Source organism: Conger conger, chromosome 8 (assembly GCF_963514075.1).
Source record: "Conger conger chromosome 8, fConCon1.1, whole genome shotgun sequence".
Taxonomy (NCBI): Eukaryota; Metazoa; Chordata; class Actinopteri; order Anguilliformes; family Congridae; genus Conger; species Conger conger.
Genome location: NC_083767.1, coordinates 17,431,052 through 17,575,230, shown reverse-complemented (window position 1 = coordinate 17,575,230; position 144,179 = coordinate 17,431,052). Strand labels below are relative to the sequence as shown.

The following is a 144,179-nucleotide window of genomic DNA, read 5'->3' as shown; positions in this document are numbered from 1 at the left end:
AGTATCAGTTCTGTCTCCAGCAACTTTGAATTCCATAATTCCTCATAAAAACGTATTATTAGGGAAATCCTTCCTTTTTGACAATTTAATAGTGCAAACTAATCATCTATGTGACATCAGCCATTCATCTCCGAATATGGAGACAAAGACAGCATCTCTTTTCAGGCCCGCCCGGACCCTGTTCTATTTTAAGAGCGAGACCATGATACAATAAATGCATTGTGGTCCTCTAACAGCTATGTTTATGATACCATACCAGAATATGAAGTTGATCTTCTGGCGGATTAGGATATGAGGTAACTAATACAAATAACAAAATGAACCGTTTGCTCTTCCATTTTAAGCAGTGGGGGAAGATCAACGAAAAAAGGCAAAAGTATTTTTTAAATTAATTTACTCTCGTGCACACAGGCTTACACCCCTTTCTCTAAATATGATGTGAATTCCTTTCATAATCAATTCTGCGGTTATTTGAGGCAATTTTCTGAAACATTTCTAGGGGGGAAAATAAGCAGAAATATGAATCCTCTGAGGCCTCACCTTGCACAGTGCCTCAATAAAAAGAGGCATTTGCGTCGCCCAATGCATGTATAATTTTTAATATATATGCAATAAATGTTCAATTTGTTACTTTGAATGACAGAAAATAATATCGGCAAATCTTAATACCATCCATTACTTTGAAGTGATAAGCGCGCTTGATCGTTTAGCAGTTGATTAATTCATTTTGTGATTGTGTTTGATAAAGCAATAACGATGGTTATGATCTTGACATTAACTCTTAGGGGGGCAATCAGACAAATCCCCATTTGAAAGCAAGATGATGAAGTTGTTTAAATCGTATTAATTATTAATTGAATGTAATTTATTCTAGCTTTGCCACATAATTCAATACACCGCGTTGTCTAGTGGCTAGAGGTGTGTATTTGCCTATCAATGAAATATAATTTCTACAATAATCGTTTAAAATAATGTAGCTACTTTAGCGAATATAATGGATTAATAGTGCCCAGAAAATCGTTTTGAAAACTGGACTTTCCACATTTTACACATCAGATAGGCTTGATGATGATGATGATGATTGTTATTATTAGGCTATTAGTATTTGTAGAAGAAGACATGAGACAGTTTTGACGAATTCAAATGGAAGCACATCCGGATTTGGTCAAACTGCATGATAAAGCTCTATCCAATAGTTCCTCAGTGAACTCATAATTCAGAACACGATTTGAAAAATTATAGCTCCAAAAAACACCCAAATCCAGCTATTAAGGTACACATAAAAACACAACGATGTGACTATTTTCCCTTCCGTCAAGGAACAGCTAGGCTATGTGTAATTACTTTCATTTTAAACATAGGCTACATGTTGCAGGCACCACAATAATAACAAAGCGTTAAAAACAAAAAATGAGCTATGATTATATCTGACACTGAAATGTAGAGCATTACATTTTAGTGTCAGATATAGCTAATCATAGCCTATGTGACTAAATAATGTTTTGTATAATTATTTCCTGCAACAGGAAAGAAAATAGAAAGAAAGATTAAAGAGCATGCAATAGCTCCACTTAGTCACGAAATGATGGCAGTTTTTTTTAACGGTATCAAGGTAATCTCGTTATTACCGTGTCCCCTTTTCCCTTTTAGCTGTCTTTTTTATATAAACGCTTGTCTCGATTTCAGTTGTTCCATCTCATTCCCCACCCTATTTGTTTTAGTTCTTTATATTCCGATTCAACTGGGGGAAGAATAAGGCCTTCTTAACCGGTTACAACCGTATTTCAATTGACGCAGCCTTTGATTCTCCTCTTTGACTTGACTTGTCAATCCTGTCCTTTGTTTCGTTTCACATTTCCATGAATTCTTCGGAAAACGTTTGTTCTTCGCTAAAGGACCAGTTTCAAATGGAACAAGAGAAACATGGAAAGTATAGAGTCAAATCGAGTGTTTGTTTCGGCTTAGCCGTTCTTGTTTCTGATTATTATTAATCGGAAACAAGAAATAATAAGATATGTTAAGGCATAAGGTATTTTTGTCCCCACAGAGTTCTCCAAAGATAATATACTGCAGAACACCTTTACAAATAAACGCACAACCGAACAAGTGAAACAACAAACATGTTATATTCTTCTTCTTTTTAAACGATTGGAAATCCAGATGTTACGCACGTTTCGTCTACATAATTCAGTAAAAAATAATATAATAATAATAATAGTAATAATAACAATTATAATAATTATAATAATTATAATAATTAGAAGAAGAAGAAGAAGAAGAAGAAGAAGAAGAAGAGTATAATAAGAAGACTGAAGAAGAAGATGATGATGATGATGATGATGATGATGATGAGGAGGAGGAGGAGGAGGAGGCGGGAGGAGGAGAAGGTGGTGGTCGTGGCAGAGGAAGAAAAGGAGAACGATGATGATAAAGTCAGTCCGGTCTTAGGTGAATAATGGTTAATGTTTTTAAAAATATAAATCGAGAAGCAAACAGAAGAAGCATACTGTTCTACTGTCTCTGTTGTCATTTCCTTCGACACCTGTTTATTTACGAAACTTCATGGAATCGAAGGCTAATAAATTCATATATATAATTCACATATTCCCGAAATGCAATCCTGCTAGCAGCGGTTCGGAGCTACTCAGTCTGCCAACATCACCTTAGCAATAGCTTTAGCTATTTCATCAGAAAAAATACGAGATGCAGAAAAGATTCACAAGAATTTTAGGATAAAGAGAATGCTCTCTAGAAGAGCGCGTATCTACAATAGCCTAGGCTACAGCACAGTCAAGGAACAAGCAAGCCATGAAAACGAGGGCAGCGCATACTTACAGCGAAGACGAATTACATTTATATCCGTTTGGTAGCGTATAACAGAGTTTGTTTGGCTGTTTGTGATAGAGATTCGCTAATGCATGTGGAAACTTTGTGTCCGTCTGCACCGTTTTATACACGGGGAGCCGTCAGTAATAGGATTATTAAACAAAAACCGTCTCGGGCGCTGGTGTTAACTTTAAAAAAATACTTAATTGGGTTTTGCAACGAAATAATTAGATTTGCTTACACTGCATACATTTTCAGATGATGCTGAAACAACTTCAAGTAACAGCATTACACGAACCGCCGTCATCATCAAACAGAAATATTTTTGCATTTAAGGTTTGGCATATTGTTTTAAAATACGTAGTGATCTAATATGATGGGCTGGATAAACTAATTACCTTCTACCGCTGCCTTCCTCGATTAATGGAACGACAACGCATACTGCGCCCCCTGGCGACAAACCTGTCATCACAACCTTTCCATAACCAAAGTAGTCCCTGTTCACTGTACCTTTTTATCGACATGCAAAACGTGAGTTAACCACATGGGATTAAAATAATATAGTCAAGTAGTATATGCCCAAGAGTAGCATAGTTGTTCGTGTTATGGGGCACAAACAGGTAGCCTAACACAAGATTGTGTAGTCATGCCAGCATATTTTGATTGAATAAAGGTATAATCAATTCATTCTCTTCAGTCTGAGCCAATTGTAGGCTAGTGAGTTTCTTATATCCCTAATAAGAATGGATCTGATTTTGGATAAAGTTATTAAATTAAAGTATTTAACAACAGCATCATATGAAGAACAGACGATTCTTATGCATGATCTCACTAATGTGAAATGTGCACACCTGTCCGTACATCATTTGTTTATTGGCTTTGCTTAGTGGCTCATTTGATCCATCCAATACATGGGTTTATATGCTGGAAAGGATTTGATGTACCCTGCAAGATAAGTAAGTAAAGCGTAATGTCGTAATTTTTTCACAGTTTTGGCATATAGAAGTTGTCACATAACAACTTGTGTTAATAAGGCACCAGTAAATAAAATTGTACCGCTAACATGCTTTCAAAACTAATGAAAAATATATTTTTAAATGTACTATAAAGAGCAGTAAATAGTTGAAAAGTCAATCTAATCAAAATTTGGTGTGATCACACATAGTATTTAATAGGCTACTTCAATCATCTTAGGTACACTGTCCTGAAGTTTTATAAGAAAATGATGTTGATGTTAGAGACCTTGCCACAATTCTTCAGCAGATTTGGGTTGCCTCGCTTGCTTATGGCTTGTTTTTTTTTTCTAGTTTTTTATTTATTTATTTATTTTTATCTGAAAAGCAGTCCATTACTTAATATGTTACTTTATTTAACATTTCTCTGCAAATTAAATGTTTTGGGAAAATGAATCTTTGGAAACATCAAATTAGCTATTTTATACTCACACTAATGCAGAAAATGAAAATAAATATCCAAATATATAATATATATCTACGGTGCCAAAGATTAAGCATATTGCTGATCAGTCTTCTTCTTCTTCTTCTTCTTCTTCTTTGGAGAGAGTTCAATTGTTTGTCCAAAATTGAATCAATTAAAAAAAACATGTCATGCAGCACATTAAAGATTAATTATTTTTGTTTGTTGATCTGACAAAAAGTCTGAGAATGAATATGAAAAATGAAAAACGCCACTACACTGTTTTTGGTATGGATTACACATTACAGTAAAATATGCAGAGGATAAGAGTAAAAATCTGTACAAATGTTTTCACCCTATGTCACGGATTGTTCTCGATTTAAGGTATATTATAAATCTCACTGAGTTTTCCCATTTGGACCAGCAGTTCCCGAGATATGGGCATTCGAAATCTGGCCTCTTGGGGGTGGTCTGAATCTACAAAAAGCCAGACAATGACCTAAAGAGTCAATTCCAATACATTACATTACATTACATTATTGGCATTTGGCAGACGCTCTTATCCAGAGCGACGTACAGTTGATTAGACTAAGCAGGAGACAATCCTCCCCTGGAGCAATGCAGGGTTAAGGGCCTTGCTCAAGGGCCCAACGGCTGTGCAGATCTTATCGTGGCTACACCGGGATTAGAACCACTGACCTTGTGTGTCCCAATCATTTACCTTAACCACTACGCTACAGGCCGCCCCTGAGGTGTAGAATCCAATGGCCATCTTGCCTTAAATGTAAAATCAAAGGAAACACATGGATTATCCTTTTACATTTTTCCAGAGGATCAATTTCTAGGTCAAAGTTCACAATGTGAGCGAGGTCTGTCCAACTTTGCATTTCTAGTGCAAAGTATCATTCAAAAAGCTTGTTGTGGTCCATGTCATTTTTGTATAGCATCTGAATAGCATTTGATATGTTTTCCCAATAGATTATTGATGAGGCATTTTATGAACTATAACCAAAACTGCAATTCAATCTATCAAGTGCCTTTGAGCTTATCACTAGAAGCATCATGTGAGGGAGGGAATTATTGACCAAAATAATTGTGGGGCAGGTTGAGAAAGCCAGTGAAATAATTTTTACCAAGACAGCAGCTCTATTCCTTGCTATAACTGTTATGGGATCTAAAGAGCATACTATGCTGGATTTCTTGCTCCTGTGTGTGTATACAATAAACATCTACGCCCCATTCTTAACCCCGCCTCACCATTGCAGACGACCATGTGCCATGATAGCAATGAGCTAAGAAACCGTGGAATAATATAGTAGCCAGCTATATGATTTTCAGATACAACACAGAAATAAAAAAGGTCCAGCAAGATATTGGGCAAAAGTGAACACATACACACGTTGCCAGTGTATCATGTTTGTTTTATAATATTTTCAAGGTGAAAATCCTGTGTCTGTGTTCCTGCACAATATGCCATTAAGTGACTTCAAAGAGTCGTCCTTGGTTTATCGTCTCTGAAAGATTATGGCTGTGTTCTAAGCCGCATAATAGCATACTACTCGTACTAAATTTCATTGTGATTTTAGCATACTAAGTATGCGCTTTCAGACGCAGTCTGTCTCCTGCAGCAGTGTCCCAGTACTGAGGAATTATCTTTGTTTGGTTCAGAGCAAAGCCCGTCCTCTGCTGGCCGCCCAACACCACTTCACGTATAGCAACCAGTTTTTTCATAAGCCCACACCTGCTTTGCGGTACACCCACCCCCCACCCCCATCTCTTCAGAGGCAATTAGCTGCACCCTTTGAGCAGTGTGTGGTGCTATGTCTACTATTGTGACTATTTGTAAAAAATAATTAAAAATCGGACCATTCCAAAGAACAGAGATGTGTTTTTCTCATCTGTTGTGAATGTCAACATAATTTGTCTTTGTATGCAGCAATCGCTGTGGCTATTGGACGAAACATTAGTTCGCTTGAATGGAAAATAGCATCTCAAACCTCTCAATGCCCTTCGCTGAATGGCTGGGGTCATTGTGAAGAAGAATTTATTCCAGTAATCATACGGAAGTAGAAGTAACAGCGGAGGGGGAAGGAAATACTACAGGACAAACGAAACCTCGCGATAAAAGTGATAGTCGTGCTACTGCTGTAATCGTGGAGGTAACTAGTTAGCAAGCAAGCTAGCCAGTTATACTTTGTATGTGAATGTGTCAGCTTGCCCACAATAGCAAGTTCGCTTAATACACACCTTAGCGAATTTAAACAACACCGCGTCTACACGATATCGTAGCAGGTGAGTTTACAACGGTTTCGTTACTTTTCGCGTGTATTTATAAGTCAGTTGGAATCGCCATCCATAGAAATGGGAATGAATAACGTTAGCATTACTTAGCGATCGAATTCTGGAACATTCTCGATCATTCAATAGCGAGCTATGGTCTGTGATTTCACAGATTTTCACATTTAGCTAGCCTAGGCTATTATTGTTTATTCAGTATTTTACGGATGCTATGCATTATCTGGTTATACATTCGTTTGATGGTGTGCTTCTGAAATGACAGTAGCATTGCTTGCTACGTGTCGTAGCCTGCTAGTTTACCAGCTAAGAATCGAATGTCACGCGGCCACCGTCGTGGTAAGAATATGCTTGGCATTAGCTAGCTAGCTTACCCATAATTATTATCAACACAATTAACATTCAAACACGTATCTATGTGCTGACATTGGGAACATTGGGAAAAAAGTTACCAGCAAAATCGTCTGAAAGTGCTTGCCTCTGAACATCGGCTTGGGTGCGTTACCTTTGACTTGTACGTTAGGCTAACTGTTAGTTAGCTAGCTATGTCTTTTAAATGTCTGACCTCATTGATTCATTCAGGCAATCAAACTTGCATTTACAATTTGGTAGTGTTAGCCAAAATTGTGTTACTGACGATGAATAACTTTCTTGGAGGAGGTTTTTGCTGTCTTGCCACAGCTAAATTTTCAGGCAGCATACCCAGGGACCTTAGCTATAAAACAACGTTGGGTCGTTAATCAATTGAATCTATATTTCCCTGATAGATGAGTTGTCTAGGTAACACACTATGACATATTACCATACATGATTTATGCAAATTGTCAACTAACGTAAAGTTATTGGTTCCTTAAACTAACGTTAAGTTAGTTGTTATCTGACTGTTAGCCAGGGCCGAGGTTCGCTAGCTTGCCAGTTGCGCTACTTTCTTTTTAATGTGCCGACGTCTTCTGGTCGTTTCTAGGATAGACATAGCTATTTTTACAGGCGTGATGTAGTTAACTATTAATGTTACTACGTGAAAATACTAAAGGCAATATGTGCTTTCAAATTTCATCATGCAGTCTCATGCATTTGAGACCCAAATCCCTTGTGTTGCTCTATAGTCACCTGATGCCCCCTGATTCTGGGCTTTGTTAGCCAAACGCAGTCGCTATGATTATATTTGAGCTAAATCCGATCGATACATTTCACGATGAGAGTTGTGAATGGATGCATCTGGGTTTAAGGGTGCTGTCATTGGTTCTGTTTTAGCATATCACCTACCTGGCCAAAAATGTGTGTGCATCCCATTACTAATCAGCCTCTTGTCCATGCTACTTTGCATGGTTTGTGTTGAGCTGACCTGGCTAAACCTGTGTGTGTATTCCAGAATAGAACCCCCAAGGTAAAGCAGACTTGGAGAGATGGCAGACACCGAGACCAGTGAGACCAACAGTCCCCCTCCTCAGGCCAGACAAGGGCCGGTGGTGAGTATCATTGTTTGTTCAAAGAAACTCCCTCATTTACACATGTACCTTACCCCCCCAATGATTGACTCTGGTCTCAAGCTCCCTGGGCTAACAGGTTTGGGGCAGTGTGCGGTCTCAGGATGCACACAATGCAGCTATGCCTGTTATATCTGTGAAGAATAGTACACAGACCACTGACGTCAACATCAGATTAAACTGACATCTGTAGGCATCAACATTAGACTGCAGAGTTTACACCACAGCGGATACTCTTCTCTCTTTGAATTTTGAATTGGTCACCCCAATTGGTCTCCTTATAAGTCACACCGTTAGCAATGTTCATCTGCCGTTTTACTGATTTCAGTAAGCAAAATTCAGCAAAATGGTTAAGGGTCTCATGCGATACAATTTGTTTGTGCCACAGCAATTCATGTTGAGCAACAAAGTGGAAACTGCAATGTGGCTGTCTCGCCTCTTCACGGTCTACTGCTCTGTGCTGTTCATTCTGCCTCTCCTCGGGTAAGTGCAGTATCAGCTCATCATTGCACTACCTTCCATTTTAAACCTTTCTGAACATGCTTTCAGTTAAGTCCTTACATTTTCCCCTTCCTTTACTTCAACAATTTATTTACAGTATAAATCACTTACCGGGGTATTACAGCCCTAGACACCATTTGTGCTCAGAACATATTCTGAGGGCAGCGTTAGATGTGTGGTTCTATCAGGCACTCAGTCTAGAAAGCAAGGTGGTGGGATCATTTGCTGTAGGGAGTGGGAGCCTGGCCTCCCATTAACACCTGTATTATCTTTGATCAACTGACTATTTTCCCCTTGTGTTAAACAAGAAATCACTAAAATTAATGGTATTGAACAAATGGGGGAAAAAGAGGAATTAAGATTTGCCTTTCCCCAAAACCCCCTGGACACATGAAAATATGATGTTATGCGTTTTATGTTTTTTTTGTTTTTAAATCAAAGTGAGTGAAACAATGAGAAAGTGAAAGTAATTGGTAAACCTCTAACCCAGGTCTTCTGCATGAGAGACTATCACACTAACCACCACACTAAACCTACTGGATGGCACAGCTGCCATTTCGGCAGACAAGGCTGTTGTCCAGGCATGTTAAATACTGACTCCACCTCCACCTTTTTGTTTGATTGGATGCCTGATAGAACCAGTCACATCTAATGCTGCCCTCAGAACGCATTGGAAACTCCTGACTATATGCGCAGTTTGCTGTCCTAATGAAAACAAATTCAAAGGATATTCAAACAGATCCACTGCTAATATTCCTGTACCTCTCCATCCATTGGCTGCATTGTTTTGCTAGTTCTAACCTATAAGGTGAAAAAAATGGATGCTGGCAGGCAGAATTTTGCAGGTGAAGTATTAGTTTAGTAAATCACTAGCAGGAATAATCACAATCCTTCATTGTCTGCTCGGTCACATGACTGCCAAGCAAGGCATGTGTAAAGAAAACATTGTATAGCGCAACCATTATACAATCAGTCAATCAGACAAATGTATTGGTTTTGACGAATTATTTTGCAGGAAGATTTGTTATGTGAAATAGCGGCAGTTTTGATGTCATGCAGTACAGATGCAGACATCTGCAGAGCACAACAGGATGTTTCCTGCTGGACTGTTGGATCTGTGCCAGTTCAGAAGCATTTTTTCCCCCAAAGGCTCATGTTTATTTTTTTGTGGGAATGTTTCACAGGCTTGCCGGATTGTAACGGGAAAATAAACACTAGCCGTGTTGGCTCTTAAAATTCTTATGTTGCTACCCTTTATTGACAGCAAAGTGTACTGAACAGATTTCTTTGTTTGATAATGTCTGCAGACTTTGATTTCAGTCGGTTTCAAATGGGAGGACCTCAACAAAATGATTTAAAGTGCTCTGACCTATTGGACGGGCCTTGGGGACAGTGGGCTCATTCCAATCTCTTATTTTCCAGTTTTTTTTTTTTCTTTTAACTTTTAACTTTTAACTTTTAAGGACATTCCAGCCCATTAAGAGTTCTTTCTAGGAGCTAGAATTTAAGAATTTCCAATTTTGCCTTTGAGCAAGGAAACATGAGCGCATCCTTTTGCGGAAGTCTTTCTCGGGAAGCGTGACGTATAAACAATCGCCCTGTGGGTCCACCTCTCCCCATCTGCCATGCTTATGCCACCTTATGCCACCTAGCTGATGTTTGAAGGAGCAAGGACATTCCATTAGCCTAATTCACGTTTTCTTAATTTCTCAGTCTTCACTTTTCTAGCCTCTCCCTGTGGGAGCCAGGAAAAGAAAAAGAGAAAAATGAGCGATTGGAATGAGCCCTGTTTTTCCCTGTCTCTTCCAGTCTTCTTGAGGCTGCAAATTTCTACCAGCGTGCCCTGCTGGCCAACGCCCTGACCAGCGCCCTACGGCTGCACCAGAGGCTGCCTCATTTCCAGCTGAGCCGGGCCTTCCTGGCTCAGGCCCTGCAGGAAGACAGCTGCCACTACCTGCTCTACTCCCTCATCCTCGTCAACTCCTACCCCATCACCAGTATCCTCCACCAGCAGCCCAATCTGTTCTATTTAGATCCACAACTCTTGAGAATGTTTGCCTGATCGATTTCTAGTCTGTACATAAGATCCTGTAGAAATGTAAAATGTTATAACAAGTTGTTGCTTATAAGTCTGAAGAACAGGGACAAGCTTGTCAGGCTTGACAGTTTATTTTGCTGCCTTTCATAGCCTGTCCTTTTTATGCCAGAACAAATAGCAGTGTTTAAAGGATTTAAAGGATTACTTTCTAAGGTGATGATGATGATGATGATGATGATAATAATAATAATAATAATACATCTTTATTTACATAGCACTTATCCAAACAAAAGTTAGAGTGCTTAAGAGACTTTCAAACAAAATAGTGTTAATAAATGTAAAAAATAGGGCAAATAAGAATCTTCCCACACATAATTTAATTAACTCCAGTTATTTATTCAAGCCATTTATTCAAGCCAAGTTTTATAGCATTGCACTGTTTATAAAACATATATATTTGTGTTTCTTTTTGGCTGTACAGTAGTGTATTGGAAAATAATATTGAGTATTAAAATAACATTTGGCCAAATACATTTTATAGAATAAAACTATATTGTTACAATAACATAAAACCATACACAACTTTGCCTGGCAAACCAAACCTTTTCACAAATGCTCTTTTAGGTGCTTTAATCCATTCTGACCCAGTCTCTTTCTTAACCATGGCTTTCAGTGGGTATTTTCCCTGTGTTTTTGTTCTCCTTGCTTCATGCCACAACGTACACCAAGAGGGTCCTGGATGTAAGTCTATTCCTCTACTTTATAGCTTTAATTAATAGGTTTTATTATAGTTTTTAAATTTATTCCTCTAGCTATAGCTGCTAGTCTGCTGATTTAGGATATTATGTTTGCGGGTAGTTGACTGCAGCAGATAGGGGTTTGAAGCAGTGTATTATGTAGCTGCTGCTTGAGAACATAGATTGTTGCTGTTTATGTATTCTGCTTAAGGATTTTTGTCTTAAATGTTGGGTTTGTCTTTAAAAAAATGGTCAGATACTGTCTTTTGATGGTAATTCTCATGCTTGTTCACCACCTTTTTATGCATGATGGCAGATACAGCCTTTAGTCATTCGTTAAACCTGCTGTGTCTCGTCACTGCTTTATATTGTGTGATATGCTCTTTAGACAGTGGGTCCCAACAGCTTGGCTTTCGTGCGGAACCTTCTAGACAAGCTCACGGCCAACCAACAGAATATCCTGAAGTTCATTGCATGCAATGAGATCTTCCTTATGCCGGCAACAGTTTTCTTGCTCTTCAGGTGAGTTTGTTGACCCATCTTTCAAGGGTCAGTTAATAGTTAATTCAAGACAAATTATTGAGTGAAATGTTTTAAGCAATTGATGGAATCAATTTTCCTCCATTTTTGATGACTAATTTTCCACTTGTGGGCAGCGTTATATTTAGGGTTAGTATTATATTTTAGCATGTAAAAACAAAGCAATACTACCATTATTCATGAAACTGATTCCAGAAATTGGAGGTCATGAATCCTTTTTGAGAGGTGATTGAGAAGACGTTTCTGTAAATTTACAGAAAAATTTAGATTTTTACATGATAGATTAATTGATTCATTCATTGGATCGTAGACGGATCACTGATCATCATCATTTGAACGGGCTTTGTTTGAGTAACTGTTTTTTTGCTGTTTGAATGCTGGTGTGAGAATGGAGCTGAAGCGGTTAAAATGTAGCATGTTTGTTAGCCTCCAGGGCTAGGACTGTCCATGTCTTAGTTGAACAATATGAACCAATCACTCCAGTGCTTTTTTTGTATGGGAGTGAGAGTCCCCTGGTGACCGCGGTAACACTCCTGTCCTTCTCCTTTACAGCGGCCAAGGAAGCCTGCTGCAGCCTTTCATTTACTACAGGTTCCTCACTCTACGCTACTCCTCCCGGAGAAACCCTTACTGTCGGTAAGAGCAGCCTATTTTTGTTTGTTTTTTAGAAGCAAAGCACCTCTGGGAACTTGCATGCAACTGTCTCACACACACACATATTTAGCAGTCTGAAGATTCCCCACAAGGGGGAGCTATTGAGCTATTGGCACTCATGGTGCTTTGCATCAATGACGCTGTAGGTCAGCGGTCCTCACTCCAGGTCCTGTAGAGCTGCAGGATGTGCTGGTTTTTGTTTTCACCTTAATATCAGCAATCAATTCATACCCAGGAAACCAGTTTAGGGGATTTAACTCTGTAAAGAACTGCTTTAATTGACCAATTAGACACACCCTGCGGCTCTCCAAGACCGGGAGACCACTGCTGTATGTTTTTGCTTCTGCATAGTCACTACTGGAAGAACATGCTTCTGTACACAAGCGCAGGTCACCACGTGTAAATGTTTGGTTCGACGCCTCTCGCTTATTTTCACGCTTTCCTCCATCTCCCTGCCTCCCTCAGCACCCTGTTCACTGAGCTGCGAGTGCTCCTGGAGCACCTCATCATGAAGCCTGCCTGCCCCGCCTTCTTCAGGAGGATGTGCCTCAACAGCATCGCCTTCATCAGCCGGCTGGCCCCCACAGGGGTGTGAAACGGGCCCCGATGGGGGGGGGGGGGGGGGTTAGCGAGGGGAGGCGCTCCCGAGGGACCTGCCGAAAGGGACGCTTTTTCAGGGTTCGTCCCGAGGAGCCGGGGACCCCGCAGGCTGCCCCCCCCCTATACGCGCCAGAGAGTGAGGCTCCGAATCACAGTGCACTGAAAACACGGACCAGAATTACCCCCACCCCTCCCCTGTGCCCCCCTTTTAACAGCTGCCTCGCACCACACGTCCCACGCATATTTTACTGTACCAAGTAACGATGAGCTTTGAAAGGAACTTCAATCAAGGGGTCTTTGTGATTTCTTTCTTTTTATTTCCCCCCCACTTAATTTCTTTCCCTTTTTTTCTAAGATCATTTCTTTACTTCAAATTTTTGTCAACTTAAAAATGTCATGAAAATAATTTCCAACCGAACTTTATCATTTCTACACATTTTTCTTTTCTACTGTGTGTATTTGTGTATGCATTCCTACACACAGACACGATGTCAAAGCAGTGAGTACCACTCCCATCACAGTATATCTTTTTTATATTCAGTTCCTTTTCTTATCAAGTGTGTAAAGCATTGTATGAGAACTCTTGATTGCCTGTATCGTATAGTTATATATTTATACACATTATGCATCGTCTTAAATCAGTTCTAAAAGATTAAATATGCAGTACGTGTGAGTGCTACCCTCTGTTTTATGTATGCTGAATAAAATGTTTTAACAATTTACATTAATTTAAGTGAAAGGCAATATTTCAGTTATTTCTGCAATGTAATTTGTCAAAAAAATGACCTTAGTAAATTGCACAGCTTGGTTTTGTTCTGATATAGGTATCTAGATATCTGCAATATATATGTATACTCATACAGTGCATTACAAGGCTGGAAATGAATTAGTAATTAGGGCAGTAAATTATTTCAGGGCATGCTAGCCTTTGTCATGTTAGTAGCATTTTAAATTTATGTTGACAGCTCTGCAGGCTTAGGGTAGGAAAAATAATTATGTGAAACTTCTTTAAAATCTAATTCAAGTCTCTTGTGGAGTTTTCAATCAGAGGTCCAGGAACCACTAGGGGGACCTTGAATAACATGAAGGAGGAACAACAGTAAAAGCTGGTAATGTAAATAAAATACTCGGAATGAAACTCAATCCTATGACAATACTTATAATTGTAGAACTTGGATTGCTACAACTAAAACTTAACAGCAACAGCTGGTACAGACTGAATGTGGTGCTCTCGACTTCTCTGTGTGTGGGAGAGGGGGTCTGGGTCCAGTAAAAGGTTGAAAGTTCCTGCTGTATGTGTTTTTATTCACCGGCTAATTATTTATTTGCCGTTCTGTTGGACTACCTCTGCAGTTGTTGGCATGGCTGCATGAACTAATGTACGACTTTTTTTTGTTTGTTTATTGTTCTCTGAGTTCTTCCTTTGTGTTTTGATTAGTCCATTAAAAACATTTTATACAGAAAATAAAAGGAGCAAATAACTGAAAACAATAATTTATCATATTTATATTTGATCAGGTTCTTGGTGTGAAACTGCTTTGAAACGTTCCTATGAATGCATTGATCAACAGTCGATTCATTATTAAAGAAGTGAAGCTTGATTAAGAAGACTTGTTTGCTTCTGTGTCTGTCTCTTGTGGTTTGTTTGTTTCTGCAAAACCAAGACTGATGGTCAGCTTGTCTCCAGTTTTGTTACAGTGATGAGGGGGAAACTCCTCAACCACCAAAGTGCAGCACCCACCTGGGTGATGCACGGCAGCCATTTTGTGCCAGAACCCTCACCACACATCAGTATGTGTATCACATTTAGTAAGTAGCTTTGGGTAACAACACTTGTATATCATGTAATTGTATTTATCCTTGTGTAAGAACTGGATCCAAATATGGCCATTTACCAATTGTTATTCGGCACACTTGAATTATAGATGCACTTGAATTTTTTTTTTTTTTTTCAGCAATATAACCTGCCAGTTCAGTGTTGTTGACAGTCTTTTGATAGGAAACATTCATTTTGGCCAAATAAAGCAAAATACTGGTACAATTTCTGTTGGATTTAAATGAAATTATCAAAAATTTGGTTAATGTGAAGACTCCCCTGTAATTTGAGGGTACCCCTGACAATTTATAAATCATTGGGTGTTTGGATCTGCAACTTCATTTTGATCTATCAAATAACTGATGGACACAGTAATATTTCAGTAGTGAAATTAGGTTTATTGGATTAAAAGAAAATGTGCAATATGCATCAAAACAAAATTAGACCGGTGCATAAATTTGGGCACCCTTGTCATTTTGTTGATTTGAATACCTGTAACTACTTGACACTGATTAATTGGAACACACAATTGGTTTGATGAGCTCATTAAGCCTTGAACTTCATAGACGGGTGCATCCAATCATGAGAAAAGGTATTTAAGGTGGCCAATTGCAAGTTGTTCTTCTCTTTGACTCTCCTCTGAAGAGTGGCAACATGGGGGCCTCAAAACAACTCTCAGATGACCTGAAAACAAAGATTGTTCAGCATTATGGTTTAGGGGAAGGCTATAAAAAGCTATCTCAGAGATTTCAGCTGTCAGTTTCCACTGTGAGGAACATCGTGAGGAAATGGAAGGCCATAGGCACTGTTCTTGCTAAGGCCAGAAGTGGCAGGCCAAGAAGAATATCGGAGAGGCAAAATCGAAGGATGGTGAGAATTGTCAAATGCAACCCAAAGACCTACAGACCGGTCATCTTGCTGCAGATGGTGTCACTGTGCATCGTTCAACAATACAGCGCACTTTGCACAAGGAAAAGCTGTACGGGAGAGTGATGCGGAAGAAGCCTTTTCTGCGTACACGCCACAAACAGTCGCTTGAGGTATGCAAAAGCACATTTGGACAAGCCAGCTTCATTTTGGATTAAGGTGCTGTGGACTGATGAAACAAAGATTGAGTTATTGGATCATAACAAGGGGTGTTATGCATGGCGGCGAAAGAACACCGCATTCAAAGAAAAACACTTGCTACCCACAGTAAAATTTGGTGGAGGTTCCAGCAGGCTGTGGGACTGTGTGGCCAGTGCCAGTACTGGGAATCTTGTTAAAATTGAGTCGCATGGATTCCACTCAATATCAGCGGATTCTTGAGAATAATATTCAAGAATCTGTCACAAAGTTGAAGTTACACCAGGGCTGGATATTTCAACAAGACAACTACCCAAAACACTGCTCAAAATCTACTCCGGCATTCATGCAGAGGAACAAGTACAATGTTCTGGAATGGCCATCCCAGTCCCCAGACTTGAATATCATTGAAAATCTGTGGGATGATTTGAAGCGGGCTGTCCATCCTCGGCAACCATCACACCTAACTGACCTGGAGATGTTTTGTAAGGAGGAATGGTCCAAAATACCTCCATCCAGGATCCAGACACTCGTTAGCGGCTATAGGAAGCGTCTAGAGGTGGTTATTTTTGCAAAAGGAGGCTCTACTAAATATTGATGTGATTTTTCTGTTGGGGTGCCCAAATTTATGCACCTGTCTAATTTTGTTTTCATGCATATTGCACATTTTCTGTTAATCCAATAAACCTCATTTCACTACTGAAATATTACTGTGTCCATCAGTTATTTGATAGATCAAAATGAGGTTGCGGATCGAAACGCCCAATGATTTATAAATGGAAATAATCAGGGGTGCACAAACTTTTTCATATGACTGTTTTTGCATCCATATCAGGTAATCTGAAGGTATTACATCCCTTTTTATACATGGTCTCCCCTTGTATCTAGAGTCCCATGATATAACAACGTGTCAGTTCTGCTAGAAAAACATTGTATGGTGCCTTTTAGTAATCAATCAAACTTTCAATTCAATTAATCAAACTTCTGTAGATCAGGCAATTTTATGTATTTATTAATTTGGCTAGCTCCATTTTATGTGCTTTAACTTGGGCATTTTAGTATGAAGACAATTTATTACCAAAAGTGGATACAGGAATACAATGGTGACTACATATCTTAAATATTAAACATGAAATATTCCGAATATAACTTATTGAGAGAACAAACCGAAGTGAACAATCCCTTGGAGCAAGCCTCCAACCACGACCACAACCACTGAGCTCTTATGTTCTTATACACTCTATGGTTGACACAAGAAGCATGTAAGTGCTCAAGTACTCTCTCAACCAATGAAAACAGACTTTGTATCCATCCGTACATTCTATTATCCAATCTCCTTCCAATGCTTTGCCATGGAAACGGGGAATCATCTACTGCTGATGACTACTTAGCAACAATCCTGTGGACCATATGGCGTCTTAGTTTTCGAAACATCGTTAGATAAATTTCAAGTATCTTCGCATTTCTGTACTTGCTTGATATGTAACTTCATGTTGTCACTCGGTACATTTATTTCGTTTTATCTCTGGTAATGGCATTGCTAGCAACATAATTCCTAGCTAGCTAGTGCTAGCTAACTAGCTAGCAAACAACCAATTTTGTCAATGCTATCTAGCTAGCTAATCTCGGATATAGCTAGCTAACTGTCCACTAGCTAATGCACGCATATGGCTAGTTGACCGTACATGTTTTTCTGCATTGACTAAATTAGCTAACGTTATCTAGTTAGACAACTGATTAGCTGACATTAGCTAGCTAAATTACAGATTTCCTATCAAACGCCGAGAAACATACTGGCTGGAAGATGGAACTCAATTTGAACCGGGTTGATTATTTACAGGTAAGCATTAGTGCTTTAGCATGATGTCATTTTTAGAACATGTTACTTGGCAGTTTGCAACATATGTTTGTTATTATGTTCAAGTTGTGTTACTTAGCCAGTGAAGTGATGATAATTCATGCACTTTACGAAAATTGGATTCGTGTCACGTGCAGTGTAACAGTTAGATAGTCTATGTTAGATAACTTCAGTTTGATGAATAAATGATTTTTTTTTTATTGCCATTGTCAGGTTGGGGTGACTTCCCAGAAAACAATGAGACTCCTGCCTGCAGTTGGACGGAGAGCAACACAAAAGGTGTTCATAATAAACACTTTTTTCCCTCTTATTTACTTGTTGGTGTAATTGGTACCATGGAAATTGGTGCCCTGTAAATTCTTATTGCTGACTCCTTCCATGTTCTGTTTCAATTGTATTACATCCACGTTGATGTAATATAAATGTAAATAAATAACAGTAGTACATGTGTATAATGAAAGGGACACCATTCTGCCCTCCGCATCTAGGCTTTAAAAAAGAAAAATGAAACAATAGGCTATTCATAAACATTTCATTCTCCCGTGTTTGCATTAAATACAGTTATAATTCTTGTAGTATTCTTGGCTCTTTTAAAAGAAGAATATATGTGACCTTATTTACCCATTTTTAAGGAACATTTCATATATTTGTTTTGTTTTAGAACTAAATTGAGCATGCATGTTGTATTTGTTGTTGTGCTTGTAAAACTATAATCATGATTATTGGTAAAGATATTTGATGATACCATCTTGGGCAGGTTTTCTTAAACTTTCATTCCATACTGCATTTGCTCGATTTACCTTTTTTAGGTTGCTGTGGCTGATCAAGATGGAGTTATAACATGTTTTGGGATGAAGAAAGGAGAGGCAGTTGTAAGTACTCCATCGTATCACATGGTATTTTGGGCAAACACCAAAGCATCTGGGCTGGGGGAAACTTTTGCAACATTTTGCAGAACAACACTGAAGCTGGTGACCCATTCCAATTCATCAGCTGTAAAAACAAATAGTAACTTTCATTATTAGTAGCATTTTCCAAACATTTCCTTTTCAAATTGTTGTTCTTTTAGGGCCATGCAAGCCTCACCTTTTGGAAGTTTCTATGGCGTATAAATTACATTTTGTCAGTTGCATGCAAACAACTTCAGTACTTTTTTTTTTATTAAGCTAGCCATCCATGTCTGTGACTGGTGATGAGACTCATGTGTCTTGGGTAAATTGATCCCCCTGGTGACGCTGTCTTTGATTGGTCACCCTCCAGCCTGTCTTCAAGTCTCTGCCTGGGCAGAAGATCACCAGACTGGATCTTGGCGGGGCACTTGGGACACCCCAGGAGAAGATCTTTGTGGCAGCTGGTTCTGAAGTCCGAGGATACACCAAGAAAGGCAAACAGTTCCTGTCATTTGAAGCGAATCTAGCGGAAAGCATCAAGGCCATGTACGTGCTCTTGACTTTTGTTGAATGCCGTGCAATCATTTGTAACAGCACATAAATATTAAGTCTGACTACCCTTTTCTTCGTGAATCTTTTTTCACAGGTATGTTTCAGGGGCGGACCTCTTTGTTTGTGCCAGTTACATCTACAACCACTATTGTGACTGCAAGGACCAAGATTACTACCTCTCGGGGGACAAAATCAATGACATCGTTTGTTTGCCAGCAGAGAATGCAGGCCGTGTCGTTCCCGTCCTCGCCTGTCAGGATCGAGTTCTCAGAGTGCTGCAGGTGTGTGCTGTGTGCAGTGTGTGTGTGCTGTGTGCAGTGCAGCATGATGGGTAGGGAATCAGACTTGTAGCCCAAAGGTAGGACACTGCCATTTTACCCTAGAGCGAGGTACTTGACCTACATTGCTTCAGCATCTATCCAGCTGCATAAATGGTTTTGGGCAATTCCACGGCAACCAACTGCAGGCTATCTGAGCGGTAAAGTCCAATACTGCTATATTAGAGCCTGACATATCCTTTTATTACTTATCAGTCTCAATTATGTAGCTGTATTGCGCTTTACCACCCAAATATTCAGCAGTTGTAACGTCAGTTACCATGGAATTGCTTTTTCATGAATAAAAAACAAAAAAAACAAAAAAAATGCAAGTTATGTCAAGCGGTCAATCAGGCTTTACTCACATAGGATTAAATCAATCAGGACTTACATATTGATTTTTCAGCTATTTTATTTCAGGAATATATTTTCAATTACGTATTTTGATATTTATGTTCATATTTATGTTTTATTTGCATAGAGACCCATTTTCGTAGTTCTCATCTGATTGTAATATTCAGTAAAAGTAATTAATTTTCTGCATTTCCTTATCCTGTTCCCGATGGGATTGAGACATGGCTGATTCCTGTGAATTGTTGTCCTGTAGGGGTCTGAGCTCATGTATGAAGTTGAAGTTTCTGGACCTCCATCTGTTTTGGAGTTAAATAACAGAGATGGAGGTATACTTGAATAATCTATCTTCATATTGAGTTTCATATAAATAATAATTTCAGTAGATCTCTTGCCATCATGTTTAATATGCCGCAATTAGTGAGAAGTATACTTACAGTAATTTGCATTGTTTTATCCTTTGAATTTGTTCAATATTGGATATGCCACAGTTGGAATGAACATATACATATACATAACATATACATTGTGTAACCATTTTTCTTCTTCAGGCAGTGGAGAAGTTCTTTATGGAACAGCCGATGGGAAACTCGGGCTGGTGAAGATCACAGAATCCTCTTCAGTTCAAAAATGGGAGCTTGCTAATGAGAAGAAAAAAGGAGGTATTAGATTCTTCTGTTATTAATATTATTTCATTATTTCCGCTCCTGATGGTCATACAATTTTGTTTTCACACTCCAAATACCAAAGTTCTGTTCACAGTGAAGGTTATTAGCTACATTGAGTGCTTATACGATGATTGCACATTTTTGAGAAAGAAGACTCCCAAGAGACAACCAACAATGTCGCCTGACATGGTAATATTGAGCAATGTATCAAACCAAATTTTAAAGACGCTAATCGGATTGTATTTGTCTTTGCATCAGTAATCACATTTGAATATGCAGTGGGAATTTCGCCCACAAACGGCATATAAAGGAGAAATTTAAGAACACAAACAATCAATATTGGTACCAAAATGCCACCAGGAGGAGGTATGAAATATGTTACACTTTATAATTTAAAGAAATTATGTCATTTTCAAAAAGTATGGGTTCTTTTTCTTCTCTCATACACACAATTAAAAGAGATCTATAATTTCCGTTACTGTAGCAACATATTACCGCAGTAGTATGTATATTCAGCGCTTAATTGGTCTTAAATTGGTATTAAATGTATGACTATATAATTGGTTCATCGTAATCGGATTCAGTTCCTCCATCCAAAGGCATGTTGATGACTGTGGTCCTTGCTCACTAGGCATCCTGTGCATCGATACGTTTGACATCCTGGGCGATGGAGTGAGAGAGATCCTGGTTGGCAGGGACGACGGGACGGTGGAAGTGTATGGGCTGGACGGCTCCAACGAGCCCACCCTGCGATTCGAGCACGTGAGTTTACCAGAGAGAGGCTCTGATTCCCTCCAGCAGGCTAGCGTTGGGAAGGCTTGGCCATCCTCAGGGCTGGGGAAAGGTTTTGATAGCTTTCTGCAGAAGAACACAGAAGCTGATGTCCCAGTGTAATTTCAGTACATTAGCTGCACAGCCCCAAGCCTAAAATTATTACCTTGTGTTAAATGTAATGCTTCTGTGCCGCAGTGTTGCTTGCAGAAGCATGCGCAGGAGTCATTACCATCGATGGCAAGGACCAGACTATGGTCTCTGCTACTTAGTCCACTTAGTCTTCTGACATCACTTCACATCATGTCTGTATCATGGAGTGGAGGCTGTAGTTCAATGTAACTTTGGACTATGAGTTAAATGTGCCTGACTAGTCATTACTGTTCTAACGGTAGTGATACGAATCCTCTCTGTTTTACTGCCTTTTATAGGTGCTGTCAGAGAGTGTCACATCTATCCAGGGTGGCTGTGTTGGAAAGGAGAACTTTGATGAGGTTCTGACAGCAACTTACACAGGCAATGTGTCCCTTGCTCTTTCTCCACTTTGTCTAGATTGACTTAAGCTCAGCATGACTACTGCAGAAAAATGTGTTCAAGGGGTCAGTGGATTAAAATATGTTTGTATAACCTTCAGGCTGGGTGACGGGACTCACAAGTGAGCAGCAGCAGGAAGAGGCGGGGCCTGGAGAGGAACTGAAGATGAGTCAGGAGACTCAGAACAAAGTTGCTGCTCTCAGGTACTCTGATAGGATGTTTGAGCAAGTATAGTTTTTTAAGCTTTACTTTTAGCTTTGATTTTTATTGCTTTTCTTATTTTAAGATTCTCTATAGAATTTCTGAAGTTGTTGTGTGGTAAACCAATTTTGTACAAGGTTGCACTTTACTGTAAATCAGTATGTAAAACGGTTCAGAAGTCATCATACAAAACATTGGGACTATTCAAACAGCTTCCAGACAAGGTTCCGCCAATTTCCGGTTTAGACCATTCCCACGTACACGTACAAGTACGGATACAGATGCAAATAATGCCGTACTCGCTCACCCCTACTTCTTTAACATTGTCTGATTGTCTGACCCCAGACACCATCTTAAGGGCGTTTGTGTTTTGTGATGTTGTCTATGGTGGAACTCAAATGCGTTAGCATTATCTGATCACCGCCCTCCTCCCAATGAGCTGGAGTCTATTAGCATTGTCTGATGTATGTAATGTAATGTAATGTAATGATGGCTTGAGAGTGTGCATTGCCTGGCCTCACCCCCAGGTTGGAGCTGGAGCAACTCCAGGGGAAGGTCCTCCAGGAGAGGGAGAAGTACCAGCAGACCTCCCAGTCCAGCACAGCCCTCTCTGCAGTGCCGGTCTTCAGTGTCAACGACAAGTTGACCCTCTGCGAGGATGATGCCAGCTACAGCCTCACCCTGGAGGTGCAGACTGCTATTGACAACCTATTACTCCAGGTGAGGGTCACTGCTGATCGGCTGTCCCAAGTGAGAGAGTGTGTGGGAGGAAAACACTTATAGGAGACTAATGTTTTTGTGACATTATCTTCTCTGGTCATGAAAGCATTCATGCTCATCTTAAATCTTAAATTTATTTGGCATTGTTATTTTGAACTGAAAGTTTCGCAAAACTATTGTCCTTCTATAATATCTTATGTGATGTAGCCTGCTAGCTGAAAAGAATGAGTACTGATCTTTTTAAAAAAATTTTTTTAACTCTCCTAGAGTGATGTTCCAATCGACTTGCTGGACGTCGATAAAAATTCAGCCGTCGTGAGTTTCAGCGAATGTGATTCAGAGGTGAAATTATTTTTGGATTTAATTGTTAAATGTTCATTGAATGTATTGAATTCCCTGAGGGATGTGTACGTATGAACTATGAGGGCAAGAGATTGCAACCTTTATGACCAGGTATCAAATGCTATGCTAATGTTTTAAGTAAAAAAATGTCATAACATTACAACACCAAGAACCATGTTGCATTGATGTTTTCATTATAGCAACCCAATGGCAATTTCCTTCTGGCAACATACAGATGCCAAGCAAATACTACAAGGCTTGAGCTTAAGGTAAGGTGAATATAAATTGTACAAAATTTAAAATGTACATTAGAAATTGCAAAAAAAAATCTAATTTTGTCTACATTTATTTAGTAATCTGACAAATTTGATACTATATTAAACAAATCAGAGATGGAGAATTTCAAGAAATGTAACTTTAACTTTTGTGAGAAAGTTACTGTTTTGGTTTAATCCAGTATCCTGCAAAAGTGTTCATAATTTTCATATTTGTTCATATTTTCATTTTAAATATGAACCATTTTGGTTCTATGTTTGCTTGTATGGCTTCTGGTATCACTACTATATTTATACCAGTTTCACAACTGGAACCATTACACTCATTTATTATATTTGAGTATTTCATATTTAGAATTTATCAAGTAATTTACCACAAACCGAAATGTACCTCCAGTATTAATAATCATCAATAATTAATGACTGTCCTTTAGGTGCGATCCATAGAGGGCCAGTATGGCACTCTGCAGGCCTACATAACACCACGCCTGCAGCCCAAAACCTGCCAGGTACGGCAGTATCAAATTAAGCCTCTTTCTCTTCACCAAAGAACCCACGCCATTGACCAAGACAGGTAAGGGTCATTCATATCCACCCATGATAGTTACCAGCAATATTCTCGTATTAAATATTAAAATTACATGCAGTTACCACAGGTATAATTTCAGATTTATCATAAGAATCTGCCATATTTACACTAAAACTTCAGTGTAATATAATGGTTAGGGAACTGGATTTGTAGTTCAAAGGTCGTAGTTTATTCCGAGGTACAGCGCTAACAACAAGGTACCTCTCCTAAATTGCTTCAGCAAATTAACATGTGTTTATATCTATTGTATGTAAAAATGCAAGCTGTGTTATTCATTCTGCAAATATCTTTTAGAAAATGTATTGAAGACCTAAGCCTTTTCTTTGGCTCTCCCTTTATGGTTCTTCATTTCTTTCACAAGGAAATATTTTTTCACAAAACATTCTGAATATTTCACTTCAGACTGTTTATTAATTAGTGTAAGTGCACTTACATGGGAAATGTTTTAGAAAATACTTCCAGTTATGAAAAGGAGGTTAAAGTTCAAAAGAAGAAAACTGAGAAAAAAGGCTGTAGGGCTGTGCAGACACAACACCATCTGTAATTATTAAACTTTCAAAATGATCTGTATTTGTCTTTTGGAAATTGGGTGATGCTGACATAATTCTGTGTGTGTGGGCACGTGCACGGCCCCTGCATTATTGTTCAATGCATACATTTGAGAGTGTCATGAAATGTTTTATTGTGCAACAAATGTGGTATCATTTTCTATCTTATGCTCACTTTTGCCGCTAATCTCATTCTGTGATCTTCGGAATATCATTAGTCAATTTCAAGGAGAAAAAGTATCTGTATACACCACATAATTTGTCAATTTCCAAATATTTGTCAATTTCCGAGTATTCTGGTTTACATAGACCCCTGTTAGACTGCCATAGCATTTACTTGATATGAGAGTAGACAGTAGTGGCTGCCTAGCAGAATATTGGGGACTGACAAAATGTTAAAACCGTAATGTACAATGTGTAGTTTTATAACCACTGAGCATTACATGATGCTATTTGTACATGTGCTGACTAGTACTACAGTTTCAGGGATCTCTTTTTTGTGCATAGCTCCTTAGCAGGCTAATTCAATTATGCTGCCGTTGAGCAGGTTAAGGCCCTGAACGTGTTGCCATGGTAATAAGCCTGCCTAGATGTAAGCTTTGTTTCATGAAAGTAGAAAGTCCTGCTTATTCCGCTATGTTCACAAGTTAGCTAGCAGACACTTCAATCCTTATATCCACAGCTCTTTGACACATGCTCTTTCTGTGGGTCTCTGCTGTTCACAGGCCCATGAATGCTCTGACTCTGGTTGGCCAGTTTAGTTTGGCAGAGATCCATTCCTGGGTGGTGTTCTGTCTACCAGAGGTTCCTGAAAAAACGCCACCTGGGGAGACAGTGACTTTCTACTTTCAGAACACTTTCCTCGGCACACAGTTAGAAACCGCCTACAGGTGAGGTCACATGGGTGTCTACATCAACTGTCTTGTAAACGTATTGCTACGATGTGAGACAATGCAATTAGGCTGTCCTTACAATGACCTGCAGGCTGCCTGTTCGACATCAAGTTGTTGTGTTATTGAAAGACATGGGAGGAAACAATGTTCTGATATTTACTGTATCCAAGGTGCTCATCCTATGAGCACTGGATCAGTGGGTTATTTTGTAGTCCAAAAAACGAACAAACAAACAAACCAAGTAATCATAGCAGATAGGACTTCGTAATTCCAAGAAAAGAAAATCAGTTAAGCCTGTTTTTTTTGTTGCGTGTTATTTTTTTTTTAGTAAAGGTGAAGGTCACTTCAAATCAGACAACATCTCTACAATTTCCATTCTGAAGGATGTTCTCTCCAAAGAAGCCACCAAAAGAAAAATTAACCTCAACATTTCCTATGGTAGATTCTTCTTCTTTGTACAGAAGTACAGTAAGATCTGTAAGTATTTGGACAGTGGTCCATTTTGCTACTCTGTACTCCAGCACATTGGATTTGAAATTTTTCTACATATTTATCCTGTTCTCTGAATTGACCTTTGACCTGTATTTTGGAGTTACTGTATTCTGCCTTTGCAAGGAGTACATACTTCTCTGTTGTTTCTGAGTAGATGGGTGTATTCAAACTCTAGTGCATGAAAAAAAAAAAAAAAGCAAGCTTTCATTACATTACATTACATTACATTACATTACATTATTGGCATTTGGCAGACGCTCTTATCCAGAGCGACGTACAACAAAGTGCATACCCATAACCAGGGCTAAGTGCGCAGAAAGACCCTAGAGGGAAGTACAATTTCAATTGCTTCCCGTACAACAAAGATAAGGACCAGGGCCTATTTCTTTTTTTTTTTTAAACAACAAATGAACAAACAACAAAGCAAAAGTGACCAAACTTAACTATCCAACTTTCAGTATCTAGTCCTGATTCCAGGATTTTGATTGCCCTTTGGAGGATGTTATTGGCACTTGTCAACATTTGGACCAAAGCTGTGGCGATGAAAGTCAAGGAAGTCATTATGGCTGAGAAATTTGAGAAATGTGATGGGCCAAACAATAGGCTTACTGAAACAAACTGTTTGGAACATCATCAGTAAGTCTGTTATTTGGCCTGTACCTTTGACTATTTTTGTCTTATTTCTCAGCCTCATAATGGCTTCCTTGACTGTCATTGGCACAACTTTGGTCCTCGTGTTTTTCTTATACATGCACTAAGTTAGTGATTGAATACACCTGTCTAATCAGAAACAGCTGAGAAGCCAACTGTCCAGTCACTTTTGACCCCCTAAAATGGGGGGAATATGTATAAAAGGGGATGCAGTTGCTACACAGATCACCTGATTTGGATGTACATAGGTGGCAGTCTGCATTTTAACCTCATCATTATTTTTTTATTTCAAATACAATGTGCTGGAGTACAGAAGGACAGAAATTGTACCACTGTTCACTTGCGGACCTCACTGTATATTCCGATATACTCTATTTTAAAGGTGAGTTTGCTCACAATCTTTTTAACACGTGTCTTTCTTTCTGTAGATATCAATGAAGAGTCTGTCAGTCATACACTGAAGATGATTCATCCAAAGCTGGAGTACCAGCTGCTTCTTGCTAAAAAGGTTCAGCTGATTGATGCTTTGAAAGTGAGTAGGGCTAATCATATTTTGCTCTAGTTTCATTCTTCAGCTGTGAAAATTGTTTGTGTCACGCATTTTCTTCTCCACCCAGGAACTACAGGTTCATGAAGGGAACACAGACTTCCTGATTCCGGAGTACCGCAGTATTCTGGAAGAATCCACTCATCTTCTTGAGGAGTACAAGAAACAGCCTGCTCATTTGGAGAGGCTATACGGTATGGTGTTCTAAACTTTATATTACCTCTCTGGCTATGTACGCACACTGTCCACATTTCATTGGATTGGCAAAATGAAAAGGAAATAAAGATATTTCTTGTTTTTGTTGTGCAATAAATGTGCAAAATGTGTACACTAAAGAGCAATTATAGGAGGGAGGTCATTAGTAAAACCTTTTGTATGTGCTCTCTTGCAGGTATGATCACAGATCTCTTCATTGACAAATTCAAGTTCAAGGGACAGAATGTGAAGACCAAAGTTTCACTACTACTTGAAATTCTGGACAATTATGATCTGAATTCTTTAATGGATTTTTTCAATGAAGGGTAACATTTAATTCTTAAGCAATTGGTGGTCTTGTGATACTGATTAGTCAGTCATTCTTTTTTTTACTTGTCTGGTGTTGTAAGTGAAATATATTAAGATTATGTTTGTTGAAAGGTACAGGAATACTCAACATTTAAACAATTAAATGTACCGTATTCTTAAAAAAAAAAAAACATTCCCATGATAGAACACAGTCCACACAAATGTCTTTTAATGTCATGTACTTGGCACTGTATTGTATGAATAGATTTCCTTTTATAGCATAATGTATATTTTTTGTAGAAAGTTATGTTCATATTCAAATACTATAACGTTTCAATAAATGGAACACTTGCCTATTCTTTTTTTGCATGTCATTGGGGTTGCTTTATATTATTAAACAAAAGATTGTTCTGAATATTTTAAGGCCATGTATAATAGGTGAATTTGTGGTTTTGGGTACATGTAATTTTTTTATATTTTGATATCTATCTTCTATTTCTAAAACTTAATGAATGTTTCTGTATATTACCGTCTATGCACCTATTACACCATTAAAACAAGAAGAATAAGTCTTGAATTATGATTAGCCTAATAAACAGATGAATGCATATTACATTACATTATTGGCATTTGGCAGACACTCTTATCCAGAGCGACAAACAGTTGATTAGACTAAGCAGGAGACAATCCTCCCCTGGAGCAATGCAGGGTTAAGCCTTGCTCAAGGGCCCAACGGCTGTGCGGATCTTATTGTGGCTACACCAGGATTAGGACCACCGACCTTGCGTGTCCCAGTCATTTACCTTAACCACTACATTACAGGCCGCCCTAATGCATATTTATGGTACCCAATTTTCTTACCTTAACCACAAAATAAAGAGTCGCAATACAAAACTATATTCCATTTTGTGTATATTCAACTGGAAAATGTTATTTTGATTGGAAATGGTCTTGCTGGACATTTCATTATTCTTCCGAGCCACCCAAATATGTATACTCCCCTCTATAATTAGTTGCCTTGCCTGCAGTGCATTAATTCCTTTTGTGACTCAGGGCACATTCAGAAGACACACAAGCATTTCATTGAGCAGAATGGGAGGTGAAGCTCAGAGCATGAACCCATGATGCTCTGTGGTGTTTTGGCAATATAATTCTTCCCTGGTATTTACAGTATTCAATTAGCAATTCAGTTGCCATCCAAGGTTCATGAAAGGAGAGTCACCTTATTCTAATTATAATGTCTCCCAATAGGGGAGATTACCTTTATTAAATAACAAATCATAATCATAGTTATTACTTCCTTTTATTAGAATCTCCACCTCTGAGTCCCAGAGTAACAAGAATACTTGATTTTTCCCTTGAAGATGGCAATCTTCCAATCTTTTCAGAGGAATGGAAATCAAATTATGAATATATCACTAAAGGTGAAATTCTGAATGATATGGTCTCCAAAAGCTCCAGGAATTGATGGTTTTCCCACTGAATTGTATAAAATGTTTTAAGAAAGGATTTTCTTTTTTCCAGTGGTGTGTGCATGTCAAAACAAAGACCATACATTGTGTGATTTATAGGCCAGTTTCACTTTTGAATTTTGATTACAAAATCATTTGTAGTACTCTTCACAATGTGTGGTTCCAAGTCTTATACACCCTGATCAATCTGATTCTCTTCCAGGATTCAATTCCTCTTACAACCTACAAAGATATTTTAATATTCTGTCCTGTGTGAGTGATTCTAGCTCTTCCAATGTAGTGATCTCTCTGGATGCTGAAAGGGGTGCAATAATCTGGATGTCTCCTTATTCTAATTCTAATGTCTTCCAATAGGGGAGATTATTTTTTATTAAATAACAAATCATAATAATAGTCTCATTTCTTCCTTTTATCATAATCTGATAGAATTGACCATATCATTTATAGGTACTGGCAAAGCTTAATTTTGGATTTACCTTTATTTCCTGGATCGAGATTCTTTGCACATTTCCCTCAGCTGTGGTTAGAACAAATTAACATTTCCTCACGTACAAAACAAGTCTGCCCTTTATTTCCACCATTATTTACTTTAGCCATATGGCCCTTAGCTGCCAGGATTAGATCTCTTGATGGGATTCAAATCTTTATACAGATGACATTTTTCTTTGACCAAAGAACAGTTATTAATTGCCACTCCATGTAAAATGCTTGATTGAATGGTTGTATTGGATATGATATTTAATCAATTTACCATCAGGTGTATGCCTTCTTGTTAATGCAAGTATTGTCCTGATGAAGAGCTGAAGGTTGAAATGTTGGTGAAAATAAATATACTGCAGGCATAAGAAAATATTGATTATATGGAGCTTCGGTTTGCACATATACTCTAGTGAAACAAAGTTATTTAATGATATAGTTCCCCTAGACTGAGATTAACTACATTGAGTGAATCTGTATTGGCAATAACTGGTGCCAAAATTATCACACCTATGTATTTCAGAAAAACATTTGACTGCTCAATAAAAAACATTGAAACATGAGAGTAAGTGTATTGAAATAAAAGTATAGAGTTGTCACATATGGTTTAACATGGATTATTATATGTGTTGTTTATTGTATGCAGCCTTTTTTCTTCATATTTATTAATTTCATTCTGGAGCCCACTGTCTATAATTATTTGTTCCCCCACCGTTTTTTTGACTTCTCCATTTTCAGGTCGATATCTTTGCATGTGTGTGCGTGCGTTGTTGGGAGCTATGGACTGATGTTCTACTTTTGTTACTCGTAGTCCAGCTTCAACTCGTTTTTATTTTTTTTCTGTCTTTGGTGATTTTACACCCCTTATGTGATATTACACCCCTTATAGCGTCTTTGTATTTAATGTTTGTTTTGTCTGCCGACACGATATTTGAAAAAAGACATTTTTAAAAAAGAAAATAAAAAATCCCGCCTCAAGACCACAAAGAACAACCACAGAACAGTTGTGTAAGAACAACGCACTGCTTTCTTAACGGTTTCAGTTCCACGTTATCAATTATGGGCTAGTCGGCTGCCGTAGATTGATGACGTATGTATATAGCAACCATTGGATTGGGCAGTTTCAATAGTCGCGGGCTACTTGAACTAAACCACAATTTCGCTTTAAGATCCAGTAAACAGAAAGAAGCTAAGCAAGAAAGCGATTTTAATCTAGCGGTTAGGGATATAGGGATCAGTGCATTTTACACCATTACCGACTCGGTGAATATGGAGGGGTAAAGGCGTTGGCAACCGCCTAAGAAATATTGCTAAGGAGTTCATTTAGCTAGCTATGTGCTTTTAGATTCTTTTGCTTATTTTGCTTAGCTAGATATATAGCACGACGTGCTAACAAGCAACTGAAGCTTAGCTAGTTGGTTTTGCTTGCCTGGATGGTGCTTGTTTTAACGTTAGCTGTTTTGGTATTGTTTCCTTGTTTTAAAGATCATAACTGACGCGCGACCTGATAGTTTTATTTTAAAGCTTACTATTGCCATTCTTGATCCATCTAACGTTAGCTATTTTTGAGCGCATAATAATGGCATCGACTAATCGAGGACAAGGAGGCGCGATTGAGAATACAGGGCTAGACCACCCGAATCAAGAAAACATGCTTTCAAGATTAAGACAAATGAAAAATACCACCGAAAATCAGGAGAACGAGAATCCTAAGCAATCTAAAAGGACAGTTTTGGGAGTACTGCAGAACAACACACGAAGCAAGTCACAGTTGCAACGCGGCGCAAAACAGGTTTGATTGTTCGCTAGCTTGCTAGGTAAAGGAAACGTATTGCTGCATAAAATGGCTTGTTAACGTTAGATACGCTGATGTATTGCTTGCATTTAGATAGTTACAATGGAAACTGCATTTTAAATGTCCATAACAATTATAAATTGTCCGCCATTTTGAGCATCCGGTGACCGCCCAGACGTGCAATATCATTTTAGGTCCAGCTTTAAATCTTGCTAACGTTAGCCAATTCAAGCGCTACTCTACCAAAAAACTCACAAAGTTGGCTGTAGCTGAACAGATAACCAGTATTGAGTTAACGTTAGACTTTTTCTGGAAGCAGTATTCATCTTGTCTAATTGCGTAGCTAGTTGTATAGTAACATCACGTTCACAAAATTTAATTAGGCAAGACCTGCTAGTTAGCAAACCTAGATGGCCTGCTTTCTAACTGGAGTTAACCAACTGTAATTTTCTATTTGAATTGCACGCTTCACACCTTGATATTTTTAATCTTAGGGTGCTTCCTCTCAAGAGTCCTGCAAAAATGACGATTCTGCGAAAGGTCTGGCAGAGAGAGCGGGATGCAAACAACCTGCTTTCCAGATCCATATGGATGAACCTGATGGCGCCTGTGCAAGGAAGCCAGTTCCGAAAACCAAGTCTCCTGTGGAGAGCCCCCTTAAACTAAACCCTTCTGTTGTTCGCCTTAGACAGCCCCTTGCCACTATCGACATATCTATGGATGTAGGCTTTGGTAAGTATTTTGGTGTTTGGGATTTGGTGTTTGATATTAATACCCAACAACTGTATTTGGTTAATGTAGTTGTGCCTTATTTCCAGGTCAGAGTATTGTAGTTTGCTTTTTGATCATGACACACGAGATGACATGTAGTTCCTTTTCGTTTTTTAGATTCTCCAATGGATATGTCGGTAGTTGAGGCTGAAGAGAAACCTGCCAACACAAATGAAGTATCAGTTTATGCTGCTGAAATTCATAAGCATTTAAGGGAAATGGAGGTGAGAACCATTTTGCATGCACCCTTTTCCTTATATATAAACAAGTTAAAACTTCTTAACTGTCTACTGTGAGGTTCATTTGAAGCAAATATGGCAGTTTACACTTGTGTAACTTCCCCTCCATTCCTATCACTGTATAGTTGAAGTGCAGGCCTAAAGCTGGTTACATGAAGAAGCAGCCGGACATCACAAACAGCATGCGGGCCATTCTCGTTGACTGGCTGGTCGAGGTTGGTGAGGAGTACAAGCTCCAGAACGAGACCCTTTACCTGGCGGTCAACTATATCGACCGCTTCCTGTCCTCCATGTCAGTTCTGAGGGGCAAACTGCAGCTTGTTGGGACTGCAGCCATGCTGCTAGCTTCGTAAGTGTTGCAGCTTGACTCTGCCATACAGCTGATGTTTTGGGGTGCTTTCTAATGAATAATGTGAATAATGTAATCCTGTCCCTTGCAGGAAATTTGAAGAGATCTATGCGCCAGAGGTGGCAGAGTTTGTTTACATCACAGATGACACTTACACAAAGAAGCAGGTGTTGAGGATGGAGCACCTCGTTCTCAAAGTGCTGTCTTTTGATCTTGCTGCTCCAACCATCAATCAGTTTCTCACCCAGTACTTCCTATATCAGCCAGTTGACAACAAGGTCGAGAGCCTGTCGATGGTGAGTTCACGCTTGTCTTCACACTTCTTCATTTGGCAGGACAACTGGGTATCCTGGTTTAAAAGTCAATCTCTTCGGGGAAAGACGAGTGACTGCATGCACCGCTAGCAAAGTCATCAGTCAATCTTATATTCAATGTCCATTGTGTCATTCTTTGCAGTTTCTTGGAGAATTGAGTTTGGTTGACTCCGACCCTTTCCTGAAGTATCTTCCATCCCAGACCGCTGCGGCAGCCTTTGTGTTGGCACACTATACAATTGCAAGGGGTTCATGGGTAAGCACTCACTTTCAACACGACACGGGAATATCTTTCTTTACAAGTATTGTGAACCTTTATTGCAACCTGGTATTTTAACATTCTCAGGTTTGTGCATCGAATCGATCAAACTATTACTTAAATTTAACTGTGCTCACTCACAATGTTTGGCAGATTTCTACAGTGTTTTGGAAATGTCAATCTGGTCACGGTACATGTGTCCACTAAAATGGACTTACTCTGACTGAAGCTGTGCGGTGGTGAGCATTGCTGTATGCTTAGAGTTGCTGTAATTGATATTATCTGGGAAGATGACCAACATTTGGAGCAGATCCAAAGATCCTTTAAGCATCAACATGTTCAATTTACTGTTGAGTAGCTGTATTTAAATGTTAAAAGCATTTTAAAGCTTTGTCTTCCCCAACTGAAATGTCCAATCATGCTCTTGCTGATGCTCTTGCCAATCTGTAATATTGATTCAGGCGAGCACAGGCAAGCATGTGACGCCAGCTACTGCTTCCTGCCACAGTGCCTTTGGGAAGTTGTGCTTGCACAGACATGAGCTGGAGGAAGACCCTTCATGTGCAACCAGTGGGTGTTGCTAGTGCACAATGAAGCGCTGTCATCCAGGTGGACTGAAATTCCCATTCCCAAACAGTCCTGTGGCAATGCCAGGCTGTTTTTACTGGGAAGGTCTGGATTTGGTACCAGACTATAGGGCCCATTTGTACACGAGAGCTGCTGTATTAGGATGAGCCAACAGTGGCCTATTTGAAGTTCATTGAAGATGTCTGTTTCTTTACACATTCATTACATGTGCAGCCATTATAAATGCTTTAATATATCCATATATATAATATTATATTAAATAATGCTTTTATATTTAGGCATTCCTTCGAGTCGTCTTCCTGTACTTAACACTTGCTTCTTCCTTGAACAGTTGTAACGTGCAGTCCTACCCCTGAAAAGATGAAGGTTGGCTCCTGTGTGGGTTGAAAGGCAATCAATTAACAAAAAATAAATAAACAACAAATCATTTTATTAATTTGTGTGTTTTTGATGTTTTTGCAGTCGATTTGTCTTTGACTTGCCTGCCCAAATCCCAGGCAGGCTCCTATAATCTGTGTGCTCTGGTCCAGTTTGATTTGGTTTTACTGAGCCTGCCCTCTCCTCCTGCAGTCTCGGTCACTGATGGAGGTGACGGGATACTCTCTTGACGATCTCATGCCGTGCGTCAATGATCTACACGAAACTTACCTCAACGCTGGCCAGCATGCCCAGCAGTCCGTGCGGGAAAAGTACAAGGGCTCCAAGTAAGTGGACCTAGTGTAATCTCAATCGATCAGCTCAGGGGCAGCCGTTCTGGGTCACCCAAGCATGCTGCTAATAAATTAACCAGGAGTTAATTAGTAAATAAAACAATCAACTTGTGTGGAGCTGTAGCTGGTTAAATAAACCTGGTTTATTTAAAATGCCTTTATGCTTTAAAAAAATAAAAAATAAAGTTTGAACATTTTGTACTTTGAGCCATTTGTGCCTCAGTGAGTTATCAATTTTTGCTTGAAGGAGTTGGCAAGAATTGTAGATGGATTATAGGTACCACAGCTTGACATTACATCGGTTTAATTTGTCCTTTTGCCGATTTGCATTTGGTATATCTTATGCGTTATCATTAGGAAGAACGGCACTAAAACCCACCATCTTATTTTTCAGGTACCACGAAGTCTCCCTCATTGAGCCTCCTGGGAAACTGTTCCTGAATTGATTTTTGTAATAAAAACACAGAATGCATTTATGCAGATTTTTATATGCAGCTTTTGTCCCACACCATCAGAATTTCTATAACAGGAACCATATCCTTTTTGTCCAGGGGGCAGACAGGCAGAGGAATTGACTTTAGTGCTTTTCTTTTACTGTACATTCGTATGTGCAATCCTGTAGATTATTTTATTTTTTACTTTTTCTAATTTTTATGCTTGATTCAACCAGAAATTTGTAAACCTAGTTAATCAAGCACCTTTTTAAATTCCATGTTTGTCTGTCCCTTACTTGGGGTGCTTGAACATCTTCCTGGTGGGCGTTAACTGTGCTACTTGAAGCTGTAAAACTGGCTGTAAATTTAATCTTTTTGTAATAAAGACGCCCCAGATATACTCCTCACCCATTGCATTCCTTATTTTAGTTTGGCTCCACTACTTGGGGTAAACTCCCATGCCTTCGTACTGTGAACAATATAGATTGAGTGTTTTTCTCAGATGACGTTCTGTGGGCCATAAAACTGACGTTTCCTACTAGCATTATTTGTTTTATGCCCTTGGAGAATATGATCTTAAACCGTTTTTCCTCCGTTAACATGATCAACTTGCTTTGAACATGTCCCATCTGCAGAGGAACGGATTGCATATCCTTTTGAAATCAAATGTGACTGGTCTCTCAGAGAAAAGGCAGGCCTACTGCTTCTAGGGCTGAACGATTAATCCAGTTCACATCGAAGTCGCGATTTAAAAACGCAATTTACAAATCGCAAAGGCGGCGGTTTGTGTTATACATTGGTGTTTCGGTTTCTTCAGTGCTTGCAAAGTTGTCCATCTGCGGGAAAAATGAGGTTGGTAACCCAATAGACAGGAATGATACAAAATGGAACATGCGTATGCTGTTGCTTTACACTGGCAAATGTGTAAACTCCATGGCGTGAACCGCACATACCACATGATAACATTTAAATTACATTGCATGGTTTGCCTAAGGACACTTCTGAACGTCAGGAACTCGGTTTGACAGGCAAGGTTACGTCTCCGCAAAGGATGTCTCAAAGTGCCTCTTGAAAGTTGACTTCTAAACGTTAAATTATAATTTTTAATAGTGCTACTGAACTAAAATCATTTATATCCGTTTGTGTTGTGCGATCTTTGGCTTACGTTTAAATGTCGGCTATTCTACTGATCTTGTGTTTGTTTTGATTTTGAGTGAACTTGCATAGTAAAGTAAATTCCTTTGTTTTTGCTATACACTGAAGACGATTGAGTTTGAGGTCAAAAGATGTAATGAGATGACGGATCGGAATTTCAGCTTTTATTTCCTGGTATTTTTATCTAGATTTGTTAAACATTTGGGACATATGACCTTTCAGTCAACCCAATTTTTAGGTGAACAAAAGTACTGGAACATGACTGGTGTTTCTTGTTGCCCAGATGTGTCCGGTTTGATTGGTTAAACAATAAATCGTTCTGAATGTCTCCTCTTGGTTTTAGCCTAGGGGTTTGCCTGTGAAGACTGCTTTTGAGTTGGAAGAGATGAAACTACCTGAAGACCAGAGAGCTGTCTTTGGGAGCAAAGCAAGCCATTTTTAAGCTTAGAAAAGAAGGAAATGAGATTTTGGACTCCTGTCTTGTGTTCATCTTTTTATCGCAACTCCAAATGTATTCAGTGTGTTGCAAAGACAAGGGAATTGGCGTTGCTGTTCCAATACTATTGGTGGGGACTGCATGTTCCTCCTCAAGTAAGTAAATAAAAAAATAATGGCATAGAACAGCAGAGGTACTTGTCATTTAGTCTCACTGAGCAGCTGCCAGACAATGAAGCCAAATATGAACTTTGCCACACCCAGCTAACCTGATCCAACAGCACTGAAATAATGTGCAAAAAAATAATTATATATATAAACACTTGACAGAGACCAACTGATGTGTAGCAGCTATACTATCATTCCCCCTCTAGGAACTTGAAATTGTTCACTCTATTACCCATGGCATGGTGCTTTTCTGTCATCTTCTGTTCTTATAGTCTCAGTATTTCTGGCGAAAGTGTACTTTCATGTTTCTAAAATGTTTCCAGAGGTTTTTCAATTCAAAAGTTACTTTAATAATAAATAAAAAATCATATCAGTTCTTATAATTTCACCCTAGCATGTAGGCGATTGTTACAGCAGTTTATATGTTGACAGCATCTAATGTTGTGTTTGTTACTTTAGAATTATTTTTATGCACTGAATACAAAAGGGAAGGGACTTAAAAAAAAAAAAAAAAAAAAAAAAAAAAAAAATCAAATCGCAATATTGCTCTGAAAAGTTGCAATTAGATTATTTCCCGAAATTGTTCAGCCCTAATCAGTTATTTCTGTGGAAATATGGGTATCTGTCTTAAGTGAAGTTTGCTATCTGATGTAGCTGTCACAGTCCAGGTAGCAGGACCTCTGAAGGGAGCCTTGTGCTATTGGATTCTCCAGCTTTAATATCGTGTGCCCACATATTGTGTGAAACGTCTCAAAGGCCTGAGGGCAGGCAACACACGGACGCCAGAGAGCCTTTCTAGAGATGATATTGATTGCACACCGATGCTATTCTTGCAATTACTCTCCTGCTTTGGCTGAAAATCGTTCCCAAACTGCATTGTGTGATCTGTTCTACAACATTACTACATGGTTAATTTGCATATTATTGAATTACATCTAGAACATTATCACTTCCTTTGTCTTGTTTTGAAATATCCTTTTGCATAGAATACAAAATCCAAACAGATGTGAATTTCAGGGGCAATGCAACTAGGATTTCATCTGGAAGCAAATGACACATTTAGTCATTTAGACATTTATTCTGTATGATACATGAAAATATAATAGTAATATAATAGTTACTGTATGCATCTCCTTTTAAGAGGAGGAAAGCAGATTCCATTGTTTGTAAGTGGGGAAAGCTGTGAGCCTGAGAGCCAATGGGAGCGCAGGAGGTGTGTGCGAGTACACTGATGAATTGGGAATCTGGCTATGCATTTATCACCTCACAGCGAGCAGAGACTGCTAGCAGAAGAATTCCAGCAAGGAAGGCATGAGCTGCCTTCCTAACAATAGCATGGTGTAGCTCCCACTGTTACCTGCCAGCTGTAGGAGAGAATGAGGCTTTTTTTAGGGATTGCCCGGGTACGAGCCGGCCCCCTGCGGTTCCAGACGAGCGATTGGCTGCCACAGCTTCGGGACAGCCCCTGAGGAAGCCTCGGCTTGACCTCCTCCCCCTCGGTCTGCGGCGGGGAGCCATGGTCTCCCCGCGCAGGTTCCTGGAGACGTCCACCTCCTACCCGCTGGCCGCCGGCTGGGGCTGGAACTTGTGCATCTACCTGGGGCTCTTCACCTCCATGTTCCTGCTCCTGGTGCTGCTTCTCTGGGTGCTGATCCGCCAGCTGAGGAACTCCGTGGGGAACTCCGCCCTCCAGCCCGGCCGCTCTGTCAGGGAGCCCCTGGGACAGATCCGGGAGCATGTGCTGTGAGGTTTCCCACTGGCCACTGCACGGACTCTGGAAGTGGCTGTTTTCCCCACTGTACGGAGAACACTGGACCTGGCTGTTTTCCCCACTGTACGGAGAACACTGGACCTGGCTGTTTTCCCCACTGCACGGAGGACACTGGACCTGGATGTTTTCCCCACTGTACGGAGAACACTGGACCTGGCTGTTTTCCCCACTGCATGGAGAACACTGAACGTCACTGTTTTCCCACTGGACGGAGGACACTGGACCTGGCTGTTTTCCCCACTGTTTCCTCCTCTGGTGACCCTCTCGCTGGCTCTTCTGGTAAAGGAATAGGGGGAGAAACATATTTTTAACTGGGTCATCTGTGCCTCACAAAAGTGACTTGGTAATCTTTTTTTATTTTTATTTTTTTACTTTGAATAAATTCAGGATCCACTCATAATCAGTGAAATTATCCATGTGCTCCTTGTATTTTGATATGAAGTAGTTTATTCGGACTGGGTAGTGCTTTTATTTTGCTTTTGATAGTAATTATCATTTTACTTAAGTTTATAGTGCTAAAATATCACTGCCATGAAAATATCTTCCTGTCTATTTAAAGACCTAAAGACAAATTTCCATTTATTGTACGGTTTATTATTTAACATTATGCATTTTGTATTTGATTTCTACTTTTATATTCACATGTGTATTCTGTAACGTGAGAAGGTATTTAATCTGTGGAAGCACTTATGGTTTTCGCTGTAGAGCTTATCGAGGAACTGTCTCGGTGAAAAATCTAGTTTGAGCACCACAGTGTGCTGAGTAATTGATGGCTGAGCTACATGTCAAGGTAAAATGTGACCCTTGGGTAAAACATTGCTCTTGTGTCCCCTGTTCTGAGTATATGAGCATCATCTAGAGCAACAGAAGAAGTGTGATTTGTGCTCCAATGTTCTGGAACCTTCTATTCTAAGGAACTGATTTTCACACCTGTTGCATTTAGTTTTTCTTTGTCACATCTGTCACGTCTCAGTCCATTTGGTCTGAACCGTACGAAAAAGAAACATAATAGTAATGGCTCATTGTCATCCTTTGTGTGTATGTAAATGTAACCTTTTCCAGCTTTTGGATATGACTGGAGGGCCTAGCCCTTATTATGGTGGCATCTCTCACCCGCTGTGTAAGTGGCTCTCATGGTAATAAACTGTAGTAAGAACATTTTCCCACTAGAGGGCGAACATTTAAAAATAGTAGACAGACACTGAATGGCGCGGATTTCTTTCTTTAAAAAGAAATAAATAATGAATATATATGTTAAAAATATGACACATTTCCCATCTCAGTTTTCTTTAAATAGTGTTTTACTGCTGTCATATCAGTCCAAGCGGCACCCCGTTGATGTGGGAACGTGCTGAAAGATTATAATTGAGACTATAACGGAACTTGTTCTGCCGATTATTGGTTTACCCTTTTGCGGCCGCACAAATCTCCATGCCAGTGGGACTAAAAGCCATTTTGTGTCCTGATGTCTTTGATTAAACTGGGTCTAGTGCTGCTGCACCTGGAGGAGCTATGGGGACTCCTCAATGTCTTCTTCCAAATCTATTATCTTTTCTTCTCTCTTTCTTGGAGCATTGATCATAGCACTGTGGGTCCAGGACCTGAAGTTAATTGTCTGTGTGGTCGTTAAAGAATCCAGTTTTGTTCTCTCCCAGCCGCTGTTGCCATTAATGAATGTACTTTATCCTTCATGAATACCTCAGTATTGAGTTGTTGCAGCTGAATTGGATGATGATATACTGTATATGGAAATGTTATGTTTTATACGCAAAACATTAGAAATGATTATCACACTGCTGAAAATGTGCCTACGAACATAAATGTCAATTGATTCTCCCTGTATTAGAAAATTATGCATGAAAATAGAAAAGTCTAAAATATTTATGGACTTAAAAATATATAGATCGAAAGCTTTCATGCATATAAACAATATTTTATGAGAAATAATGACAATAAAATTACTTTTGCGTTGTATCTTTGTTGTAAAGATCTGGTTGAAGCCAAAGAATTTCATGAACCTCCTTACCATTGTAATGTGTATTCTGTCTTACATGATATAGATAGAGATGAATCAGACATAGATGCATTTACAACAAATAATTAAAACTGAAAACAACAATGTAACAATGTATGTATCAAGAAAACCAGCACAAGAAATATTAAAAAATACATATGATTCACTGAAAAGGTTTGCTGGTATTTGTGGTCTCATGCACAACCTTGTATATTGTATCCTTGAAAACAGGCATAATAGGTGGGGGAGAGGGCATATTGGTAGCCTGTATTTGTGAAATAGCCATAACCTTCCTTAATTAAGTGCAACATTACATGAAAAATTCCCTATCCCCATGGAGAGGTGCTTGAAAAAGCAATGACCCACATCTGTATTGCAGCCGATTCTATTGATCTGTTTATTCCCTCTTCCATTACAGGTATAGTCCAGCTGCTGTAATACTATATACATCAGTGGATATCCATGACAAATGTTTTTAAGGCAATAATGAAATGGGTCTTCACCTGGGCTAAACCATTGTATTTCCACCAATCAGGAGGAGAGGAGTAGCCTCCAGTGTGGAGAATTACAATATTCTTGCTATTGATTTGTTCTGGACGTTGATCATAAGAGATTAACTATTATGTGATGTGAAGTTGTGAACTTGACATGAACTCTGGGAAAACCTACATGAGCTGTAGGTTCTAATCTACACTAAATAGTACTGGCTATTTACTTTCTCCAACCGAGAGAGCAATAGTTGTGCCTGCTTAAACGGCTAAATGAGTTTCCTATTTTTGTGGTCAAGTTAAAATATGTCACTACTGAGTTTAGCAGTGGTGGACCATCGTAGGTGACAAAGCTGGGGACTAGGATGTATAGAAGAAAGGCTCATAGTGTAGTAGGGTTAGCTCGGCTTGTTCAGTGAAGTAGCAGGTTATTGCGACAACGCTCCTTGCATAACCCTAAAAAAATTAACAAAAAGCGCTGTTGCACTTGGCTAGAGGTGATTTCCTCTTTAGCTGATTGTTAAGGCGTTTGTCCAACAAATACTTGGACGAGTGAGAGGCTGGGATTCAAAACCCATCTCGGACTTTCTCAAAATTGTACCCTTTAGTATGATACTTATTTAGAATTGCTTCCATGAACATGATAAGCAAATATCCAATAACCAAGTCATATAAATGCATGCATATTCAGCACAATTTGATTGAAGGTTACATGGCAATATTGTACAGATTGAACAACACTATAAACTACATGTATACTGTAGCAAATCTTTGACTGTGCCGATGGATTCTTCTAAATGCTCTGCTCCTTGAATTGTGTTCTTGTATTTATGTTTCAGTAGGGCTTGAGGATATTCGCCATGTGAGGATGCTAAGGTCTTACGACTAAGATGTCTTTAGATGTGTTCACCTTGTTTTAGAAGTGTGTCTATTTATTTCCAGGCTAGATCAAAGTCACAAGAAGTGCTGCTGGGAGCATTTACTTCCGGGAACATGTATGCTAGTCTGCACTCTAGAATTGACAATAGAGAATGTTGGAGTAATGGGCAAAGATATTATTGCCTTTCCCAAATTAGGAGGAAATGTTCCAAGTAAAATAGGCAATAAAAATTGGCGACTTCCACTGGAAAAAAATAATTGGATATTAAGATTCTTTGGTTCTTGTTTCAATTTCTTTATTTGCTTCACACTGATAGCTTTCTACCACAATACACTATGCAATTTCTGGTACTGGCTGCCACGGATCCTTTTTTTAAAAACGCATTTGACTATTCTTCGTATCTGTTATCGGTAAACAAATGCCACAGCTGTTTAAAACAAATTACAGAACGGTAAGCCCTGAGACATGAACTAAATGAGTAATGTTATTAATTTGCACATTTCCGCATGTAAAGTATCTGAATATTTTGTCTACCCTCAGACAGACCCCTCCAGGGAAATCTACTGCACGAGCTAAGGCGACTAACTTCACTCCACTTCTGGCTTCATTATCTTACTCACTCTTCACCAGCCCCCGCAGTGCATTGGTATTACAAAGCCAAATCCATTTCCTTCTGTCGGGAGAGATGACTAAGCCATCATCATCATTAACCTCCCGCTGAGCACCATGTCAAGTGGCCTCCTTCTAAGATCTGTGTGTGAACCACCAGAATGGCATCTTTTACCACTGCCGACGCTTATCTGGTGAACGCCACGGCTCTCAAGCTATTACGCCTGCTAGAAAGGTTGATTTAGTCTTCCAGTTCTTGAAGTTATCAGCCATTACATTTCCCTTGCTTTGACAGGAGGAATTACCATATTCTTTTTACTAACCTACGCGCAACATAAAAAGTATTCTCTTACTCTTATTATCATTCATCATATTTATGTACTAGGGGCGGCACAGATTGTGCAGTGGGTAGCACTGCCACCTCACAGCAAGGAGGTCCTGGGTTTGAATCCTGGTTGGCCGGGCCCTCTCTGTGCGGAGTTTGCATGTTCTCCCCGTGTTTGTGTACGTTTCCTCCAGGTACTCCGGTTTCCTCCCACAGTCCAAAGACATGCAGGTTAGGCTGATTGGAGAGTCTAAATTGCCCATGGGTATGAGTGTGTGAGTGAATGGTGTGTGTGCCGTGCGATGGACTGGTGACCTGTCCAGGGTGTATTCCTGCCTTTCGCCCAATGTTTGCTGGGATAGGCTCCAGCGACCCTGTTCAGGATAAGAGGGTTAAGATAATGGATGGATGGATATTTACATACTCTATGGGAGATAGCTATCAGTGGCCATTTTGGCCAATGCCAACCACAGACATTTTAAAGTATTTTTCCCTGTTTTGCATAACGCTTACTTAAATTATTACACTTTCCTCCATAATATTTTCCAGTCTCACAGTGTCACTGCTCTAACCATGCAGTCAAGTGACAGGTAACTACATGGTCATATTTCAATGATTGTATGAATAACTGATGAAAGTATTCTTATTCTGTACACTGAGTCCACAAAACATTTTCAGCACTTACTCTTTCCATGACTGACTACATGAATCTAGATAAAGGTTATGGGACCCTTCTTGGAGAGGAGACCTGTTGAAGAACGATATTTAAGTAACGGTGACATGGAATGTGTATGTACACCCTTCAGAATGTGGATGGACAAGACAGAAGACTGAAGAGCCTTTTAAATTGAGTATCATAGTAGTTGCCAGGGGCACTAGTTCAAGTGGGCAGCCTGTAGCGTAGTGGTACATGACTGGGACCCGTGGTTCAATCCCCGGTGTAGCCAAGATAAGATCTGCACAGCTGCTGGACCCTTGAGCAAGGCCCTTAACCTCCACATTGCTCCAGGGGGGACTGTCTCCTTAGTCTAATCAACTAAGTCATTTTGGATAAAAGTTTCAGCCAAATAACATGTAATGTAATGTAATGAGTGTCATGAATCCACTGCTGGGATTTTTTGGTGCCCATCACCCAAAGGATCCAATGGCAGGCCATTAGGTGAAGTAGCTGTCTCCTCTCCATTCATCACTCTCATTGAAGTGGATTTATCAGGATCAGGATCATCTCCATGGTTAGCATATGCTGTGGAAAGTGGAGGCATCCATAGTGATTTGTATACTCAGTGTATATCTCTGAGAATCAATTAATGTATTTTCATATTTTTTTGTAAATCTAATAATTCGATTGGAATTAAGAATTTCTCCAATTGGCTACTCTGAGTGACACCATAGCCTGTGCTTGGGAATTTTCAGACAAAGCATCAATACCCTTTTTAGGCACTATTTTCAACAACCTTTGGTGTCATTGATTCCAACACTCCTGATCCATTATTCATATCCACTTGCAAAATGCTGGACTCATATCTGACCAACTGTACCAAACAAACAGCTCAAGTTCCCAACAAGGGAGGTCAGTCACAACAACAGCTCCTTCAGTGGTTGCTTACACATGTTAGGCCTGCCAATTCCTCTATATCCACACAATAAATAAATAAATAAACAAACACCATGTGTATATTTTTCAATTTGGTTTGAAGTATTAATCTTGGCCTTAATCACAGAAGCTGACATAATAATAATAATAATAATAATAATAATAATAATAATAGCTGCAAGCAGCAATTGATGGGGTCCAAGCAGCATAGCAGCAGTCAGCAAACACAGAGACGTTGATGGAGGAAATTATCTTGCTCAGAGGCAACTGTGGATAGTGCTACTGGATCAATGTGCAAGGTGGGACACACACACACACGAACAGTAACACCTCCCAGTTCCTGCCCCTTATCCACAGCCCACTGTGAGCTGGCCCTTTCACGTTTTATGGGCAAATGGTGAATGAGGAATTCGTTCTTTGACAACATGAACTTTGTAGAAGAAGCAGAAAATGTCTTTCCCGGCCAACAGGGTGATCACATAGGCGACTTTAGACCTGCCTTACCGGCATAATGCTCTGGTACTGTAGTACAGTAGCTACCAGTCAGTGACATAATTCTTAGGTTTCTTTCACAATACAAATGAGAAAGATCTTTCAGCTGCCAGTCAAGTTTTCTACAGGCAAAAAGAGGACGTATAAGACATACTATCAATGAAGTACACTTAAATAGGAGATAATGTTTCAGAACTCAAATCAGATAAAGATACATTTTGCATTGGCTCAAGGAAAAAAAAAAGATCAGATAGATCAATGCCACCTGCAAACCAGTGTCTATTTTCACTCTGTGCAACCATACAGAAGGAGAATTGGGTTGGGAAAGATATGTACTTCTCACTTATGGTAACTGCATCAGTAACTAAGAAAAACCTTGCCAACTTTAGCCAACTGGGTCCTGCCTTAATGAACTTTCAGTTACAGGCAGACCTGGGTCAAATACATAATGTTTTTGGATTCAAATAATTTTTTATGTGCTTGCCTGGATCTTGAGCCAACCAAGAGGACCAGAAGGCAGGGATTGCACTTCATAGGTTCCACTACACATGCTTAATAAGCAAAGAAAAGTATTTGAACACAAAACATTTATGTATTTGACACAGGTGACAAATAATAGAACTGTATGAGGCTCAAACATGGGACTGCAGTGCCCTGCCAAGAGACCCACATGGACAAATTTTACATACAGGTGTATCTGTTTATCTTTTTGTTTACAGCTCCAGAAACTCATTTTTTAAAACTCAATTTACTTAGCGGAAGGGTATCTGCATCTTTCTGACACATTAAGCAGACTACTTGTAGCTACGTGTTTGAAGAAAGATGCCTGGTGACCTTTAGTCTCTTGATTATTTTACTTGTGGAAATTGCCTGTGAATTTACAACTAAGTGCACATGGTGAACACAGTGATTTGTGTCAACATGTAAGGGGCATTCAGGATTTTGTTTTTTGAGGACATGCTGTCGAAAGGGTGAACATTATTTAAGCCTGTTCCGGCATGCTTTTGCAAATATCTTTAAATTAATCTTGTGCTCGTATTTTTGCCTCTTTGAATATAATCATGTGTCCTGAGCTAAAAGTGTTCAGTTTAGTACCTTCCTTTCCATAAGGCTTTGAATGAATAAAATATAGCAAAATTTATATAAATTCAGCGAAGCAGCTTTCTTCTTATTTGAAAGAGGTTTTCTCTAATTCAGTCATGTTAATAGATTTATCTTTGATCCCGAGTCTTTCATAGGAACTTAAAACTTAAAACTTGAATATTTTAAATGAGCAGACTAACTTCAAAATATTCTCCCCACTAACTCATAAAAATAATATCCACTGATAGTACTCACAGATTAAATAACATATGCTCATATCCAGCAATATGCACCAGAACATCTTATCAGCCCTTTAATCCAAGTATTATTGCATATATTGAATATATTAATCTGATTAAAACTTCTGCAGTGTCTGTGATATTCAGTCTTTGTGAGTGAAACGATCCTCTCCTGAGATAATAATGAATGTAATTTATCAGACGTAGGGTGTTGTTTCAGAGACAGGAATATTTGTTTTGGTAATAAGATGTAGCTCAGAGAGTATATGTGTTGCGTATTTTGTAGCTCTCGTTGGTGTCTCCTCTTCATTCTGCTTCAGTACAGGCTAGTTAATGAGGTGTCACATTACTGGGTAGCATGGTAGCATTGTAGCGGACACCATGGATTATGTTTCAGCAGTTGCAGCAGAGTCCCTGTAGGCACAGTATTAATGGGGGTGGTACATGAGGACAGCCAAACTCTCTATAGAATTTAGTCCAATTAAAGCGAGGGGTCCATGGCAGTTAACTCTGTATTGGATTCTCAGCGTTAGACGGTTAGGCCTTATCCTTTTTGTTGGTGGGATTATACATTGCTTAATTGATTTATTTTTACCAGTCTGTTGACATCTGTGGAGGTACTTTTCCTGGAGAAATTCAGCACTCCTGCATTCACTGTTTGGGGATTATGGAGGTACAGTGTGTTCTCATTCAGAATATATGACCTTTGGCTTTACATTTGAAATGTTCAGTTACATTGAAGCTAGATTTGAATGGAACGGTATATGGTTTATAGATATGACAGACTGATTATTGCACATGGCGACATTTTTTCAAACTCAGAAGCTCAATGCATATGTGATACCATTGGTCATGTTAACCAGATTGCACATGGAGTTCAGGTTATATCTTGCAGATTTTCTGTGGCAATTGAAATTGAGAGGGATGTTTCTTCAATTAAATTAGTCACAAGAAAGCAATAACATAGATATTTATTCTCAGGAGTGAATGAGGCTTTCTTTACCAAGATTTTACATCTGCATTGCCCTCAACCGTCTTTATTGTCTTGTGTTACATGTCAGTTTTATGAAAGAAATTACACTGGGGACACTGCTATAACATTTATTTCTGATTTCTTGTTTAAGTTTGTTTGTCACTAAATCTCAATTTCAACAAAATATAGTATAAAAGAAAAAGAAGTAAGAAAATTGTGACTCAAGTCTGTGGCCTGTTCAATCATCTGGAAGTCAGTGGCATCCTCTGCTTGGATGAGGTTTTGATGAGCGAGTGTAGCAAAAACTGTTAAGTGTTCTCACAGCTCAACTTCAGATATATCAAATCTGTTGGATTGGATTGGATCGATTTGCACTTTATTGTACATCGCTCCGGATAAGAGTGTCTGCTAAATGACTAATGTAATGTAAAGAATGGAAAATAAATGTGTGACATGGTATCATGTACTAACAGATATTGGAGGTACCTGCAGATGTTTTTTTATTCTTTTGCTGGTTAAAAAAAAAAATCTTTCTATCCGTCAGACTACCGGAGGCAGTGTTCGACCCTTTGTTCATTTCAATGCAAAACAGGATGCTGAGCTCCTGAACAAGGCAATGAAAGGCATCGGTGAGTGGAACTGTTCTGTCTCTATAACAAGCACTTCACACAATACTGGAACAGCCACAAACACTGGAAATATTATTATGTCCACATAATCATTTGTGTTTGGCTTTTGGATTCATTTTGGTGATCTTTTTATTTTCAAACAATGAATGGCCCCTATTGCAGCAAACATTGCATTTCTTTGAAAACTGAAAAATCTATAATTTAAGCCTAGTTTTATCTGCGTATTGGCATTTAATCACCAAATAAATAAATAAATAAATACATGTAATTACATGAACAAATCAAACATAATCCAAAAAAAACAAAAAAAAACAGCACAGGGAATGTGGGAGTCATGCTTGAATGGGTGACAAGTGAATATACAATATTTTGATATTCTCACATCCTTCTCAATTGAAATATTGATTCATATTAAATAAAATGATTTGGAGTGAAAATAGACTATCTTTGCTTCCCCAAAGGTCTACCTATACGTACACTTTAGTAGGAATTCTCAATCATCAATCATACTATATCTGATACCTTCAGAGCTGAACTCTTGGACACTGAGACTCCGTATGTCAACCAACAACTTATTGACTGTTCAGTCTGTGCATCTAATCTGCTCCTAGCATACTTTGTGCCAGTCTGTAGTAACCAAGCCTGTTCCTGGAGATCAACCATCCTGTAGGTTTTCATTTCCACCATAATTTGGCACACCAGACTTAATTAACAGCTCAACAAGATGAATGAAGGTGCTGAATGAGGTGTGCTTTGTTAGGGTTAGAGTGAAAAGAGGGAGACACTACCGGACAGGGGATATCCAGGAGCAGGTTTGGCTACCACTGCTCGATGCAGAGATCACTGTCCTGAATGTAATTAAAGTTCTTATACTGTCTACTAGAGAAGGTTTGGTGACTCCAAACTTTGGGACTCCAATCACTTATTTTATCCATCCTTGTCTCCTTGTTTCTTTGACTGACCCTGAAATCGATCAAGGTCCACCTCCTCTAAAGACATTCCAACCTGTTAAATGTTCCTTGATGGAGATAGGAGCCAGTCATAGGAGGAGATAGGATAGGAGGCTCCTGAAGGATTCTTGAGCAAGGAAATGGAAGCGCATCTTTTGCAATTATTATTTTATTTTTTTAAATGCGTGACATATGAATGATCCACCTCTCCCCATTTGCCACATCCATAACTGACGTGGTTTCAAACATTTGAAGGAGCAAGGACATTTTGTTTGCCTAATTCACATTTTCTTGATTCCCCCGTCCTCGCTTTTGAAAGGAAGTAAGGAGGTAAAGATACGCAATTGGAAAGAGGCCTATCTTAATTCCATAACATGGTGATTTAGCAAATCAACAGTGCCCCTGTTTTTTGAGCAACCAGTCAGAAATGAACAGTCATGTTTCAAAGTGACTTAATTCACTTTTAAAAGCAATTTTGCCTGTATGAAGTGAAAATATATGGCATTATCAAGAGAATTGGAACAGGAGATACCATGAGCTTGCTTCTTCCCTGAATGGAGGAGTGAGCTGAGTAGCGTGGTAGGAGTGTAAGTCCCTGACGCAGGAGAATGGTGTGATGAGAAGGTGCAGATGAGACAATGAGTTAGTTGAAGATTAAGGCAAGCGATAAATTGTTTATGAGAGAGCTGGGGGCTGTTGGGGGAGATTGACACTGCAAATAATAGGTTGGTGTGAAAGACAATATAGTCACTCCCTTGGAAGAGCTTATGGCTTTCACTGGGGATTCCAGGCAATGTAACCGCAATATGTTCTGTCTTCTTTTTGAATGACGACTTAAAGCAATTATTTTTCATCACACAGTATATGTTTAAAAAAATAGAAATATGTACTCATGATTCTACTTCATGATTCTCTGAAGAATAGTGAGTAGCTTATCTTACAATCAACATTGTATAAGCTTACACAAAGTCAATAGGCTGTATCAGGTAAGCTTCCAAAGTCAATTCTATGGTAAACCAAGTACTTTCTCTGTGTTTTATGTCTCATAGAACCACCCTAGATTAAAATAGTCTGAATAGTCTAACTTAAATGGTCGTTTGTTGACTGGAAGGAATGTTAAACTCGTGTTTTGCAGGCACTGATGAAGAGGCCATCCTTCGGCTCCTGGTGGCTCGCTGCAACTCCCAGCGGCAGGAGATAAAATCGGCCTACAAGAGCCGCTACGGAAAGGTGAGCCAAGCAGGAGACGGCCAATGAGACTGACAGGCTTCCCGGCTGCCTCTCATGCACTGGTGACAGCATGGACAGACCACAGCTATTTTTCCGGAGGCAGGGAACTTTTCTGTTAAAGGAGTACTCTGATAAAACATGAAACCATTCATTTAAGATGAAATTTTTCCCCCAGGAGGGATTCTCAATGTCAGAATTTTGATAGGACAGCTAGTGTAACCATTAATTATCTTGGTCTATAAATTGGATACAGAGAAATACAGAAGAAGCAGGTGCTCCAACTACCTTTGGCCTATTAGTGAAAGGTTGGCAGCTACACCAAGGCTGTGATTCTGAGTATTATACATATATCACCCCAATACCTTTGGTAATGGGACCGTTGGTAATTCCACTTAAGAATGTATTCCTTTCATTACAATCTTTTTTTGTTCATACTTTTTTCTACCTCTTGTTCATAACTCTAATCGGACCCAGGATACCAAAGCCATTTGACAGAACAAAGGAGATTAGCTGATCTTTAAACGCCTGAGAGCCTTCACTCAATGGTCCATGCTGGCTCTTTTCCCATCTTGATAAGATCAGCACAGGCTTCGTCTCCGTCTTTAAATAGAATTGTTGGCTGCACCCTCACTCTTTCTTGTAGGACCTGGTGAGCGAATTGCAATCGGAAATAGGAGGGAAGTTTGAAATGGTCATAGTCAGCCTGATGACTCCGCCTGTTCTCTACGATGTGACCCAACTCAAGAACGCCATCAAGGTATGGAAGGAGTTCTCCTTTGTGGACAGCTTGTGCCTCTACCCTGCTGTAAAATCCAGCTAAGCCAGCTTGACCAGCTTGAAAATGTAGCTGGTCAAGCCGGTCAAAAGCTGGTCTAGCTGAGTATGAGCTGGTCAACCAGATAGTGCTGGTAGCCTATCTGAGCTGATAGCTGGTCAAACAATAATACTTTTTTAAAAGATAGCTTGAGCTGGTCAAACAATGTCAAGCTGGGAGCTGGGCTGAACTGGTCAACTAGCTACCAACTGTTTCAAAACCTAGCTTGAGCTGTTTTCTTCAGCAGGGCAGGTTTCCCTTAATCACACCTCTGGTGTCACATTAATCGCAGTATCATTGACAGGCAACACCTGTTACATCAACAGACAGGGTAACTTCATCTGCAGGTGAAAATGAGCTGAGATGCCAAATGAATGCTTGCTTTCGTATTAGGTGACAGTCCAGTCTAGTGAAGTTGTATTAACTCAGATTTGCTTTTCCATCTGTGGGGCAAATTAGTTATGCCTATCCATCAAATAAATAATATGGTTTGCATTCAAAGTCAGTTGATTATAGTTAATAATATAGCATTGCTGTCACAGCAAATGTATGAGCCACGCTTATGTATTTTAGGCTATGGGTATAGCTCATGCGTAATGTTAAAATAGATCTGTTCCTTATTTGATCTAAAGCAGTTTAGGTGTGTTTTATGTTCACATGTATGCTTTCAGAAATGAAATGGGTTCACTTAGTTAACGTAAACTCACCGTGTTCTGAACAGAACTCAGGGAAGTGGCCGCTTCTACCGTCCGTACAATGGTAGTTTTAATTTATTGTTGTTGATGTAATTAAGTATAGCTCTTCTGCTCCTTTTTTCAAACTACAGGCTCAATATTACCTTTGCCTTTAAGTTTGCATTATCGTAAAACGTTCCAGATGGGAATTATTTTCCTTATCTTTAGGCAAGATATATTAGAAAGGCAGTCAGTTGGACTTAGAGTACAGCAATGCATGCTATTCTTCACCATTTTCACATGGTTTTATTGTGCCCCTTTTTTAGTTGCATGATTCACTATCATTTTCATGTTCGTTTTTTAAAAGCATATCACTAATCCTGTCAAGTGGTTGGCGGTCATTTTACCTGAATTACAGTTTATATTCTGATTTTGTTTTGGCAAGGGAACTCTCAACACTCACATGTCGGTTCATTGAATTTCCATTCAATACAACAGTAATGAATTAATTGCATGGCTCTGATCTCCAATACAGGGGGCAGGGACTGAAGAAAGTGTTCTCATAGAGATCCTGGCTTCTAGAACACAGGACCAGATGAAGGAAATTATCAAAGCCTACAAAAAACGTGAGTATGGCTGAAATTTGTTGGTTTGACTGTCTTAAAAATAAATAAAAATAATATTAATAAGCATTTTTTTTAATGCTTATTATTTTAAAAAATATCAAATAATTGGCTAAACTAAACTAACTAAAGCAGTTCTGGTGAACGTACGTGTACAACAATATTCATTATAATATTCATTATATTCACAATATTGTTATGTTTTGGCACCGATTCTAATTGGCATGGTTCTATGTCGAAAGCTTTCTACAAATGTTGCTCTGGAATCACCTGATCATGAATCCTGCAGCCATCACAGGAACTGTTTCTAACAGACAAGAAGGACAACAAAGTGCAATGTCTTCAATTGTCTTTAATTGTCTTCACAGCCTCTACCATTCACATCTGGCAAGAAATGTAACAAGGATAATCTATCACCTGCAGTTAATAGGATTGCTTGTCATGGACCTTCTGCAAGAAGACCATAACTGATTTGGGTCAACGGAAGGTCGCTTGTCTGAGATACACCTCGTTATTCGTCCACTGTGTTGCCTTTCAGAGTACCGTAAAAGCCTGGAGTCAGATATCAGTGGTGATACTGGAGGATACTTCAAGAGGATGCTGGTGATTCTTCTCCAGGTGACCTCCCTACCCCGAGAGTGATGGAATTTCGTAATTGCACCTCCTTGTTTTGAACTAATTCGGTCTTCTCTGGCAACTCCTCGGGTATAGGGTGTGTAACCTGATCGGACGGAGTAGCTGTTCTTGAGGCCGGTTGTGGATGTCACATGCACTCAGGAAATTACTAAAAAAAAGGTTCCTCTCAGGTGTCCCTCACATGCAGTGAAAAGGTAACATTTGTTTTCTTCTTCCCCAGGCCAATAGAGAGGAAGGAGTCGATGAAGGAAAGGTGGAGAAGGATGCTAAGGTGAGTGATATTAAAGTGATTTTGCTCATAGCAGAATACTTGTCCATTCCTCACAAATAAAATACTGTATAAAATGTATCAAATGGGCAGATAATTGATCTGTGTCTATTCTAGAGAAGTGGCCCCTGTAAACACACCTATTGCTCTGCACTAAAATCTGTTTATGTTGGAATAACATTGGAAATGGAAAAAGGAAGCTCTCCAAACTGCTCTATGTTGTCGAGCTGAATTTTAATTGGTCGGGGGCAGGACATGTACGTCACAGGGTCAAGTTAGAGGAGTCTCCAGATCACAAATGACCAATAACCCAGAGACAGGGCAGCTCTCTGAGTGGCTTTTTCTTTTTCCCATTGCACTTCCTAACCCAATCAATAGGCATTATGCTCCAGTAGTCAAATCCTATGGCTACTTTCCATTAGTTCTTCACGATTAAAGGTGTTGATGTAACCTCAGATAAAAAGATGTTAAAGGCTAATGTTTATTTAATTGAGTAGGTGATGAGAAAGGAAAAGCATTCTTTCAGCATGTCAAATTGTGCTGTGGCAAATATAAACAGCTGTTCAGCCTATGGAATGTGACTAAAATGTTCCACAAAAGATATTCAGCTTCATTCATATGTTGTGACATTATGGTTGTATGTACATACACTGGCTTCAGAACATATTCTGCACACTTTATTGTGTTGTAGATTTACCATTATTTTACATAAAATTGCCATCTTTTCCTACCAATCTACACTCAATAGTCCATTATGACAAAGTGAAAAAATGTTTTTAGACATTTTTCCATACTCATTTAGTTATTTTTCATTCAGAAAATGTGCTCAGCGCAATTAGTTCAAAATCCTTTGCAGAGAAATAAATCTCACCAGTTACAAAATTCAATATCAAGATTAAAAATTCACTTTTCATCAGTGTAAATAATGTAATAATACTGTGTGGCATAAGAAGCTATCTACTCTATTTCCACTCATACATTACAGTACAATCAGTTTGTACATAATTGTATGAATAGTAGGCATATTGTGTCAATGTGCAAAGAATATGACTCCCAGAAAGTAGTATTAGAATAACATTACCCTAGAGGAAACCGGTTTGGGAACAGCAATGGTACCTTTCTGCTGTGTGTTTAAAGTATTACAAATACTTATTTTAAATCAAAATGACTGTATGTGTTGGGAAACAAAACAATAAGTTCTGTTTGATAAAGCTTTGCTGTCAGAAAGTGGAAATTGAAAGTGTTGTGTTGCGTTTCTCCACAGGAACTCTTTGCCGCAGGAGAAGAGAAGTTTGGCACAGACGAGGAGAAATTTATCACTATCCTGGGTAACAGAAGCACAGAACACTTGAGGAAAGGTATGTTCTCATAGCATGTTATACTCACCAAGCCTCACCCTGGTCTTTATGGCTGTTATTGGTTATTGGTTCTTGTAATTAACTCACTTGAATAGTCTGCAACATATATATCAGAATGTATGGCAGAACTTTTAATGCAAATACAAATGTGAATAACCTATCCATTAAGCATTTAGGCTTTTATTTGTTGGCTGTGAGCCGAACAAATAAAATCCACACAGCATGAACAAGCACACAATTGTGGCCACAAGGGGTCACTGTTGTAATATTTTTTGTCTATGTCTAATATTTTCCCTATTACATATGCCAAATACAGCTAGTAGAGTATCTTAATACATAGTCTGCTGCAACCTAAACTACTAGTAGCAGACTTTACATTTTGGCAGGTTTACTGCCTAAATGTGTTCATTATTATTATGTAAGAATTTTGCAATGTATCATTATAAATCTTTCACAGCACATGCTAACAATGACCTGGCGAAACATTGCTATTTGAAAAGGGTCATTTATTTATTGTTATCATTGTTGTTAATCATTATTGTTCCTTGTGATATATGAAGCTCACATAAGCATACATTGACAAAATATGGAAATATTTCACTTGTGTGTGTTCACAACAGTTTTTGTCGCATACAAGAAGCTCTCTGGGTATGAAATTGAAGAGAGTATTGAAAGAGAGACTTCAGGGGGTCTGCAGGACTTGCTCCTGGCTGTAGGTGAGTACTGCAGGTGCTTGAGATGGAAATGCAAGCCCTGTTTTCATAAAAACAAAGCAAAGATACAAATAGTTTACTGCAGATTATTTAACATGTTAAATTTCTGTGTAAAAGCACCGTGTTGTCTTGATGCAAAGCTTGAATATTATGGTAATATTTGGTACAAACCTTATTCAGTTATTTATGTATCTGAATAATAATTGAGTTAATAAGTGGGAAAAGTCATTTGGGGTTTTTCATGATTAAATGATAAAATTCATATTTTTTTCATAGTGAAATGTACTAGGAGTGTGCCAGCCTATTTTGCAGAAAGCCTCTACCATACCATGAGGGTATGTTCCTTTTCAATATCACTTATTTATGATAAATAAGCATTCATATCAAGCATTGCCCTTTTCTATCACCAGTCATTTCATGATAATTATTAATCCTTTAAGAAGAGAAAATTACTATTGACCATGGATGTGCATTCTACTTAGCCAGTGGCTATAGTGTGTTTTTCATTTAGTTTATGTAATGCTATAGAATCTTTAGCATCTCTGGTCAGGCAATCAGAATATAATACAGTGTTGTGCTTTCCCCTTGTTTCATTATTTTCTTTAACTATTCAATTTAACTGCCTGGCCCAGCCCCAGGGCAAAATGCATAGTGTGTAATATTACATATTATTAATTTATTCTGCTGGATGTTTTATAAGTATTGTGTGTATGTATCTTGCTTAAGGGTCTAAAAGCAATGCAGGATTCAAACATGCATCCTTGTGTTTAGAAATTTAGTGGGTTAGTTAGAGTTGTACATTGTGCCCACTGCACAGAGAGCTGGTACTGATGACGAGACTCTGATCCAAATCATGGTGTCCCGGAGTGAAATAGACATGCTGGACATCAGAGCAGAGTTCAAACGGATGTACAAAAGCTCTCTGTACAACACGATCCAGGTGTCCCCTTACCCCTGTGTGTGTGTGTATCTGTGTGTGTGTGTTATACCATACATACCATATATCCTTACCATGAAGATTGGTAAATGTTTATTTGCAAACTACCTTCTGAGAATCTGTATTTTAGACTTATATTGAGACTTAAAATCTTATCTTAAAAAATACATTTTGGAGTAAAGAAAAGACAAAAATATTGACCAATGACATAAGACATTTTGACTAATTTCAAGATTTGCCCATTGAATACGAAGATTTCACTTGCCAAGCAAACATTAACTTAAACAAATATTTTATAGTTGAGACACCTGTAGACCTACCTGTGCTAGCTGTATCAAATTCAAAACCTTGGTGCTAGCCTATCAGTCATCTAAAAGGACAGCTCCACTATATCTTCAAAAGATCATCAGACCTTGCCTGCCAACCAACTTCCGGGCATCTGGCACCTAGCCATGACTACCTGTGCTTGCAGGTCACATCTCATGTCCGTTCTCGCCCCCTGGTGGTGGAATGAGCCAGAACAGCAGAAACCCTGCTCATCCACATTCTAACGCAGACTGCAGAATCACCTCTTCAGATTGCACCATAGCTCCCCTGACCTCCTCTAGACAACCCTACAAAAATCTAGATATTTTAATATTTTATCTTTTCTTTGAATTTACTTTGAACGACTTTTATAGTTATACCTGTGTAAAAATAGGTTTACCTGTTCAGTGGTACTTTCTTTAGTTATAATACATATTGTTTAGGGTAACATTACATTAATTGATTATTAATGAGCCTTTGTGCCATCCTGGGGATTCTGCAGTTTTGTTTTGTTACAGTGATGTTAAGTCACTGTGAATAAGAGCTAAGCATTTGTAATGTGTGTAATGTAACCTCAAGTCTAATGCTCATAATGGTCATTGTGTGGTGGATTCTGCATTTTTTCTGATATTAGGCTGGTCTTTCAGCGATGCTGACTATGGCCTACTGTTTTCTCTTCCCAGGAGGACACATCTGGTGATTACAGGAAGGCTCTCCAGTATCTCAGTGGCGGTAATGACGGCTAACGTCTCTGCCAGTGAGAGACAGAGCTCTGTCCATCTTTTAGGTCTATCATATGTTATCCAGAGTGCTTCAGTCAGAGCAATGTACTGTGCTCTGTTTTACTTATCTATGGTTTGTTTCTTGCATATTTATTATTTATTGGTTTTGCATTGTTATTTTAGCGCTAGTTTTTGAGTTATGGAAAAATATACACTCACTGAGCACTTTATTAGGTATTCATTACACTTGATTTTTTTTACTTATTTGGTCTTCTGTTGCTGTAATCTATCCACTTAGAGGTTTGACGCGTTGTGTGTTCAGAGATGCTCTTCTGCATACCACTGTTGTAAGGTGGTTATTTGCATTACTGTTTCCTTCCTCTGCGGTTTGACCAGTCTGGCCCTTCTCAAAGTGCTGCTCACTGGATGTTTTTTGTTTCGTTTTTCACACCATTCTCTGTGAAATCTAGATACTCTTATGCATGAAAATCCCAGGAGATCAGCAGTTTCTGAGATACTCAAACCACTCTGTCTGGCACCAACAATCATTCCATGGTCAACTTAGATCACATTTATTCCCCATTCTGACATTTGGTCTGAACAACAGCTGAACCTCTTGACCATGTCTGCATGCTTTCATACATGATTTGCTTTTTACACTTTTACATTAACAGGCTGGTGTACAGGTCTACCTAATAAAGTGCTCACTGTGTGTATGTCATATTTGTATCAACTCCATTGCTAATTATTCTGTTTTAGGGTTTGCACTGCAGATGCACTTTCTTGTGAATTTTAGAAAATTGTATTGCAATTCTGAAATGCTCACTATATGTAGCATTTTTCTTCAACAGACAAAGTCAGAATAATTTAACACTGAAACCTTTGTGCTGTGAAATGTAATGTAATGTGATTTAATAAAGTATTTCCTGTTAAAAAGGCTTTTTAATTTATTATGTTTTTAACAGCATAAATGCTGTTTTATTTCAATCATCAGGGTCCATAAACAGAGGTTGCACGAATAATAAAGATTTGCATCACAAATAATGATGGTTTTGTAATATAAGGTGCTGCAAATAATTAAATAATACCTGCAATAATACGTATACAGTATACAATAGTTCACAAAGGACAAAACATATTACACTTTTATGCTGCTGATTATTTGTCATACTGGAAAAAATCTATTCCTCCCCCAAAACTTCACAAAATCTGAGGTTTCAAATATAGCCACTAGATGACGCCAAAATACTGTGATAAGAAAATGGTTCCCTTTGTACTATATTACACAAAGGTTTTTGAGTGTCATTGAAGAGTCTCTGTTCCTTTATACCAACTTATAATTTATATTTCTGGTTTGGTTTTACATGGCTGGCAAATGATGTGAAGCATAACAAGCTATCAGTCAACAATTAATTTTGAAATCAACACAAGCAATCTGAGGTTTGCAATTCTCTTCTCTGACTTCAGACAGCACACAAAGATCAGTTATGAGATGCTGATGATGCCATTGGACCAAGTATCTTATCAGAGCAGCATATTAATATTTGCTCATCTATCAGAGCCTGAATTTACACCTAGATATGTTCAGAAACGGGATATTTTCAATCTGAGAGATCTTATTTTCCTTATCAATGCCAGAAAGAGAACAAAATGTTCCAAACTGATGGAAATGTGTCAGTAGAATAGGGGATGAGTTGGGATTCTTGTTGTAACAGCAGTCTCTGGTCTACTCCTGTTTCAGAAAGACAGCAATTATATAATGGGGTGCCAGATGGCTCTTTCAGATGATGAAATCCCCAAGCAATATTATCTAATCATTTCCTCTGGGTGTGCACCAAAAAGGCGTGCTTTAACAAGATTCGGATGAGAAAGTAAGTATTTCTGCTGCCACTGCCTTATACTGTTTTATGAAGAAAGTCCAGACTATTACTCATGTTACATACAGTACATGCTATTGACTGAATCTAGAGTTTATATACTCAGCGAGCTAAATGCATATAAAGCATACAGACATGGTCAAGAGGTTCAGCTGTTTTTCAGACCAAATATCAGAATGGGGAAGAAATGTGATCTAAGCAACTTTGACCATGGAATGATTGTTGATGCCAGACAGGGTGGTTTGAATATCTTAGAAACTGCTGATCTCCTGGGATTTTCACACACACCAATCTTTAGATTTCACAGAGAATGGTGTGAAAAACAGAAAACATCCAATGAGCAGCAGTTCTGCGGGCAGAAACGCCTTGTTCACGAGAGAGGTCAAGGAGAAGGGCAAGACTGGTCAAAGCTGACAAGAAGGTTACAGTAACGCAAATAACCAGACATTACAACAGTGGTATTTCTGAACCCACAATGAGTCAAATCTCTAAGTGATAGTCTACAGCAGCAGAAGACCAATAAGTAAAGAAAATAAGCCTAATAAATACCCAGTAAAGTGCTCAGTGACTGTAAATTGCTTGTGAGATCTGTTCTTTGAAAATGTAAATGCTTTGGGTAGTTCCATTAGTTACTCTCTCAGCTACTACATTTGTCCTTAGAACTGTTGAGCTGTTAGAACTGTAGAAATCATACTATTGATGTTCAGCTTTGTCCAGTTTCCATCGGGTCATTGTTGGTAATCCTGAGTGCAGAAGATTTTTCTGATGTCTCTTCTGTCCTGAGTTGTGTAATTAACTTAAGTCAAAAGGCCAGTTCTTTGGGTCATGACCCAGAGACCTACAAAATATGCAGGACAGTAGCACGGATACAGTTTAGACATGGCCAGATTAGTTCAGCCAGCTAGTCATTTAAACAGCACATAGCCTTTAGCTGATGCTATTCTGATGTTTGACAAAGTCTGACCAACTCTATGTTATTCAGGTATAATGATAACACTTCATAATCATGGAGATAGCAGCTTTCAGAATTGTGCTCAAGTTAAAATGATGGTGATTGAGATTTCCTTTTCTAATTTGAGACTGTAATCCTATCCCACCTCTGCAATGTACTCCGTCAATCCAGGAAGGGACAATGCCAAGAACATGCCTCATTTTCTTTTGCTTCTTCTGCACCTGTAAGCAATGCCTCTACAGTTACTGTACCGGTAGATTTACTTGGCAGGCTAATAACCTTGTAGTACTGTCAGCCTGACCTGGTTGACACTTTTATTACCACACACGTGCTTTAATAATCAACCAATTATCAGTTACACCTTCTGTAATGAGTACCGGGGACTCCAATTGGTGATGGAGTCACATATGGAAGGAGCATCTGGGCACCTGAGCACCTACCCCTTTTGCCCCAAGTGCCCGATGTACCCCTTTGATTTGATTTTAAAAGATTTCTTTTATCATTGCTGTCATTCATTTTCATTAATTTATCTTGGTAAAACATATTCTGTGCAATAACTGGATGTCGTATTTTTTCTTGGACTGTGTGCCCCTTTCTTACTGTGAGCAACTGCCCCTCAAAAGGTGGCCTGTTCATAATGCGTATAAAATCAGCTAAATAAATTTACATTTCATTTCACATAGAAAGTTTAGAGTTTCAATACATGGCTGTGACCAACAATGAAATATTTGTTTAGCTAGTAAATCCGCAGGAGTCATGTGCACACTTCGTGTGCCAATCTGTACCGTAAGCCTCTTTAAAAATCTCTCAGCTCAAAAACCTTTCCTCAGAAGACTATGCAGCGCAGGAAATTCCAGTGTGTATTTTTTAATTGTTGCAGATTTTATCGTACATGTCAGCCAATAGTAGGAGCCGTATTGCAGTGAGGTGAGTCAGGCCACCTCAGATGACACAGAGGTAATGCTGCCGACTCCGCCTTCAAAACAACAGTTTCCTAGGAAACCCTGCCCGGACTACAAGTGAGTGTTCTGTGTGGGAGTGTTCTCGGTGTGTGTGGTCTATGAGGGGGTGTGCACAGTGGGTGTGGTCTCATGAGTGTGGTTGATTAGGGAGTTTGTAGAGTGGGAGTGCCCTATATGAGTGTTCTGTATGAGCATGTTATGTGCGGAAATATTCTTGTGAAAAAACCTTTCAGGTGGGAGTATTCCTCGTTAAGTTAAGGTTGGACATTGGAGGTACATTTTTGTTCTTCAAGGATCACATTTCCCAAACGTACCCTGAAAATACAGTAATGTTTCCTTTAGGTACAAATGAGTATGTTTTCCAATCAAAAAAGGCAGAAAATAGTTCTATATCGCTGGCTATGGGTACAATTGTATGCACCTATAGGGTATCGCCCCAGCTACAACCTTTTTTACGTTTTAAGGCACGTTTTCTGTACCTTTATTTCTGAGTAATACAGGAGACAAACGATTTCTGTTCATTGAGCATATGCACTTGTCTTTTCAAACAAAATGTATAATATGCTCATTTAGCATACAATGTGTGTTTGTGTCAAGATTGCAGTTCTACTATCTGTTGCTCAGTGCTCTATCTGACAGGGGGCATTTCATGAACGCGGCAGGCAGCCATTTTGGCTCTCAGAGTCTAATCTGTAATGTAATATAATGCTGATGGAAAATGTGTTCAGTTACTGTTCTCATTTATATGATCAGGCATTTGATTGTAATGTAAATTGCATCTTGGCTCTGCATTTAACCTGAAATTTGACCAGATGTTTCAGTTTCCCCTGCCTATTCTGCATAACATAGAGTTGTAGCCAGTGAATTCGAATCAAAGCCTGCCTTTGACACAGGCAGACTGACAGTTCAAAAGGCCATGAGGCAACTACACTCATTCATATTCACTTCCTATGTTATTGGGATAGATTCACCATGGCAGGCTGTGCATTCTCTTGCCTGGGGAGTTCCTTTCATGTAATTCTATATGGACGTGACCGCAATATGTGTTCAACTGTTTTCTAATGTCCAAACATTTGTCATAATGCAGGAGAAGGTGCTTTATGACCCAGCTCCCCAAACTGAGGTGTTCTTGAACAAACAAAACTTCAAGAGAATGTTTTCATCTGCCACGTGAGCTACTCTTGTCCCCAGAGGCCACTTCATGAGGCACCTATTGAGAAACACAATTGTGTCTCTGGTAGTATTCTTGAAGTTCATTTTGTGGATAATGTAAACTCAATAACCCTTGGTTCCAGTGCAGACATCCTCTATGAATACACTGGCCTTCACAAGTCACCTCCAGGGTAGAGCAAATCCATCCCCCTAAGTGTCATTCCATCTCATGCTCAACGTTCACTTCATGCTGGAACACATCGTCCTCCGGCCTGAAAAGTTGTACGCTTCAGGTGAAAACTTGATACTATCAATGATTTATGATCTGATGCTTTCAACACTAATATCATTGAAAAGCCCTGGAGCATCAGAAAGAGTTGGGTTTTGTTCAAGTGAATGAATGTAATTCAATACATTATATTTTAAATAGGTTCTGGGAATGAAAAGTGTAATTGTGTTTCAATTGTGAACAATCGACTCAAAACAGCTTTGTCCTCAGATGCTTCCCCCGCTTCCTGAATTGATCTGTTCTTACCTGCTTAACTTGAAGCTACATGGTGAGTGCTAACACAAGCTTCTCTTCTTCAGAGAATAAAACATTTTGAGAGATTAATAGATCTAAGCAAGCAGCGGAACACAAAATAGACACTAAAGGAAGTGGTGGGGTGGCGGAAAAAGATATTGTTTGAAATTAAATGAAAGGCACATAAATCCCTTTCAGACAAATAATAGAAACCCAACCCTAACCTCAAGAAAACAAAGCATAAGGATACAATAGCCAACTGGTATCTTTTGCACTAATAGACAACATTTATTTTCTTTGTGAAATTTGTTCCGTATTTGTGGCAAAATAATTCATAATCTCTTGAGTAAGTGTGATGATAGGCATAATCACACGGTGTTATAGTAGAAGGATGCTTCTGTTCATTTCCTTCCAAACCAGTCATTTTTCTAATCCTTGAATTAACCAGGGGAGGACCATTGAGAATGTATTCTCTTTTGCAAGGATGCCCAGAGAGAACAGTTGCAAATTTGAATTAATTTTGAGATAAAATCTTTCCAACTGCATTGGAAGTTTCTTAATTTCTGAAGTGATAAAGACATTTCCCGCTCTCTATGTTAATAGTAAGTATACTGGATGTGGCAATTATTTAAACAGTACAGAGAAAGGACCACACAAGGACCACTCAAAGTACAGTTTATTCTGTTCCAACCACGGAATACAAGCATTATGAAGCATTCCCTCCGGGTTAAAGACACATGTTCCCTGCTGAAAGAAATGGCTCAAGCTAGGTTTTGAAACAGCTGTTAGCAGGTAATTTCAAGCTGCTCATAGCTGGATTTTACACGAGGGTACACAATTCTCAGTTACAGAGTGCTTTAGGTCTTTTTGTCCTGTGGTCCCGTTTCAACACTGCATATTTCACAACATAACATGAAGTACACTTTCCAGTAATTGCTTGCAACGTACAGTACACGGTATCCTTCAATGTTTGGTTACAAGTTTCCACAAAAACTTTTAGCCCACAAGATCTTCGGCACCCGTTTGTTCCATCCAGCATGCTGGATCACATCCTTCAGTGCTGTGGGGAATACTCATCTTCATCATCGTTTGATGTATGTTCACAAAATCTGGATAGTTCAGGAATGAGGTACATTTCTTGATATCCTCAGGATATACTTTCATGTGGAAAGATTGATGATACTGTATCGGACAAATTATTAGAGTTTTCTATCTGTAGAACTAAAATGTGATAAACCAATATTATGTAGAGTGGACACAGTGACAAGTGCTTTGAGATTGAAGAGTGTATTATGTAATACTATGTTAAGGCCGTAAACTAAGGGGCAGATTTATGAAGGCTACATGGAGTTCACAACACAAAATGTGGCCTTAGGCGAAGGCTACAGCTCATTATGCAATCAGCGAATGGGACTGCCTAGGAACCGCGCTTTACGAATGAGGCAGATCTTAAACAGCACAGTTAAAACACGTGTTACTGCACTGAAAATCTTCATTGCGTGTGCCGATATCCATCTATTGGCTGCTACGTTGAAGTGTATCCAGCACAGGGCAAAATGCGTACATATTCCAGCTGTGGCAGCTATTGTCGTTTGAATAAATGCAAAATGCGGGACATAACGTTCCAATGCGCTTGACTATTGCCAGGATAGAATGGAAACGTTGTGTGCCAGAGGTTCCATGACATATTTAACTTCTCCCAGAAGCGCAATTAATTGTATGGCTGGTTGTTTGTCACAGAAGTCTTTCCCAGTTTTGGAGGATAACCAATCAAAACAAAAACACAATCGTGTTTTTATTATTTTAGAAATGCCAGTTGAGCATGCTCTATTTCTAACAATGTCCTGATGAAGGCTATGTCCTGTTTGATGATGGAGTTGAAATAGTGTAGATTTAACGCACAAATTGACCGTCATTAAGTGCGTGAATTTTAGTAAATTCAGCGGAATACATAATCACCCACACTTATGGCTGCCCTTTATTTGCGCGATCCACCCTTAGATGCATATGCATTCAGGAGAGAAGCACACCGTGTGATGACTCATCTAGAAGACACGTATACTGAGGTTCCAGCCCCGTGCGCCAGTTTCATACATAAGACGTATGTTTCCCGGGCAGAATGCATCATATGTGAACCTGAAAATTGTACATCTGGCCCTTAATTCTCCTAAGTCCTCAAACCTTCAGCCCAGCTCATTCTCTTGCTACCTCTAAGTATGAACATAACTATGATCTTGTGGTTCATGTGAAATTATTTTAAATTTAATTCAATCAATTGGTAAAAACTTTTGAGACCTCACAAAATTTGGATCGGGATTATATATTTTTGTTTTTGGTGTAGTACTGGAAAGAGTATTGAATATATACATATATTACACATCTTTCTGAATGACTACCTTAGCTTTGCCTTAAACAGTGGATACAAGGTGTTTTGAGAGGGTGGCGGAAGTATTTGCATCGTTTCAGCAAGCCCTGACATGCAGGCGACACATGGAAGACATAGTTTATGTTTACAAAGCCAGCGGAGCAGATCCTACCAGGAGCAGGCCTGCAGGATAAATACTTCTGATCAATCAGAAGCCTTAATCATTTGTGCAGTTTACCAGTATGTGCAGGTAGAGTAAGAAACTGTGACTCACTGGATGCGTCATTCGCCTCTCAGAGGCCTGCGGGCATTTCCAGTACGGTCCCGTGTGAAATTAAAATGGCTGTGAATGCCAGGTCTCACTGATAGTGCCACCAGGGCCTTGTTACTTCCAGACCATCTCCAGCACAGGACTGTGGGTAATGATTAGGCAAGGGTACAGAAGAGATATGAACCTGGCAGCACCTTCTAATCTGTGAAGTGCTGCCTATTTCTGGCAGAAATCTCATTTTCCCATGCTCTATAACTCCCACAAACTGGGGTTCCATGCCGGTTTCAACAGATCGATCCATCTTACCCAGAATTCTGGCCCAGATGGTCTTTTTAACAACCTGCTGTTTTTTATATATTTTCTGTTAGAATTATGCAGAAATTGAATTAATAAGCACTGCTTATTAACTGATTATATACTGCATTCTCATATGCAATTCAAAGATATTTCATTTCAATACTAACTTTTCAAATAAACAGTAAATTACAATTTTTGAATGGACAAAATAAGCTCAACATTCATTTAGTGAGGAAGTATTTATTATAACCTTTGTTGCTATCAACATTGAAACTTTCTAAATTCAGTAAAAAAATATATTTAACTGCCATTAGATCAAATCAAAGTGCAATACAAGCGTGTAAAATTATTCAAAATATGCTTCTTTCAAAGAATGCTTGCATAAATTATTCTAAACAATATCGTAATGAATATGTGCTCGTGTTAGCACTCAAAGTAGTACAATAAATGTGCGCTCATATTAGCGCTCAAAGCAGCGCAAGCACTCAATCTCATTTTTGTGAATGTGGAAACAGAATAACCTTGGCAGCAATTGTAACCCTTGAGCAATTGATAGCATTTAATTCAGTTGTTAATAAAAAAATTGCGTTCAAAAAATCTCCTGATTATTAGTTAACACCCATTTTTATCTCCTGATTTAAAGTTTAAGAATTCTATTGGTTTGAGAATGATATGATCTCTGCTTTCATCCAATCATATCGCTTGGGAAAGGAATGTGTTCCACCTGGAAGCAGTGTACCTAAGAGTAAACACCTTGTCTCTGTGACAACCTGATACACCTTCACTTGGCATCAGCACTGGGACATTCCATAGACTACGTTTGAGATTAGTTTTGTAATAATAAAATGTAAGTTTATTCTCATAATTGATACTGGAGGCAATGAGAATGAGAGGCTCAAAGGAGTATCTACCTATATAAAATTTACTGTAATTACATTGCTCTTGTAGGATAGATCACAAAAAAAAAAAACTGAGAATGAAAGGAGAAAAAACTGAACTTTGGAAACTTCACTCACCATAGTAGTTTTCACCAAACATTACTGGTTTAGTCAGCAATCGCATATGGTGACCCACAGCTGACCATGCCGATTATCTGTGGATCAAATATTCATAGGTTTCTTTCTCTGGAGGTCAAAGAACCTTCCTTATTAATCAAAAGTATTAGGCTAGACATGCTACAGTGCTGTTGGCTCTATGTGATTATTTATTACAATGAAACGGTGGAGAATTATAGACTGCTTGTGAAATGCTAAAGCCTATTTGCTTAACACAGTGAGGTGTGTGGGGATCAAAATGTCAAGAGTGCTGACCTCCCTTTGCGAGCAGGGACAATACTGGCTAAAGACATGTGTTTTGGGCTCAAACATTAAAGGGATCATCTGTGGGTGGGAAAGGTCACTTTGTTATGTGGCAGTAAATCTAATAGAGGTTACACTTCTGCCTGTGGTGCAGATTGCCAATTTGCGGGAGACTTCTGTCTGCCCACATGTAGTCCACTCACGAACCCACCTACAGCCATGAACCCAGACATCTCAGTCTTCTTGGGAGTTTGTCTTCAGAGTGCCATTGCAAACAATGACGCCTGCTTTCTAAAGCATTTTGCATTATGTCCACCAAATACTACTTTGAACTGAACACAGTGAGAACGTGCTGTTTATTGTGATTTAGATTGTGCTCTGTCTTCTCTAGACATACATATGTCCGTCATTTCCCCCTCCCACTTCTGTATAGGAGGTGGGGGTTGTGGGAGTGTCATGTAGAAATGGGTATGGGTGAGTTAGATGGCCTCCCTGGTGTAAAATGCATCTACCAGCTGTTTCAAACCATTTTGAGTAGGGGCTATGTGTGCCTGTGCCTGCATGTGTGTTGGGGTGAGGTCAGTAAGGTGTAGGGGGTTGGGTGGAACTAAGGGTCATAGGTTTAACGTGCTGGGGTTTTTTGCAACAAACCTGGAATTCAACAACTGTTCACTTTTTGGGGGTTCATGCCTGGATTTCTGTCCAATTTGTTTTCAACTGTAAGACACCTTTGTGACCTTATCTCATAAAAAGAGCCATCCAAATAAAGTTTAATTGAATTGAATTGAAAACCGAGGAGACACCTGCTGAAGCAGAGGGAATGGGTTTCACCCTGTATATTTACACACTCAGTTTAATCAACAGAAATTAGATGGGGTTTAATGTTACAAACCTGGATTTCACCAAGTCTTTCGCACAATCGCAACCTCCTGACCAACCATCTATACTATCTGTAGTCCACTTTCATTGTATGAGAGAGGTGAGATTATTAACGTGTATCTGGGTTAATGCCCAGTTAATAATCCCAACGCAATGAAAAGCACACCTGTGCATATCACCTGTGCTGTAATATGCACAGAACAGATTGCAGATAGCATCACTGGTCTGTTACAGTACAGGAAATAATCTGGACTGCAGTATGGATAGTACATTTGAGTCAAATATACACAATGAATCAGAGAAACACATGGTGTGTGAGTGTGTGTATGAATGGGTGAATGAGAAGCATCAATTGTACAGCTCTTTGGATAAAGGCGCCATATAAATGCCAACCATTTACCATTTACCATTTATATCATTAACATGCATCAGCTATAATGGCATAATAGACAGCAATGACTGTTTGCTCTATGTCCTATTCACACATGCCCGTTATTCCAAATGTTTCACATTTTCAAGCATATGTCCCATTAGATTTATAGACAAGGTTTGCAGGTGGTGAAACTCAATCAGTACATGATGGTGTCCAATCAGTATATGCATGATATGAATTTGAACATTCAGTAAGCAGTGCAAGTGGGTCAGTATTACATAAGGAAAGTCAGAATACCGCATTTTAATCCTACAAACCTTTCCAGTCCAACATCTTTTGGATAGATTTGTCTGTGGCATTTTGTATGACGTACTTCAAACAGTGACAAATGCTAAAATAATGCACTGCTGGAACATCCCAAAGGTGTTCAGAAGACTAAACCACATCTGTTAACTAAAAGTATCTGTGGTTCCACACTTTTATTTGATTCTTACCTAACACATTGTGAGTTGTATTTCAATAATTTCTTGAGCAGAGAAAATCATTAAGCTCTCTCATTTGAGAAGTCCATGGGTCATGTGTCTGCTTGCCTGACACTGACAGACAGATGGACAAACAGACTCCTGGAGGAGGGTTTTGACAAATGATGAAAATGTAAGCCTGGCTAATAGAATGGTACTGGAGATTCCTTTTAGTGTGTCAGTACTGAGGACCATGATGATTATGAATAAATACTTTGTCACTTGACTTGAAAGAAATAGTCTGGAAAATAATTTACTTCAGAATATAAATATACTTGGCCAGAGCTCCCATGAAAATCAGATGGAAATCTCAATGGGTCTCACCTGATAAAATAAAAGGATAATATACTGTTAAAAACTACAAATCGGAGTCCCCTGGGGAAAGACCATTGTCATCAGCCTGCCTTGGTCTTGAGTTTGCTGCTGGGTCACCAAAACCTTTCCAGGCACTTTAGATAAGCAATAAAGTCATATGCATGAAATATTAAATTCATACCTGTACCAACATGAAAGTGAAATGAACATTGTTTGATGTCAATTTACAGGTATACATCAGTAATAAGATGCCCATAGACAAACATTTTCCATATTGATTCTGTCACAGTAGATCTTATTCACTGCTCTTTGCTTGCAAAGCATATCAATGTGTGAAAGACTTCCAAACATTCTGATCTCAACAGAATAACTGAGTATCACTGATTTTTTCATTTTAGATACTTCACACTGAAGTCTGGTTAAAGCTGACAGGTTTCGGCAAGTATCAAATATATTGTTGATTGCACAAAAACCTTCTTGGTCAGTTGAAAGCATACACCAAAACTAAAATAATATCAATAATCCCAGAAAGTGAACAATCCCTTCATGGGAGTATGAACCAGGCCATTACTTTATAAACAATGACATCCAAGATGTTCCAAAGACTGTGCAACTGTGGGTAAGGGGTCTGGAGGTTACAACTGCTTTTAAATATATAAGTGCACAGATACATGCTGTTAACCACTAAAAACCAGTGATGCTAACAGTATTATTATTTCTGAAGATCAAAATCTCATTTAATATACTCAAATAGTAGGTGATTCTGCCCCTCTATACTTCCCTGTAAGTAATCGCTGTCTGCACCTTTGACCTTTGAAATCCAGGTGTTAAACAACCGTCTCCATGCCTGTGAGACACAGTGATGGCTTGGCATGGAATGCCGCCTGTGCTAGTCAGGAAACAGATGTGAATAGATCAGTTTCCACAAGTACGGGAAATGATACTTTTCTGTTTGTTAACAATTCACTAACATTCACTACCTTATGTGCCCAAGGCTTTGTCATTGTCATTGTCCCAGCATGACAAAGATGCCAGTATACCTACGAGTTTAATTTAATTTGAGGACATTCTGCAAAAATGTCTCATTCTAAGTAATACAAATGTGGAAATAGGAAGCCCAAAATCCATATTTACAACATAAAAAAACATACCATTTAGTTGTCTATTCAGATTGGGCCATTTATGAAAAGTGAAAATATTGTAAGTACACAAACACATCTGAGCTATTACCAAAAAACAAACCTCAGCCAACCTTTGGAACCTTTCCAAATCTGAGTAAATTCTTTCCATTGACAATGGAACCTTTATCAGACATGCTGATTCACCCTTAAAAATGACCAACCCTGTTTTTTCTTCATTTCCTCTTTGCCCTCTATTCGCATTCTCAGAATTTTGACCTTTTCCAAGAACCATACACTAGATACTCAAACAGCCCTTGACAAGGGTGTGTTATGCAAGTATATGTATGAGAACGGGGAATACATTTACAACTGAAATATTTTGGAAGAAGTGATGTGGTCACACCCATCAACCCTTAGTAGGTGTAATATCTTCCAGAGGATTTACAGGTACTTACATGATGGACTGATCTAATCTCACAGATCCTCTGCGCGCAACCCAGTGAAAAGCTATGCTTTCAAATACCAGTACTGCTTTTTACAGGTTTACTAAATCCTTTGTCATGTGATGTACATTTAAACACTGCAACTGGAGCAGTGTGTATTTATGATTTCAGAGTGAGATAGAGAGAACATACTTATATGTCATGGCTCAGGCAGTAAGAGCAGTCGTCTGGCAGTCGGAGGGTTGCCGGTTCGATCCCCTGCCCGGGCTGTGTCGAAGTGTCCCTGAGCAAGACACCTAACCCCTAAATGCTCCTGACGAGCTGGTCGATGCCTTGCATGGCAGCCAATCGCCGTCGGTGTGTGAGTGTGTATGAATGGGTGAATGAGAAGCATCAATTGTACAGCGCTTTGGATAAAGGCACTATATAAATTCCAACTATTTACCATTTATACTTACACCTAAAATGTATATTTTATTCCATTAGGCACAGATTTGTAAACAAAAGCAATTATTTTGAACTCTACTCCAGAACCTTTTTTTCTCCACAAGTGGTGGAAATATACTATGAATCATCAGTGTGGTGTGGGGAAGGACCCATCATTTTGCTCCAATGCCTCAGTATGCACCTGTAATTTGATAAATATGAATATTTGTATTATTACTGTTCCCATCATTAATTTTCATTCATTTGGTAAATACATATTATGTACAATAATTATGTAGTGAAATAGTTACTCTACTGGTGTGCACATACCACTCAAAAGTCTCTACACGGCCCTGATCGAGATATCCCCTACGTCAGTAGATGAGCCACAGGCTATATCGCAATATGACGCCAATCTTAATGTTTGACATTTTACTAAATATAAAAGAACATGACAAAATAAATAAAAATATTTATTGTGTTATCACAACTTATAAATAAAGGACAGATAAAGCGACTACAAGAGTACACAGCGGAACACCTCTGCTTATACGATCGTCACACAGCGGAAGACCTCTGCTTTGCATACAGATTCATACATATCTCCTCTTTACATTTTTATATTTGTTCGGATTAAAACAAGATTGAACTCGGAAGACATTGAACATTGGCAATAACAGGAAAGCATGGATAATCGTTTGCTCAACAATCCTCACCGCCCTCAATCATTGAGAAAAGCAAATTACACACACTTGACCACGAGGTGCTGCAGTATTCTTTTGCCCGCTGCTGCTGACTCTCAGCGCACGATTTACCCGATGAGGTAGTTGAGTCCGTAGAACTTTCTGCTGGCTTTCTTGGTCTATCGTTAAGTTTGAAATGGGCGTCCTTTGGGGCACGTTTGCACATGCCAGCTTTCACAAGCGCCGCGGGGTCCTTGCACAGAACCTTCTGTTTCTTCAAAGCACGGGCAATCTGTTTCCAGTAGGTTCTGACGCCGGACGCATAGTCAGGGCAAGCTGAGGGTCTTGCTTTGTACTCACAACCGAAAGTGTCCCCTCCTTTCTTGCAGTTCACATCAAGGGTGAACGCGTCCTCGCCGGTCGCTACCCAGGTGCATTGAGTTTTGTCTCTGCTTAAAAATCTGCCCTTGAATACCCCCTTTACAGATGGGGTCTTCTGTCCTTTCTCGTGACGGTTAGCAGGCTGTTTCGGAGGCGGCTTTGGCACACCTCCTTTGTTCCCACTGCCAGTCCCTCGCTCGGCCTTCTTTCCTTTTCTACCCGAACCTTTACAGTCCGCAACAAGTACGAGCTGAGCGATGCAGGCAAGAACCAGGACAATTGCGATGTTGCTAAGGATGGTCATGTCCTCTCTATGAATCTGCAATCACCTGTGAACGATCAATAATTAAATTAAATGTCATTATTTTATTATACATATTCACAAAACATTTTCATTATTAGCAAGTTTTCGACAAACCTATATATATATATATATATATATATATATATATATATATATATATATATATATATATATATATATATATATATATATCACTTGATAATAACTTCCTAGTAGTCTATATAAACGAATAAGACACCTTTGGAGTAGGCTATTGCACAAACTTCTAGGGTCGTTGAATTTGATCTCACCTGTAAGTGAAAATGCATGTGAAACTGGAATGCTCGTGTTCCTGTACACCTGGGAAGCTCGCATGTGGAATTTATACCTAACTCTACACGCCCACCTCCCGTCCGATCGCCAGATTTTACAACACAATGCAAGTTATTTTACATTCCATAGCTCGATGTGAAGGTCGGGACGTTTGAAATGTTTTAACTGACGGGTTAATCAGCGGCAGGAATGTTAAGAGGGTGGGCGTTTTAACGCCTCTGTTAACCAGATAATGGTACGCTGTAGCCTACTAAATGTGGTTAGTCGGAAGTGCTGCATGATTTCGCGTAACACATAGGCTACTGTAGCCTACTCGGTTACGGCACCCTTCGGAGTGTCTTCATCATTCATTAAGCTACTCATTGACTGCTGTTCTAAAAGCATAACTGCTGGGATTTTATGTTCATTGCCTTCCTGATAACTTTGAACAATCTTCAGCAGGTGGACCTAGTGCTAAATATGTTGTGATTAGATCATTATACTATAATAGGCTATAGCAAATATAGGCCTACAAAATCGCAATTCTTTATTCACTTTGATCATTCTGTTTGCGACCTATGTCCGCATCGGCCAATTTGTAGACCGTGTATTTGCATATCATTGTACAGTAGCAGAAGCTGCTGAAATGCTTTTAAATTCACTTGGCCACTGCAAAAAAGCTGCGGTGTTTTTGAAACAATATCACACTCTCTCCTCGTTGACTCACTTGAGTAGTTGTAGGCTATATTGGAAAATGTAATGTTGGTGTCTAACAGAACAGCAGTTAAAATACCTTAGGACCATATATCAAACACGGTTTCTCTATCACCCTGACCGCCGTTAATTTCCTAAGAAACACCCTAAGAAAACGTTCCCCATTTTATTCGTTTTAAAAATAAATATGAACAATAGTCATGAGTGCAATATAGAATTTTTTTTTAATACAGACTACTGGCCATACATACAACTTCAGTAGCTTTATTTATTGAATTCGGTTCTCAATATTTCAAAACTACTCAGAATGCAAACAGAACCTTATAATTCACGAAGGTCACGAATCGTGAATGATTAGCCAGTGCCTTAGACATTATCACTGGGATGTCCGTGGGCCCTTTAGTCTCAGCGGTGCATTAATATGCTGAATAGTCACCATGACAGAGATGCTGTGTCAGGTCCTGAAATGAGCAGTTCATGCTTGAAACCCGACCAATTTGCCTGAATTAGTTTTGCAAATAATAGTGGGCTCAAATTGCTCCACAGCAATGTACAAGACTGACATGAAATTATAGGAAGCAATTATTGCTGCTAAAGGAGATGGAACCAGTTAATACGTTTAAGGGGGTATTGACTTTTTCACAGGGGTGATTTGGGTGTGTGAAAACTTTCTTTTCATTAAATAAACAAAATAGTAATTTTAAAAATGTGTTTTGTGTTTACCCTGGGTCCCTTTTTCTAATATAAAATTGTGTCTATAGATCTGAAACCATTCAGTGTGACAAATATACAATAAACGAGGAAATCAGCAAATACTTTTTCACTGCACTGTACAAACAAACAAACAAACAAACAAACACACACACACACACACACACACACACACACACACAGATATATTAATACACATAATATAAGTACTACTTGCATAACCATTAGTTGTTTGTTTTGGCTTGAAGAAGGTATTTCTCAGTCTGAATTGATGTTCTTTGTACTTCTGGAGAGGGTGTCCATAAAGTCGTCTTCCTTTCACTTTCACTGATATACTGCCAATTCTCTAGAAAGCAGAGTATGTGTAGGATCAGAAACACAGATTTGCAGTGTACCGGAAAAGCACATGGGAGACTGTAGGAAGAGTGGCAAAACGTGAACATGTTTAGTGACTTCATTAACAATTGTTAATGAAAGGAGGAATGTTACCCTGTCAAGGTGATCAACAGCTTCTGAAACTGCATGACAGAATCATAAATCTGTGGGCTGTTTCCATGCTATAAGTTTAATTGGAAAAGTGGTACTTTATTGGGGATTCATTGGATTTATTGGATTTTCATCAGTACATGATCAAACAGTAGCCAGTACCTGTAGCACTGTAGCTATGCTGCTGGTGCATAATGATTCACAGATGGAATAGTTAATGCAGCACTTTCCGGTTCTAAACTTGACAAGGCACAGTAAGCGACATTTGGTTTATTGTGAAGCTAGGTCAAACACAGGTTAAATTAAGATGCTTACTGTTATTGTTCTGAACCGTTGCTAAAATGAAAGGTGTGTCATGCAAATGCATTTCAAACACATTATGGAATGTGAGCACAAAGCAACAAATGTCAGACAAATCCAGGAAATGAGCCCCAAAGATTCTCAGTCGATGATGGTAACTGATCAACAAGGCTAATCTTCTGGTTTTTCCAGACATTCTGAATCCACCCTTGACAACTATTTTGGGTGTCTTTTTTCCTCATATACACTGTGAATGCTTAGAGCTGAAGCTGATGAACAGGTAACACACTGTGCCATTAAGTACTTTAAATTCTTTCAGCACAATACGAGCATTGAACGATTATACAAACATTGAAAGTTGCCAGTCAAACATGTTTGTCATTTTTAATACTGTGTCTGGTGAAATAAGTCCACCTTTCCATTCATGGAACAGCTGATTCACAACAAATATTACGTGAATTAAGTTGGAAGAAGCAGTGTTGATGTTTCATTCTGAATTATTAGTATTATTATGCCTTTTGAATTAATTACACCTCTTAACAGCACCCTAAACTATGTGGCGGTACCCAAGATTAATCTATAAATATATTACAGAGTAATTATAATGAAATGCACAGCTAGATTGCTGATTTCATATAAAACCAGTAAAAAGAGAGTATGCAAAATTAATTCTAATGTGCAAAAAGCTAATAATAAAATAGAAAAAAAATCCTAGAAATGTAATCATAAGCTTACCAGTTAAAAATGCAGCGCATGGTTGTGTTGAATCAATGCCAATGTCAGTCCATTTGGGCAAGACAGGATAGTTGCTTCCTTGGTACAACAGCGCCACCGAAAGGCCTTTGGGAACACTGCATAGCGTGTTGAATACATATAATCATAAAGCATGAACAATAGAGACATTTGATAATAGTCACCTAGATAAGGCAACCATTATCTCAATAATGAACTGTCATTCTCTCACCGAGCACTTGATTAGGTATTTATTAGACTTATTTTTTAGACTGCTACTGCTGTAGCCTATCCACTTAGAGTTATGATTTGTTGTGTGTTCAGAGATGCTCTTCTACATAGCATTGTTGTAATGTGCAGTTATTCGCGTTACTGTCACCTTCCTGTCAGCTTTTACCAGTCGGGCCATTCTCCTCAGACATCTCTTATTAACAAGGCGCTTCTGTCTGCCACCAACAATCATTCCACAGTCAAAGTCACTTAGATCACATTGTTTCCCCATTCTGATGGTTATATGAACATTAACTGAAGCTCCTGACTCATATCTACATGATTGTATGCATTGCACTGCTGCCACACAATTGACTGATTAGATAATCGCATGAATAAGTAGGTGTAATAAAGTACACATTTTCAGAATAAAATGCTCGGTGAGTGTATATTTAGGAGTATATCTGCATTCCAGGATTAAAATGGATGAAATGTTGTTTATGCCAAAAAAGCACATCAGAAAAGGTAGAGACCTCTTTTAATAGTTTAAATCAAAATGACAAAAACAAAGAAAGAAATTAATCATCCAGCCTACATTTATTACATGTACAAGTTTACATTCATCCATTGATTTTACATTTGAATCAGAATTACAATGCAACAGTGGTAGAACTCACAGTATGTCACCGTTACTCTTGGAAAAACACAAGGAAAAACATTTCACCTCACTTACTAGAATTTGTACAAGATGTGATCTAGCATGTATATACTGACACTGCTTTTCTCCTTTCGTGTATGTGTCTATTGCAAAAATCTCCCTGGCTTTAGAACTACCATAGTTCTTTTGCACTCAAAGCCAATGAGTAGACTGTCTGGCTACCAGTACAAGCCAGGTTCATTTGAAAGTAAAAGGTTACATCGTCACTATCCAGCTGTACCTCTTCCTACAGTGTGTTCACAAAGTAAGTTTACAATAGCCAGTACAGATCTGTACTTCATTGACAGGAATTACAAATCAAAATAAATTCAGAGAGGCACACGTGTCGGGATACACCATGGTAACATATAGTCTGCCGTGAAAAGGAAAGACATTTTATTGACAGCAATGTCACAAGTCCGACACAAAGACAATGTACTTGGATGTCACTTTCACCCACAAATGGATCCCTTTTCTCCTTTGAAAACCACTCTGAGCACTCAATTAGTCTGACTTTTCAAGTCTTCTTTGCAGGGAATCTATATCTGCAAAACAGAAAAAACAAATCTTCACAGTAAAATTTGTGTGGAGGATTTAAATACAGCAAGAATGGTTTGAGACCACAGATTTCACAGCATACCTACAGTATGCAGTACGTATGTATAACACTTGAATTAATGAAAATAGTTTCATTTTTCACTGGAGATATCAGAAGAAGCATTAAAACTATATGTCTAACATTTTGTTCATCTGGATTCTGGACTTTGGATATTATTCAAATCCAACAGAGGAAATTGTTTATATTAGGAAATCACAGACATACTTCTCACCTGTACTTTTAGTTTTGAAACCAGCCAAGTACATACGCGCAGATTCCTTCAAGGGACTTCCAGCAGTAGTCTTGAGCCATCTTCTTGGCGTTCGCTTTGGTGATAGGCTGTGGCGTTTTGCCTGGGGTTGTTTTAGTGGGTTTAGGAGAAACCTTCTTGACTGGAATGATTTTGCTCAGTGGCCTGCCCGGCTCTGGTTTGGCTGGCTGTGGTCTAGGCTGTGGTGGTCTAGCCAGTCTCGGGGAATCTGGCTTTGATACCTCAGGTTTCGGTGCCACTGCTCTTGGTGCTTCCGGCTTCGGTGCATCCGGTCTGGGCTGGTCGGGTCTTGGTGCGGCAGGTCTTGCTGCTTCTGGTCTTGAGGCTTCTGGTCTTGGTGCCTCAGGTCTTGGCTCCTGGGGTCTGGGTTCCTCTGGTCTGGGTTCCTCGGGCCTGGGCTCCTCCGGTCTGGGCACCTCCGGTTTGGGTGCCTCTGGCTTGGGCTGTTCTGGTCTAGCCGGCTGCCTCTCCTGCGTGGGTCTCACTGGTCTTGGGGTGAAGAGCCGGGGCCAGGAGGTCTGGAACACCATCTGAGCCTCATCGGGGGCCCTCTTGCACATCTGGGGCTTGATGACCCTGGCAGCCTGGCAAGCGTTGGGTAGCTTCCGCAGGTCCCACATGATCTGGGTGAAGTAGTGCCTGGGGTTGTTGTTGTAGGAGCGGCATACCTGGGGCTTGCCGGCGTATTCGCACCAATACGTCTTGTCCTGGTTTTTGCAGGAGACCCTGAGCTTGGTGAGGTCTCCCTGGCCAGTCACAATCATAGTGCAGGTGTCCTTGGCCTTGGTGTTGAACTGGATGGGGTCCTCCCAGATGCTCTTCTTCGGGGGCTCGCCCTGCCCCTCTGCCGTCCACAGACAGCAGGCTACGAGCAGCAGAGCGCTAGCCTGAGCCTTCATGGTGCTCGTCTTGGCAGTGGAGGAGACTCTGACTGTACAGCGCTGGCTGTGGGTCCCCCTGCTATTTATTGGCTCTCAGTACAAAGGGGGCATTCAGGTAAAGCAGTATGCCGTTTTGACTGAGGGAAGGCAGCCCCCTCTGCGACGTGATGGTAATTTATGGCTGTCTGGGGACTGTCCATGAAGCCTAGGGAACATATGTAATCAATTGGGGGAAAACGTGTGCGTACAAAGCAAACTCACATTGAAACACCCACTTTAACATGCATTATATAATCCCCTATACATGGCATGTTAGCGCCTGAGACTGTCCAAGCTTGGTATTCTGAATCATATGCACTGAAAACTGTCTTGACATTTACGATGTGCGCAGCATTAATGATGGCCATTCCAGCTGTCTCCAAAGAAATATGATATAATGGCATACCCGCCTTAAGTTGGAACACTAATTGCACGCAGAGGAAAATGTGCCCTTGATGTACTTTAAAATGAACAAGTAAATAGAAGGGATGCACACAGTTTGGGAGCCGAGCCCACCCAGGAGTTGAATGTGGCATGTGACTGTGGTGCATAATGTGGTTGAAACCAAGCAAGAAAAAAAGGACATATGTTGCCATTATATTTTTGCTGAGTATCGAGCGACTGCACATATGTAACATGGGGATTGAGCGACGCAAGACGATGCAGAAAGGACATATGAGAGAGAGGTGGGCACATACTTCTCAGGACTGTATTTACTCTGCAATCAATCCTTTGAAGGGAGAAAGGGTGCCTTGTGGCCGACGCGGGGTCTCTAATGTCAACATCCGAAGCAGGTTTGCCTCCCTGGGCGGAATCAAAGGCTATAGCCTGGTGGACCTGTGCCAAGAGAGGGGCCCGCTTCTCGTACTCGCACAAAAAGCATTTGAATAGCTTAAGAGCCGAGAGCTATAGGGCTCTAAAACATCACGCCACACAGCCCACCGAAAGTGATTCGTTAAGAGAAGTGTGATTTCTTTATACAACTAATGTATATGTACACGCTGCAGAAAATGATTCTATGGTTGATAAGGATGTGTGTTTGGAGACTGTTGGGAAAGTGTGGGCTTATACCATTTTAAAGTGTTTTGTGAGGCACAGCAGCTTTCCACATATGCAAAATGCCACCCCTATCCCAAGAAAAATAAATAGAAATATTCTTTCTCCAAACACAAATGTTTTAAACACAACATTAATAACTGACATCTTGAACAATCTTTTAATATGCCCTTGCAAATTAGATTTTTACTGTAAATAGTCTCAATGCTTGTTCACAATGAACAAATAAACAAGTGGCATGTAGATGCTAATTATTTTAAAAATGCCACTTTTGATTTGGCACTTTTGTTTATTCATCACTTTAACAAGTGCAAAACAGCTACTGTATTACACATATTGTATTACACTGCACCTGGTGTGTTGTTCAAACACATCACTCCTTTTGTTTCTCAAGATCCATTCAAGTACCTCAGAGAGATACATACACTCACTGAGCACTTTATTATTATTATTTTTATTTTATCACACCTACTTATTAATGCGATTATCTAATCAGTCAATTGTGTGGCAGCAGTGCAATGCATACAATGTAGATATGGGTCAGGAGCTTCAGTTAATGTTCATGCCAAGAAATGTGATCTAAGTGACTTTGACTGTGGAATGCTTGTTGGTGGTCGACAGGGTGGTTTGAGTATCTCAGAAACTGCTTATCTCTTGGGATTTTCACACACACTAGTCTCTAGAGTCTGCAAAGAATGGTGCAAAAAACCCCAAAAATAAATCCAGTAAGCAGCAGTTCTGCAGTCAGAGACGTCAGAGGAGAATGGCCAGACAGTAACGCAAATAACCACACATTACAACAGTAGTATGCAGAAGAGCATCTCGGAACACACCACGGATCATAACTCTAAGCGGATAGGCTACAGCAGTAGACGTCTAATAAATACTGTTCGTATATTGTTATTATATTGAGCATATGAATGCACTACACACTTGTACAAAATGTTTAATAATAAGCCTATACTGTAGGTTCAGTAACTCTATTTTACAGCCCATTAAAGACACCAGTAGCTGGGTAAATACCAGCTACTTATGTGTAATTATTAGGCAACTACCTTGATTTTAGGTTTGTACTATGAAACATCCTGTAAAACATATTTTTATAGCACTTATGTTTGTTTCATGGTAGTACTTATAGCACCTATGAAATCAAAACAGTTCTTACACAAGTGGCTGTATTTACCCAGTAATCTAAATACTAGGAAATGAATGGGCTGTAAAATAGAGGATTACCATAGGTTCCTTTACAATTTCCATTCATTTCTAGGCAGATTTCACAGAGTGGATATTTGCTCATGTGTACCAGTCATAGAAAAGTCATTTCAAACAACAAAGGTATTGATTGTAAAAAAATAAAGTTCACTGCAACATAACTCACTGAACCGAAATCTTTATTCACAGTTTGTACAGTATTTTCATATGATATATGACTGAAATTTCCAGCAGTAGCCGTAAACACACTCATGCTTTGAGCTACTTCATAACCACTTCCAAAATTACTCCCAAGCACCAGTGATGTGTGAAAATTGTAAAAGTGACAAGATAATATTCTAGTACTTAACTTCAGTACTCTGTGAAATAGTTTATGGCATATCTTACAGTTCTTAAGGTTAGCAGAAGATATCTCTACCAGAAGCAACATGAACAAAGAAATAGAAAACACAAGACACTGAAAAATAAGTGTTGAAAAAAAAAATTGTCTGCAGTTATTTGTGTGGCTTGTGTCAACCAGGTGTTAAACATAGCCCAGTTTGTCTTCCAAAGGTTTTTAAACATGATACATCTGTCCAATTAATCCTCTGATATGTTAGCCTTGCTTATAGTTTCAACTAGTTTCAAAGGTGTTTTCTCAAAAAAGACATAGTGGTGTATTATGCATTGTTATTGTGTTATTGTGAGCACCTAGTTCAATGACAAATACCTGAGATCTACAGGAAAAATATGTTTTGGTATTTAACAGCAGTTCTCTTTCTTATCTGTGACTTTGACTATAATCACACGCACGGCTCATCACCTGTTAGTATACCTCATAATTTTGAGATATCATTCAATATTATATAACTAGGAGTGCTTTATTTATGTATCTATACAATAAATCTGTGAAGTAGTAAAATTAAATCATGGAAGGATAATTCCCTGCTATTTTGTGTCAAGGAATTAAAGATATATTAGTCATGCAGCGGCAGGAAATACTCTCAGTAACCTCAAGGTGAACTCATTCAGAGCGATATACACATATTCAAAAGGCAGCAGTCAGTAAATAATTATTTATCAGCATGCTTGGTCCCCATACGGACAGTTTCCACACATTGCCACATTTTTTCCAGCATGCTCTCAAAGATTCGGTTCCTCTCATATTTTTCCATCCCGCTTCAAACACTGCCATGGAACTACTCATCTGCCTAAGCTCTTCACCACCATGGCTACATCTGCGGTGAGAAACCACCGGACACCTCACTGCCAGACCCGAAGACTGTGACAAACTATAGCAGCTCTACAGCCGCGTTCTTACCAGCAAGATATTCACACAGAAGTAAAAGAAAACGAACACACGGGACATCGTTTATAAAACAAATATCAACAAAAAATCAATATAAAACACATAGTTTTGGAACGTGTACAAAATGTACAAGTTTGTCTTTGATGTATACAATGCTTATCGGGGGAATGCAGTCACAGTTGGCTTTGGTGGCTGTGGTGAGGGGCAGGTTCAGGCTTAGATGAGCTTCAGGTTCTGCCTTGTTTGATGTCCGTGAAGGCTCTGGGGGATTTTGAGACCACTCCGTTACCCGCGCTGTTAGCGGTATGTTCTCCGGAGTGGCGCATTTGGCGGGGCATGGTAGAATTTGGGAGTGGGAGGAGACGTGGGAGAGGACATCCAGGCAAAGGTGGATCAGGCGATCGAGGAAATTTTGCCCACACCACGGGCCTTCTTCCGGTGTTAGGAATTATTTTTCTTCTTCATTTATTCCTGTGATACTGGAACTAGATTTCCTAACAGAAAAAAAAAACAATAGCATTAACCCCTTAGGGGCAGATGCGACCTGCAAGTTACATCTCCCTTAACAGACCGATGTGATGCCAGCGTTGAAATGCATTGTGGGTTTTCTACTGGGCACCTTAGTCCATAATGGGTTAATAGCCATTTTGTGCTGTTCTCTGAAAGGTAGAGGCAATTCACCTTAAAAGTGTAGTTGAACCTGAATGTTATTCGAAAAGTGTACAATTGGATAAAACAAGCATATAGTACATCAAATCAATGAAACAGGCATGGATGGATTATAAAAGCCTGCTTTTTTATAATACTTCCCAAATTTTCTGAAATAAGAATCCAAATGGGATTCATAACACAGTTCATCATTATTATTTATGCTTATGTATTGTCAGAACGTTTACTAAACAGAAACCACTGTCCCATTTAGTCAACAGCAGGTGCATTGCTCATTTATCTCCTAAAGCAGTTTAATGATATAATTTACTACCCACATTATGTGAAGCCATACCCACAAATGTATGTACATATTAATATTTTCAATTACGCCTATGTTTATGCAAATCCAAGTAGATATTATATTATGCTCATAAATTAATACAATAAACAGCTTACCAAGGGAGTCTCAGTTCCAGGTTTCAATGGCACTGCAAAAAGGGCATGGGCAAAAATTAGGTATGGATTTAAAGATATTTCATACACACTAGTCTTTTATGATATTTATCCAAATAAAGGTGACTATGATTTAAATGAATACTGAATTAGGTGTTTTACATGTATTTCATAATGAGATGAAGGTACAAAGAAGGAATCTTTGTAAAGAGGTTGAGTATGTATGAATATATGTATGAACACATTTGTACTGTACTGTATGCATGTACTATATTTGAGTAACAATCCACTGGAACAACAGGCCACATGGAAGGGAGAACACACTATACAAAGCAATGGGATGGGTAGGCAGGGGATGGCAGGGTGAATAAGGCACTAACTAGCTCTGTCTCAGGAAATAATTGTCTACCATTCAGAATTTCCCCTGCAGGTACCCAAATTCCAGATGTACCTTGTATTACATGTGTTGTCAGCAATTCTGAAACAACAATCGATACCCCACTAGTATATTATCCACTGGTACATGACACAAAATATTATGAAAAAAAACACAGGGAAGATGCACCTTAAACACTTTGTCCTCCTTAACTAGGTCTGGATTTATATAGTGATCTTCCAAATGGACATTCCCAGATGCTCCACACTACTGTGAACTGCTACTACTGTCTGTAGCAATGTCACTTTTTAATTACTACTAAATGAGACCAGGACCAATTTTATTATCTATAAAGGGTGAAAATGACTCTCTTGAAGACTGGAAGAAGCCACAGGGCAGGTAATAGACAGATATGATGGGTTTTCATGATAAAGTGATAAACCCATGGAATCCAGATCTCCCATGGTCCGATGCACCAGAGTGAGAGTGATTATGTGTGTGAGAGAGATAGAGAGAGAGAGAGAGAGAGAGAGAGAGAGAGAGAGAGAGAGAGATTCAGGAGTCATGTCCAGTCTTGAGTTGTCCACATGTACCTTGCTGGACCTGGTAAACCCCAGCACTCTCTCACCAGTCAGCGTGCCTGGGCGGAGCAGAGGCCCGTGGGAAGCGAGTCACAGTGTCATAGGAAGGGATGCTAGTGGTGCGAAAAACAAGCCCTGTCACAGTTACCCAGAATCCTCTTCACAACCCCCTCCCTCTTTTCAGTTAACAAAGGGAAAGCACAAAAGTCATTCATGCCGCACACAGAGTTCATCATTGACTGAGGCCGCCCATTTTTGCTCTGTAAGATAGCTTAGCAAGGTGTCGTAAAGATGGTATGTTATTTCGATGAAAGAGAATGAGTTCATGGAAAACAAATGCTAAATGAAAATGTTGCTTGCACATTAATATATTCATTTTCCTTTGTAATATTGCCAAGAGAGCAATATATATATAAAATATATAGAGTGATACAGTTATGAGGGCACATCGCTGAATTATAAATTCTGGCAGTCAGGCAGTTATCAAATATTATATTGCATCATACTCACATTATCCAATCCTCAACTAATCATGTGGGTGCTGCAGTACAAGTGACTACTTCCAAAATACTAATTTGTCCTCAGATTATAATAGTATATTTTTTAGATTGAGTCTATTGAGATTTTTTAAAACTACCTGACTACCTTTGTGAATGTAGGTACTTAGGCTAATGGAAAATGGAAAATTCAATTTGATCCCAAGTGAATGAAACCTTTTTAAAATATCAAATCAATACCTGTAGTGTACTTACTTATTCACCTAATTAAAACATTACTCACACAGTACAACACAAGTGAAATACTGTGCTGGCTCAAAATAATTACACATTACAGTAGGGAAAAGCATTATTATTATTCTTTCTCATGTGAGCAAAGGCAAGAATACGACAACTGCTGTGAATTATGGGTAATTTGCTCTCAGCAATGGAACTCTGTTGCATAACTGTTTCAGGAGAGTGAGTCATCTCTCTTAAGACAGCTCCCTGGAGGCCATGCAGTGCAGAGAACACGTCTAATTGTTAAAGTCGAAAACGTGAACGTCAATCCCAAGCTCACACGCAGGCATGCATGACACAGTCCGTGCAAAATGGTGCATATGAAAATGGAGAAGGTCTCTCTGGCAGCCAGAGTCGAGTGCATGTGAGGGCGGCGCAGGATTTCATAGGTTTAGACGCAAGCATTGTGCACGGAGCATGAGGGGTTAATAGCATGGCGCCACAAACAGAAAGACATGCTGAATTTGTCCGTTAATCGGCCAGGGCAGATTAACGATACTGCGCTGAACAGCATCCTGCTAACCTCTGGGGCCTCTGATTCCAGATGTGCGCCCTGGTTTTCCGCGACCGCCCACCTTGCCACACCCAGCCTCCCCCCCCCCCCCCACCACTCAGCATGCCACCTAACCAGACCTCATTATGTTCCTTAAATTACCTACTCCACTACAAGCACCCCAAGCCACCACATCCAAAAAATATGCATGCAATTAAATACTTCCGCAGGGACTTTACCTTGTCATTACAGGGTTTTGGATACCTTGTAAATGTTCATTATGATAACCATTATTACCCATTTCCATACTGTAACAGAACATTACATATGACAAAAATGTGATAAGAAATGAGTGAGTTTCATGGCGTGTGGTCAAAAAACAACAATGAGGATTGGAAAACATCTATGGGTGCAATCCAACTATTATACTGTACAAATATATGTACAAAATAGCTCAAGTACAAATATTAGCATATTATAATACAAATTAACAATACATACACATTATAAACTTTAGCTTTTTTTGATGTATAAGAGCCCTTAGGTTTTTTTTACAAGGGATAATTTTTTCAGCCCATAAGAGTTATAGCACAAGAAAAGCCAGACCCTTTACCAAAGTTGTATTACAAAGCGTACAGCCAAACCAAGCATCGAAAAAGCTTTCAACAGCATGTGCAAAATAAGCCCCTAGTTTTAGTTCATGTATGAAGCCCAGATAAAAATGCAGTTGAATTAATGAAGAGGGATTTAAGAGAAAAAGAAATGAAGAATAACTGAAGGGAAAACAAAAATCTTACGTTTTCATGGGTATTGTTTCAATGCTACGGGGACACAAAGACGCAAAGGATTAACATCGGGATTTCGTACCAAATGCACCAAAGTTTTTGCAGAGAACTGCCTGTTTTCCAACAGCGAGTTCTCTCGTCTGATCAAGACACTTTGTGACGAGGTTCTGAGGGAAGAGCGAGCCTGTCTTGGTTCTCAAAACTTAACGTTGGCTGAACAAAACAATGCGGCGATGGAGAAAACGGGGAGAAGCGATCACATTTCCCCTTTCCGGTTTTTTTTTCTTCATAAAGTGCAAAGTGCGAAACAGAGGCTGAAATGGAAGGATGGAGGGGAATGGAAACAGTAGAAATGGTTATCACAAAGTAAAATGCCATGTTCCCGAGACAGAGGAACTGCAGGGAAGAGAAGAGATACTGGTTACTACTGGTCTACAGCAAGAGAGACCTACAGAGAGGGAAAAGGGGAAAGAACGATGCAGGTAAGAGGAAAGGAAGGGAGAAGCAACTTCAGAGCGCGTCTAACTGCTGGTATTCCTTACGCCGTTTCAAAGCACGCAGTCTTTTAACGTTTTGTCAGTCTCAAAACGGGCCAACCCTGACACTTACTCATCGTAGACGTCTTCCGTGTCCATTCGGCGGTAGAATTTGGCCAACTTGACGGACAGTATTACACTCGGGATAAGAAATATGGCACAGCATCCCAGGCCGAACCAGAACGTGTTCTGAATCACACAAAGAGGGAATTATTTACTTTGGGGGGAAAAGAAAAGTGAAAGAGTCAGCTGTTATATCAATGACGCATCTGTCATTAAATGACATTTATTTAACTAGAGTTGAGAAGACTTCTTTATATTGGACACCTGCTCAGTGGACCGCTGGGGCGAATATCAACACCTACAGTAAGCGGGAGCGGGTCTCATAGTGATTAACACTGGTTTCATTCAGGGTTTCTACCACCGTCAGACATAGCAGTGAACTTTGACCTTGTGGGTCTAAATTATCTGCGAAGACTGGAACATGTTATTTCACATGGGACTCATGCCCTCTGGACCATAAATAGGCCAGTCCCTTTAATGTGAGCCTGGTTCGACAGTCTCGCAGACTTCCTGTGAAAAGTCAAGGACAATTACCTTGCTTTGTAACCTGTAGACTGAAGCAGCGGGTCATTTGTTCCAACTAATTAGCGGCGCGCCACTTCCTGCCATTTCACTGTGACAGTAACAAGGCCCCATGCAGACGGGAGATGGATGTGCCTATTTTATGTAATCCCGCATAGACTCCTGATAACTGCTCCAGCCAAGGCTAACACACTGTGCTCTGTTGATTCTCATCCCCCCCCCCCGGCGTACATCCCCCACCCTCTGGCCGACACCCCACGGCATTTTAGCTCGCGTCAGCCCTTGCTGCTCACCCCACCTCGAAAAACAGCCCCCCACTTCCTGCGCCTGAGTCCCGGGGTTCGGCCCAGAAAACAGTGAGAAACCTGTTCGGCCGAGGAGGTCGAATGTGCTGAGTACAGTCATGAACATACTGTACAAGCACATGCGAGCCCCAAAGCGCCAGTCCATACCCCACGTGCAGGATTGAAAAGACTCTTTATTTCTTACTAATGAATCCACTATGAAGCTACAGGCTACAATCTCCGCGGTGTCCAAGATGTTGCTCAGGGGCTTGCAGGTTGCCACTTCCATTTCCAGCTGCAAAGCAATCCCAGAATGCAACAAAATTAGAGCTCCATACACACACACACATGCACCATACATAGGGTCCTATAGTGTATAAGCACACACAAAATATTAGAGGCTGCTTGTAACAAGCAGATTCATTTTATTATGAGAACATGAGCAAATGTTCTCATAAAAGAAGTTCTCAAGAAAATTGGCCTCATAAACTGACACACACACACAGACACACACTCACACACACAAGCACACATGCTCACACATGCACATGCACATGCAAACACACACCAACATGCAATGAAGCTATCAGCTAATGCTTAAAAACCATTCAGTTAGTACTGAGCTCCTCAAAGTGCTTCACAAGACACAGAAGAGCAACAAAGGCAGTAAAAACAAATGATCCAAAAAAAGAGGTAAAATAAATAAAATAATGAAATGCATTATTAATATTTATGGAACTCAAGATGGCTGACGCTAAATACTCACAGAGGTCTTCACCCAGTCTGTGTATTGTTTGAAGTAGCCCACAATATTCTGCCTGTACTTATCGGTCTCCTGCAGAAGCCGAGAACACACAAGCATCAGTCGCCCTGAACTCTACAGTGAGTAGCAGTATAATAGTGAGTCAGAGTGTGATTTCAGACCAGAGACAGTGCTAAGCCTGTTACCTGTTTGACAACGTGTGAGGCGTTTTGGCCGATGAGGTTCTGGGCTGCATCAATGGCATTAAGCACATTGTTGATCGAGTTCTACACAACAGCAAAAAAGATCAAGTGTAGAAATGAATCAGGCTCAAGCAAATGTGCTAATTGTATGAACTGAACTGGTATCTAACCATAATCTCACCCTTAGAAGCAAATAAAAAAAACCCACACATGCATTTATAGTCCAACAAAAGCTGTAGTTTGGTTTATTGCATTTCTGTGTAAAGGTGTAAATTACATTTCCAGTTAACACTCTGGTCGAGGTCTAGGCCCCTTATACGACACTTCTGGACAAATGACAGATAAGGAAGCCGCGATAAAATAAAAAACACTCCTTAATTACTATCTAAACCAGGTCATAAAGTACAGTTTGATGACCATTTACTTACAGGAAGGTCAGAGACCGTCTTCTGCAGCAGCAGGGCACTCTGGTTCAAAGTACTCTTGAAAGGGAAAATAAGGTACATGAAGACGACGCAATCCAAACATACAATAAGCACGAGACAGGAAAGGTACAACACACTTTAGGGATGGAATGAGTATTCAAAACGCACTGCAGTCTGGGCCATTTTAGGTTAAAAGCAAGTTACTGCACTGAGTGTACATTTCTTATCTGGTTGATCTGAACCTGGAGTGGATCAAGCTGCTATGCGTTCTGAGTGTCTGTGTCCATCTCTGATAACTTGAGGCCCAGAGCATGTATTACATAACAAGGGCTTTTTCTGGGCCAGTTCAGGATGTTTAAATTCAAGTCACTCTCCTACATAGAATGGCACACTGATTCATTCATGGTATTGATTAGTGTTGGCCACAATCAAGTGGGAACATCCAGGACCCCAGAGACCCAATTAAATGAGACTGAACATGCTGTTCTACTGGAGCATGCCTGGTTTTCATTATGAACACAAGCGGAAATATATTCTGCTTTCTGGCATCAAAGAGCACCTATAGGACCGGTTCTCTGAAAAAAGATTTTCACCAAGAGATGAACATTTAACATGAGCAGCATATCAGAAATATAGTATAGGTATTTGTTGGTGAAAGTTGTTTGGACAACACATCCAGCAAATAGCCCTTACGAGGCATATTTTTCTTGATACAGCATGTCCAACCAAACATTCTCCCAGGGTTTTATTTCCTAATTAAGCCCAAAGGTGCCTGTTAAAGAGCCGTGAAGGAGGCTGCTGTTTTGTTTTTCATGTGACACAGTGATAATACATGCTACACTCTCCTGGAGCTCTACAGACAAGACAAACACACCACCACCACAGCAAAATGTTCCTTGTGAGATGTACGAAGACCCAAAACTTACACTTAAGATACATTTGAATTTCACAAGTACATGGACACTGGACATGCATGCTTACCCTCGCTCTAACATATTTCTTCCCAGCCATTTTAAAATGAAGGTGAGATTGTCAGGAAAGTTGAAAGAGAAAAACATAAGACAAACTTCTACTACAGAAGGTCCCAAAGACGTGGTGTCAGGCATGTTTATCCACTACAGAAACAATCAAAATTTGCAATAGAAAGGTGCTTTCATTTGATACATTCAATTACAAATATTCCACTTACCTTCAAAAATAAACAGCTCAAACTATCTACATTATACAAAGTGCCTGTTCCACTTTATAACCTTACCCATCTAAACATCAAGAAGCCTGTTTGAAAACTAGCGAAAAGCCAAGATTCAATCAATATTTTGCCTTAAAAATAAATCATTAAATAAATAAATGAAAGCAGCCATAGTCACAACCATAATTTCTGTTTTTAAATAAGCTTACAACCTGGTTAAATACAAATCATTGCTGCTGCCACAACAGAATGTGTATTAGCTCAGCTCACACAACATGTTTAGCTGTTTAGCTAACTATGGTACTCTGTGCATTGATGCAACTGATGATACGAGGTGTGAGATGGTGTGAATTGTCTCTATCAAGTAAATTAAATCAATAAAACATTTTAAAATGTTGCTGATTGCCAACTCGGCAAACCGTGTTTGTGAAGAAAGAAATGTTGACATTTAATAGTGAGTCAAAGATAACAACAAATTAAATTAAACTATTGATTCAATTCAGGCTTATTACTGAAGGCCTGAGTATCATGATGCATGAGAATGTGCCTTGGGTGAGTTTACATGCATGTCATTCCAAGATTCACCATTTCAGACATTACACAGACAGTTCTGGGGTCAAAACAGTCCCATTGGCTGGCAGGGAGTTCACAAATTCCACATTTAGAGGTTACACATGTAACCTCCGAGGTGAGACATTTATCTTGAGCTCTCAGCCCGGTCAAAGTGCTAAGCTCTGTTGATGCTCCTCCTGATCTGACTACAGACCCGTGCCAAGTGCTGTCCGATATCGATCGTGGAGAGAGGTTAATTACCATGGACTGCTCCATTGGGACCACCAGCTGGTTGTGGATCTGCCGGATACTGCTGGCGTGACCTCTCAGGGCATTCTCCAGGGCTCCCCGCTTCTGCCAGTCAACAGGACAGAGAGATAATTTCAGCCACATTACCTCCACATTGGGCAAGCCACATTACTCACACACCTTAGCTATTCTATCATCTCCTTACCGAATCACACACCTTAGCTATTCTGTCTTCTCCTTACCCAATCACACACCTTAGCTATTCTGTCTTCTCCTTACCCAATCACACACCTCAGCTATTCTATCTTCTGCTTCTCCAATCACACACCTTAGCTATTCTGTCTTCTCCTTACCCAATCACACACCTCAGCTATTCTATCTTCTGCTTCTCCAATCACACACCTTAGATATTCTGTCTTCTCCTTAGCCAATCACACACCTTAGATATTCTGTCTTCTTCTTAGCCAATCACACACCTTAGCTATTCTGTCTTCTCCTTACCCAATCACACACCTCAGCTATTCTATCTTCTGATTCTCCAATCACACACCTTAGATATTCTGTCTTCTCCTTAGCCAATCATACACCTTAGCTATTCTGTCTTCTCCTTCCCCAATCACACACCTTAGCTATTCCATTTTCCCCTTACCCAATTACACACACCTTAGTTATTCTATAGTCTCCTTACCCAATCACACACCTTAGCTACTCTGTCTTCCTCTTACCCAATCACACACACCTTAGCTATGCTAAGCCCCCTTATCTAGCCACAATCACATGACCATTTTACCCCAAATTTAACCTGTCACACAACACAGCCACTCTAACTCAAACACTGCAGCTCTGCTATTTCTTTCCTTCTTACTTTCTCTAAGTCTCTTAACAACCTAAACACACATCTAAATTTACCTCCCAATCACATGACTCAACCACTTGCCCCCCATCACATCTAAGAAGAGAGTTGCTCTGGAGTCTGAAACTAGCCTGCAGTTGGCTTGACAATCTGTGCGACTCCATTTTAAATGGTCCCAATTGTCCTCAGCACATGCTGGAGGTGCCTTGATGAGTTTCTTTCCTTGATGAATAGGGGGCTTGTTCCACCACTGTATCTAGTAGCCTGCTAGCCAAATGTTTCCAGAGACCTCATCAAACATTTGCGATAGCATAGCTTTATAGCCAGCTTCAAGATAAGAGAAGGTCTACACCATTAACACTGAAAGACAGAGGATCTCCATATTGATTTAGTTTATTTTCAGTTTAACCAAATTTAACTCACCAGTTTGTCAATCTGGGCATCTAGCTCATTGGAAAATGATAACAAGTCCACCATTGTTGCACCTTTGTTGACCTGGAGATGAGAAAAAAACTTGACACAAGCCGCGCGCAGCACAGCAATACTCACACATAGATGAATGTAGGTTTCACACACATGAACATGCTCACGCCCTACCCACCTTCAACAGAAACACAGAACTGTAGCTCATTCCATTCACATTCAATGTGCTTCAGAGGGTTAGCTAGCAACTACATGTGCAGCAATAGTGCCTGTTTTTCAGCTATAGTGAGCTGAACAACACAAAGATTCCATTCCACAGGCAATGCAATGCAGCTGCTTGCACTGTAAAGCATGACTGATCCATTACACTGAGCCGTTGTTTTGGGGCTCTCTGTCTTAATAAGTGTTGATTCTCTAGGGTCAGCACCCACAGACAGTATTGGCTATTCAAGCAACCCCTCCGTTACTTAAGTCTCAGAGTGGACCATATCGATTTTGAAATAGTCTGTGATTAAATAGGATAAGAGTGTTTGCATATACACAGCAGAGCTACAGAATTCAGGTGCTGCCTTTTCAACTGACAACAGTGCATAGGGCAGGGAAAGGGATCCATGAGCTTTAAGCACCTCTTCCAGGTAGAGGGAGTAGTTTATCTCATCGACCCCCGTGTTGCTGAACTGGATGAGGTTGTGTCTCCCCTCCGTCTCCAGTAGGACGATGTTGCTCAGGTCCACTCTGACGTCGTTGATAGTGTGCGACATGTCCTCAGTGTACTGGGAAAAAGAACAATCCAGAAGATTTTCTACAACCCCAAACCACGGGGGAATAGGATGCCATTGAACACCTACGTGCTTCTCAGGGACAATGCATGGAAACAAAGTTCAACACAAAGACTGTTCTGGAAGGCTTCCCAAGTGTAAGCTGGGCTACTGGCCACACACTACAAGCAATAAATTACATGCAGAGTAAAAATAATTTTTGAATACTAAAATAAATGGCGACTGTGCTGTATAATGATGTATATCCATGACACATAATAAGAGGATTAAAAAATTTAAAGAGCTGTTCTCAAAAGCTGTTCAATAACTGCAGGAAAAAGAACAGATAAAAACAACGTAATGCAGACAGTGGATTCCTTTTTGTGGGGCCTCAACTTAACAGGTTGCCAAGGGGGTGGCCAAAAGAAATTTGCGTGTGGCCACCTAAAATTCACAATAAGTATCTTAGCCGCCAGGGCAACCTCGCTTATCAATACAAAGTATGCGTTCTCTCAAAGTGGTCTGAAAAGGCAAGCCTTTTCTCCCCGTTGGACTGTAAGCTCAAACTTGAGTGTAAGGGGACAGTAGTGTGTTTCTTAGCTGTGTTCCCTCCGCAAACGGGAGAGCAGAACTAATCCTTCCTGTTGGCACGGCTACGCGGCTCTCCCGCCGTGAAACACAAAGGGTGTGAGAACATGGTGTGTGAGCTGGGCACCAATGGCTTCGCATGTCACCGCCTTCAAACACACAGCTAAAACATGAACTCAACTGTGAGCGGGGAAACCAGTGGGAAGCTGGAACAAATTGGGGCTAAAAAAGGTGTACGGTTTAGCAGCATCTTCACAGGCCTTTTCCATGAGGAAAGCCTATGTTACACTAATTATGGAAACAGTGCTTAGATTATTTATGCAGGCTAGACACATTCATTTATGTTTGTTTCATTCACTTTTTTGACAGCCAGCAGATCCATTGAAGCACCATTAGCTAGCTCATCTAAAATGAAAAAAGAGAGATGGCAAACCTGCTATTGTGACAAAGTATACTACAGTACAGCTGACTGTTACTTTGGGTTGTTCTTCTGTCCAATCCAACAACATATGTGTTTTTATTTGAATCTTTATAAAGGGTGATATGGCGGTATTTGGGGGTTCATAGACAAGAAAATACACTTCACATAAGTCCAAAATTGCGATTGTGTTAATCTTACACTGTTAACTTCATAGTTCACATACACTTCATAGCTTCCTAGCTAACTTTAGGTGCAATTTCATTGAATGTAGTGGTCTCAGAGTGCACCATAGAAAAAGTAAATAAAAAAAAAACTGCTGAATACTGAATTAAACATAATTTATTGAAGAGCAATGTGGTATTACACACATGCATAACATAGCTGTACAAGATTATTTGGAGTTATGGAACTTGAAGTATTCTTACTTTTAGACCCTGAACCCCCAAATGCACCAATACCAGCCATCAAAGCTGACAGGTTCTCAGAAGCATCTGGACATATGTAAACTATCCATCATTTCACACAAAACTATCTGGGCCAACTAAAAACATTCAATAACATTACAATATCAAAAAACCTTAGAAAGTGAACTATCTATTTAAAGATAAATACATGAATTAGGAAGCAAGGTTAGTGGGCTGAAGCATTTACAAGCCAAAAAAGATACGTATACGTATATTTCATGGTATAAAGTTTCCTATTAAGCCTCCCATAATCAAGGAATGTGCAGGTAGTTGTTTGTGCATGCAAATATTGAGTAAGAGGTTTAAACACGCCTGAACATGCGCATGCGAAAGGCACATGTACAGAGGGCAGTCCGTATGCGGTGAAGCAGTGAAGCATGGCTTTGAGCACAGCTGCTCATAAGCACAGCGCACACACTGCAGCGCACGGACACTCACCACGCTGGAGTTTAAGAAGGCTGTCACGTTAAAGATGTTGTCCAGACGCAGAGCCGAATAGATGCCGTTGTTTTCTTTGCAGTTTCTGCGTAAATGGGTGCGCGAAGAAGACGTATGTAAAAACGTGACAGAGAAGACGTCAGAAAACATACACCTACACGGTTTCTTGCACTTGATTTTATGTTCGGGCTCTTCTGCTGCTACCAAGTGTATACTATTCTGGAACTGAAAGATGTCAATAGTCTAACTACCCGTTCTGCAATTTCTTTAGTCAATGGACTACACTCTAAGAAAAAATGGTTCTGAAAGAGTTATTTGGGTTGATTCCATAGGGGAACCCTTTTTAGCTCTTGAATTCCCAAAACATCAGATAATTAAGTGTCAATTGATATAAAATTCATGTAAGCATGATGTTTTCCTGGCCCTATCCATGGTACCTGTATAGGTTTTCTGCAGTCAGGTCAATCTCAGGTTTGTGGTACAGGAATCCAGGAATAAAATTCTTCCAGGCAGGATTCACCAGATATGGAGTATCCACAACCTGATCAAGGAGAAAGTGCATGTCATTCAGGAGCTCTTTTCCCTCTGTTTCAGGTTATTTACATTTGCTGATGCTCTTGTCTATACACCCCTCAAGAAGGCCGTAAAGCTGAAATGGCTGTGCTTCAGTCATGAAAGGTATTTTGGGCATCTGCATTAGATATAGTAGTTTCAACCATGCAATGATACATTATCAGCATTCAGATCCAAAGCTCCTACGTTTAAATCATGCAAAATAATAGCAATCCATTGAGAAAATATCCAAGAATTCATTCGTGACTGCGATCTTCGTGGAAAAAAGAACACTCATTTTGGCTGAGTGATGCAAGGGTTTTGCATTTCAAAAGCAATCTCCTGCAGAAAAATGATTGTCACAGCCACAGGCACTACCGAGCTAGAAGCAGCAGAGGAAAACTATTAATTATGTTCGGTATGGTTGAATAATGCTGCACTTCAAACAACTGCATCTTTAAAATACCCAGAGGCATTTCTAAATGAAGGTAATTTAAGCAGCAGCCAGCCACACACAGGAAGTTTAAAGCAAAAGCTCTCCAAACTGATCTTGAAAGATTAATGCACTGGTCACTGAGAAGCATCTGGTCTTAAATACAAGGAAGAACAAGGTGGTGTTAATGTCCTGCAAGAAGGAGGCTAGCAGAGCTACGGCTAGCAAGTTGCGGAGAACTAATAAAGGAGTTGGCAGACATGAAGCTACGGGGCGGATGTTGGCAGGCAGCTGTTTATCTTGGTCATCTCATATGAGACAGTTATATAACAAAATCGTGCAACTGCCCACACAATGAAGAAAATTGCTAAATATTTGCCAAAGAAGACAATGAAGAAAATAATAAAAGCTAGTCCAAGCTAGGCGATGAGGGTATGGACTAAATGCAATAGCTGGGAACAGCAAGCAACACAAAAAAGGCAGCTAAAATGATCTTTAGATGAGGGTATGACTTTTGATATATGCACAATACACTTGAGTGATCACAGATTACTGAAATGATTGAGCAAAAGGCAACAAAAAAATTTCAGCATGTACTCATTCCTAAATATTGCATGTCACGCATTATGTGATTATTCTGTGTGTATTTGAAAGGCTAGCCTTCCTGGACTAAAATAAATCCTAATAACAAAGACACATACACACACACACATACACACGCATACACACAATAGTTACTGAAATGAGAAAATACTTGTTGATTGTTGATATCAGAAAACATTTAGAGGGTTCCTATTTAGTATTTTGTAAACAGAAACTGGTCAAATATAAAATGTGTTTTGACTCCCCAACTTGCCTCATACAGCTGTTTAGACTCAAAGGGCTCACAGACCAGCTTCTCCACATTGCCCCCGACAACAAAGACGACAACTACAACGCCCATCAGCACCCAGGAGAAGATGAAACTGAAGCCAACACCCCTGAGAGAGAAAGGAAAAGATTCATGCTGTTTTGTAGTCAGGAAGTTTGAACCTCAGCATTGCAGCCTTTAATAAAATACTTAGCCTGCACTCACCCAGTAATGATACCACTTTAGAAAAATGGACAGCATAATATTTTAAGTGCAAACTGTACAACATGTCACATCAACAAAATTCCTTACAAAATGAAAATCACAGAAATACTGTATTGGTATTCATGGATTATATGTAAATCAGGAATAAAACTAACATTGTAATCAATGAAATAAAATCAAGTTACTCACGCCATGAGCAGGTTGCCACCAGTATTGGAGATGCAGCCACGGGTGGTGGGGGAGGCATGTTTATCGTAGCCGGTAATTCCACAAAACAGGCCCAGGAAATTGAAGGCCAAGATTAGCACCACCATGCAGCAGAGCGCAATGCAGCAGATCCACCTACAGGGGGAGCCATGGAGACAGCAGCAGCACAGTACCGTGAGTCTCTCACTGATATTCAGCACTAAAAAAGCACTGTAAAACAGGAGTAAGGGTAACCCTGGCCCTGGAGAACCACAGGGTCTGCAGGTTTTCTTTAAATAAATCAAGTAATTCAAACTGGAAAAAGTGTAGAGTTGATTACATTACATTATTGGCATTTGGCAGATGCTCTTACCCAGAGCGACATACTAAGCAGGAGACAACCTTCCCTGGAGCAATGCAGGGTTAAGGGCCTTGCTCAGGGGCCCAACGGCTGCGCAGATCTTATTGTAGCTACACCAGGATTAGAACCACCGACCCAGTCATTTAACCACTACGCTACAGGCCGCCCCATGTGCATTTGTGTATTTGTGAATTTGACCAATTAAATACTGAATAAGAACAAAACGCAGAGGAATCTGGTTTCATATCCCTGCTATAAAGTAAATGGGTTTGTGAAGACAGACCACTTGAGCCTTAAGTATCTGACAGCAGTAATAAAAAAAGACTGAATGTGTCGCTTGTACCTGTAGAAGTCTATCTGGTCAATCTGCGGGTAGTAGTCCTCGATCTTCGACTGGGTGTGACTGATGTACTTGGTGAAGTTGGAGAGGGACTCCTCGACGGGGAATATCTTTGAGAAGCTGGTGATGTTGGAGCTGACATCATTCAGCATGTTTTTCACCTCTGCGCAGGACGGAAACGGACAGCATGTTACCGGGATTCCCGAACACTCTGTGCGTGTAGCTCATGATGGGTGGATGGTGGTGTGAATATTTTTCATAGCCACAAATATGATTTTCAACCTACAGAAAATGTTATTTTTTAATTTCTAAATGCTCATAATCAAATGAGAGAGGCAAATGGCTTATATTTAAAGGGAACAAACCACACAACATAGCCTGAGGCTTAGCCAAGGGCTGTTACCTCCCCTGCAGATGTTCCACTTACACAACTGCAGCATACCCTGAATAAGTAAACTACATTAAAATGGACAATGGACAAACCATTCACTTATTATATTATAGGGGTATGGGTAAGTACTGTATGTACAACAGTTAATAACAATCAATACAAGTATACTACGTACAGTAGTCAATAATGAAGATAATCAAGCAATATATAATAGAGAGTACACATTCAATGAACTTGGCTAAAAACAAACATTGTTCCACATAAAATCTGTATGATAGAAACTTGCATATAAAGAATATTCAACTTAAAACTGAAAAACATACTAAATGGTGAAATATTGAGGAAATAGTCTATTTAAAGAGTTCAGTTTTGCAGAATAATGTGTGTATAGACATCTAGCACTTACTTGTGACTATATTCTTGGTTTGAGACTTCACCATGTAGGGGGTGTCATTGAATGACAAATATCCCTGTTAGGGGTAGATAAACAGGAAATCTATTGAGTCACTTTGCACCTTGATATATAGTTACCTACACATGAAAACCATACGGAAAGTAAACTGGTTGATAAACATTGTATGCAGTTGATACAACACTGAAACCACAAAATGACTTGTTTAATATGCAGCTTAGAGGAACTCAGAAGACTCAAACAACGGCCAGAATACCACGATCTTGGGATGCAGTGCCACCTGGAGGACATTAGAGGGAGTCACGATTTAGACCCACCTTTTGAACAATATTGCTGAGGTCAGTCTTAAGAACGTTATTCACTTTCGCCAGCTGTTGACTCACATCCGGCAACTGAAATAGAATAGAGTGAAATTATTTATCTGGGAACTGAATATTGCCCTGAAAACCCGTTACGTGTAGCTTCAGGTGTAGGGGGAGCTTACGTTGGAGTAGTTGGCACTGATACCCAGCTGGGCGAGAGAGTTGCGGATCCTGGCACAGATGGGCACGGCAGCCTGGGCAGCACAGGCCGAGTCGTTGAGGGTGGAGCGGAGACTGGAGCGCACCACACTCAGATTGAAGGCCAGCTTGCTGGAGCCGTCCTGCAGCACCTCTATGGACATGTTCACATTCTCCAGAGCCTCTTTGGTGTCCCGCATCACTATGGAGGGGCAGGAGGAAGTGTCAGTAACGGTCACAAACCGCGTAAGCGCACACACAAACACACTCACACACACATTCAAAGACATACTTCAAGGAGACACCGTAGGTCAAAGCCCACCAGGCCTGCCCATAAACACCTACAAGTAGAAGGCAGAATCGCATCTCTACCGCCTAATAAGATCATATTCTGTACACTAAACCTGACGCAATAATGACCAAAAACTCTGTCTTTTCCTCTGAAAGACCTAAAGACCTGCTTAGTCCTAGATCTAGAACAATCACTTCTATTCCACCGCCTTCACCTTCCTGCGTCCTTTTCTTGCTCTTATCGAGGGAGGCAAGGAAAAGAAGCGAGAAAAGGAGGTAAAGGTGGGGGATTTGAGAAAATTTGAATTAAGCAAATGTAATGTCCTTGCTCCTTCAAACGTCAGTTACAGACGTACAGTAGCAGATGTGTAGCAGATGGGGACAGGCGGATCCACAGGTTTATCATTATATGTCACGCATTCCGAAAATATACTTAAGCAAAGGATGCATTCTAGCTCCTGGCTCCTTGAAGGAACATTTAACATTTTGGAATGGTGGCAGATCTCTATCAATTTCCAGGTCAGATAAAAGTACAATAAGGCAGAGGATGATAAGAGATTGGAATGAGCACCTAGCCTTAACCATTAAAAGTTACAAAAAAACTAACTAACTGAGGTTTGGGTCCAGTTATGGACAGTGTCTTATATATGTCATGTTTGGGCAGAGCCTGTGAGTTTTGACCAGCTGGTATTGAGGATACAAGGATCTATTGACCATGCTTTGTCTGGGCTAGGGACCTGTAACTTGACCAATCACCACAGTGACACCACATAATATTCACAAGGGAGAATCACTGTTCTGGGATCAGTATGTTACCAATCACAACAGTGACGCGAGGTTAGATTCAGGAGGGACCATCACTTTTCTGGGATTAGCACAAGACCTAATGCCACAGTCACACAGGTTAGATTCACAAGGCAGAATCACTGTTCTGGGATCAGCATGCGACCTACTGCCACAGCGACACCAGATTAGATTCACAAGGGAGAATCACTGTTCTGGGATCAGCACATGGTTAACTGCCACAGTGACACCAGGTTAAATATGCATGAAGGTATCACTGTTCTGGCATTACTCACTGTTACCTTTGATGGCCCTTTCCACTTTGACTTTGAGGCCAAAAGCAAACAACAAAGATGGAGCAGAAGAAACCAAGGACATTGTAAGCACGGAAAAGAACAACAAAGCCTGCTGGGAAGGGTATTAAATTAAAGAGGTTTCAGAAGGAATTATTTCAAGCTGGTTCCAGTGCCTTCGACTTTGTCATGTCCTCACAGAATCAATAGAAAATCCCTGAAAAATAATTTATGGTATGCCTTGCAATAATCATTTATGATTTAGTTCATATAAACTTGAATTTTAAATAGTCAACTGGTATATAAAATCGAACAACAGGAGATGTTGGGTGATGTTAACAAGATATAGCAGGTAAAAAAAAACAAATAATGGGGACTTTCAAGGTTGGCCAGTAAATACTAATACCAACCAAAAGACAAACAATCTTACACCAGGTTTTACATTCTCCCAGACTAATTAATGTTCTGTTCAAGTTCACTTTTTAAATATACACTCAGTGAGCACTTTATTAGATAGACCTCTACACCAGCTTGTTAATGCAAATATTTAATCAGCTAAACATGTTGCAGCAACTAAATGCATAAAAGCATGCTGCCATGGTCAAGAGGTTTAGCTGTTGTTCAGACCAGACCAAATGTCAGAATGGGGAAACAATTTGATCTAAGTGACCGTGGAATGATTGTTAGAGCCAGAAAGGGTGTGATTTTCACATACAGCAGACGCTAGAGTTTGCAGAAAATGGTGAGAAAAACAAAAAACAGCAGTTTTGTGATCAGAAACGCATTGTTAATGAGAAAGGTCCGAGGAGAATGGCCAGACTGGTCAAAGCTGACAGGAAGGTGACAGTAACACAAATAACCAACATTACAACAGTGGTATGCAAAAGAGCATCTCTGAACACACAATGCATCAAAACTCACTCTATGTGGATAGGATACAGCATCAGAAGACTAAATAAGTCTAATAAATACCTAATAAAGTGCTCACTGAGTGGATATCAAATATATTTTCTCAGTTGCTGGCTCATGTTATCTCAGTCATTGTTAATATTGCACAGAGAGTAGAATGCCAGTATCAATATTTGAATGTATTGACACAAATGGCGGGGAAACAAATATCATGATTAAATCAGCTTTTGAAAAAACATTCTCTGTCTGACAGGCTTAGAATGTAAATATGGGGGTTCTCAAACACTGTCACAGTAAGTAATCCTTGTTCCTGTGATGTACGGAAAACTGCAGCATCCCACCCTGAAAGATTACTCAATCGCATGATGGATCGGTGCAACAAATGCCAGAAATAAATACATATTTACAAAAGCCTCGGCCAATTTGTTTTGCTTGTGTAGTTTAAACCGTTAATCCTGCACCACAGCCCGGCTCATCTCTGAGAAAGCACAAGGGCTTTTGCGGTAGCTTTGGTTACGAGACAGCTTCTGAGCAAAGAACCAAGAGGCGATGGATATGTGTGACAAACTGGCATAAAGACTCAATTTGTATTACTGCGTGTGTGAGCCTACAGGCATAAGCGGCCCAGTACGCCTTGAAATGACAACTCTTGAATCCAACTAGTTGTCTATTTCAATATGAAGGCTGGAGACTTTGTTTTCTTATTAATGTATTCTTTAAAAGACATTAAATGCCACACTAGACTGAGCTGCCATTTTCTCTATGCTGCTAAAAGCTATTTCTGCTCCAGAGGACTAAATGTAGATGTAATGTCGCTGTAAAAAGTGCAAATATAAAATATGATGGACATTTGCATATTTTTGTAAAAATAACAAAGAAAAATAATTGGTGCCATTGTGTCACTCGTAACAACATATGAATATAAGAAATGTTGATTTTGTAGGTTTTTTATCGGAAAATGTGCCTACTTACTAATTTCTATGTACTCAAAATGGTTGCATTGAAAATACGGTGTAATCTTAACATGGTATCATGACCTGAAAATGTTTTCATACAAACAAAAATAACTTTAAAATAATTTTTGATTGTCATTGATGTTCTGAAAAAACCATTCAGAAAATAAATAAACCCATCAGTCTTGACTTACTGTATGGAATGAGTAATGACATACATAAGTAAATGAACAGAGATTGCATGTGTGATAAAAAAAAAAACCCATATAAGTCAAATTGAACTGAAAAGGTAATACTGCTATAATTAGTCATGTGTGATATAGGTTATAATTGCCCTTGTGTATAATTATTCTAGCTGCCAACTGGTGGCGGCACGGATGGTGCAGTGGGTAGCACTGCCACCTCACAGCAAGGAGGTCCTGGGTTCGAATCCCTGTCGGGGACCCCTGTCGAAACCCACGCAGACATGTTCTCCCCGTGTCTGCGTGGGTTTCCTCCGGGTACTCCAGTTTCCTCCCACAGTCCAAAGACATGCAGGTTAGGCTGATTGGAAAGTCTAAATTGCCCGTAGGTATGAGTGTGTGAGTGAATGGTGTGTGTGCCCTGCGATGGACTGGCGACCTGTCCAGGGTGTATTCCTGCCTTTCGCCCAATGTATGCTGGGATAGGCTCCAGTCCCCCTGCGACCCTGTTCAGGATAAGCGGGTTCAGATAATGGATGGATGGATGGATAGCTGCCAACCGTGGTATGCTCTGAACACACTACGCATCAAACCTCTAAGTGGATAGGCTACAGCAGCAGAAGATCAATGAGTCTAAAGAATAAGTCTAATAAATACCTAATAAAATGCTCACTGAGTGTATATCAAATCTAATTTTTTTTTCTGTTACTGCCTTATGCCATCTCAGTCATTGTTAATATTGCACATACAGTAGAATGGCAGTATCAATATTTGAATGTATTGACACAAATGACTGGGAAACAAATAAATCAGTTAAAAAATATATATTGAGTCTGTCTGACAGGCTAAGAATATAAATATGGGGGTTCTCTGCTATATACTGCTATGATTAGCCAAACTGCTATACTGCTATAATTAGCCATGTGTATTATATAGGTTATAATTGCACTTGTGTACAATTATTTTAGTATTCGGGGTATTCTAGCTGTGGTATGCTACTTGGAAAGTTTATTTACTCTTCAAGGGTTCAAGTTGTATCTATGTGTTCACTCCAGGAATTGGAACTATACTTTCCTGTAGGGCAGGGGTGCACAACTCTGGTCCACGATGGCCGTTTTACATACTGCTTTTTGTTCCAACCAATTGCCTTGTTTTTAATTTGCTGACAGCTCTATAAATTACCCTGGTTCAAGCCTGTACTTGAGCACAGTAAAATCATTAGGATACACTTGCAGTCTGCAGCTGTAGCCGGTATTCATACACATGTCAGATAAGATATGATTGAGTCAATTAAAAAGAGCACAAAATCCTTAAGCAGATCAGCCCTTGTTGTACACCCCTGCTCTAGGGTCTTGTCCCTGGTTCTGATTTCCACTTTATTGTGTTTTATTGTTTACATAAATGACTGTTAAGTAATGTAATGAGACATACCTCCAGCCATGTTTAACACACCGTCAAGGGCAGGGATAACCTCTTTACCCAGCTGCTTGTGAACTGCACCTCCAAGCAAAGGCCCAATATCTGTCAAACGCAGAGTTGAAATTACAACAGTGTCCAGATAATAAACACTTTCATTATTTCAGACTCTCCAAATAAATCATGAATCCAAATCACAAAACATTTGCATTGTGACAATCATTTATGAGTTCAACATGAGTCATTCCTCAACCTTCTTTTAAGACAGGAAATGAAATGGAAAAATATGTGTACCTATGCTAACTTAGTTCTTTTTCTTTTAAAAGTTTATTTTCCACATATATTCTAGGGATTGTTACAGGCACTAAGGAGTAGGAGGCTTATGTTCTGAATGAAATGTGGCAGTCTTACTTACTCTCAAGGTCAGATACAACTTGGTTCTTTGCGGTGGCATACTGCCCAATAAGATAGTCGATTTGCTGAAACAAAAGCAAGTACATGCATGATGTACTAGCACAAATGTGCTCCTTTACACAATGAAGGGTTGGTTTTTTCTATTAATACATAGATATTTTGTCATATCACATATGAGCACATCTGAGCGCTGTTTTGAAGGCATGCTGACAGTTGTAAGAAGATTAAAGTGTGCAGAAAGACAGACCAAAACAGACCACTCATACATTCGCATTTGAGTGCAAGCATGCAAGCCAAAATACATGCATGCATAGTAATTTTTCTAAATTTATTCATTTTAAATATATAGTCCATATTTGAGACTGTACAGGCAGTATTCATAATCAATCCCAGATGAATCCCCCTCTGCCTCTTACCGCGGGCGTCTGGTTGGCGAATGTCTGCAGGTCTCTCATGTTGCTGTTGACCAGCTTCCTCATGCCTTTCAGTTGGGAACTGAGGTTCTGATTGGCTGCGTAGGCACAGAGGACTCCAGCCCTGAATGCAGCACACACAGAGAGGATACAGCGGTCAGGAACGTCCCTCAATGACTTTGTAAAACACAAATCTTTCTATGTGGATGCAAAAACTATGAGGGTGTAAATATGATTAATCGTTGGAGTCATTTTGAGTGTCCCTCAAATGGTACACAAATAATTCCTTCTGAAACAACAATTGTTTCAATTAAGATTTTAGGTGACAACAGCTGGATTATTATTATTATTATTATTATTATTATTATAATGATAGTAATTTTACTACTATTACTAATACTACTACTACTAATAATAATAATACCTTTATATAGCCAATTTCTTATATGCTGTAGTACTGGCCTTTACCAAACGGTGGCACTGCACACACATGCCAAAATTGTCACTTTCCCTGCTGTCCTCAGTGGCCAAGACAGGTTCAGTAGAATATCATAAAAAATCACATCACACCACAGAGATTATTTATTAATTGTTCAATAAACTGCTTTGAGGAAAGCTCCAACTGGAGAGGCTGGGCATCTTTCAATTTGTAATCTTGTTTATAAAAAAATATTTATTTATCAGGAGCGTGGAATCCCAACAAGAGCAGTGAACTCTCATTGACAGGGTAAATCAAAATGCATCTCCGTGGTCTGTGAAGAGGAAACAGAAGCTAAGTAAGGATGTTTTTATTGATGGAGATATTAATCAGCAGTGTGGTTGGCCAGGGGGCCTTAAATCTCATCTTAATTAACAAGGATACTGTAGATAATTCCTCCTAAGCTGGCAACCTTCAAAGAGGTCTGTATATGTACAGAGACTGCAGGATTACCTATGATTATGTGGCCCCACACTGCAGGGGTCCATAGGACTTTTGTCTAAAGTACAATACTGCACACCTCAGCAACAGGATATGCTGAGTTGATTCCAATCATTTAGTCATTTAAAAGCTATCATTGAAATACCAAGCAGATCAGGTGTACTGTATGTAATACATTGTGTGGCGCAGTCAGCTATGGTTAGTGGCGAGTATATGCCTTCTGTGTGGTTCTCTGGTATCCATAGATCTTGTACAGACTGTGCAATATCATCACCGGGACTGGGCAGTGAAGAGTAGCAGTGTTGAGCATGCAAATGAAGGAACAATGATGAGTTTGTCAGTGTTCATCGCCAACTTAATGAAAGCCAATGGACTTTCATCTTTTGACTGTTCCAAATGCTCAACTCTAGAGAATCATTTCTGATACAGAGTGGGGGAATAGTAGCGGGTTGTTACAACGCATCTGGCAACCCGGGCCCGTGTAAGAGAGCGACAGGGCGTAGCTGATGTACAGAAATGCCTGCCGAATCGCTCCGGTTCAGCCGTGTGCTTCTTAACGGCTTAACACGGAATGGAAGAAGCGACGGAGCAAATCGATGTAGATTCATTACGCTTTCGGGCGAAAAAAAACACACTGCGCCAGAGGCGCACAGCTGCAGATCGGCAGCCGGGGAGAGGCATGTGACACGCCGGCAGGCTAGCGTCTCTCCACGTTCCCCATATCACGCTGGCACATAGCATAATGCTAATTATAGCCTCCCTGTTGCACCGTTATCGTGTGAGTGACAGGGGCGTATCTTTGCTTCTCTCCCCCTCCGCCTTGAATTATTCATTTCTCGACTGAGGGGTTGTGAAGAGATTTTTCCCCCACCGCTGGAAGCGTGTGGGCTTGTTTAGGGAGTGGCTGCATGAATCCGGAACAAATCCCAGGACAGACAACAACTCGAGACCTTAGAAGGTTCTAACTGACACTTTTGACAAGAATAAATTAGTGTCATACAGTAAATACATTGTTTATAGGACACTAAATACAGTACATCTGTGAAGTTTTACACAAAAATACTGTTTAAAAGTATGAAAAAATGCTAAATTTAAAAGGTTGTATCTGCTTGGAGCCCATTCACTTTTGTATTTTTGAAGCTCAATATCTCAAACCCACTCAGCATGCAGATTGAACCTTCTAATTCCATGAACGGTCACAAACTCCTGATTGGGGCAGAAAGACACATGGGTCCACTCAATCTGCCCACCCCCCTCCCCTGCCCCCTCCACAATCTGGATGCAGGCACATTTCTGTGATACTGGGGAATTTAATTTAACTGCTTGTGCCTAGTATCCCCCACAGTGCTTATACCCTCTAATTTCACCCACATTTTCCCACAACCACCATACCGAATGCACACAGAATCACTTCATCAGTTACAGCAGGCTTGAGCCAACTGTGTCAGGATCTTACAAAGTCGCAGGAAACAGCCAAAGAAAGAGGCTACTCGTTAATAAATAATATGCATATCGATACTGTAACGTGCACTATGCTCCTTCCTGTTCTCAGCTATTTAGAAAGCCTGTAATATGAACATTAATAATACGTTCAGAAAACCACTGTCTATCCTTACATGAATTACAAGTTTCAGGGAACAGTGAGAGTGAGAGTAAGAGAGAGTGAGACAGATATGAAGCCCTAATGCATTCGATAATCACATATTGTATTCGGCAGGTATACTGTAACTATAGCAACAGCTATACCTATAACTATTTTTAACTGTTCTTAGCATTGAATAGGATTTTAATCCTCGTACTACAGAGGAACCTAAATGTCTACCGCTTCTCTGTAGGTTTTAGCTTGGCTGACTTAAGAAAGTTCGCCTCCAAGACACAATTAACGTTATCTTGCAGGAAATAACTTTTTGAGGCCGTTGCTGAGTTCCTAACAGGAGTGCGCGATGAAAGACGAGCCCGGGCAGGGGCCGCGGTCGCACAAGCGTGTGACGGGGCCCGGCTTCACCGCGGTCGCACAAGCGCGTGACGGGGCCCGGCTTCACCGCGGTCGCACAAGCGCGTGACGGGGCCCGGTTTCACCGCGGTTGCACAAGCGTGTGACGGGGCCCGGCTTCACCGCGGTCGCACAAGCGCGTGACGGGGCTCGGCTTCACCGCGGTCGCACAAGCGCGTGACGGGGCTCGGCTTCACCGCGGTCGCACAAGCGTGTGACGGGGCCCGGCTTCACCGCGGTCGCACAAGCGCGTGACGGGGCCCGGCTTCACCGTGGTCGCACAAGCGCGTGACGGGGCCCGGCTTCACCGTGGTCGCACAAGCGCGTGACGGGGCTCGGCTTCACCGCGGTCGCACAAGCGCGTGACGGGGCTCGGCTTCACCGCGGTCGCACAAGCGTGTGACGGGGCCCGGTTTCACCGCGGTTGCACAAGCGTGTGACGGGGCCCGGCTTCACCGCGGTCGCACAAGCGTGTGACGGGGCCCGGCTTCACCGCGGTCGCACAAGCGTGTGACGGGGCCCGGCTTCACCGCGGTCGCACAAGCGCGTGACGGGGCCCGGTTTCACCGCGGTTGCACAAGCGTGTGACGGGGCCCGGCTTCACCGCGGTCGCACAAGCGCGTGACGGGGCTCGGCTTCACCGCGGTTGCACAAGCGTGTGACGGGGCCCGGTTTCACCGCGGTTGCACAAGCGTGTGACGGGGCCCGGCTTCACCGTGGTCGCACAAGCGTGTGACGGGGCTCGGCTTCACCGCGGTCGCACAAGCGCGTGACGGGGCTCGGCTTCACCGCGGTCGCACAAGCGTGTGACGGGGCTCGGCTTCACCGCGGTTGCACAAGCGTGTGACGGGGCTCGGCTTCACCGCGGTTGCACAAGCGTGTGACGGGGCCCGGTTTCACCGCGGTTGCACAAGCGTGTGACGGGGCCCGGCTTCACCGTGGTCGCACAAGCGTGTGACGGGGCTCGGCTTCACCGCGGTCGCACAAGCGCGTGACGGGGCTCGGCTTCACCGCGGTCGCACAAGCGTGTGACGGGGCCCGGCTTCACCGCGGTCGCACAAGCGTGTGACGGGGCCCGGTTTCACCGCGGTTGCACAAGCGTGTGACGGGGCCCGGCTTCACCGCGGTCGCACAAGCGTGTGACGGGGCTCGGCTTCACCGCGGTCGCACAAGCGTGTGACGGGGCCCGGCTTCACCGCGGTCGCACAAGCGCGTGACGGGGCCCGGTTTCACCGCGGTCGCACAAGCGCGTGACGGGGCCCGGCTTCACCGCGGTCGCACAAGCATGTGACGGGGCTCGGCTTCACCGCGGTCGCACAAGCGTGTGACGGGGCCCGGTTTCACCGCGGTCGCTGCCGCGGCCGTCACAATGGCCCTTTGTGGATGGCCTCCCTCTCCGTCTGCCCGGGAGTCTGCTGTCAACACGGCCAAGCGGGATCGGCTCGGGCCTCACCGGTGAACAAAGGCGCTTTGAAGCTCACAGCGAGCGCTTTCTAACCGACGCATTCAGAGAGACTCTCATCCTCACTCGCCTGTCCGGGTCAGGGAGCCATTACCGCCAGGGCCACAGAGCAGCCAGGGGATTTACAATATAAATAAATGCATAATAACCAACAGAAATCCCAGAGTCAACTGTGCATTGAATCCCAAGAAGAATACTGAAGGAAAAACGTCAATTAGTATTCCTTAAGAAATCAGCAAGCAACTTTCTGGTTACCAAGTTGGCCATCTTGCTGACAGGAGTTTTTTTGTGGTTTTTCACCCTCTCAGGAGCAATCCTGAGAACTGTTATTTGATAGTTTTCCTCCATTGTTAAGTTATAACGTTGGCTGTGGTTTATTATAATCTGGTTCTGAATAAATGTGGTTGTACTTTGTTGTGAGATAAATAAAAACTATTACCAAGTTATCGAAACATTAGGCCATGTCTACAAAACAGCCTACAAGTAACATTGTATATGCTCCCAGCTCAACATGATATAGCTGGTTGACCAGTTCAGACCAGATCTCGGCTTGACATGGTTTGAACAGCTCAAGCCTTGTTTTGAAACAGGTTGGTTGACCAGCTACCAGCTCAGGCAAGATACCAGCCCTAGCTGGTTGACTAGCTCATACCCAGTGAGACCAGCTTTATGTCCAGCTTGGCCATGTTGGTACACCTGTTCATACCCAGCTAGACCAGCTCAATTTTCAAGCTGGTCAAGCTGGCATAACTGGATTTTACAGCAGGGTGGAGTACTTTGCAAAATCCACAATACAGTGGTATTATCTTTTTGCTGAATGTATCAAAGATTATGTTTCAAGCAGCAATTAATTTGAAAGTGGGCAGACACACTGAGGTGTACGGTCTTAAAATGTTAATTCCCTACTTATTTCCGTTCAGCACTTCTAGGGAATCTTTCTTTAAACAGTTTCTTGCTGACGTTCTCCCTTGCTGGCCAGGAGGGAAGAAGAAGAAGAAGCATATTGCTGGTTTCTCAAAATATAGGTCGTTGTTTGTGTCTTAAAGATATCCATCATTCCTTTGTGTTTTGTAGATCCTCTATTGTGCGGGAAGAGCCCACGGTCCTCCCATAACTCAACTGGAGTTAATGTTCCTGTGACCCTCATACAAAAACCACCTTTCCTCAGAGATCTAGTGAGTGTTAGTGTCCGGGAGCAATGTCTGTCATATGATATGCAAGGTAGGGGGAACCCATTATGGAGTCAGGGCAAAGAAACTGGGCCTTTTCATTGTGGAGTCTTAAAACCCTTTTATACATCATGTCCTTTAAAATGTATCATTCGTTGGGATTCAAGTGACATATGTCCTTTATTTAGGACACTGCTGACGAAATGTATAGCGACTCACTATTTAACTGACATACTGACCTGTTGATGTTGAGTAACATTCTGTTATATGAGTTTGTGCTCTATAGCCGTACAACCCTAAGTTTATTATTGTTGATTGTAAAGACTGCCTGGGTTGGGAAGAAAACTCATTATCACAGATAGTGATGAGCAATTTTCACAGATTGTGACTTTCTTATAGCAGTCTAATTTTGGGAGCCATGCCACACTGATACAGACAGTGCCATGGCAACACATCAAACTCCCACATGCGTAGGGGGGACTTATATGACTCAACTTATAGTCATATTTCAGTCGCCCGCCCTAAACACTGTACTGCAGGCCACACCATAATTGGAGGTGTGCTTACTGTGTGGTACTAAAAAAGAAAATGAGTATGACATGTTCAGTATTTTTTATGTTAATTTGTTCATTATATGCAGACTTACAGTAATGCAAGATAATAGATGATGATTGCATTCTATGGATTCAAAAGGGGTCTAGAACAATTGCAAATCTGTGCTGACGCAGATAATAAGTTGGACCTTGAAGCTGGGGTAGGCGGTCTTTGGGCGTGAGCAGAATCTGGGAAGAAGAAGAAAGATTTTGAATGTATACAGTGGCGAAAAACCCACCCCCTCCTCCCCAGTCAGCCTCTCGGGAATGTGCGTCACAGCTTTGATACGCAGGTAAGCCCGCCTCCTGGCTGAGAGCTGCCCTCATTGGATGTTAGCTACCGGGTGTGATTAAAAGCAGAAGTCCCTGAAAATCAGATATCACATTTTTTCCCCAGAGCAGTTGCTTTATTGCTAGCTGTAGAAATGTGAAAGAATTTCACCAAATATTACCAAAGAAAAATAGCCTACCTCAGCTTTAATAGAAAATCTAAAATGTATTTTTGAATTTTTTAAAAAGTGTTGTGTTGGTGTCATACTCTTGGCACATGAGCAGCAGCAGGTGAGGCAGCTCACGTAAAAGATTAAAGCACAAATGCACAATTCAGCTCTAGAGTAGACAGCATGGATGTGAAACTATTAAATAATAATAACATTCCCATGGCCCCTGGCGCAATGGCTGGTGAGGACAATCTGTCTCATGCCAGCCATATTCATCACACCATTGACTTTCCCTAAAAAGAGACTCAGCATATTGTGCAATTATAACTTCCTACTCTAAATTTTGGAGGTTCGGATAAAACGGCTGGTAAGCAATCCACTGCTCTACACAATAGTTGTTACATATTCTGTCTCTTGCTTTTTGGACTGAACTGCCTTCAGTAACAAATTAGCATGGAGCATGCAGTACATACTGTATTATTGGATGAAACACAAAAGACAAAACATGAGATGCTGCAATGACCTGTATGGATGTAAGACCTCTACGATACTCTTCAATTCACATAAAGGGTACGCTAATAATAAGTCCCTCACAGACAAAGGTTTATCGCTGTTGTAAGAGGCACAAAAGGATACATTCTGACTGTGTATGCTGCTGAAAAAAACAGCTCAAGCTAGGTTTGGAAACAGCTGGTAGCTGGTTGACCAGTTCAGACCCGCTCCCAGCTTGTTTTGAATCAGCTCAGACAAGCTCCCCGCATTAGCCGGATGACCAGCTACCAGCTCAGACAAGCTACCAACATTAGCTGGTTGACGAGCTCATACACAGCTAGACCAGCTTCTTACCAGCTTGACCAGCTGGAATTCAGCCAGCTGGATTTTACAGCAGGGTAGAATATATTTTGTTCAGATTTTCACCCGTGGCTGAGATCCCAGGAAAGACATTAAGCCGGGGAAAAGGAGGCTCAAGTCTTCTCCAGTTAATACCCTGGCGTAGTTGCTGAAAGGGGAGAGAGAAAAGCAACCTTTCTCCTCTCCACCACCCCGAGCAGTGCAGTATTGATCTGCCGTGACGCGATACACGGCGTTGCTTTCTGCTGAGAGTGAGGAATTTTCTAGAATTCCAGTGAAATAGGATTCAATAGGATTCAAATGGACCGCAGTAGAAGTCTTACAGTACACAAGAGCAGACCCTGTACACCATGCTTAAATATAGCCTCGCGGTGAGATTGCCACGATTTCTCCTCCGCAGCTGCCAAGCAGAAGGAGCTACATCACAGATTTGACTTGTTCAACTAATTTTAGATTTACTGTTTTCCAGGCTGCTGCTACAAGTGCCTAATTATGAGCATTAAAATGACATTTTGATCTACAGTCCCAGATATAAATGTTTCTTACATCTTTCATGGGGAGGATCCCTTTGCCAATTCATTATACATAGATGAGGAAATATATATTTTGCTTTTACTGTATTATTTATCATCTTAATCAGAAACAATCTTTCTTTGGATTACCATGGGGCAAGAATTACCATGCATGAAATCAAATGGTAAAATTATATTAGTCATTCATGACAGAACAGAAGCAACATAAGAGCCTGTTTCTGTTTAACATACCCCCTTCCTCCCCAAACAAAATAAGGGACTGCTCATCCAAACACAACTCAGAGAGACAAGATTTGTTTTTAGGCTTTAAATAGGTCATTTCTTTATCAATTCAGCCAAAATGCATCTGCCCAAGAGGCTGTATCTCAAATTTTAAAAAGGCTTCAACATGAGAGCAAAACTGAGCTAACCAAACTAACTTCAGAGTCACCGTGATACGCTTCAAGTGGGGAGAAAACGGTGGTGAAGAGGGTAGGACAACTGTGGCCATTGTCCTGTGGTAATTATCTAGGACAGTGACAGGCTACAAACGTCCTCCGGATTACCGGGGCTGTCTGCACTCTGTAAGGCCTGAGCTGATCATGTGAGACAAACAGCGGCACAGCCTGTGACCTCTTTACCCCAAACAAGAATAGTCTAGCAAATGCTATAAATTCCAGACTTAATATTTGTAGCCTTTAGTGAATTCCAAGGCCGGCTGGAAAAAAAAAAAAGCCAGAGAAAAAATGGTAGTTGTGTATTGGCAAGATAATAAGCAGGGCTGTTTATCCCTCAGATCCTAGAGCAACTTCATAGAATAGCTGTGTATACATTTCCCCATGAATCCGTATTCAATCAAAGCCACTGCACCCACAATTCACCCTGGGATTTTGGTTTGGCAAGATGCACACCGCCACAGCTGTTGCCACATAGCACACCAAAGATTTGTTAGCTAGGTAAACTCCCAGCCCCCCAGCTAAAGGTTAGGGCTAGGAGGGCATCTCCTCCACTGATGTTTGCTGATGTATTTCTAATTATTACTGCAAGCAGAAGGAAAAGCCCCACAGTCTTTATTTAGTGTGGCTAATATCAGGATTTCATGAACATTATGTATCCTTTGTACATAAAAAACCTGTATCTATATACATATCACTTCAGTGCCTTTCCTGTATATCAATTTGTATCTTCAGCAGCGAAAATAACACTTTATATTCCCAAGGAAATCCTTGGTACTTCAATGCTACTGTAGATAGCTATACAACCGAACATATAAAGGCTGAAATGTTTCATTTTCTCACTCGTTTGTAACGGGGGTGAAGGAAGGGTGAGAGGGGGGAAGGGGGGGGGAAGTGTTTTGTCTTCTTCATCGTAAACAGCTTGAGTGAAGCAGTCACGGTAGACATCACATCCCACGCAGCGTGAACCTTTTATTACAGTCAATCTCTAGCCTTGCATCCTTGGGAGGCTTTTAAGAGCTTTTCAGTGGAAGGGCCATTGGCCTCCCAGCAGCTAGGACACTGCTGTGGAATGTCTAATAAAGGATTCTGGCGGAGAGGCATAAAGTAAAGTACATTGAAATGACTCTGGTCTCTCGATCATCAGAGCCGGAGGCAGGGCGATCGCACAAAGCAGACGAGATGTAAAAAAAAATAATAAAGCGCACAGCACACCCAGGGCTGTGACTGGCAGGCCAATGCAGGGGCCGTGGCAACTTAATCAAGCAACACGCAGTTCGCTCACGGGAAACGCAAACCTAAGGAAACGTTGACGCGCCCGCACTCGGATGTATTCAGAAACAGTCACCTTTTACATTGAGTGATCACTCACAAAGATTTCACAAAGCAAGCGCTACTAGTATGGCATTCCTGTTAATATTAGCCTTACTTATGACTCTTTTTTTCAAGTATGGCACTGCAAGCACCTTCCAGAAAAAGAAAAAAAAAGATACAGAATAAATATCACATTTACAAAAAAGAAATAGAGGCCATTATGCCTGCAGGCATCAATGCATCTTGTTTACTTGTTGTTCATCTCTACCCACGATGTGCTGTATCAGTGCCAGCCATTATAAAGCATGTGTCATTCTCAGGAGCTACGATGTGTGCTTGCGAGTCTTCGGCTTGATATAAAGAGCGAACTCAACTGGCGAGTGTGAGTCGTAAAGCCGATATCGGGCTTTCGTTCCTGCGGCAGGTAGGGCCCCTGGGTCTCAGGCACGAGGCCGGCTGGGAGTGCTTGGCGAGTGGTGGGGAAGGCCGGGGGGTCTACTCACGTGATGAAGAAGGAGGCGGCGAAGAGCAGGGTGGTGAAGAATCCCCTCTTGCACTCGGCGTTCTTCCTCTGCCTCTGGTGCATCTCCCCGCCACAGTTATCGCAGCAGCGGCACATGCAGAAGCAGAGCCCCACCAGTGGCATGAGCAGGACGAAGAGCAGGCCCAGGGCGGCACACACGATGAAGCCCATCTCATAGTACATGACCTGGAACACCGGCGGGAGAGGCCTGCGGTGAGAGAGTGTGCGTTTCCGGGAAGCGGACGCCCTCAGCCGCGCGCAGTCGGCAGGAGAGAGAGCGAGGGCGGGGCTGCAGGGGACATTTCCACACCATACACTCTCAGAAAATAAGGGTTCTTTAGTGTGTCTCCATCGAGGGCAGCCTGGTAGCCTAGCGGCTAAGGTACAAGATGGGTGGTTCAAGCTACGGTGTAGCCACGATAAGATCTGCACAGCTGAACCCTGTATTGTCCCTGCTTAGGCGAATCAACTGTAAGTTCCTTTGGATAATACCGTCAGCTAAATAACAAATTATTATGATTAAATTAGAGGCCGTTTTTTGTTATTTATGGAACCCTCTATCATAGGTGCGAAGTGTGAAAGCTCCCAGACAAAGAACCATTTTGCCTGACAAAGAAGCCTTTAACTAGTTATTTTGGAACCTTTTTTTCTGAGAGTGTGCATACAACAGAATCTTGTATTTTCCCAACCAACAAAAAAAAAAAAAAAAAAAATGAAAACAACCTCATAGGGATATTTTGTGTGCAGTCTATTGTCATGGTTACGATCATGGTTGTCATGGATGGGAAATGAATACATCACATACAGAAGCATGCACAAAGACATATATCAGACTGTGATGTAAAAGCAGCATATCAATGGTAATAATGATGTGACTTGATTCTGAATATATTTTCTTCCATGATTGAACATAATTAAAGCAAACTAAATTAAAATGAACACCATTTCATGGTTGAAATACTCCGGCTTTTGAGCTGCTATTAAAACGACAAATATCTTGTTGACGTGATATAAAAATGTAATTTAAATAGATATACTGTGAACATTACATATTATATTGATATGAATATCTAGGTCTGCCAATAAATTTAATCAGATTGCCATAAACAGAACCATGACGAGGCAATGCTGAAATTACCTTCCACAATTAAAACAATGTTGTTTGACTACGGACCTCTACTCAATCAAGTCAGATCATCTAACATGAAATGAGACAACCTTGATCTTGTGAAGTGAGCCTTCCTAACTACACTACTTGTGTTTCCAGGAGTGGGGATGGTGCAAGTGATCTAAAAGTGGCTTAATTTAAATTCATGTTGATGCACCAGTAGTACCTTAAGCTACTCCTCTCCATGTGAAAGAATTGTGGTGAGATTAAATATTTCAGTTGGTGACAAACAAGCAAAAGTTTCAATGCAACGCTTCTGCATTTTTGTAAATATGAAATGAGAGAATAGACAATAACCCACTCTGAATATCACACCAGCTTGAAAGGTATTATCTGAAAGAGAATGCGAAATAGTGGTTAGATGTCCAAGCATATAATTCTTGGTTATCCCGTGTTTAGTTTTCCCTCATGGGGGAAATCTTGTTAGCCGTCTTGAAAATATACTGTGCTGATATTACAAAATCAACTTTGTATATGTGATGTCGATATTGCAATCTTTCTCTGCATTCTGATTTCAGGCTCAGCCATTTTACAACAATTCAGCTTAGCTTTAAAAAGATAAACAAAAGATTCAATATGGATCAACAGTATCCAAAGTAACCAGTCACAATGCCATTAAGTGTCTTTTGAATGTGAAAAGAATAAAGGCTTGTTGGAACGCCACTCTCCACAACGGGATGAAAAGCTCTGAATCAGATGCTTATCGCAACTGCCTATACTGATTCCAGAGTCTAAATATACCTGCTTATGAAATGTGGAGGGGAGAGTGCCGCTTAGATCAAGAGCACCAAAGCATACAGGAGAGCCAATAATTACCTGTTTGATAAAATAACTGAAATACAGCTGAATCCTGGGACTGGTGGAGTAAAAATGTTAATCCGAACTTGAAGCTATACTGCACTGCGTCATCCTCGAACGGGAAGATTTATGCCACGGTTTGGCTAAGGAAGACAGAGAACTGCTGGATGTGGGATTACCAGGTTGCCTGACACACAGTAGGATTCTTGTGTGATTCCTCAAAGCTGGCAAAGACACAGAACCACAGAGTAGGAGGTTCTCTATTTCTCTCAAAACCGCACAACTAACAATTCTGTGGAAATGTTTTCAACAGTATTTAATAAAAGTGTCTTCTGTAATTGGTTAATGTTATTGCATTAACTGTAAGCTCTTATTTAAGCTCTTTTGGTAGCACTAAACTGAGTTTATACAAGTATAACTATGTTATGTGCATTTCATAAACAAACATGGTATAACAGATTCACCTTGTTACCCTTAGTTGTCACCCTAACAATTAATGTTGAACATAATTATGTGGTTTACATAAAAATAATTACAGTTCACAGTCTAACCGTTCCACATTATTTATGTGTGTTGCTATGCACAGCTCCTTAAGTAATTACAATATACTGTAATCTGTAAATAAGGTACAGCTAATTTGTGGTCTATTCCATGAGCCTCTCTGGGATCATGTAACCCATTCCCACTTCATGAACAACTCTTCCGCAGCAGAGCAGTGGAAGGTATGGAAGCCATTTTGTACAGCAGTAGTGCTTGTGCACACCTCATACTCTAGTGGGGTCAGTGTAATGGGAATCAGTCGATCTCTGTCCACATCAGCACAGCCAAAGTCCAGAATCCGTTTACCTGGAAACCAAACCTGACAGGCTTTCATTACCATGACAATAGTGGACAGCTCAGAGCTGTTACCAAGGTATTGCCATGGAAACCCTGTGTCATATGCCTTTTCTATGTTTCAGCTGGAAACAGTAAATCGCCACTATGTATCCTATCGACAGCCAATTAATAAGAAAGAGTGAAATATGAGCAACAGCTGCATTTTGGGGCCTAATTTCCTGTCTATCCCTTGCTTTCTGGTTTCATTTAGTATCAATATATAAAGGTAAATACTATAATGCTGGAATGTTGTTCACGCAGAGTGCGCGATGCAGTCGAAGCGCCTTAAATATGCTTCGCTCACTGGGTAAAATGCGGATATCTTTACACATCTGGGGCAAACTAAGCATAAACGCAGCCTATGGAATGACGGAGATCATTGTGGACAGATGGGAAAATGGCCTGAAACCATAAAACACTGATTCCCAGGACACGTCTCCCAGTTCAGCGCAGAGGCCCCGCCCAGAGCGGTGGCGTTAATGAGGGGGGGAACAGCAGCGAGAGGCAGTGGAGGTAGTGAGAGAGAGGGAGAGAGAGAGAGATAGAGAGGGACAGAGAGAGAGAGAGATAGAGGGAGAGAGAAAGCGAGATTTTACCTGGAGCGTCAGAACAACGTTCTCCGGCTGAAGGGCCGGAGCAGACGGAGAGCGCATGCAATGAAGAAGCAGCATGCAGAAAACAAAGACAGGGCATCGTGTCATCGTCAAAGCCAGACCAAAGCAACACAGGAGTCAACAGCTAAAAAAAACTCCCAGGCACATAGACAGTCGATTAAGCGCAAATGTTCACATGCATGTACAGTTTTGCACAAAAATGCACATAATTAATCCTTAGTTAGATTGCATTTCAGCCTGGTTTCAATCTCACTGAAATTGATTTTAGCTTTTGCATATGGTATTAAATGTCATTAACAGTTACTGTTGCATTTTTATACAGCATTGCAGGTTTGCTACCAATGGCAAGGAACTAAGAAAAGAACATGTGTGATAACACTGCATTCATTTTGGCAGAAGGACAAGGCACATTATCCAGTTTCACAAAATTAATTAAAACAGCTTGAACCTTTTCAGCTTGCATTCTTTTGAAGGTCAACTGTAAGGGTTCAATGAAGATGCAAAAAAATGTTTGGTTGGATGCATAAATCATGTACAAAAACACCCTCGTATATTACAGTATATGCAACCTATATATGCATATAGTTCCAAATAAACACCTTCACTGAGTGTGAATTATAAAATGTCACAAATAATGACTCATAAAACTCACATCATATACTGTAGATATACACTCACCAATCACTTTATTAGGAACACCTGTACACCTACTTATCCATGCGATTATCTAAATGGTAAATGGTAAATTGGTAAATGGCAGGCATTTATATAGCGCCTTTTATCCAAAGCGCTGTACAATTGATGCTTCTCCATTCACCATTCATACACACACTCACACACCGACGGTGATTGGCTGCCCCGACCAGCTCATCAGGAGCATTTGGGGGTTAGGTGTCTTGCTCAGGGACACTTCGACACCGCCCAGGCGGGGGATCGAATGGGCAACCCTCCGACTGCCAGACGACTGCTCTTACTGCCTGAGCCATGTCGCCCCATGACGACTGCTCTTACTGCCCCCATGTCGCCTAATCAGCCAATCATGTGGAATACATAAAATCATTCAGATATGGGTCAGGAGCTTCAGTAAATCAACCATTAAATGGGGAAAAAAAATTCACAGTGATTTCGACCGTGGCATGATTGTTGGTGCCAGATGGGCTGGTTTGAGTACTTCAGTAACTGCTGATCTGCTGGGATTTTCACACACAACAGTCTCTAGAGTTAACTCGTTTCCAAATCTTGTGGAATCCATGCCACGAATAATGGAGGCTGTTTTGAGAGCAAAGGGAGGCCCTACCCAATATTAGTATAGTGTTCCTAATAAAATGTTCAGTGAGAGCATCACAACAGTAGCAGCAAGTCTTTGTTGGTGTTCTAAAATATGAATTTTACTCATTATTTTGCATGATAATGTTCCTTTAAAAAGAAAAGGTGCTTGGGATTCCAAAACACATTCTCCATTTGCTTTTCTGTGATTGCATCGCCAGGACCAATTATCATTACTCCTGCACTGAAAAAGAGACCGTCTCACCGTGGCAGGCGGCAGTCATTAAAAGGTCTGTAGGATGGAGGCGGAGGGCCATTTTAACTTGATATTGATTAGGCCTAAGGGCTCTACTATTTCAGCGACTAACAGCATCCGTCACGGTTCACATTGGCAGGCGCGCACCGTTACCTTCTGATATTCGGCCTGGACCGAGCCTAATTTGTTCTGGGCCACTTTGACGAAGAGATCTGAAACAGAGGAAGAAAACAAACAGCATGAAGCTGTTGGCTGGGACTAGGGCACAGTGAGTAAAATAAACTAACCAAACGTTATTTATAAAGCATATTCCATACAACTTTTTCCAATAAAAAGTCCTATGCATAAAAGATCATTAATTAAAAATTGAAGGACGATAAAATAAAAAATGAAAATAGAATCACAGAATCAACGTGAAGTTGAAAAGGCAATATACAAAGACAGAAAGGTTAGAATATACAGAAATCAAGCAACAAAAAAGACAAAATCAATGACTAAATTATAAATACATATACTAACTAAAATATATCTTAAGCAAATACAGTTTCAGATGTGTTATGCTTTAAATTTGCTAGTAAGGATAGACTTTCCATAGCTTCGGGTCAGGAAAACAAAATGCTGGCCTCTCCATTTCTTTTCAGCTTTACGGTGGGGATGTATACTGTTACCGCTGTTACACACCGCGATGTGAGATCTGCTACAAGCGTGCAATCTGATCCTTCATCCTTCATGACTGGCTTAAAAAAGTACTTTCCACAGCACTCACATTCATGGAGAGAAAATTACATTACATGAATTTTACATTTTAATCGTACTATGCAACCAGATATTTCCTGCAGCATTTAAGGTTAGAAAACTCGGTCAGTAGTAGAACAGTGGGGTCTTCACCAGCAGCCTTCTGGATGAAAAAGTTGTGCTATTTCTGCGTATTCGAAACATGGCTAAAAACTACAAAATAATAGAATAGAAACATCACATGTACTGTATATTATGTCTTGGTCTGTCCTCCAAAACCACATGTACTGTACTTTTTTTCAAATACATTAATGAAATATTCAATGTGAATGCTTAATATCCTCCTAAGTCATGGTAATTATTTGTGTCCCCTGTATCTCAATAGCCATTATATTCTAATATGATGAAACTACAGAACAAAAAGAATAAAAAAGATAATAATATAATATAATAAAAAAACATAAAGATATTTTCACTGCAACACTTTTTGTCACCCTACATACATTATGTAAAAAAAATCTTTAGTAAAAAAGATTTCTACACCTAAGTCTGAGGAGGATAACTCAATAGCTCTAAACAAAGCCCCAGTGTTAAAGTTCCTGTGTCTCATTTTGAGATGAATGCACAACATTGCACCGTAGCAGCATGGTGGATTATAGCTGAACAACACTGCGCTCAAAGAATAGAGAGGCCTCTGAATGTCAGAATAGATGAGGTTGAGGAACACTAATGCCTGTGTGAAGAAAACTAACAAGAGAGGTAAGAAAAGAGCCAATAACAGACTGTCGGGGGGCACCAGCTAAAGCACTATCACTTTGTGCAGTGATGCACACCATGGTCCAGACTCAAATCCTGACCAAGCCAGTGGTGATCATGGGCCTCCACTGCTCAACTGTGCATTATCACACATGAAAGGAGAGGCTTGGTCACCAGGGTTTACCCTACCCCATTACACAAGATGGAGTTCACTGACCAATCGTGTGCTCGCACCTGCTGCAGTGCATGTACTGACTGGCTAAATCCATATTTGAGAATCCAATCACATGCTAGTCTAAAATTGAGAGAGTACTGATGGAAGAGATAACTACAGTTGGCCATTTGTAGAAAATAAAAACACCATGAAGACATTTAAAAAGCGAAAACATGAAATGTGCCTGTAATTGAGGTAAACTACAACACCGGGGGAAAACGATCTTGCAATTGAGTCACTAACAAAACTGTTATTTTGAAGATTGGTTTGGAAGGAGCAGAGTAACTGAAGCACATCGGTTCGCTCACTGGCAGCCTCGCACGTCGGCTATAAGTACCGTGTCTTAATGAGCCAGAAGGCTTTTTCCCAGCTTGATATCTGTCTTTCATGATTTAAAGCTTCTTTTTCCCCGCTGCGACACGCTGGCGAGGTCTGTTTGCGCGGTGCCAACTATGACAGCACCCGCGAGCAGTTATCCGTGAGGTGAATCAATCTTTTTCTTCCACCGCCGTTCCGCTCAGACAGACGATGGAGCCACGCCCCCCTGTGCCTTAACCAGCCGTACGGAGAAGCTGTGGAGATTCCCCCCGGCCGCGCAATGCAGACCTTCTGAGCCGGGATAAAATAAATAAATAAATAACTGGAAACACGGAAGACCGCTAAAGACCCGCACGGACGAGTGGGTCTTTGAAAGACGCGAGATCCGCCATCCATTATTCAGCAACGGCGGAGCTGAGGGGTGTCCCGCGATTCGCTGAGATGAATCTGGCTCCAGGCTCTTCCTTCCAATCCTCCTCACTTCATTCAGCATTCACTGTCCGTGTGCATCTGATTGGATTCGCTTTGATTCCCGCTACTCCCTTGTATAAAGGGTATAAGCTCTCCCTGTACTGTCATGGTGCAAAGGAACCAATCGCAAGCCAGTTCTTCACACAGCAGGTGTTTAAACAGCTTGTAGTTAATAAAGGCAAAGGTTGAATACCGGCAATCAGGAACAATGCAGATAAGCAAGTATGTAGTCGATGAGCCAGGCAATGGGTCAAACACAGGAAGGCAGTCCAAACAAGCAACAGTACAAAACACAGTCCAAGAATCGTAATCCAGGAAGCCAAACAAAGTCCAATAACAGGAATTGCAAACAAGAATCAAAAGTCAAATCCAAAAGAAGACGTCTAGGTACACAAACCGGGTGGGTACACAAAACAGGCAGGCAGGAAAACGCTGGAGAGTATGGGGACATAACGATATAGCAAGGAAATGAACAAACAGGCAAGTTTAAATACACTGAAAATTATCTTAAACAATGAACAGGTGTGAGTGCTGGGAAACAGATAATGAGACACAGGTGAGTAATGGGCTATGGGAAGTGCTCAGGGACAAAAAACACAAGAACAAGAGTAATGAAAAGGAAAACGCTAGGAGGCAGGAGCATGGGATGTGACATGTAGGGTACTTTCTGGTAGATACAGTAGCCTACTTCATTATGAGCCACACAATGGTTTCCTTTACTGCATGGCTTCTAGCAACAGTTGTAAAGGATCCTTGCCTTTAATAGTTCATCTGTGCTACATGCAGTTTGCCATGAGGCAGGCTAGCTCTCCTTAGAGATATTGGTGAGGGAGATTTTTCCTCACAGATAGACATTGTTTGTTACCACATTATAAAAACAGGATTTCATTAAGTGATTTATAAAGGTGTTATGACATGTCAATGAAGGTGTTACACCGTCTTCAAGAATGTAAATTTTGTTTGCTGTCTGTGTACATGCGGTCATTTGTGCAGCTACAGATTACAGAGTGCTAAAGGGATTTGGCTCAGAGAGAGTCCACCTACACTCAAAGAACACCACCAACGTTAATGCTGTACAGGCCCGAGCCCGTTGCTCACTGCCAAGTAAAGGATCCATGACGGAGCTACCATCTGCCCCACACCTTCTCCCTGGTTCACCTGGGAGGTGTCAATCCCACACACTTCTGCCCATTCAAATGGCTGCATCATCTCAATCCCCCAAACCCACCCTGCCGTTTCTGTTTGTTCAGTGAATACACAGTCACATAGCACTGTCCACACCAGCTCATCATTCTACTGGCAAAAATTCTAGCTCTCTCAGACAGAATATGTACGGTACGCGTATACTTTATGATTCAGATATAAAACTGTAAAGAAACACTGGCAAATAAGGAAGAATTTCATAACTTCATAACAGAATGGCACAGCTGCAAAATAAAAAGGTTGTATAACAGTACATGGAAAGAAAATATACTGTGAATTAGTCATTCACCCTCATTATTTATTACCATAGCCAAAAGCTTTGTACACAGTAGATTACATTGCACCCTAGAGAGCACCAAGAGATAACTGCTTTACATTGCAATGATTTAACGTGTGTTGGTAATGATATCACAGCAATTTGCTGGCCATTGTACCCTGAAAAACAAGCATACTGTAACAGTGGGTGTACAGTCTAGTTTACATGTTAATATGTTTTCTTGCAGTATTATCTCTAAGGTCTATATTTTAAATTGTACACAGTTCTCTGACATTGTATTCTGTTTGAGAGAGGCCTACACATTAGTGAACCTTGGTTTTTGATGATCGCACATACATAGCACAACAATAAGCAGTGTGTTCTAGAAACCTTGGTACTGCATTGTAGGTCAAGTAAAGAAGCGTGGCATCAATAATAATTTGGTCCGTGTATTTTTAGCTTTTGTTTGCAACCACTTTCACTGTTTCTTCATCAAGCTAAACTGCAAATAGAACTATTCCCTGAAAAATAATCTCAAGTTTAATTGGCAATTATCACATAAAGCTAAGTGTCTGTATTGTTGTAAAAACTCTTACAAATATGAGAATATGAGAGTACAGACAAAATATTTTCCAGGAGGGAGGGGTGGTGATATCTCATGTATTTAAGTCAGAGAGTTATGAAAGCTTGGTACACTCAACTGTATACCTGAGATTAAGCATGGCCTCAGGTGTAAGAGTGGGGGACAACTTTATATCAATGAAAGCTGGCAGTGGTCAGGAGGCTAGAGCACAATCGAGAAGGGGAAGCTGGGTTATAGCTGAGAGCCAGTGAACCATGCGCTTATCACATCATGGAGGAGGGTTAGTGTAGCATAGCCACACATCTGTCCCTCTCGTAGACATCAGCCCCCCATTTTATCCTCTCCATGTCTCTCAGTCAGGGCTGTAAGGCCCAGAGCAAAGCACACACAGCTCCATCAGCCTCAGAGAGCAAACAAAGGACATGACCTCTGTGTACGCAACAACTGAGAGCAACGGAACAAAGAAGAGCGGAAAGTAGAGGAGGAGGGGGAGAGGAGGAGGAAGATGAGGATGAAAGTGGGAGGTGAGCTACAGAGGAGAGAACATGTGGGGGAGGTACGCAACTTTGCGTGAACACAGACATAAAATATCAGAGCCTTTCAGCGCACAATTCACAGAGAAACAGGGGGGTGTTGTGAGACGGTGCGTGCCCGGGGGTAAACCCCTGGAGAACCCTTGGTTCCTGGCACCACCTGGGTGTGATGTTAGCGTAGCTCTGTGATCTCCAGAAGGCACGGAGCGGAGAGGAACAGAGTGAAGCCTAGGGGAATGATCACAGAGCTCTGCAGCAGCCAGACGCAGCCTGACAATAATAATAATAATAATAATAATAATAATAATAATAATAATAACTATACCACATACTCCACCTGACCCATGAAACCACTGGCACTCACATAAGCTCAGTCACACTCTCACACACAGACACACAAACAGAGAAACACACAGACATGCACATGCACATACAGTATACCCACACACTAATACCATACAAACATCAAGTTCAATAAACATACTTCACATACTAGATATACTAAGAATTTTCTTATTATTACTTATTATTACTTAGAGAGAGAGAGAAAAGGAAAGACAGGCAAGGAGAGAGAGAGAGAGAGAGAGAGAGAGCATAAGTATACTTTCAATTCCCCTTTCTTTCTTGTAGGTATGCTAGCCACTTGTTTTTTCCTGTGTGAAGGCACATGTGAGTGGGTGTACACTCACAGGGTCAGTCACTTTATACTCTGTTCCCTTTCTTTGATTTACACTGAGGGGTGGGGGATTTTTAATGAAGAAAAGCTGCAACACAATCCAACACTGGAGCCAAATCATGTGACCTGATGACACAACATCCACTGTGCTGATCCTGTCCAGAACCATTGAAGCGATATCTAATGTAATTCAAACAAATTTGTTTGGATTTGTTGGATTTACCAAATGCAGTCCATCACCAACAAACCTTATATTTTAAGGCTGTTTGTCAAAAATGACTGCACAGTATTTGGACAGCTGTCCTATAACAGGTTCCCCAGGCGTAAATAACAATAGATTATGTTTTAAATTCAGCTAAGCTAAAAGGAGCATATCAATCATAAGAGTCAATTCCACCAAAAGCCTTTTAAAAACTAAATTATTTCACTTAAAATTGAAAACTGACATGATCTAATACCCCAGACGCCACCTTCTTAGTCATTCGGACAGAACAATAGGGAGTGCTTGACATATCTCTCCATCTCTCTATCACTGGTAGGCCTAATTCACAGGGCATCACTCACAGAGAAATAAAGAAAGAAAGAAAAAAAGAAAGAAACAGGAAAAAGGACAAAAGAAAGAAAAAAGAAAGAGAAAGAGAAAACAAAGAATAAAAACAAAAAAGGGGTGTGAGAGATGCACTTTGTTTATCAGTGGTATCTTCATGATACCCCATGAGGAAACTGCGAGTGAGAGAACTGAAAAGAGAGGAATATGAAGAGATGGAAACAGCAATAGAGACTGAGAGAGAGAGAGCGAGAGCACAAAGAGATAGAGCACAAGAGAGTGAGTGAAACATAGAACAGAGAAAGAGAGAGAGAGAGAGAGATATAATACAAGGTTTGGTTGTAATACTGCATATTGTCTATACCACCAAATTAAACATATGAAGGAGCCCTAATACCAGGCAACATAGAGTAGTGTAGTTTTAGTCCAGTGCATAAAGCAATTCAAACAAAATCTTTTAAAAGATTTTAGCTTGAAATATCTCGGGAGAGCCTTGACTAATATGCCTACGTATGTGGCGAACATATTTCTGAGCTGCACTTAATTTTGCTTATCCCCTCAACATTTTATGCCGAGCCCAAGACATAACACATTTCACTGGGACAGTAATACAGCTGGATAAAACTGTCTGCTGATGTCAAGTCAAGAAGTAAGATGTCAAGAGGTAAGCATGGCTGATGTAGTTTCAGCAGTGAACATGCCGACTAGAACGAAAGCACTACGACCATGGCTACAAGAGAACACTTGTCACATTGGCTATTGTTGGGCACGGTGTAAATATTACTGCTTGTATAGATATGATGTCATATACAAATGATCATATCTATATGAACAGTAATGTTTACATAGACCCAACCACACGTATGTTACAAGTATTAATACTGGCTGTGAATAAAACCATGTATCTCACCATTTTATTTTCTAATGGAAAGCAAAGGTTGATTTTAACTTTGAATAAACGATAAGCTGTTTTGACACAAATTAGTGTTCCACAATAGTCAATGTGAACAGTGTTCTGTGGTAACCATGGCATCAGTAATGAGGAAAATGAATAATGTAGACTCCCTTTTGACAAACACAATAAAAGCTTGTGCTTTCCTTTTAATGTGTCTCACATCAGCAGTGGCATGCTAATAAAAACAGAATTAAGTACCTCTGAGGGTTTTAACCAAGGGGCCAAGACTGGGCATGGTTTCTGAAGCTCACTTCCTGGTCTTGGTGATAGACGTTGCTAACTAGCATAAGTACTGTTGGCTCCAGTAGGTCTTTCAGTCACCTGTTACAGTGTAAGTCAATGGTACCAATGTACAAAGTGAAGGATTTGTTCCCACAAGAACATTTCATCACAATTAGTGTTCTTTCAGCATCTAATGTCTCCCTGTCTGCCAATTTGTTAAGTCATTGTATGATTTGGATAATATTTTAATACTTTGTGTTTCACCAATCGGATTTGAGGCGCTGCCTAGTCAGATGGGGTCCCACCTTTTACCACAGTCTCCCACAGTCTCTGGCTCTAATTTGTATAACATTGCAGCAGTTTTGTGGCTTCAAAATGCTTTTTTCAAGCCCATGGAAAGTCAGTGGGTGACATCACAGTGATGTTGTCATATTTCTTTTTACAGTTTTTGTCTGTGATATACAGTGGGTCATACATGTCAATAACTGTGATATAAATGTCAATAACTTGAGTTTACAGCTTTTTTTGTACATACAGTATTTATCAAGCTTGCCAATAATTCTGGAGCCCACTGTACATGACATACATGTGCATATTTGTGTTTACAGGAGTTCATGTATGTGACCGTGTGTGTGTACGTGTGTTTGTGTCAGTGCATTTAAAACAGCATATCCTGCTATATCCCGTCCTAGCAGCAATGGAGTACCCACCCCGAATGAAACACCAAAGCACCCCCAATTAAAACCCAGTTAAATGCCATAACATATGCTAATCATTAAACAAAATACACATAGTGCTAAAAGAACTGTATTTTTCCCATAGCTTTAACTTCTGCACATACGTACCTTAGAAAAAAAACAACAATTGACTTGATGTATCCTACCCAACTCTCCACCACCTCTCCATAAACCCACACGCTTCCACCAACACCTCATCATCACACCGAAAATATATACATACACCTCCTCCACCACCTCGCTATGTCAGAAGCGCAAACACGTCCTCTGGCACTTCACCACGCCAGCAGAACAGCAGAGCTGTCTCACAAATTCAACACCAGAGCTCACACCTAAAAGCAAGCCATGGAGCAGGTGATGAGTTTCTGTATCTTGTAATGAAGCAAATGGAAAAAAACCTCATTCTTAGCGCTTAGCCTCGTAGCTTCAGTCAGCCCACATTAAGCCTGCCTCTTGCGCTTTCTCAGTTGGTGGCTGCTCACTGTCTTCCAGGAGCCAGGATGAGTGACATTCCTGCTTAAGGGGGGCCATGGTTTTAATGAAACTCGCCTGTCAGATGAAGGTTTGGGGTTGCGGGGGAGTTAGTTCCACCCCTGCTAGCTCTATTTCTCAAAATCTTGGTGGAGAAGTACAGCAAGAAGCAAGCAGAATGAAGGCTCTCCGAGCGGCATGGCAACTGATTCTAAAAGCTCAGAGGGGAGGGGGCGGTGGGGGGGGGGGAGTTGGAGCAAAGAAACAGATGAGAGTCAACACCTGCTGAGGTCAGCAGTCCTGGCGTATGCGGGCTTTTCCCTCTGAGCTCTTAATGACGGAAATGGAGATCGAGCTCGGGCTGTAGCACCAAACAGGCCAGGCCTGCATATCTCTTCCTTTATGCTCCCTCAAGTGGGTCCCGTCTGAAATTAATCCTCAGGTGAGAAACCGGAAAGAGATTACAAACATGGAGCGCAATGCAGCTTCAGCTCCGCGCCCAGGAACACGGCTGTTCATTTCACCGCGGGATTTACGTATTTCGATATTTTTCGATATTTTTGTGCTGACGGTGTAAAAAAAGAAACTTGAACAGCACTGATATATTGTAACTCCGTATAGGCTAACAACAAGAACGGGAGAGGACCTGCGGGCGTGAAGGCCTGTGCGCGTCTGCGGGTGATGAAACGTGCGTTTTCTGCGGTCGCTAGGTCAGGCGTGCGCTGTGGTTCTGCAAACATCTGTGATGTGTTGGGAGCTGACAGCTCCGGGTCGCGTAAGTCGCAGTGTGTGTCAGGGTGGCTGAGACTCGGACCTTAACGCACGCCGCTTCGCTCAAGGTTCCGCTGCCATCTTTGATAAAAGCAGACAGTGCTGTCAGCTAGTTCTTTCTACGAGGGCAAACGTAAGAGTGCAGGAATACGGACAAAATGACCTCTTTCAGTTAGACAACGCCAAGCCAGCAGCAGAGTGTATAAACAGTACCTACTTTTTAAAATGGATATTTCTGTTTAATTGGGAACAGGTTCTGGCAATACTATTTTTTAATTACTCTAAACAGTCTCTAACAGCCCTCATGTCACATGTGTTCAAAAACACATGTGACGTGAGCACCTAACATGTGAGGAGTACACGTGAACAACGTATAGAAATACTGTAATTCCATTTGTAAGATGAAAACGGAAGACGGTAACCTATGGCTAGCCACAAATTTTGTTTTCACATGGAAATTTGCACCTTTGCATTTTAAACAGTCAGTAACATGAAATGTGAAGACACAAACCACCCTATATTTTTCCCATGTCGAATCAACATGTCATATTTTTGTGAAATCTAGATTTTCACTAGTTATGTTGAAAAGGCACATTTCATGTCATTCTTTTTATAAGTATGGTAACAGCCAATAGGTTACAGGACAAATATACGATTGTAGTTGCAGGAGTTTGCCTTACAGTTGCCTTTAATTATTATATCATCTCATTGGTAATATTTTAATATATATACTGTATATGTATATACAGTATGTGTACCATTAGCTCTTAAGATTGTCCCATGAGAAAATAAAACTCACTTAAAATATTACCAATGAGATGATATAATAATTAAAGGCAACTGTAAGGCAAATTCCTGCAACTACAATCGTAGCACAGCTCCAGAGACCCTAAATCAGGTACCTACGGGCATGTGTCTATGGGCCCTTCTTCCAGGTACCAGTGTCTGATTCCTTGGGGATTAGAGGCCATATCTCTGACCTCCTTCTACTCCTGCGGATGCCCCTGGGCCCAGATGGAAAACAGAGTCACCAAACTCCAGCTCATTCCACTGATAAATATCCCCATCCTTCATTTCTTCCTCCTTATCTCCACTCCATTTACTTTAGAGCTTTCCCCCAGCTGGCTCAGGATATTTTTTTACACATTTCCGTAATTACCATTTGATGGCAATAATGAACACTCTCAGGAATCTAACATGGATGGTATGGCACACCAGGAAGACAACACGCCAGAGAGCTCATACACAGGCTACGAATGCGGCACTGGTTGTGTGCTCGTTACAGAAAAAAACAACTTCTTTCTTGTGCTTTTATACAATTGCTGTTGAATTTGGCGATGAATCATAGATAGATATTTCCTTCCAAAATTGTCATGCAAAGTTATTGCTAAACCAAGCAGCAATGTGCAGTGGTATGCATTTGCATGACAAAGTAGGTTACGTTCACACACCACACTTATTACTCCCAAATAGCCTTCTTTTACTCGCGCTGTTCTATCTCACTGCTTTTCATAAAGCTTTAAATTCAAAGTGTCCTAATTATGTGTCTGCATAAAACATTACATTCTTTGCAAGGGCAAGGGACAGTCCTTAAATGCACTTTTTGAGCTCTAACTGGCTCAGGTAAAGAGACACCACCAGGTTGTATTCCTGCATGCGTTCAACCGCCTTCAAATGGGATGCTTGGCTGAATTCCGAGAGGCAGCAGTTGTGTGGGAGCCACAGTGATCACGCAAAAACCCACATCAGAGAGAAACTGCGGCCATAAGATGGCTTCCCCCGGGAAGAGGCTTGGAGAAGGAGGAGGAGCTACAGGTTGGTAGCCCCTTGAGGGCTGTGATAGGTCAGGACAGCTGCTGGGTGGCGGGGAAGAAGGACGCATGGTGCCAGCAGTCACCCACAGCACCAGACCTCAACTACAGGCACAGCACTGCGAGGGTGACTCACAATATCACCTGTCACAGCCAAACACATCACTGCACTACCGGCCCACTGTGCTCTGTGCTCATAGTCAATGTTATTTTAGATAAAGGCCTCTGATAAATGAGTCAATGTAATGCTAAATGCTAAATGGGCGGCTTTTATATAGCGCTTTTATCCAAATGGCTTTACAATGAATGCCTCTCATTCACACACCCACCACTGGTGATAGGCTGCCATACAAAGCACCGGCCGGCTTGTTGGGAACAATTGGCGGTTAGGTCTTGCTCAGGGACACTTTTACATACCCAGGGCAGGAGATCGAACCAGCAACCTTCCGACTGCCAGGCGACTGCCAGATTGTTATAATGAGAATGTAGATGTGCTAGCACAGCTCCCCTAGGGCACCGTTGGCTGTCAAGATGTTTTTCAATGGTTATATTGTATTTTTGGATAATTATATGCTTCCTTTTGCTTAAATGGCTTGAGTATTATTTCAAAGGTTGTGCTAGCTTAAAGGTGAGCGTTAAACCTAAGTGAGACACATTTTCTGAAAACAAGAGACACAATTAAAATGAGACAGAGGACCATGTTTCAGAAATTTGTGAAACCCAACAGTATCTGATATAAAGAAGGTTAAAATAACAGTTCACAAAAGTGACAAATGGTAATGGGTCTCTGGAATGTTGATGTATCATTCGCAAACAGAAAGAATAAGTGAAAGTGCTGTTAGATTAACACAAATTAAGGGTTATAGCTTGACAACGCCCATTAAAAAACAACAATGCCCCAGCAAATTCCAACCAATTGAGGATGCAAATAATGGGTATATTATGATGCAACCTTGATCAAAAGTTACATTATTTCTTTCAAACATTTCATAATGAGTACCTCCAGTCCAAATGCATTTTTATCTCCGAATAAAATATTAACCAAAATAAAATAAACACGGAAATGTATCTACAGTTCCGTGATCAGTGTCAGGGGGGAAAATGCCCTCCAAACAAAGGCTCTTTGCAACAAACCAGTCGATCCTCCATGTGCTGACATCTGAAACCCTGCTTTCAGATGAAATCAGCTGAAGGCTTCAGCCTGGGCCAGCACTGGATGCCTGCGCTCTGCACAAGCACAAGGCCCTTCTGGGGGCAGAGTAGCTCTGCCTGACACCTCTCCCAGCTGACAAATGCAGTGAACTAAACTCCATTGTCATTTTCCCTGCTAACAGCCTATCTGACTCAAAACAGTTTCTTTATGACCTAAGAATAGACATTTCCCCCATTCACGCCGAATACGGATATACTGTACTCAAATAATGTCATTTTTTATTTTATTTTCTTGAAAATAATTCTATATCCAACCTACTACAGTCCCATTTCTCTCCTAGATGTTCATTATCATTGACATTTCTGATATAAGAATCCCCACACACATTGAATGCTGCACGGGGAAAATTTAGAATTGACACAAAATACCATGTGTAAACAGTTTTCTGACTGTACTCCGGAAAGACACTATGCATCATTTCAAAAAATATTAATCATAAAATTATATTGAGGAAAAGACCTACCATTAATCCCTCAAAAATGTACCAATGGTATTGATATTGTAGAGTCGGTTATCCTTATCTGGTCTGCCATAATGATAACTTTGCAATCAAACAGCATTTGTACAATGTCATGAATGGGATTCAGCCCTTTTATAACCCTGTTGTACCTCCCATAAAGCCAACATAATGCCCTCATTAGCATGATAACAAAGTTTCATGATCAATTTATTGTCAATCACAATTTTGATGATGCAAGATATTGTGGTGCACTGTGTACACAATGTAAACTGTTCAGGACAGGAGCAGTCTGATTGATTTAAGACATATAAACTGCTGTCATTCCAGGAAGGAATGGTACACATAATGGTAGTGTTTACATCATAGAAATTGTCCCTTTTTTAAGAGATACATAGATAAGAAGCTATGGGTAGCACATGACAGAACACCAGGGAGTGCCATTTCTTAATGGACCTTGATATGACATCAATGACAGCCCTAATTTGCAATTCTCAAGTCTCTCAGCAACATTACATCTTAAAAATAGACTGCATAGACAAAGGGCTGAGAAGATGGTGGTTAGCAGGCTATATCTTGCATGAAAGCATGCAAGGTGACAGCATCACATCACTTTTCCATTGACATACACAGGTGGAAGTGGTGACACTGTTGTTGCACTTAAAGGTTTACAAGCTCAGCTCAGCGAGTTGCTTCAGTAAGTGTACAGCCTTTAATAATATTTTTTAAAAATAACAATTTGAAGTTAAAAATATCAGCAAATTAGTGCTATGTACACTTTATTAGGTATCTATTAGACTTATCTTTTAGACTTTTTGGTTGTCTACTGCTGTAGCCTATCCACTTAGAGGTTTGGCACATTGTGTGCTCAGAGATGCTCTTCTGCATACCACTGTTGTAATGTGTGGTGTTATTGTGTTATTGTCACCTTCCTGTCAGCTTTGACCAGTCTGGCCCTTCTCCTCTGATCTCTCTTATTAACAACGCGTTTTTGCCTGCAGAACTGCAGCTCATTGGATGTTTTTTGTTTTTCGCACCATTCTCTGCAAACTCTAGAGACTGTTGTGCGTGAAAATCACAGGAGATCAGCAGCCACATTTCTTCCCCATTCTGACATTTGGTCTGTACAACAGCTGAACCTCTTGCATGCTGCATGCTTTTAAGCATTTAGTTACTGACACATGGTTAAATATTTGCATTAAAAACTGGTGTACAGGTCTACCTAATAAATCACTGAGCGTATACTGTCCATTAGATAAGGAAATGTATATGACATCCATCCACTATGCAAATGTAGGAACATGAATGATAAGAATGGGGTGAAAGGAGAGCACTACTACTTTCAAGAAGGAAGACACTGAATAAAATAGTATAAATAAAATTATACAGCTGTAGAATTGTACTTATAGTTGTACACTGACAGCAAAAGCTGCACAGTAGTGCACAGTGTGTAATAGCAATGCTTATACATTTTTACCATTGCAACCTTATACAGTTAAGTGCTCTCTTGTGACCAATCCCGAACAGGCAATGTCAAGGAAAGGTTGCCTTTAAGTCTGCCGGCTTTCCGGAAAGAGTGGGTACTGCTAAATCAAGCATTCCATATTACCATTCTTAATTGCCTGTTCAATTGGATACGTACAAAGCCCTTTACAATCTGAGTAAGAGAATTTTCATATATTTAAGGTTCAAAGAAAATTAAGATTACTTGGAGGTGCACTGCGGTGGGCAGGCTCACAGTGTAGACTGAAATAATTACACACTGATTAACAGAGGCAATTTGTCACATAAAAGACAGAGAGATTGGATTCACTGCCAGGCACCTGAGACATACTCAAAGTTTCACTCGGGGCTTAAGGGCCACCTGCATATAATATTGGGGTGACGCTACAGGGTTTAGAGATCAGCAAAGAGCTGGGGGCAGAGAAGCAACCTAATATCGCATTTTCACGAAGAGTCAGGTAAGAGTTTACTGCTGTTGAGAGATGGGATTTTGCAGAAATGCTCTGCAAGGCTAATAACTGAGACTCATACACTTATTGGCAGGGCTGTAACTGATCAGACGGCTCCAAGATAAGAGCTGACATGTTTAAACGGAGCACTTGTTTATTCAAGGACTGGTGGTAATGGTGAGAACGGACAAGCTGCCCAGCAAAGGCAGTTTAAGGCACTGTGAGCCATGCATTTGTAAATAGAAAATGAACAAGATTAAATCAAGGGGAAAGGCAGAAGTTTACAGAGTAAAACAGAAAAACTAATGGGCCAAACAAGGACAAACTGTTTTTAAGTACTCTTCATGGTTGTGAAGTGTAAAATTATCTATTCTAGGGTCAATATAACAGTTTGCTATTGGAAAACATTTTCCTTACCAACATTCTAAGCATTCTTTACCATGGCCAAACAGATTCTTTACCATCATGATAATAACAGAATACCAGAATATTCTAGATAATATAAGGCTGACTGCAGCAGGCAAGATGGTCAGTCCAAAGCTGGTCAATTTTAACTCTCATAATTTCACAAGTGAGAACAGGATGGAACAACTGTTTTTAAATAAAATTACTCTCAAATCAATTTAAATTTTTGTTCTTTGAAGTTGGGGAATCAAATAAAGCAACACAAAATGGGTCATATTTTTGCCCAGGAAGGGAGGGTTTCAGTTGGTTGGGATTTTACTGCATCCAACTCTGACCTACTGGACCACTGCCCCCCTGTAAAGTGGACACAAGAAAGCAGCACCTGCCTGTACCATTTCAGAGGAGGCATAGTAGGTGTAAATACCAGGAAAAAAAATTCTGAACTCTTGTCTCTTGTTCATCTTTTTATCTCAACCCCAAATGTATTCATCGTATTGCAAAGGAATTGGCCTTGCTGTTCCAATAATTTTGGAAGGGACGGCATGTGATCTTCCAAAATGAAACTGTATTGGTTGTTATAATGTTGAATAATGTACTATTCATGAATTAAGAAATGCCATGGAGTAACCAAAGAAACAAAGTTCTTAAACTGTGGCAGGATAGCAGTTATGGCCGTGCATGTGTGTGTATGTGTGTGTGTATGTTTTTGGGGTGGGGGTTGGGGCCACCAGCACAAAGCTGAAGATTTGCTGGGCACATCAAGCAGGTAGCAGAATCCCCGATTAACATGAGCTTACTGAGGCTAACACCTGCCTGCCAGGAACAATGACAAACAGCTATAAAATACAAGGGCCCCTATTGATGGGAAGCAGAGCCTGAATCCACATCCTCTTATCAGCCTGTAGTTCCAAGGGACAGTACCAACACACAGCAACACAATGCTCAATGAGAGGTCCTCACTTCAACTTTCCGCATAATCTCAAGACCAGAAATCTGCTGGGTTTTCTCAGTTTTAGCCAATGGCTCCGTCCATCTAATGCTGGCTGTACACAGTACAATCTCAGCCGTCTTTTACGATTGGTACATGTCACGCTGTGCAACACTGCCCCGACAATATCCCGTCTTTCATTGCTGTCACACTGTGGGATCAGATCCAAGAATTCTATAATAAGAGCAGAGATTCCAACCAACTATTACAGTGGCTACCTCATCTGACATCCAGGCGCGGAATTTGAGGATGGTGGAGCAAAAAGACAACTAAAAAGTTATTCTCAACACACTTCGTTTTCTCACTTTCCTATTGGATATTAGCGACATTGTTACTGACAGGTGTCTCAACATTGGCTATTTATTCGGGATGCGAAACGGTTTGACAGCGGTAGCAAAAGCGATGCCATTTTAACGGCGAGATTCAGTAAATCGTCTGCGAGTATGTCACACTGAGAGATCCAATATTTTGGCTCACAATTAAAGATTTCTCCTACGATTTGGAAATTGTGGCAAAATTGGCACAGTGTATACCCATCTTAAGTCATACAACGGGAAGGAAATGGTGCTGAAAACCAACCTGTGTAGGACAAAAACAAAAACCCAGAAAGTACTATATAATCTATCCACCTGGGAACTGTGTGTCTGGTACACAACATGAATCCAAAAAGTGTTGAAATTGTTGACTTTCTCCTAAAACCTGTAATTGAATTCAGCCTCCTCACAGATCAGCAGGCTACCACAATCCTTCTGAAGTAGGATTGTGGAAAAAGAGTGTGAAAGAGTACAGTGTTAGGTGGCTTGCCAGAAGTTTTAAGATAACATACTGTTTCTTGAACCAATTTCTGCTCTATGAGGGCAAATTCTCGAATATAGGCCAACTGTCAAATCAGAGGAATGACCATAGATAGTCATTGGTATCAAGAGTATATATGTTTACAGGCCACCATCACTGTGCATAAAAATGAGCTTAATGAAACTCCATTTGAAATATGTCTGTAACTAGAAGTCAGACTGTTCAAAATAATAATTTCACATTTAATAACTGATGTGCTAGCCATTGTTTTGTTTTTTTGCTGACCTATCACAGATATAGAAAAGTAACCTAGGTGACATCAGCCACAGTCTTGTGTCAGCAACATTGGGCAGCATAAAATTTTACATGGTCCTGTTCTTTTCAACAATTTTGATGTTTTTTGTTGAAAAATGATGTTGTTCAGATTATCTGTCATTTACATAGTGATATTGTACAAACTGTATGAAAGTGCCCTTTCATCACCCTATTGCAATTTCCCTCTTTCCAAAACAGGGATATTTATCAACAGGGACTCAACACAACATGCTTTTCTAACTCATCTTATAAAGGCTTTTAAATACATTTCTTCATAAATGTGTAAGGGACTTTTGCTACATTCCCTGACTTCAGCTCTTTGTTCCATTCGCCAGAAAAATCCAACCCATATTCTGCAGGAGAAACTAGTTCCTCTAAAAATAGACGTCTTATTCAAAACAGCAATTCGCCTGCCGTCCACTGGGAACCCAATACCTGGAGGTGTTCTGTCCAATATCCTCTAACGTTGCACTGACACACTGCTGTTAGAAAAGCCTGTATTGGAATTTCAATGCAAATGTTTCAGATCCTGTGGTATGCAGAGGCCTATTCGACAGTTTTAACCTTCCATTGAAAAGGTAAGGGAAAGAAATTTGATCTATTATTAAGCATTAAAGACAAGCTGAAACGGAAGTGATAAGATGTATATGTGTTGTTGGAGGAGTGTTTGAAGGGAGTCGGATTTGACTGTGCCACTGCGTGAGAAGTATATTGTTTGAACAACAGACTGGAACACGACAAAGTAAAATCTCGTTTTCCAGGAAGTGGATGGAAAAGTGCTGCTCTAAACTTCCGTTTCAACTTTTCTTTAAAGAATGGGTTGGGGTTCCTGGCATGCAAACAATTTTGAAAAAGTTAAGAAATTTCAATGCCCATATTTATGATCAGCTCATTTTTATGAAACCATCAGTAAGGACCCTACAATGAGTGCTAACTAAGCAGCTGGGTCAGCACATTGGATGTGTCCCTGCTTGGATGATTGGCTTGAGGTCTGTCTGGCAATGTGACACCTCAGTCCTGCAGGGGTAAAGGAATCTGGAAAACAAGCTGTGGAAATCACTGAGCAAGCTCCCAAAGGCTGCTTGCTCCCAAAGGCTGCCATTTACTCCACTCCAAGGAGAAAAATCCCAGAGGCTTTTCAGCTCTCCGCCTCTACTATCTCTGTCAACAAATATGAGCTTTGCTTTGTGACACACATACTCATTCATGGTTTTAATGCCAATTCGTTTTATAACCCACAATGCACCTCTCAGAGGAAGTGTTTATAAGCGCAGTACTCATAATTGCAATCCTCAGCGGCAATATAATGAATCGACATTTTCTCTTCTAATGAGTGGTCTAAATTATACAAATCTGTTTGTGTCTTCTTAGACAGAGCACCAATTTTCAATTAACAGTACACTGGCTCAATCTTAGTCCAGCCTCTCACTTAAAAGTATAAAGATTAAACTCGGTCTGTCTATATAGTGTCTGTGTAAAGAACAGGGACGGTGTGCACCACGGGATTAGAGCACATATTCACATCTGCCTCACAGAATCATTGCTGAATTCAGTCTAATGAGGAGTCCATCATAGGGCAAATACACATGTTAGCTAGAATAAAAGTGAAATGAAAGCTCACGCTTCGCTGGTAGTTTCAATTGAGCCAAGGGGAGTAAGGAAATGAGGAGTAATGATTGACCCATTTTGAGAGGGGCCGGGGTTGGCTACAGTTGAACATGATGCTGACCTTCGCCATCTGCCCCTCCTGTAGAATTTTTACGCTTTATCCTGCAATCCACATTCATATCAGCCCGGAGCTGAGCAGAGCTGCTGAAGAGAGAGATATGCTACACAATGAGGCTGCATCAATTATTCAAACTAATTATCAAACTAAGTGTTTAGAATTTTTAGAACTGAGCAATGGTCATACAGTCAAATTCTAAATCAGGGAGTTTGCAGAGGAAGTACCCAAAAAGATTGCTTCAGGCACTTGTGGAGTAACACAATAGCCCAATGGCATCATTTCGACCAAACATTAGTTTACTAAATAGCTAACTGAATGCAATCAGTGCTTCAGTGGTGTTTGTACATGTAGCCGTCTGGTAACTAATCTTACGGACACAAACTTGGCTTTCTCTTAAAAATCATGAGCTTGCCTAAGCCACCTGGATGGCGAAGCTGGGCATCAGCTCATTTTTCACCAGCTAACATTACCAGCTAGCATTAGCTACCGTATCCCTCTAATGGCTAGCTAGCAATGAAGTCAGCAAAGCCCAGAGATTTCTACCAAGCAACAAATAATGTCTCATAGCTAAAATTATATCATTTAGCTCAGCTGGCAGCAAGCCTCAGGATCCAGATGGTCAGATCTTGAGAGATCTCAAAATACTTTCTACTTACCATCTGGGAACAGCACTTTCTGAAGCGATAGGCATGGCAGGGATGTTCCAGCATAGACATTGGTCAGATATAATTGGTTAGAATCAGAAATTTGGGGATCGTCCGGACTCAAAGGGCATGTGTATAGGGGGTTACCTCAGGAAACCCCCAGAAACCCCCAGAAAACAACACCACTGACTAACCGGCACTCTGAACAGGGGTGACATTAGCGCAGGACGCAAGAGTGGTTGTCTGGCATTTGGAAGGTTCGGTGTGTCAAAGTGTTCCTGAGCAAGATCACAAACTGATTGGTACCTTGCATGGCAACTGTTAGTGTGTGAGTACGTGTGTGAATGGGTGAATGAGAGAGAATCAATTGTAAAGCGCTTTGGATAAAAGCACTATATAAATGCAGTCAATTTACCCTTTGGAAAAGGACCTCTTATACCAGTAGTAAGATCCTCAGTCTTGTGCAGTTAAGATTTAGGCAACCAAAAACACAAGAGCATATTATGGGATATATAGAGGCTATATTCCGGCTCTAGTTAGGGGTCTTTTTCCCCAGCACATTTAAATACATCATTATGGCTGCTCTGTAATTACCCAGGCAGTAAACCAGAGTTTTGGAAGTTCTAGTCCTGAGGGGCCAGAGTTCAGCAGGTTGGTGGAGTTACCTTTCAATTATCAGCTTATTTACACCAGCAGCACCACATTAAACGATTACCAATTCAGAACAACTCCAATCATACAATTATGAGGGAAGGTATATGGATCAGGTGACATTCTTGTTCCTCAGGACAACAGTTACTAACCCCTGCTATAAAGGATGACAAATTATTGTCTTTCAGAGAACAAAAAACCATCAACAGCCATGGGAAAAGTTTCTTAAAAGAAAAATAAATGCACTGTGACTTTTGGACAAAATGGTAGTAATGCAGTCTCTTGAAGGCTCTTGAGGTCAAATGTTGTCGGGATATGCATAGGGCAACTAGAACAATAAGATCACATAGCATAAAATCACAAACTACATACAGTAGTTTGTTTCCTAGGCAACTGCTTCGCTGCCTCACAACTGCAGTGTTTGCTAACAGTCCGCAGAATCGATATCACACCTGTCTCCTTGTTAGGCCATCAGAGAGGCAAGCTAGGGAAACTCCAAAGCTTTCAATAAGAAAATGTTATCATTTCGTTCCCCCTCCTCGTCCCAGATTCTGAGGCCAAGGACTTCCCTCACCCCAGAAAAAACAGCCTGCTATTGCCAACAGAGATAGGCTATGTGTCCTTGGCAGAGCATCTGCTCCAGCTTGAAGCTCTTCAAAGCAATGTACAGCAATTAAAGTGATTAGGCTGAGGGACAAAATGGTAGTAATTTTGTCAGGGGGAAAGGTGAGCCATATAAGATGTTGAGGTGTGTTATCTAACATGATACATAGTTTAACTGAGAGATCACTTCCCAAGAGAGTCGAACAGGAGGAAGGGTTCAGCATGTGTAGGACATAAAAAACATTATTATTGAGCCAATGAGAACACTTGACATTCTAACCAGGAGGAGCTCATTCACAGGATGTGCATGTATGGAGAATCTATTTGTACCAAAAGTTCTATGCAACCCTTACACATTTTGCCCCATCCTAAAAACGTACTAAAATCCATGATGGATCAGGCTTGTCGGACTTTAATTGTGTGTGTTTAAAGAGCAGGGCTAGTTTTAAATACTCCCACCCTTCCCCCAGGTAACTCTTTCATCAAATCCTGTCCAGGGATCTCTCTTTTGAAGAAGGCTCCATATTTAACAGGCTCTGGTCCTATCAAAACCAGCCAACAGATAGACAGATTAACGTGCTATGACTCCCACTGGTCAGTTTCTTTATGGATAATGGGTGCACTGCAAAAGCCTATGGGTATTCAGGAAACTAAGGTGGCCTTGATGCGTGAAGAAACCATTCAATTCCACTGGGAGTTAAATCGTTTGGTGCTACATTTATGTACCTACAGGAAGCTGGCCAGAGTATAACAGATAAGAGAATCCAGTCAATCTATGGAACATGCCTGGAGAAATGCTTTATTAAAGCAAACAGCAAATTCTTGTCTGAATGCAAATCAAGATGAATAGTGTAACATGACCCTGAACCCCCCTCTTTATTTTCTTAAGAATATGAAATTGTGGGTAAGGGAATCTCATCTTAGAAAAAATACTGCACATTTGGTTACATCTCCACTGCATTCAATGTAATGGTTAAAAATGATTAAACCTCTTTGAAAAGCAATGTAATTAGCATCATTATCATATATTATAATCAAAACAATGCATCCAAAATCAATAGGGTGCCTCAGTGATATTAATGTTCAGCACTCTGAGAAAAGGTGCACCAATTTTGTTTGTGTTAACCATTACAGTCAAACTGGTTTTTAAAAGGCTGCTTTGAATAGATCTATGCGATCTATTTGAGTAGATTAATTTCCATGCGGTGATGCTGGATTTTGCCAAGCAACAAGCAGGGCTGGGAATGGTAGAAACGAAAAGCGCAGCAACATATGGCATGGGAGCTTACAGGATTATTTAATTAAGCCGGTGACTCAGTGGGCCACACCTAATCGCAAGATTGTCTAATTGTTTATGACCACCAAACTGGTGCAGACTTAAAACCCAATCCTATTGCACCCCTTTCCTTCTTCAATGTGACCCTGTACACTGCACTCCCTAATTAAAACAGCACCTTACCTGGAAAGGCAAAACAAATCACGTGTTCCACACTCCCAAAGGACACCAAAAGTACAGTACACAAGCCACCTCCAGTAAACTGAATCTAATCTAACAACCACACATAGAAATATATCTGCTACACTCAACTAGCTCCAAATTCCAACTGCAGTCTCTTTTATCATTGCTAAATCAATCCATTACAAGCACATTACTGTGTGTAAATGCCCTATAGTCTTTTGCAAGTGATTTGTGCACATTCTTAGACAACATATTGGAGAAGCAACTAATCCTGTTAGGAATATATACAGCCACTGATTTAGTATTTGCATTAAATGGACTGAGCCTCCAGATCGATACAGTGAACAAATTGGTCTCTTCATCATTAGAGCCGCAGTGTGGGTAGACGGACGGCGACCTGACATCAAAAGCTCTATTTAGATTACACGCATGCCTGACCACACTTCTTGGCAGAGACCGAACATCGCTTTTGTCAGTGGTCTGCAGCGCTTACCTGTGTGAGGGAAACGGAACGTGAGAGATGGTAGAATAATAAAAGCTCACCTTTCGGGAACGGGTTGGGTTGAACAACATACAGAAAAGCGTGGACCATGTGAAACAGGATCCCGATGGGTCCCGGTTCATAATAAGCCAATGTTTCATAAACTCCAGCGGGAACGAACCCAAAATCCAAAGTTTGTGACCGGGGCTTTATCGCGGCCGCCGGGGGCTCGCTGGAGGTGAACCCCCAGTAAAGGAGGCATATCAACCCTACTTTCAGCAGCATGACAGTTGTTGGTCAGGTTAACAACAAGCAGAACAGCAGAAATAATAATGTTAACAAATAAAATCTAAAATATAGAGGGGTGAGGGCTTCGGAATTCGGACGGAAACAATGTAACACCGTCCGTATCTCGCCTGGTTTTCAGTAGCAGGGAATTATAGCAGTGCTGAGGAAAAAATTAAGTCCTATTTTTCAGAGAGAGGTTCATGGTGAAAACGTCCCCTGGAAAGGGACTCCTCAGACGCTGATGGGTCTCCTCTCCAGATCTAGCGATCCTTTACTCCGCGGTTTTAGTAGTCTTCTGCATGAGTGTGGGAGACTGCGAGCCTCGTTCTGTGTCAGCTACGTGTATGCGAGAGCTGGTACATCTCTGTGTGTCTCTTGTGTGTGCGCACACTTCGGTTGCCGATGACAGCGGTGTTGCTGTGGAAGCTGTGAGTGGAGGAAAGGGGGAGAGGCGGGGGCTGTAAGGGGTCTGGCAGCGAAGGGAATCAGCTGCCTTCTTGTGATATGCTCCCTCTGTTGGCTGTTTTTTGCTGAAGCCGTGGGACTTGGAGCGCAAAAATACGGACCGGCTCGTTCACAGACCGACTCCGACAATATCATAACAGCATAAATATGCTGTTCTATGACATTAGTGCACTCAGTAAATCCATACGGAGCTAACTAATTAAGCCTTTGATTACACAAATGTAATAGAGAAGATAAACGAATAGATTACGTATGTGATTAAATATGCCTTTAATGCTCTTTAAAAGAAACAGCCTACATAAACAATACCGGGTTCCATTTTTATAGCATTGTGCATTACATTGGAAAAAACAAGAATGTGAAACTCCGCATAACACTCCATGCGACACAAATTCAGTGGGTGACTGGGAACAGTTATTTATGAGAGGTTTTAAATTAGTAGGCTATACGAGGGCCGACAGAGCACACAAATTATGTACTATAATTACACGTGTAATCACATTAAGTGTTGAACATTGGCGATAGGGTAATATGTGTAAACAAAACAGCATAGTTGTTGAATGAAAAGCTACTTACTGTACATAGCTATATAATTACGCTGGCTACAAAATTACTGTTAAAAGGGAATGTTTTGTAGCATTATACATTTAACAATGTATTTGACTTATTGTGAATGTAATGGAATGTAACTGAAAACTTGGTGACCTTTTGTTTTGTAGCGTAAATGATTGTATTCTT

General features: G+C 40.4%; 7 protein-coding genes across 21 annotated transcripts; 4 read left to right on the top strand and 3 right to left on the bottom strand.

Annotated features, from left to right (window-relative positions):
- The first annotated feature begins 6,271 nt into the window (after window positions 1–6,271).
- Window positions 6,272–14,704, top strand: tmem33 (transmembrane protein 33). 2 transcript variants are annotated; one of them, XM_061252627.1, is made up of 8 exons: window positions 6,272–6,534; window positions 7,915–8,006; window positions 8,413–8,507; window positions 10,335–10,522; window positions 11,237–11,304; window positions 11,689–11,822; window positions 12,393–12,476; window positions 12,960–14,704. In XM_061252627.1, the coding sequence occupies exons 2-8, from the start codon at window positions 7,944–7,946 to the stop codon at window positions 13,087–13,089; spliced, it is 762 nt and encodes a 253-aa protein (XP_061108611.1). In that variant the 5' UTR covers window positions 6,272–6,534; window positions 7,915–7,943; the 3' UTR covers window positions 13,090–14,704. The 2 variants fall into 2 exon arrangements, with proteins under 2 accessions (XP_061108611.1, XP_061108610.1); XM_061252626.1 differs by having other exon boundaries at window positions 6,286–6,534; window positions 7,910–8,006.
- A 75-nt stretch (window positions 14,705–14,779) lies between these two features.
- bbs7 (Bardet-Biedl syndrome 7) lies at window positions 14,780–28,036 on the top strand. 2 transcript variants are annotated; one of them, XM_061252625.1, is made up of 19 exons: window positions 14,780–14,903; window positions 18,047–18,112; window positions 18,643–18,705; window positions 19,094–19,269; window positions 19,370–19,556; window positions 20,200–20,272; window positions 20,495–20,605; window positions 21,243–21,373; window positions 21,814–21,898; window positions 22,017–22,119; window positions 22,645–22,837; window positions 23,105–23,179; window positions 23,380–23,448; window positions 23,889–24,028; window positions 25,317–25,481; window positions 25,813–25,922; window positions 27,056–27,159; window positions 27,245–27,368; window positions 27,566–28,036. In XM_061252625.1, the coding sequence occupies exons 2-19, from the start codon at window positions 18,071–18,073 to the stop codon at window positions 27,697–27,699; spliced, it is 2,085 nt and encodes a 694-aa protein (XP_061108609.1). In that variant the 5' UTR covers window positions 14,780–14,903; window positions 18,047–18,070; the 3' UTR covers window positions 27,700–28,036. The 2 variants fall into 2 exon arrangements, with proteins under 2 accessions (XP_061108609.1, XP_061108608.1); XM_061252624.1 differs by lacking the exon at window positions 14,780–14,903 and adding an exon at window positions 17,343–17,815.
- Window positions 28,037–30,738: 2,702 nt separating this feature from the next.
- On the top strand, window positions 30,739–35,493 carry ccna2 (cyclin A2). The gene is made up of 8 exons (XM_061252009.1): window positions 30,739–31,419; window positions 31,917–32,154; window positions 32,311–32,417; window positions 32,558–32,781; window positions 32,873–33,077; window positions 33,238–33,351; window positions 34,513–34,646; window positions 35,047–35,493. The coding sequence occupies exons 1-8, from the start codon at window positions 31,207–31,209 to the stop codon at window positions 35,096–35,098; spliced, it is 1,287 nt and encodes a 428-aa protein (XP_061107993.1). The 5' UTR covers window positions 30,739–31,206; the 3' UTR covers window positions 35,099–35,493.
- Window positions 35,494–47,006: 11,513 nt separating this feature from the next.
- Window positions 47,007–57,196, top strand: anxa5a (annexin A5a). Its single transcript, XM_061251956.1, has 12 exons — window positions 47,007–47,012; window positions 47,857–47,941; window positions 50,027–50,121; window positions 50,765–50,878; window positions 52,145–52,235; window positions 52,771–52,850; window positions 53,089–53,139; window positions 54,401–54,494; window positions 55,115–55,210; window positions 55,484–55,542; window positions 56,025–56,147; window positions 57,134–57,196. Exons 1-12 carry the CDS (start codon window positions 47,007–47,009, stop codon window positions 57,194–57,196), a joined length of 957 nt encoding a protein of 318 aa, XP_061107940.1.
- A 14,211-nt stretch (window positions 57,197–71,407) lies between these two features.
- On the bottom strand, window positions 71,408–72,746 carry fgfbp1a (fibroblast growth factor binding protein 1a). Of its 2 annotated transcripts, none has more exons than XM_061253077.1 (2): window positions 72,606–72,746; window positions 71,408–72,340 (listed from the first exon to the last, which is right to left on the bottom strand). In XM_061253077.1, exon 2 carries the CDS (start codon window positions 72,313–72,315, stop codon window positions 71,650–71,652), a length of 666 nt encoding a protein of 221 aa, XP_061109061.1. In that variant the 5' UTR covers window positions 72,316–72,340; window positions 72,606–72,746; the 3' UTR covers window positions 71,408–71,649. The 2 variants fall into 2 exon arrangements, with proteins under 2 accessions (XP_061109061.1, XP_061109062.1); XM_061253078.1 differs by having other exon boundaries at window positions 72,554–72,649.
- A 4,227-nt stretch (window positions 72,747–76,973) lies between these two features.
- On the bottom strand, window positions 76,974–78,407 carry fgfbp2a (fibroblast growth factor binding protein 2a). The gene is made up of 2 exons (XM_061251955.1): window positions 77,287–78,407; window positions 76,974–77,001 (listed from the first exon to the last, which is right to left on the bottom strand). Exon 1 carries the CDS (start codon window positions 78,222–78,224, stop codon window positions 77,295–77,297), a length of 930 nt encoding a protein of 309 aa, XP_061107939.1. The 5' UTR covers window positions 78,225–78,407; the 3' UTR covers window positions 76,974–77,001; window positions 77,287–77,294.
- Window positions 78,408–80,675: 2,268 nt separating this feature from the next.
- prom1a (prominin 1a) lies at window positions 80,676–143,334 on the bottom strand. Of its 12 annotated transcripts, XM_061251769.1 has the most exons (29): window positions 142,751–143,334; window positions 119,894–119,952; window positions 118,201–118,227; window positions 114,743–114,948; window positions 104,534–104,654; window positions 104,119–104,182; window positions 103,719–103,808; window positions 98,861–99,078; window positions 98,694–98,768; window positions 98,371–98,434; window positions 97,577–97,736; window positions 96,876–97,028; window positions 96,468–96,591; window positions 95,064–95,167; window positions 94,627–94,711; window positions 92,584–92,730; window positions 91,958–92,029; window positions 90,694–90,786; window positions 89,673–89,690; window positions 88,695–88,748; window positions 88,270–88,350; window positions 88,088–88,156; window positions 87,527–87,616; window positions 86,526–86,641; window positions 85,929–85,952; window positions 85,371–85,439; window positions 83,875–83,975; window positions 82,909–82,940; window positions 80,676–82,295 (listed from the first exon to the last, which is right to left on the bottom strand). In XM_061251769.1, the coding sequence occupies exons 1-27, from the start codon at window positions 142,971–142,973 to the stop codon at window positions 83,906–83,908; spliced, it is 2,676 nt and encodes an 891-aa protein (XP_061107753.1). In that variant the 5' UTR covers window positions 142,974–143,334; the 3' UTR covers window positions 80,676–82,295; window positions 82,909–82,940; window positions 83,875–83,905. The 12 variants fall into 12 exon arrangements, with proteins under 12 accessions (XP_061107753.1, XP_061107758.1, XP_061107755.1 ...); XM_061251774.1 differs by lacking the exon at window positions 85,371–85,439; XM_061251771.1 differs by lacking the exon at window positions 85,929–85,952.
- Window positions 143,335–144,179: the final 845 nt, after the last annotated feature.

Bases quoted from the DNA above. Each gene is read 5' to 3' on its own strand.
- tmem33 (XM_061252627.1), top strand. From the start codon at position 7,944: ATGGCAGACACCGAGACCAGTGAGACCAACAGTCCCCCTCCTCAGGCC. The intron at 8,508-10,334 runs GTAAGTGCAGTA...TGTCTCTTCCAG, and splicing joins TTCATTCTGCCTCTCCTCGG to TCTTCTTGAGGCTGCAAATT. The intron at 12,477-12,959 runs GTAAGAGCAGCC...TGCCTCCCTCAG, and splicing joins CGGAGAAACCCTTACTGTCG to CACCCTGTTCACTGAGCTGC.
- bbs7 (XM_061252624.1), top strand. From the start codon at position 17,780: ATGGAACTCAATTTGAACCGGGTTGATTATTTACAG. The intron at 20,273-20,494 runs GTATACTTGAAT...TTTCTTCTTCAG, and splicing joins GTTAAATAACAGAGATGGAG to GCAGTGGAGAAGTTCTTTAT. The intron at 27,369-27,565 runs GTATGGTGTTCT...GCTCTCTTGCAG, and splicing joins TCATTTGGAGAGGCTATACG to GTATGATCACAGATCTCTTC.
- ccna2 (XM_061252009.1), top strand. From the start codon at position 31,207: ATGGCATCGACTAATCGAGGACAAGGAGGCGCGATTGAGAATACAGGG. The intron at 32,782-32,872 runs GTAAGTGTTGCA...TGTCCCTTGCAG, and splicing joins GCAGCCATGCTGCTAGCTTC to GAAATTTGAAGAGATCTATG. The intron at 33,352-34,512 runs GTAAGCACTCAC...CTCCTCCTGCAG, and splicing joins CAATTGCAAGGGGTTCATGG to TCTCGGTCACTGATGGAGGT.
- anxa5a (XM_061251956.1), top strand. The intron at 53,140-54,400 runs GTGAGTGATATT...GTTTCTCCACAG, and splicing joins AGGTGGAGAAGGATGCTAAG to GAACTCTTTGCCGCAGGAGA. The intron at 56,148-57,133 runs GTGTCCCCTTAC...TTCTCTTCCCAG, and splicing joins CTCTGTACAACACGATCCAG to GAGGACACATCTGGTGATTA.
- fgfbp1a (XM_061253077.1), bottom strand. From the start codon at position 72,315: ATGACCATCCTTAGCAACATCGCAATTGTCCTGGTTCTTGCCTGCATC.
- fgfbp2a (XM_061251955.1), bottom strand. From the start codon at position 78,224: ATGAAGGCTCAGGCTAGCGCTCTGCTGCTCGTAGCCTGCTGTCTGTGG.
- prom1a (XM_061251769.1), bottom strand. From the start codon at position 142,973: ATGCTGCTGAAAGTAGGGTTGATATGCCTCCTTTACTGGGGGTTCACC. The intron at 119,953-142,750 runs GTGAGCTTTTAT...CCTCTGTTTCAG, and splicing joins ACCCAACCCGTTCCCGAAAG to ATCTCTTCGTCAAAGTGGCC. The intron at 92,030-92,583 runs GTGCTTAAAGCT...TCTCATCTCCAG, and splicing joins ACTCCCTCTACCTGGAAGAG to GTCAACAAAGGTGCAACAAT.